At 41.7% G+C, this 125,517-nt stretch overlaps 4 protein-coding genes, 1 long non-coding RNA gene and 1 other non-coding gene across 12 annotated transcripts; 4 read left to right on the top strand and 2 right to left on the bottom strand.

Moving 5' to 3' along the window:
- Positions 1-16,805: 16,805 nt before the first annotated feature.
- LOC103240093 (AP-4 complex subunit sigma-1) lies at positions 16,806-17,466 on the top strand (the record flags this gene model as incomplete). Its single annotated transcript, XM_038002247.2, has 1 exon — positions 16,806-17,466. A coding segment is annotated over one exon (465 nt), but the record flags the coding sequence as incomplete, so codon positions are not given.
- A 3,420-nt stretch (positions 17,467-20,886) lies between these two features.
- Positions 20,887-21,077, bottom strand: LOC119625577 (U2 spliceosomal RNA). Its single transcript, XR_005241760.1, has one exon. It is a non-coding gene; the product is annotated as a U2 spliceosomal RNA (small nuclear RNA).
- A 16,431-nt stretch (positions 21,078-37,508) lies between these two features.
- Positions 37,509-41,566, top strand: PNRC1 (proline rich nuclear receptor coactivator 1). The gene is made up of 2 exons (XM_008006583.3): positions 37,509-38,189; positions 40,481-41,566. The coding sequence occupies exons 1-2, from the start codon at positions 37,647-37,649 to the stop codon at positions 40,922-40,924; spliced, it is 987 nt and encodes a 328-aa protein (XP_008004774.1). The 5' UTR covers positions 37,509-37,646; the 3' UTR covers positions 40,925-41,566.
- Positions 41,567-50,482: 8,916 nt separating this feature from the next.
- Positions 50,483-75,242, bottom strand: SRSF12 (serine and arginine rich splicing factor 12). Of its 6 annotated transcripts, none has more exons than XM_008006588.3 (5): positions 75,055-75,225; positions 64,333-64,437; positions 62,606-62,709; positions 62,298-62,439; positions 50,483-56,024 (listed from the first exon to the last, which is right to left on the bottom strand). In XM_008006588.3, exons 1-5 carry the CDS (start codon positions 75,117-75,119, stop codon positions 55,655-55,657), a joined length of 786 nt encoding a protein of 261 aa, XP_008004779.1. In that variant the 5' UTR covers positions 75,120-75,225; the 3' UTR covers positions 50,483-55,654. The 6 variants fall into 6 exon arrangements, with proteins under 6 accessions (XP_008004779.1, XP_072878691.1, XP_037858177.1 ...); XM_073022590.1 differs by lacking the exon at positions 64,333-64,437 and adding an exon at positions 63,866-64,206 and having other exon boundaries at positions 62,606-62,717; positions 75,055-75,224; XM_038002249.2 differs by lacking the exon at positions 64,333-64,437 and adding an exon at positions 63,866-64,206 and having other exon boundaries at positions 62,606-62,729; positions 75,055-75,144.
- A 72-nt stretch (positions 75,243-75,314) lies between these two features.
- Positions 75,315-91,361, top strand: LOC140713183 (uncharacterized). The gene is made up of 4 exons (XR_012095074.1): positions 75,315-75,404; positions 78,490-78,674; positions 87,557-87,675; positions 87,974-91,361. It is a non-coding gene; the product is annotated as an uncharacterized lncRNA (long non-coding RNA).
- Positions 91,362-91,808: 447 nt separating this feature from the next.
- PM20D2 (peptidase M20 domain containing 2) lies at positions 91,809-113,328 on the top strand. 2 transcript variants are annotated; one of them, XM_008006584.3, is made up of 7 exons: positions 91,822-93,575; positions 96,221-96,369; positions 101,030-101,172; positions 102,746-102,900; positions 106,351-106,486; positions 110,157-110,264; positions 110,479-113,328. In XM_008006584.3, exons 1-7 carry the CDS (start codon positions 93,111-93,113, stop codon positions 110,631-110,633), a joined length of 1,311 nt encoding a protein of 436 aa, XP_008004775.1. In that variant the 5' UTR covers positions 91,822-93,110; the 3' UTR covers positions 110,634-113,328. The 2 variants fall into 2 exon arrangements, with proteins under 2 accessions (XP_008004778.1, XP_008004775.1); XM_008006587.3 differs by lacking the exons at positions 110,157-110,264; positions 110,479-113,328 and adding an exon at positions 108,258-110,008 and having other exon boundaries at positions 91,809-93,575.
- The last annotated feature ends 12,189 nt before the right edge of the window (positions 113,329-125,517 follow it).

Genomic DNA, 125,517 nt, shown 5'->3' with positions numbered 1-125,517 from the left:
GAAGTGATCAATTGTGTCAAATGCTGCTGACAGGTGGAGTAAGATAGGACTGAAAATTGATAATAGGATTTGGCAGTGGAGAAGTCACTGAAAAAGTGGTTTTGGTGGAGTGGTCGATGGGGCAGAAAGCCCGATCATAGTAGGTTAAAATGGATCTGATAGATCTGGGATCGGGTAGTACTAATTATTGGCCTTGGGCAAATCATTTAACCTCTCTGCCTTTTTGTTTTCTCATCTGCCAGAAGGGAATTATAACTGTAATCACCCAACAGATTCTTCCTATCCACTGCACAGATAAAACCAGTTCCTAGTGTTGAACCAATGGATGCCAAAGTGGCAAGATCACTTGAGGCCAAGACTTCAAGACCAGCCTGAGCAATATTGTGAGACCCTGGCACTGCAAAAAATAAAAAATCAGCCAGGTGTGTTGGCTCATGTGTAATCCTAGCTACTTGAGAGGTTGAAGTGGGAGGACTGCTTGAGGCCAGGAGTTTGAAGCTGCAGTGAGCTATGATCACACTCGTGCACTCCAGCCTGGGTGACAGTTAGATCCTGTCTCAAAAAAAAAAAAAGAAAAGAAAAGAAAGGCCTATATAAGACAAGCACTTCGCATATTTGATCTTATTTAATTTTGTCTCTTCCAAATATAAACACACTAGAGCGTTGTCACTTTTTTTTTTTTTTTTTTTGAGGTAGGATCTCGCTCTGTCACCCAGGCTGGAGTTCTGTGGCTCACTGCAGCCTCGAATTCCCAGCTAAGGCAATTCTCCCACCTGAGCCTCTTGAATAGCTGAGACTACAGGCACACACCACCATGCCTGGATAATTTTTAAATATTTTTGTAGCAAAGGGGTCTCTCTATGTTGCCCAGGCTGGTCTCAAACTCCTGGACTCAAGTGATCCTCCTGCCTCGGCCTCCCAAAGTGCAAGGATTACAGGCATGAGCCATCGTGTCCAGCCTACTTTTTCTTTAAAAAGACAAAACAGTCAGGCATGGCGACTCATGCCTGCAATCCCAGCACTTTGGGAAGCCGAGGCGGATGGATCACCTGAGGTCGGGAGTTCGAGACCAGCCTGACCAACATGGAGAAACCCCATTTCTACTAAAAATACAAAGTTAGCCAGGTGTGGTGGTGCATCCCTGTAATCCCAACTACTCCAGAGACTAAGGCAGAAGAACCACTCCCGGGAGGTAGAGGTTATGGTGAGACAAGATCGTGCCATTGCACTCTAGCCTGCGCAACAAGAGCAAAATTTCGTCTCAAAAAAAAAAAAAAAAAAGACAAAACTCAATATGAAAAGATCAAATAGAAGTAACAAAGGAAGTATCTAATTTTTCTTTTTCTTTTTCTTTTTTTTCTCTTGAGACAGAGTCTTGCTCTGTCACCCGGGCTGAAGTGAAGTGGCGCAATCTCGGTTCACTGCAGCCTCTGCCTCCCAGATTCAAGTAATTCTCCCTGCCTCACCCTCCAGAGTAGTGGCGCACTACCATGCCCCACCAATTTTTATATTTTTAGTAGAGATGGAGTTTCACCATGTTGGCCAGGCTGGTCTCAAACTCCTGACCTCAAGTGATCCACCCGCCTTGGCCTCCCCAAATGCTGAGATTCCAGGTGTGAGCCACTGTGCCTGGCTTTCATTTTTCTTTTTGATCCTGAATATTTCACTTTTATTTTATTTTATTTTATTTTATTTTATTTTATTTTATTTTATTTTATCTTTGAGATAGGATTTCACTAGTTGCTCAGGCTGGTCTTGAATTTCTGGCCTCAGGTAATTCTCCTGCCTCAGCCTCCTGAAAAAAAAAAGACACAAGCCAGGGTTTCCTTCAAAGACATATTCACCAGTGTAGCTATGTCTGCCTTCCGCCTGGTATGAATCTGCACACCTTGTGTACTTGTTTCTGTGTTCCTGCAGGTGTTCGCTTGGTGAGTGTAACACTATTTTCCTGTAAAAGTCCTTGAGGGCTTTCTTCCTCCTCAGTCCTCAGGGCTTCTCCCCCAACCCCACTTTTTCTGAGAGGGAGTGGCCCACCAGCCTGAAGCCGACCTATTTTCCAAAATCACCCTTTTCCTTACGCATAGTTGAGACGCTATGCTGTGATTTATTTTTAAAGAACAGCCTTCTCTTACACAGACCTGGGAAGCAAGCTACTCCAAATTACGAAGAGGGCTTCCACCGAAAAGACAGATCTAAGAACCATTGTTTTAGGTCTGCATGCTTTTGAGCACAAAGAGTAAACTGTGCAGCTTCAGAATATCTCTCTTCCTCTTTCAAAGCTCTTTCACAGCTTGGCCTTGCTTCCTTTTTAGAGCCACCCTCTCAGATGAGGGTGGTTTTAGAAGTAGGAAGCCAGATTTGGGTGCAGGACAGAATGCTCTGAGCTCAGCCTGGCACGGTTGCACAGTGGTGTGGAAAGCAGACTGGCCTGGCTGGGCGCAGTGGTTCAGCTTGTAATCCCAGTACTTTGGGAGACCCAGGAGGGCCGATCACTTGAGGTCAGGAGTTCGAGACCAGCCCGGCTAACATGGCAAAACCCCATCTCTACTAAAAATTCAAAAATTACCCAGGCATGATGGCTCATGCCTGTAATCCTAGCTACTCGGGAGGCTGAGGCAGGAGAATCACTTGAACCCGGGAGAAGCAGAGGTTGCAGTGAGCTAAGATCGCACCACTGCACTCCAGCCTGAGTGACAGAGCAAGACTCTGTCTCAAAAAAAAAAAAAAAAAAAAAAAAGGGAAGTGTACCGGCCTCTAATCCAGTCCCAGCAATTATGGCTTCTTCCTAGGCTTTGTGTCCCTGTGTGAGAAACATGGACCAGAAGTGCGTCAAGTTCTCGCTGCCCCTGTTCTTCAAATAAGGATGTGAAGGCATGGAGATGGAAAAGTATAATGATGGGGGGTTCCTCTCAGGCTGTGTCAGAGGAGACAAGAGTGGAAATTGAGGATGATTCATTAATCTTTCTTGGCAATGAAAATTTTATGTGATGACTAGAAATTTGTTTACTCATACACAAATTCCTACTGAAACAGTCAAGGGAGAGAAGTAGCACGTTGGTACAAATGAGATTTTTCTTTCCATAAATCCAAATAATCAACATTTTGGACATTTCTTAGAAAGTCTAGTAAGTCTAGTAAATAGATTTCTTTTTTTTTCTTTTTTTTTTTTTTTTTTCTTTTTTGAGATGGAGTCTCGCTCTGTCACCCAGGCTGGAGTGCAGTGGTGTAATCTCAGCTCACTGCAACCTCTGCCTCCCAGGTTCAAGTGATTCTCCTGCCTCAGCCTCCCTAGTAGCTGGGATTACAGGCATGTACCACCAAGCCTGGCTAATTTTTGTGTTTTTAGTAGAGACGGGGTTTTGCCATGTTGGCCGGGCTGGTTTCAAACTCCTGACCTCAAGTGATCTGCCCACCCTGGCCTCCCAAAGTGCTGGGATTACAGACGTGAGTCACCGTGCCTGGCCAGATTTCTTGAAAGTTGTTTGAAAAGTGGTTATATTTCTTAGGCCTAGGATTAAGGGGTAGTTTTTATTGTTTAATCTTTTTGTGTCTGCTCTGTATCTTTTACCAATAATTAATAGAGAATCAATAAATATTATTTAATCAGGTTTTTTTAAACGAAATAAATGGCTTTAATTGTTCAAATGGAAGGCAACAGAGGGAAAGAAACTTAAAAACTAATAATGGTGAAAACTGGCATTAGACTGGGCACAGCAGCTCATGCCTGTAGTCTCAGCTATTACAGAGGCTGAGGTGGGAGGATCACTTAAGCCCGGGAGGTTGAGGCTGTAGTCAGTCGTGATCATGCCACTGCACTCCAACCTGGGCTACAGAGCAAGACCCTGTCTCAAAAAAAAAAAGAAAAAGAAAATAATTATTTTAATTTTTTAGTAAATTTTTTTTTTAGTAGAGACAGGGTCTCAGTATGTTGCCCAGGCTGGTCTTGAATCCCTTGTCTCAAGCGATCCACCCATGTTGGCCTCCCAAAGCGCTGGGATTACAGCCACCATGCTTGGTCTGAAAAAAATTAATAAATAAAAAATAAACTGACATTTACTGAGTTTCATGTATTTCCTACTGAGCAGTACTGACTCATTTATTCCCCTCTCAACTCTGGAAAAGAAGCTGTTTATTATCCCCATTTTATATATAAGAAAAAGCAGAGAAAAGTTCAATGCTTCTGCCAAGGTCACAGAGCTACTAAATGCAGTCACTGGGGCTTCACCTAGATGGTGAAGTTCAGCACCCCTGATATTTATTATTGTGCTCTGTTTTCTCCTAGATGATCTAAAAATTAAGCATACTTGGTTTGGAAAACATTGTATAATTTTAGAGAACAGATTTATCATGCAAACCACATTTAAGTTAATATTACCTGAACTTACATTAATAGAAGGCTGAAGGAAAGTAGTTTGAAACTGTGGTAGGTGTGGGATTTACATTTTGCTAAGGATAAACCAGAGTAGATAAATCCACTCTGTGCTAGGGTTAATTGTATAACCAACATTGGTTTATGTCAACAATTAGATTGCTTTGCATAGTACCTCAAAAAAAGCTGAAAGGTGATTAGAATTGCTCAGGAAAAGGTTGGAAAGATTACAAACTGCCAATCAGCTTCAAAAAATGAATTTTTTTAAAAAAAAGCACAATCTATCTGTAGAATAAGATTCTATCAGCACAGAAAGCGATCAGGGAGAAACGAGTATGCGCACACACTCTCTCCCCATCCCCCAGAAACGCTTCATTGACACCATCTCATTTTGTGTAAACAACATAGTTCCTGTCCTACCCTCAGTGAGGAACCTCAGCTACTTTAGGGCTTTTAAATGTTGGTCTTTGTCTTCTCACCCTCTACTTCCTCACTTTTCAATCAGTTCTCCTATGGCTGGATCCATTTAACTGCTTATCACATTTCAGGGAATTGAATTAATCATAGAAGTGATTTCATGACCCAGAACCGAGGACAGACCTCATGCTCAATAAATATTTGCTGGATAGATGAATAATTGCTATAGCTGTGGTTCTTCTAGACAAGGAATTTCACCTTATATCCCAGGGTAGGAAAAGACACAAGACTGCAAGATGCAAGAAAGATTGCCTCCACTAAATAAAACAGGTTCTGGGCTGGGCCAGGTGGCTCATGCCTGTAATCCTAATACTTTGGGAGGTTGAGGTGGGCAGATCACTTGAGCTCAGGAGTTCAAGACCAGCTTGGGCAACACAGCAAGACCCCAACTCCACAAAAAATAAAGAAATTAGCCGGGTGTGGTGGCATGTACCTGTAGTCTCAGCTATCTAAGAGGCTGAAGTGAGACGATCACTTGAGCCTGGGAGTTCGAGGTGCAGTGAGTTATGATCCCACCACTGCACTCCAGCCTAAGTGATAGAGCGAGACTCTGTCTCAGAAAGCCAAACAGGTTCTGATGGGGAGTGGAAGTGGGGAGGCGTGGGGTTTGGCAAGAACTGACTATACTTTGCAACCAGTCAAATCTGGGTTCAAAACCTGGCTCTGCTCCTAGCGTATGACTTCACTTTATTTTCTCTACTTTGAGTCTCAATTTCTCCATTTAAAATGCCTTTTAGGGATACTGTGAGTTCGGGTCTGACGAGAGAGGAGTTCCTCCATGTTCCTCCTTGATCCTTATCTTCATTCCCACTCCAAGAAGGAGACCCCAGTCTGATGAGTCATTCCAGGGACACTGATTAGGCCACATGAGAGGGGTTGTCTGTCTTTCTTCATCTTGTCAGAAGGTCAGAATTTTCTGGCACCCTCAGAAAAAGATCCGCCCTTTATTTCCCTCTGTAGCCCTTTCTTCTTTCTTAAATGCAGACTACATGTGATAAGTGACCAGTTCTTCGCTCTTCTGCTTTTCCCTTCCAGGTAGCCTAAGTGGCTAAGAGGATGGAACTGTTTCCTTCAGGAGAAAAGGACCTGCATCCTGTTTTCATTGCCTCCTGGGGTCTTCTTTGCAGTCTCCTTTCTCCCATGTGACTATCTGGATGGTAACACTTGGGTTTAGATTGAATGAGAAGGAAGAGTTTAATAGAGCCATTTTTGCCTGAGTTCCCTGCCTCAAGGCTTCAGACACAGCCCAGGAACAATAAAATGTTAATGCACGCAGAGTGAAATTTTATCACACTACATCTCAGACATGCAAATAAAATGTTTGAAATGGAACTTAAAATTACCAATAAAAGTATCTCATTCTTCTGACTTAGGCCGCATACCAGCTAATAACTCCACCTTAGAGCTGTTTCTCTCCCTTTTTCTTTTCCTCCTTTAAGATGGTGTTTGAAGGGTGGTGCTTAGGTGACCTCATGGTGGCTCATAGCCCATGCTTTTCTCCTCTGGATGGTGGCCAACCTGTGCTGCAAGGATGCTGGTCTGCCCTTGTTCCTGAGCTGCCAATCCTAAGGTCTGCTGTCCTGGTTCTCTTCCTTACCCCACCTCCATGACTGGAAGGAACTTGTCTTACATCATATCTGCCTCCTTATCAAGATGAAATTTGTAGACACCACTTCCCAGGAGGGCTACTAGCAGAATGGCTATTGGGGAATAATTTATGGAAAAAAAAAAGAAAATACAGGCATATACACACAAACTCATACACACATACAGTTCTTGTCACATTACTTTCATTTCTTTTTTTTTTTTCCCCTAAATTTTTTGTAGAGACAGGGTCTCACTTTGTTGCCCAGGATAGTGTTATACTCCTGGCCCCAAGCAATCCTCCCATCTCAACCTCCCCAAGTGCTGAGAATACAGGCATGAGCCACTGTACCCAGACCCCATTATACTCTTTTATCATCTCTCAGTATACCCCAGTAGGATGTTCAGGTATTTTCTGTTTTGTAAGCCCAGTGGTGAGAAGAGTGTATGGCACAGAGTAGGTGTTCAATGAATATTTGTTGAATGTGTGAATGGTGCGTCATATCTGCTGTATATGGATTTATCCAGTTTAATTCTCAGGGGCAATCTTATTTCCCTTATCCCCAGGCGCTTGCAGAACAGCACACAGAAGCTTATGTACTGACCACAACAATCACCAACTTGGACATGGTAGTTGAAGCAATGAGTCTTATGAGGACCCTCAGGATGAGTGGGAAGAACAAAGTAGGACCAAGAGTAGCTTAGAGTAGCAGTTCTCAAACTTTCGATCTCAGAACCCCCTTACAACTTTTAGAAATTATTGAGGACTCCAAGGCATTTTCTTCACATGGGTTAATATTTATTGTATTAAAATTAAAACAAAAAACTTTAATTTTTTGCAAATCTCTTGATAGAAGAGAGCTGGATTCTCATACCTACATCTGCATTCAATCTGTTGAGAAGTGTTTTGGTTGAAATCTGACCTCATACAGATAGGCGATTGGAAAAGGGAGGATCTCAGAGACCCCAGGGTTTCTCTGAACACGTTCTGAAACTGCTGTCCTAGAGCAACAGCTGCTGTGACAAGGACAACAATCTTCTCTGTGACAGAGCCCCCAGCCCTCTGGGAACCTCAGACTCTAATATTGGCACATAATCCCAGCCTCCAGCCTCTTTTCTTAGAATTGCAAAATTTTCCAGTAATGTATGAAACAGCTGGCAGCCTTGTGCAAGAAAACTGGATAGAGGTGAGTCCCTGAGGGAGTATGTTTGTCCTGGGTAAAAGCGAGTGGACTAGACATCCTAGAAAAGGATTGACATCTGAAATCCTAGCATTTTGGGAGACCAAGAAGGGAGGATCACCTGAGCCCAGGAGTTTGAGACCAGCCTGGGCAACACAGCAAGACCCTGTTTCTAAAAACAAACAAATAAAAACCCCAAGGAAGTGGGGTGTTGAGGACAAGAAAACACATCATGCAGTTTCAGGAAGGAGAGACAACAGCTTCAGAAGCTCAGGTACATTAATGAACAAACATGCCTCAGTTTTAGGCTGAAGAAGAAACAATGAAGCTCAGCCTGCTGGGTGTGTGTGGAAGGAGCTGGCTCTCAGAAGGAGAAAAGTTGGTGACATAATTATGTACGTACCTCTGTAACTTCCTGAGTCTAGCTGGCAGAGCCACGGCTTTGCCCCCATTCATTGGGGAACTGGTGGAAATATAGCAGACTCTTACCAGGTACAGATGTAAGACGAGTAAATCCTCAGCATGTTGAAGTGGCTTGTAACCATGAGTAGAAAGGCCTTAGGTAATACTTTCTGGTTTGTAAGCTCTTCCAGCCATGGGCCAGCACCACCAAGGACACCTTTACTGTGTATTTTCCTTACCTGCTTTACAAAGAAAAGATACAGTTGGCCAGCTGTCAGTAGCCCTAGTCAGGCCCCAAATACTGCTCACCTTCCTTCCATGACAAGTAGTCCAGCTCTGCACTGAAAAAATGAGTGTATGTGACTGCTGCTGCAATCTGAAACAGTCACATTTTAGTAAGCAGATAACAAGTCCAACCTTTGTGCTTAGAATTTTCCAAAGCTTTTTCTAAGAAATAAACTATCTCTATTGCACTTCATCCTATACTAACTTCTGACACCTTTTGCATGAATGCCTACATTGCTATTTGGGAGGCCTAAACATGATCCTTGTTTAACACAATTCCCAAGTCTAATACAGTGTTTGGTACATAGAAGGCACCGAAGTTTTTAGTGAAAGAAAGTTAAATAAACAAATTCTGATGATTTTTTTTTTTTTTTTTTTTTTTTTTTGAGACAGAGTCTGACTCTGTTGCCCAGGCTGGAGTGCAGTGGTACGATCTCTACTCACTGCAACCTCTGCCTCCCGGGTTCAAGTGATTCTCATGCCTTGGCATCCCATCTACGTGGGCCACTTCACCTGGCTAATTTTGTATTTTTAGTAGAGACAGATGTATTAGTCCATTTTCATACTGCTATAAAGAATTGCCTAAGACTGGGTAATTTAGGGAAAGAAAGAGGTTTAATTGACTCACAGTTCCTCATGACTGGGGAGTCCTCAGAGAACTGACAATTATGGCAGAAGGCTAATGGGAAGCACAACACCTTCCTCATGGGGCAGCAGGAGGGAGAAATGCCGAGTGAAGGGGGGTAGGAGCCCATTATAAACCCGTCATATCTCGTGAGAACTCACTATCATGAGAACAGGATGAGGGAAACCGCCTGATTCAATTACCTTCACCTGGCCTCTCCCTTGACATGTGGGGATTACAATTAAAGATGAGATTTAGGTGGAAACACAAAGCCTAACCATATAACAGGTTTTCACCATGTTAGCCAGGCTGGTCTCAAACTCCTGACCTCAAGTGATCCGCCCACCTTGGCCTCCCAAAGTGCTAGGATTTTAGGCATAAGCCACTGCGCCCGGCCTGATGGTCTTATTTAATGTGAACCAAAAGCATGTGCTTTTCGTACATTATCCCATTTAATTACATTGTTCATGGAAAGCCTGCCTCCTCAAGAAGGTATAAGTTCTTTGAAAGCAGGAAAAGTACAATATATTTGAGGCTTGTTAAAGACTTTATACACATCATCCTGTACCCACTTACCTTATGGCAGTGCCCCTCAAATCCTTCTTAAAGACACTTTTTTCTTCTTCTTTTATAGTACTAAAAGCTATATTTATTTATCATTTTGCTACAGGGCAAGACTTGCTTATTTTGGTAAGTCCCACTAAAGGTTTTAGAGTAGAGAAAGTTATTTATTTATGGTCTAATGTATTGCTTCCTCTTATTCAGAAACAGTCCAGCTAAAACGGTTTACTTAAATATGTATTATGTAATCAAATAGGGCTACATATTAAAGCATATTAAAGCATATAATAGACCAGGCTCGGTGGCTTACGCCTGTAATCCCAACACTTTGGGGGCCCAGGCAGGAAGATTGCTGGAGTCCAGGAGTTCAAGACCAGCCTGGGCCAACATGGCGAAACCTCATCTCTACTAAAAATACAAAAATTAGCCAGTTGTGGTGGTGTAGGCCTGTAGTCCCAGCTGTTCAGGAGACTGAGGCACAAGGATCGTTTGAACCTGGGATGTGGAGGTTGCAGTGAGTTGAGATCGTGCCACTGCATTCCAGCCTGGGCAACAAAGCAAGACTCTGTCTCAAAAAAAATTAAAAATTAAATAAAAATAAAAATAAAACATACGATGAACATGCCAGGTACCCTATATCATTTATAATCAAAGAAGCTCTGTTTTTATCTGTTTGAAATTCAAAAGCTTCCACAAATTTTTACTTAAATCTGTACAGCAGTGCCCTGGGAAGGAAGATGTGATATTTCAATAAAAAACTTGACAGACATTAAAGAGATGAATTAATTAACAGAGAGGCTAGATAGAGGAATTTCCCACTTGGAAAGAATATTTCTGTGTCTCAGAATTCACTTTACTCTGAGCTCAACTGGTAAATTTAAAAAGCACTGAGTTGAGGTCAGGCACAGTGGCTCATGCCTGTAATCCCAGCACTTTGGAGGGCCCAGGCAGGAAGATTGCTCAAGGCCAGGAGTTCAAGACTAGCCTGGCCAACATGGCGAAACCCCATTTCTACTAAAAATACAAAAATTAGCCAGGTGTGGTAGTACATGCCTATAATCCCAGCTTCATGGAAGGCTGAGGCACGAGAATCGCTTGAACCTGGGAGGTGGAGGTTACAGTGAACTGAGATGGTGCCACTGCTCTCCAGCCTGGGTGACAAAGCGAGACTCTGTCCCAAAAAAACAAAAACCCGAGTCTTTGTTTTTTAATATAACAGCTTTATTGGCATATTTTTCTTTTTTCTTTTTTTTTCTTTATGAGATGGAGTCTTGCTCTTGTCGCCCAGGCTAGAGAGCAGTGGCACTACCTTGGCTCACTGCAACCTCCGCCTCCCAGGTTCAAGCGATTATCCTGCCTGAGCCTCCCTAGTAGCTGGGATTACAGGTGCTTGCCACCACACCCGGCTGATTTTTTTGTGTTTTTAGTAGAGATGAGGTTTCACCATGTTGGCCAAGCTGATCTTGAACTCCTGACCTCAGGTGATCCACCCGCCTCAGCCTTCCAAAGTGCTGGAATTACAGGCGTGAGCCACCACGCTCAGCTGATACGTTTCACATAGCATAAAATTCACCCTTTTAAAGTTTACAATTCAGTGGATTCTGGTATATTCATAGAATTGTGTAATTATCACCACTATCTTATTTTAGAACCTTTTTTTCAATCCAAAGGAAACTCCATACTTATTTGCAGTCACTCCCCATTGCCTCCCTTCCCCCAGCCCTTGGAAGCCACTGATTTACTTTATGTCTCTATGGTTTTTCTCCTTTCTGGACACTTCACATAAATGAAATCCATGCAGGGTTGGCCTTTTGTGTCTGGCTTCTTTCACTGAGCACAAAGTTCCCATGATTCATCCATGTTGCTGCATGTATCAGTATTTCATTCCTTTTAATGGCCAAATAATATTTCCTGTTATGGATATATCCCATCTTGTTAATCCTTTCATTAGCTGATGGACATTTGGATTGTTTCCACCTTTTGGCTATTATGAATCATGCTGATATAAACATTTGTGTACACGTTTGTGTGTGCTCATATGTTTACAATGATCATGGCTATATGCCAAGGAGTAGAATTGCTGAGTCATAAATAACTCTGTTCAACATTTTGAGGAATTGACAAACTATTTCCAAAACAATTGCATCATTTTACAATCCCACCAACAATGTATAAAGATTCCAATTTTGCCATATCTTCACCAACACCTATTATTTTCTGTCTTTTTAAATTCTAACTGGACTAGTGGATGTGAAGTGGTATCTCATTTCAGCTTTTGATTTGCGTTTCCCTAATAACTACAGTAACAATGTTGAACATCTCTTCATGTGCTTATCAGCTATTTATATATCTTCCTTGGAGAAATGTTCATTCAAATCCTTTGCCTTTTTAAAAATTGGTTTGTCTTTTTATTATTAAGTTGTAAGAGTTCTTTACATATTCTAGGTACAAGTCCCTTATCAGATATATGATTAGCAAATAATTTCTCCCATTCTGTGTGTGTGTGTGTGTTTTGTTTGTTTGTTTGTTTGTTTTTGACAGAATCTTACTCTATTACCCAGGCTGGAGTGTAGTAGTGTGATCTTGGCTTACTGCAGCCTCTGCCTCCTGGGTTCAAGTGATTCTCATGCTTCAGCCTCCTGAGTAGCTGGGACTAGAGGCACACGCCACCACCCCCGGCTAATTTTTATATTTTTAGTAGAGACAGGGTTTCACCATGTTGGCCAGCCTGGTCTCAAACTCCCACCTCAGCCTCCCAAAGTGCTGGGATTATAGACATGAGCCACAGCGCTCAGCTCCTGCGTGCTGGGTTCTATCCTCCCTCCTTCCCTCCCTTCATTCCTTCCTTCCTTCCTTCCCTCCTTCCTTCTTTCCATCCTTCCTTCCTCCCTTCCTTTCTCTCTCTCTCTCTCTTTTTTTTTTTTTTTTTGAGACAGAGTCTCACTCTGTTGCCCAGGCTAGAGTGCAGTGGCACGATCTCAGCTCACCGCAACCTCTGCCTCCTGGGTTCAAGTGATTCTCCTGTCTCAGCCTCCTGAGTAGCTGGGATTACAGGCATGTGCCATCACACCTGGCTTATTTTTGTATTTTTAGTAGAGATGGGTTATCACCATGTTGGCTAGGCTGGTCTCAAACTACTGACCTCAGGTGATCCACCTGCCTTGGTCTCCCAAAGTACTGGAATGACAGGCGTGAGCCACCATGCCTGGCCACTACCCTTAATCCTAAATTGTTTCACTTTCTTTGTCTGGAAAATAAGTGGGTTCTAAAGACTCTCAGAGTGGCAAAATAGGGTGCATATACATTGGTCAGTGACCAGGGAGTATGAGAAGCCAAGGGATTCATGTGATCCATCTTCTAAAATACCAGTACCACTCAAAGATTGTAAAGTAATCAGAATCTTGCTTTTTCACACATGAAAATCTGGAAAAGAAAGAAACCGTATGCACTGAGCAAATAGAAAATTTGGCACTTTTGAGAACCTGGTGGCAATGGTGTTGCTGTTGTATCAAAGTAATAAGGGTGAGTGAATTTTGAGAGATAAATTATGCCTGACCGTTGGAACCAGTGAGCAGCCAAGCATGAGACAGCAGTAAGCCTTCAAAACCTAATTTTTTGGAAAAACAAGCTGGTCAACTTACGAACCAGTGTTTATAATTTTTAATATTCTTTTTTAAGAGACAGAATCTCCTTCTGTCACCTAGGCTGGAATGCAGTGGGACGATGATAAATCGTAATAGCACCTCTGTAGCAGAAACTACTGTATCAAAAAGAAGTATAGGATATTCTTAGATGTTCATTTAAAATATGGATTTTAACCTGTGGTAAATGTGCTCAAACCAAAACCTTGTTTTTTGAGAATATCGTGACCAAAAAATGGCAAGAGATTTTGTTCCTGCAGCCAGAAAAGTCAGTCACATATGCCGGATGAGGGTCTACTATATAGACTATATAAAGAACACTTATAACTCAATGACAAAAAGACAACATGATTAAAAAATGGGCAAAGGATTTGCCTTAGTCTATTTGGGCTGCCATAACAAAATACCATAGACTGTGGCTTATAAGTAACAGAAATGTATTTCTTACAGTTCTGGAGGCTGGAAGTCCAAGATCAAGGCACTGGTAGATTCATTGTCTAGTGAGGCCTCACTCCCCCATAGACTGTCATCTTTTCATTGTAACTCACACAGTGGAAGGGGGCAAGGGATCTCTCTAGGTTCTTTCTTATACAGGCGCTAACCCATTCATGAGGGTTCTGTCCTTATAACCTAATCACCTCCCAAAGACCCTTCCTCCTAGTATCACCACCTTGTGGATTAGAATTTCAACATATGAATTTGGGGAATAGACATTTAAGGACTTAAATTTAAGGATGCTCACTTTGGCATCACATACACTTGTTTGTTCATTTTATATATTTTTTATTTTTATTTTCATCTTGAGACTGGGTCAGGAGGCTGAGGTAGGAGGATCACTTGGACCCAGGAAGTCGAGGCTGCAGTAAGCTGTGATTGTGCCACTGCACTCCAGCCTGAGTGACAGAGTGAGACCCTGTCTTAAAAACGAAAAAAAAAAAAAAAAAAATTCATGTTGTTGTTTGAAGTAAAGTAAGTACAACCAGGTCTAAAACAATCCCAGAGGTCTCCTGGACTCCCTCTAACCACCCTTGCTTCCTGTCTGCTCCCTCCTCCCCCAGACAATCTTTCAATCCTTCTTCTTCCTTCAGTGTATACCTTCATATTTTAAAATAAAATGCATATTTTATATATATATGAAATATATATATACACACACACACACATATATATTTTAAGACAGAGTCTCATTCTGTTACCCAGGTTGGAGTGCAATGGCATGGCGCAATCTCGGCTCAGTGCAACACTTGCCTCCCAGGTTCAAGCGATTCTCCTGCCTCAGCCTCTTGAGTAGCTGGGATTACAGGCATGCACCACCATGCCCAGCTAATTTTGTATTTGAATAGAAACATAGTTTCACCATGTTGGTTAGGTTGGTCTCAAACTCCCGACCTCAAGTGATCCACCCGCCTTGGCCTCCCAAAGTTCTGGGATTACAGACGTGAACTACCACGTCTGGTTAACTTTTTTGTATTTTTAGTAGAGATGGGGTTTCACCATGTTGGCCAGCTGTGGAGTTCCTGGTCTGGAACTCCTGACCTCAGGTAATCTGACCACCTCAGCCTCCCAAAGTGCTGGGATTACAGGCGCGAACCACTGTGCCTGGCCCGTATAGTGCTATAATTTTTATATCTTGGTTTTAGATATAAACTGATTACTTCTACTATGAAGATGAGGTTTTTAGCTCTATTATTACCCAGAATGTCATCTAAAGACATTTAAAAATATACATACATTCTCCTTCCGCATCCTCCTAATACAGTTATGTCATAAGTTTGGATTCTATTGATATTTATGTTTACGTGTATAATGAATTGTGCTATAGAGACAACTTCTTGTACTTTTTCTCTTTTTTTGCAATTAATAAGTGCCTTACGCTGGCTTGAAGAAGTGAATAATATGCCTTCCCAAAATATACCAAATTGGTATTTTGATTATTTTGAGTTGAAAACATTGGAGATGTTGTCGTTTCGGAAAGGATGAGCTAACCATCTTCTCCCACATGCAGCGAGCCACCAGCATTCCTCTGGGAGGGGCACTCTCCCACACCAGGCTCAGAAAAGGGCCATTACCCCAGAGTGGGATTGCAATTACCTGACAAATACACTTATGGAAATCACTCTTATCTTCCATATATCTCCTAATGACACCCCTCGAAATGTATTGCTCCTACTCAGGTCCTCTTTGTCCTGTGCTTTCTTCTCAGATTTATCATTCTTTGTCCCAAAAGTATAAAAGTGTCTTGCTTTGGCCATTTTTTGGACTTGACACTCTTGTGAAGCTCCCCATGTATGTGTAATACTAACTAATTTGGGCCAGGTGCGGTAGCTCATGCCTGTTATCTCAGCACTTTGAGAGGCCAAGGCAGGCGGGTCACTTGAGGTCAGGAGTTCGAGACCAGCCTGGCCAACATGGTGAAACCTCATCTCTCCTAAAATAAAATTAGCCGAGTGTGTTGGCGCATATCTGTAATCCCACCTACTTGGGAGGCTGAGGTGGGAGAATCACTTGAACCTGGGAGGTGGAGGTTGCAGTGAGCTGAGATATTACCACTGTACTCCAGCCTGGGTGGTAGAGGGAGACTGTCTCAAAACAAAAAAAAAACTAATGCATTTGTATGCTTTTCTCTTGTTAATCTGCATGGTGTCGATTTGGGTTCTAGAACAAACTGAAGAACCCACGTAAGACCAACAGCGGGAATAGAGGTGATCTCTGGCTTTCCTACACTCTTTTCTTTAACCTCATTTTTTATTTACCCAGCATTTATTCATCCCCAAGGTCTCTGCCGGAAGTGTACATCTCTTCTTAAGTTCTCCAAACATATGGAGAATTCCAGCAATTTCATCTTCTTCTTTGAAACCTTCCCCTTGCCCCAGGACTCATCTGTCCTCCTGCTGCAGGCTGGGCTAGTCTCCCTCTGGCCCTCTTGTACAGATGCCATATGGAAACTGCCTCTTACCCTCCTCCCCGGAAATTCCTCTCGCTGAGTGAGCGCTCATGCGTCCTACATCCCATGGCTTATTCTTTCTTGGTTTACACTCTTCAGTGAAACACTTCTTCCAGTAGCTTCCAGGAAAAGACTGCATCAGGAATAAATTTCTTGAGGTGTTAGGTGTTTGGAAGATTTTTTTTTCTACTCTTATGTCTGATTGCCAGTTTGATAGGAAACAGACTTCTAAGTTGGATTAATTTACCCTTGAAATTTTGAAGTCATTGTTCATTGTCCTCTAGCTTCAAACTGAGATTGCAGATACTATTCCAATTCTGATGCTTTGTGGGTGACCTGTTTTTCCCTTAGAAAGACTGTAGTGGTGGCTCACACCTGTAATGTCAGCATTTTGGGAGGCCAATGTGGGAGCGTCACTTGAGTCCAGTTGTTTGAGACCAGCCTGGGCAACACAAGGAGATTCCATTAATACAAATAATTTTTTAAAAAAAATTAGCCAGGCATGGCAGACGCCATACTAAAAGCCAAAACGGCTGCCCCGAGGAGGCCCGCACCGCGTAGCTAGTGAAGGTTGGGGGGCAAGCTACTGCGGGAAAGAGGGAGGGGGACTCCCAGAAAAGCCGTTGAGAGGACCATCACACTCCGAGCAGCACAGGTTCCAGTTACAGCCATCCCTTGCCATAACTTTTGAACTATATTTGGAAAAATACTGGCCAGGAAAGAAAAATGATAAAAATTTCTCCTCATGGTGAATAAACAAGGGCAGACTCGACTTTCTAAGTACTATGAACATGTAGATATTAATAAGTGTACACTTCTGGAAACAGAAGTCATAAAGAGATGTCTCTCTCGATCCAATGAACAATGCTCTTTCATTGAATATAAGGATTTTAGGCTGATATATCGGCAGTATGCAGCTCTCTTCGTTGTGGTTGGAGTTGATGACACTGAGACAGAAATGGCTATTTATAAATTCATTCATAATTTTGTGGAAGTTTTAGAAGAGTATTTCAGCCGAGTGAGTGAATTAGATAAAATGTTTAATTTGGATAAAGTACACATCATTTTGGATGAGATGGTGTTAAATGGCTGCATTGTGGAAACTAACAGGGAAAGAATTCTTGCCCCTCTACTAATTCTTTATGTCAGAAAGCTGAAAGGAAGTATCTTCCAGACAACATGGATTTATCGGAAATGCTAGTACCGTGGAATACATCTCATCATCTGTAACCCAGAAGAATCTGGAAGACCACAATTATAAAATGGGGTATCCTTCCAAAGACATTATAGATAGGAGTTTCCTACATATGTACAAAGAAACAAAATTTTTTTAACTGAGAGAAAAGTTTTATTTTCTAATTGTAAACTTACCTTTCCCACTTCTTTAAATTCTGTTGAGCACCTAAGGAACCCTTCTTGGTCTATGCTTCTTTTTGCAAATTTATTTCAGGAATAGCAGGACGGTAGTGGAAAGAAAGTATAGCAGTTTTCTGTCAGCCAATAAAGTTTTAAAATTTAAACACAAGGCATTTTGAGTAATGTTGTTTTCTGAAGGCTGTCTTTTTTTTTTTTTTTTTTTGAGACAGAGTCTAGCTCTGTCACCTGATGTATTCTTGGCCCATTGCAACCTCTGCTTCCCAGGTTTAAGCGATTCTCCTGCCTCAGCCTCCCAAGTAGCTGGGACTGCGGGCATGCGCCACCACACCTGGCTAATTTTTGTGTTTTTAGTGGAGATGAGGTTTCACCGTTTGGCCAGGCTGTTCTTGAACTCCTGACCTCGGGTGATCTGCCTGCCTTGGCCTCCCAAAGTGCTGAGATTACAGGCATGAGCCACCAGGTCCAGTCAAGAGATTTTTTTTTGTTGTTTTTTTGTTTTGTTTTGTTTTTGTTTCTGTTTTTGTTTTTTTTTAAGAGAAGCAGGACTTGCTGTGTTGTTCAGGCTGGACTGCAGTGGCTATTCACAACCATGATCATGTTGTACTACAACCTTGGACCTTCTGGGCCTAACTTTAAAAGCTTTGTAATGTGGGGCTGGTGCAGTGGCTCACACCTGTACCTCCTGCACTTTGGGAGGATGAGGAGGGAGGATCGTTTGAGGCCAGAAATTCGAGATCAGCCTGGGCAATATAGACCTTGTCTCTACAAAAAGTGCAGGGGTTAGCCAGGTATGGTGGCACATGCCTGTGGTCTTGACTGCTTGGGAGTCTGAGGCAGAAGGATTGCTTGAGCCCAGGAGTTCGAGTCTGCAGTGAGCTATGATCATGTCACTGCACTCCAGTCTGGGTGACAGAGCCAAATCCTATCTCAAAAATAAAAAAGTCCGAATGTGTTGACTCAGACCTGTAACCCCAGCACTTTAGGGGGCCGAGGCAGGAGGATTGCTTGAGCCCATCAGTTCAAGACCAGCCTGGGCAACAAGGCAAGACCATATCTCTACAAAAAATAAATAATTAGCCAGGTGCGGTGGCTCATGCCTGTAGTCCTAGCACTTTGGGAGGCTGAGGTGGGCAGATCACTTGAGGTCAGGAGTTTGAGACCAGCCTGGCCAACATAGTAAAACCTTGTCTCTACTAAAAATACAAAAAAATTAGCCAGGCATGGTGGCAGGTGCCTCTAATCCCAGCTGCTCAGGAGGCTGAGGCAGTAGAATTGCTTGAACTCGGGAGGCAGATGTTGCAGTGAGCCGAGATCAAGCCACTGCACTCCAGCCTGGGCAACAGAGCAAGACTCTGTCTCTAAAAATAAATAAATAACTAATTAAAAAGTTAGCCAGCAGTGGTGGTGAGTGCCTGTACTCCTAACTACTCAAGAGGCTGAGGTGGGAGGATTGATCAAGGCCAGGAGTTTGAGGCTGCAGTGAACTATGATCACAACACTGCACTCCAACCTGGGTAATGGAGTGAGGCCCTGCCTCAAAAAAAACAAAACAAAACAAAAAAACTTTTATAATGTATACCTAACAAAGATTGCAGAGTTAAATTTTATTTGCCAGTTTGTAAAAGACTTTGATATTCATTTTAAGGGCACTTAGTAATTACAATGCCATTATGTAATTAACTCTACAGAGAGCATTACTTTCAAACAATGGATGATCAGACATTAGGAGAGCCCCAGAGAGCCCCTAGAGCTATCCTTTATGCCCCCTTTTTTGTTTGTTTTTTTTTTGGAGCAGCATCTCCCTCTGTCTCCCAGGCTGGAGTGCAGTGGTGTGATCACACCTCACTGCAGCCTCTGCCTCCTGGGATCAGGTCGTCCTCCTGCCTCAGCCTTCCGAGTAACTGGGACCACAGGCACGCACCCTCTCCACCTGGCTAATTTTTATATTTTGTTGAGATAGGGTTTCGTCATGTTGCCCAGACTGGTCTCGAATTCCTGTGGTCACATGATCCATCTGCCTTTGCCTTCGAAGGTGTTGGGATTACAGGCCTGAGCCACTGTGCCCAGTCTTTTTATGCCACATTTTAAAGGGTTTGCTTATTAATAAGCTCACTGTTAATGAAATTTAGTTCAAAGTTTAAAAGCAGAATGCAGCCAGGCACAGTGGCTTACCCCTGTGATCCCAGCACTTTGGGAGGCCAAGGCGGGTAGATCGTTTGGGGTCAGGAGTTCAGGACCAGCTTGGCCAACATGGTGAGACCCTGTCTCTACTAAAGGTGCAGAAAGGTTAGCCAGGCATGGTGGTACGCGCCTGTGATCCCACCTGCTTGGGAGTCTGCGGTGGGAGGATTGCTTGGGCCTGGGGAGTGGAGGTTGCAGTGAGCCAAGATCAAGATCGTGTCACTGCACTCCAGCCTGGGCAACAGTGCGAGACTCTGTCTCAAAAAAAAAAAAAAAAAAAAAAAGTAGAATGCAAGAAAATGTCTCTGTACAGGTAGGCATGAAATGAATCCTTCTCCTCCTCCCTTTTACTCCTTTAACCCCTTCTCCTGCAATGTCTTGAAGTAAATTACTGTCATTACAGAAGAGCAATGCACTGCATCCCCCTAAAACCTTTCTATATGCGTTTGCTACCCAGTTAACAGAAGAATATACAGAATTGTCTTAGGCAAAAATAGGTACAGTAGTCCCTCCCTTATCCACTGTTTTGCATTCTGTGGTTTGTGTTACTCATGGTCAACTGAGGTCCCAAAATATTAAAAGAAAATTCCAGAAATAAACAATGCATAAGTTTTAAACCAAAAAAAAACAAAACAAAAACAAACAAACAAAAAAAACAAAAAAAAAACCTTAGCCAGGAATAGTGGTGTACCCCTGTGGTCCCAGTTACTCATGAGGCTGAGGTGGGAGGATCACTTGAGCCTGTGAGGTTGAGGCTGCAGTGAGCCGTGATTGTACCACCACACTGTAGCCTGAGGAACAGAGCTAGACCCTGTCTCAAAAAATAAGATTTTGATTTTTTTCCTGCCTGCCTGCCTTCCTTCCTTACTGCTTTCTTTCCCTTCCTTCCTTCCTTCCTCCCTCCCTCCCTCCCTCCTTCCCTCCCTCCCTTCCTTCCTTCCTTCCTTTTCTTTCTTTTGAGATGAAGTCTCATTCTGTCACCCAAGCTGGCATGATCTTGGCTCACTGCAACCTCCGCCTCCCAAGTTCAAGCTGTTCTCCTGCCCCAACTTCCCTGAGTAGCTGGGATTACAGGGGCATGCCATCACGTCCAGCTAATTTTTGTATTTTTACTACAGACTGGTTTTGCCATGTTGGCCAGGCTGGTTTCAAACTCCTGACCTCAAGAGATCAAACCACCTCGGCCTCCCAGAGTGCTGGGATTACAGGCATGAGCCACCGCACCCGGCCTCTTTTTTTTTAGTTTATAGCATGTGAGGTGAGGGAGCACGGATCCTGGAGGTACTGCAATACCAGGTCTATGCATGGAGTGGATAGAGCAAGCTCCTATTCCATCTCCCTGCTCCAAAAATCCATTTAATATATTGTCCTCAGACAGAGGACGTATCAGATATTAAACTGATAAGAAGAGACACTGTACTTGATCTTAGGCAAAAAGCCAAGAAGCGATTTTAAAAGACATTAATAATCATCTCTTTTCATTATTCGTTTCTTGATGTAGGACTCATTTCACACCTTGTGCCGAGCACTCAGTGAGCTACTTCAACCTGCAGACTCATGTTTTTCAGTTCTGGTGTATTTGCATAAATTATTTTTTTGTTAATTTCCTCTCTTCATTTACTGTTTTCTCTGTCTGGAATTCCTATTTGAAATGTTGGGCCTCCTGGACAGATCTTCTTTCTCTTTTCCTGCTTTTCACATTCTTCATCCTTAAATTTTACTTTCTGGGAAGTTGTCTTAAATTTGCTTATATTTTTCAATTTCAAATTTTTATTTCTGTCACAATAAATATTTTAAATTTTCCTTCCTTTCTTCCTTCCTTCCTCCTTCCTTCCTTCTTTCCTTCCCTCCCTCCCTCCTTTTCTTCTTTCCTTTCCTTTTCTTTCTTTCTTTTTCTTTCTTTCTTTCCTTTCCCTCCCTCCCTCTCTCTCTTTCTCTCTCTCTCTCTTTCTTTCTTTTCTTTCTTTCTCCCTTTCTTTCGCTATCTCTCTTTCTTTCTCTTTCTTCCTTTTTTTTTTTTTGACAGGGTCTTGCTCTGTCATCCAGGCTGGACTGCGGTGATATGATCAGGGCACACTCTAGCCTTGACCTCTTTGGCTCAAGCGATCCTCCCACCTGAGCCTCCTGAGAAGCTGGGACTACAGGTGCGTGCCACACACCTAGCTAATTTTTTATTTTTTGTAGAGACAGGGGTCTCCCTATGTTGCCCAGGCTGGTCTTGAACTCCTGAGCTCAAGTGATCCTTCTACCTCAGCCTCCCAAAGTGCTGGGATCACAGGCATGAGCCACTGTGCCCAGCCAGAGTAGTTTTCTTTTTTTATTATTATTATACTTTAAGTTCTAGGGTACATGTGTGCAATGTACAAGTTTGTTACATATGTATACATGTGCCATGTTGGTGTGCTGTACCCGTTAACTCATTATTTACGTTAGGTATATCTCCTAATGCAATCCCTCCCCCTTCCCCTCACCCCACGACAGGCCCTGGTGTGTGATGTTCCCCTTCCTGTGTCCAAGTGTTCTCATTGTTGAATTCCCACCTATGAGTGAGAACATGTGGTGTTTTGTTTTCTGTCCTTGTGACAGTTTGCTCAGAATGATGGTTTCCAGCTTCATCCATGTCCCTACAAAGGACATGAACTCATCCTTTTTTATGGCTGCATAGTATTCCATGGTGTATATGTGCCACATTTTCTTAATCCAGTCTATCATTGATGGGCATTTGGGTTGGTTCCAAGTCTTTGCTATTGTGAATAGTGCCACAATAAACATACGTGTGCATGTGTCTTTATAGCAGCATGATTTATAATCCTTTGGGTATATGCCCAGTAATGGGATGACTGGGTCAAATGGTATTTCTAGTTCTAGATCCTTAGTTTTCTTGAAGTGACTCTTTCTCTTATCTATTACTGCACAACAAACTACCCCAAAACATAATAGCTCAAAATAACCTTGAAGAAGACAAAAGAGATATAGAGAGGAACCACTTTATTTGCTCACAATTTTATAATTTGGGCTAGGCTCTGCTGGTCAGATTCTCGGCTGGGTATGGTGGCTCACGCCTGTGATCCCAGTAAGTTTTTAAATTTTCTTTTTATTGCATCTTGGTTTTGTTTCATGTATGTACTATATTCCTAACACAGTGAGGTTATTAATTAGAGGGGCTTTAAACATTTTTCCTTCTGCTGTATTTATGTCCTACAGGTTCCTTTTATTCCTATTTAATTGTATGTGTGGTGTGATCCTCAAAAACTAAGTCATCCTTGCCTGACTGCTTACACTTTAGGATATTGCAGTAAGAGGCCAAATTGTATGCTCTGAGTTTGTTGGGGGATTCAGAAACCAGTGTCCCAAAATATAGTGCTTTGATGTGCTAAATGGAAGAAGCTTCAAGCTTTCTCTGACCACACTCCCACCATCTCTCCCAAAGCACAGGATCAAGCCGAAGTTCCTTCATCGGCCTAAGATCCAGACCCACCAAAGGGAACAATTTTTTTCTTCCTCTTCCTGTAAGACCACATCTGAAGAGACTCTTTCAGGAGATAATGTATAAATTAAGCTCTGTTCCCCTCTCATTCATTCTCTTTACTAATCCCCTAAACAAAATGCTGCTGCTTCTTCCTCCCACAGCCTTTTTGCCAGGATGATATATAAGCTTCCTAACTCCCCTGTGGTGTGGGGTAAGTAATCACTCTGTGATTCTCCCCAGGTAAAATTTCTATGCCTTTTCTCCAATTAATGTCTTTTGTGAGCTGATTTTTCAGCAAACCCTCAGAGGGCAAAGAGGCAGTTTTCCCTTGGCCCCTGCAGTTCACTGGCTTGTGGACTTCCCTATGGGATGATCTATCTGGTTGGGCTCTATCTTTTTTTTTTTTTTTTTTTGAGACAGGTTTCAGTCTGTCACCAAGGCTGCAGTGCAGTGGCACAATCATGGTTCACTGCAGCCTCAACCTCCTAGGCTTAAGTGATGCTCCCACCTCAGCCTCCTGCGTATCTGGGACTACAGGCCCATACCTCTATGCCCAGCTGATTTTTTAGTCCTTGCAGGGGTGAGGGGTCTCATCATGTCACCCAGGCTGGTCTCCAACTCCTGGGCTCAAGTGATCCTCTGGCTTAAATGTATCTTAAAGAACATTAGAAATTAAAGAATATGAGTGTCAATATTTAAACTAATCACATTATATGCACTTGCATATGTTAAGAATAACTGTAATATGCTAATTTACAAGTTAGGCTAAAATATCGCCCTCTCCTCTGCCCTGAAACTCAAAAAGCTAATGCCATCATTTTAGATATAGCATTTATAGCAATAAGTCATATTTGGCTGTGAATCATAATCAATGTCTCAAATAAAACTTGGCAGAATATCAACCACACAGTTTCATCCTGAGCTTTCCTGTGAAGGTGACTGTGCTTGCTCTTCAGCTCTGAAATCCAAATATACTTCTGGTCTTTCTCTGTGTGTTCAGGAATTTTAAAAATGACATAACTTAGGGAATGTCAGTTTTGTCTTCTTGTACAAACCTTACATTTTGAAGGAGAAAATAAAAACATGATAAAGATAACTTGCTGGGCGCGATGGTTCATGCCTATAATCCCAGGACTTTGGGAGGCTGAGACGGGCAGATCACTTGAGGCCAGGAGTTCAAGACTAGCCTGGCCTACAGGGTGAAACCCCATCTCTACTAAAAATACAAAAAGTAGCTGGGTGTGGTGGTACACGCCTATAGTCCCAACTACTTGGAGGCTGAGGTGAGAGAATTACTGGAACCCGGGAGGCAGACGTTGCAGCGAACCAAGATCACACCACTGTACTCCAGCTTGGGTGACACAGTGAGACCCTGTCTTAAAAAAAAAAAAAAAAAAAAAAAAAAAAAAAAATCAGGCAATGTCAATTTGATTGTTTTGTACAAATCCTAAATTTTTCTGATGTTATAAGGACATGAAAATATTCTTTTCTTAGTATGAATTGCCAGAAAATCATTAATCAAATCTCATTTTCCTTCTTATGTTCCAGTGTTACAAACTAAAGAAAAAACTCTCTATACAATCTCACTCAGGCTAAAAAATTATAAGCATTTCTCCAAAACAAGTGTTCATTTTATAACCTTTAACTATCACAGTTGAAAGAGCTCTGCAGCCTGAAATTCTATTCTATCATATCACTTTAAATTCAAATACTGTAAAAATTGGGGCACTGCAGTATTTTGTAAAAATGAAATATGCTATTTCCCTTATGGAATTTTAGCTGACTAGAAGGACAGGAATGAACTGACTGTCTTGAGGCCTGAAAAGTAAATGACATTTGGCAGGGTATGTTTCAATCCATTTTCCTTAATTTATTTTAAACTTCTTGAAAATAATTTTACTCCCATTCTGGAGATGTCAAGTGAAATAACCAAGGATAACCAGAATGATTAAATAAATAGATTTCCATATTTTGCACAAGAGTAGGAACACTTTTTGTATAAATGGTTCACAGGCAACTAAAAAGCAACTTAGTTATTTGGGGATTCTTTTGTTTTTAAGAGAGAAAACATAAAAATTTCAATTCATTAGGATTTTTTTTTTTTCTTTTTTGGGGGAACAGAGTCACTCTGTTACCCATGCTGGAGTGAAGTGATACAATCATGGTTTACTGTAGCTTCAGCCTCCCAGGCTGAAACAATCCTCTCACCTCAGCCTCCTGAGTAGCTGGGACTACAGTTGTGTGCCATCATGCTCAGCTAATTTTTAAAATTTTTTTGTAGAGACAGGGTCTTGCTATGTCGCCCGGGCTGGACTCAAACTCCTAGCCTCAAGTGATTCTCCTCCTGCCTCAGCCTCCCAAAGTGTTGAGATTACAAGTGTGAACCCACTGTACCCAGCTTTATCAGGCTTGAAAGTGAAGAACATGAAAAATAAAACCTGGCTGGGCACGGTGGCTTATATCTGTAATCCCAGCCCTTTAGGAGGATGTGGTGGGAAGATCACTTGAGCTCAGGAGTTCAAGAGCTGCCTGAGCAACATAGCCAGACCTTGTGTCTACAAAAAATAAAAAATTACCCTGGCTTGGTGGCATGAGCCTCTAGTCCCATCTACCCAGAGACTAAGGTGGGAAGATTGCTCGAGCTAGGGAAGTCAAGGCTGCAGTGAGCCATGATTGCACCACTGCATTCCAGCCTGGGTGACACAGTGAGACCTTGTCTCAAAAGAAAAAAGGAAGGAAGAAAGGAAGGAAGGAAGGGAGGAAGGAGTGAGGGAGGGAGGGAGGGGAGAAAGAAATAAAAGAGAAAGGAGGAAAGAAAGAAAGAGAAAAGAGAGAGAGAGAAAGAGAAAGAAAATGTTATTAAACCAGGGTAATCAGATGGGCACGGTGACTCAAGTGCTGTAATCCTAACACTTTGGGAGACTGAGGCAGGTGGATCACTTGAGGTCAGGAGTTCCAGACCAGTCAGGTCAACATAATGAAACCTCGTCTCTACTAAAAATACAAAAATTAGCCAGGCATGGCAGTGGGCTTCTATAGTCTCAGCTACTCAGGAGGCTGAAGCAGGAGAATCACTGGAACCAGGGAGGTGGAGGGTCCAGTGAGCTGAAACTATGCCACTGCACTCCAGCCTGAGTGACAAAGAGAGACTCTGTCTCAAAAAAACAAAAAATCAAGATAATGGCTGGGTGCCGTGGCTCACACCTGTAATCCCAGCACTTTGGGAGGCCAAAGCAGGTGGATCACTTGAGGTCAGGAATTCAAGACCGGCCTGGCCAACTTAGTGAAACCCCATCTCTACTAAAAATACAAAAAAATCAGCCAGGTATAGTGGTGGGCGCCTGTAATCCCAGCTACTTGGGAGGCTGAGACAGGAGAATTGCTTGAACCCAGGAGGCGGAGGTTGCAGTGAGCTGAGATCGCAACACTGCACTCCAGCCTGGGTGACAAAGTAAGACTCTGTCTCAAAAAAATAAAAATAAATAAAAAAGATAATCATATTTTCTCTCCGAATTGTCCTGTTGGTTTTCATATCCCTGTCAAAGCTATCGTTCCTCTCTAAGTCAACTACATTTGGAAACCTGGGAGCCACCCTTTTACTCTTCTCTCTTCTCACCTCTCCTGACCCTCATCTTTTCTACCCTGTCTGGTCTCCCAGCTTGACCAGTGTCACCAGTTACCAGGACTCAGGTTTTTATTCCGAGGTCCACGTTTCCATTTCCTCTGAACTATCTTAGTCCAAGTCCCCAAGTGCCCACAGCTGAGTTAGTACCATTTGCCTCACTGCCTCTAGTCTATATTTGTAGGAGTTTCAAGCTTTTTGCCCACAGTCAGGTAAGTAAAGGAGCGAAATGAGCTGGGTGAGCACAGGTCTTATTTTAAGAGGGTATTCTCTACTCAGCTTCAGCCAATTGTTGCTCCACCAGAGATCAGTGAGATAGTGTTACTAGAAATTCCGTTTTCCGGCTGAGCATACTGGCTCACACCTGTAATTGCAGCACTTTGGGAGGCCAAGGCAGGAAAATCATTTGAGCCCAGGAATTCAAGACCAGCCTGGGCAACACAGCAAGACCCCATTTCTTTTTTGTAAAGCTACGTAAACTACTTTTTTGTAATATTTTTAAAAATTAGAAAAAAAAATTAGCCAGGCATGATGGCACATGCCTATAGTCCCAGCTACTCAGTAGACTGAGGTGAGAGGATCACTTAAGCCCAGGAGGTCAAAGCTACAGTGAGCTATGATTGAGCCCCTGCACTCCAGCCAGGGTGACAGAGTGAGACCCTGTCAGAAAGAAAAGAAAAGAAAAGAAAGAGAAGAGAAGAGAAGAGAAGAGAAGAGAAGAGAAGAGAAGAGAAGAGGAGGGAAGGGAAAGGAAGGGAGAAGGGGAGGGGAGGGAAGGAGGGAGAGAGGGAAGGAGGGAGGGAGGGAAGGAGGGAGAGAGGGAAGGAGGGAGGGAGGGAGGGAGGGAGGAAGGAAGGAAGGAAGGAAGGAAGGAAGGAAGGGAGGGAGGGAGGGAGGGAGGGAGGGAGGGAGGGAGGAAGGAAGGAAGGAAGGAATTCAATTTTCCAAGAGAAGTCAGAAATTCCTAGAGGTGCCCTAGGATCCTCAAGTTGCCCTGGGTTTCTTGCTTTCATTCCTGAAACAATCTCAACCTCCTAAAACTACCACATTGTCCTGGCCAATTCTCTCAATGCTTTGTCTGTCCACAGTTCCTGAAATGGACCTCAGTGGTTCTTTATAGACAGGTGCCTCACCATCCTGGCCAGAAGCCACGCAGGACAGGTCTAGTAAGAGAGTGCTGCTGAATGTAGATGATATTGACTAACCATCCAATTATCCTGTCTGGACCAATCCATATTGAACCAATCAGCTTCCCTCTCTCTGGAATTTGAACTTTAGGTAAACAGAGAACTAGGTGGTAGTGATAGTAGAAGTAGAAATACACAAAAAGAACAAACAGAAAGAGCGGTTGAGTCTTTTAGAGTAAGGCTCAACAAACATTTGCTAAGAAGTAACAAATAACCTAGTAATTAAGGCTGTATTGGATCTTGAATCAATTTTGAGTTTCCAAATGTCGTTTCAAGTCAGTCAGGTACTACATCATAATTCTTGTTCCTTCCATGAGTTCTGGGTATGAAGGTTTTCCTGGTATCCTATGAGGCCTGGTATGTGGTCAGTCTTCTTGTCTTCCTTATGTCTATGTGTGCATATCCTTAAAACAACCCATTACTTTAGGTAACCTAAGTTAATTCTTGCAATGAAGAAAAAATAATGTAAACAATAATCTCTCTCTCTCCCTCTCTCTTTTTTTTTGTTTTTGTTTTGAGACGGAGTCTCATTGTATCGCCCAGGCTGGAGTGCAGTGGCGTGATCTCAGCTCACTGCAACCTCTGCCTCCTGGGTTCAAGCGATTCTCCTGCCTCAGGCTCCTGAGTAGCTGGGATTACAGGTGCCCGCCACCATGCCCGGCTAATTTTTGTATTTTTAGTAGAGAGAGGGTTTCACCATGTTGGCCAGGCTGGCCTCGAGCTCCTGACCTCAGGAGATCCACCCACCTCAGCTGCCCAAAGTGCTGGGATTAGAGGTGTGAGCCACCGTGCCTGGCCTCCTGTGTCCTATCTATACTTTATAACAAACCAGTAAATGTATGTGTTTCCCTGAGTTCTGTGATCTGTTTCAGCAAATTAATCTAACTCTAGAAGAGGGTAGAGGGAAGCCTGGCACAGTGGCTCATACCTGTAATCCCAGCACTTTGGGAGACCGAGGCAGGAAGACTACTTGAGCCTATGAGTTTGAGACCAGCCTGAGAAGAAAGTGAGACCCCACCTCCACAAAAAATTTTAAAATTAGCCTGAAGTAGTGGCACACGCCTATAGTCCCAGCTACTCAGGAGGCTGAGGTGGGAGGATTGCTTGAGCCCAGGAAGTCAAGACTGCAGTGAGCTATGATAGCACCACTGCACTCCTGCCTGGGTGAAAGAGCAAGACCCTGTGTCAAAATTAATAAATAAATAAAGTATAGGTGACAACCTACTACTTGTCATTGGTGTCTGAAGTGGCGGCAGTCTTGTGGGACTGAGCCCTTAACCTATGGGATCTGACTCTAACTCCAGGTAGACAGTGTCAGAATTAAATTGAATGATAGATATAGGACACTTAGTTGTTGTCCCCTAAAGTGCTTGGTGTGTGAGGGAAAACTCCATGCATCTGATCACAGAAGTGTGCTGTGTTGATTGTTGTGTGTGAGTGGAGAGTAGGAAAAATGCTTTCCTATCTTGAGTCTCATGAGGAAGAATCCAATGTTGATCCCTGATGCCCAGATTTTGCTTTTTCTTCATTTAAAGAAATGAAAATTTCTTATAGAATAGAATAGTTCACTTCATGTCTTGGGTCAGAGAAAGGCCAAGATAAGTATGGAACATCTTGTTATGGATATAAAGCAAAAATGTTTTTTTAAATATTTGGGAGAAGTGCTAAAGTGATAATAGTGCAGGAGGATAAAAGGAAAAATTAGTTGGGCAGACAGCTAAAGCTAGTCTTTGGTAAAATTCTTTTAAACAGAAAGACAGCCTGAGAAATCAAGCTACAGGCACCAATACAGCAGCCTGGGGAAAAACTCAGGTTGCAACTGCACAGAAAAGAAAGCAAGGCCCAATGCAGAAGCCTTTGTTTTGGTGTAGTCAGTGACTCCCAGGAAAAAGTTTCCTCCCCTTTTCAGGCATGTACACAGTGGGCTCCGGGGGAACTTGTACAGAGAGTGGGGGTGCTTACCCAAAACATATCCACAGTTGCACAAACAAGAGAAGCTGTGCTTTGTGTTTGACTAAAGACATGTCTATAGCTGCACAGATAAGGGGAGTTACACAGACAGCTTCACATATAAGGGAAGTTACACAAACAGCTACAGAGAAGAGGTGAGTTTCTTATAAAAGCTTTGTATTCAACTATAAAAATGGTAACCCACTCAGACTCCCTCTCTGCTGTCTTTTAAACTTTTGCTCCCACCTCACTCTTGGTGTCCATGTTCCTTAATTTTCTTGGTTGTGAGACAAAGAGCTCGGGTAATACTTCAGGCAACAAAACTGCTACAATAGAAATATCTTGGTTTTCACTGGCTACACCCTAAGGTTTGAGCAAAAAAAGGAAAATGATTATGGATAATTAAAACTATTTGAATCTATTAAAGTCCATAATGGTTCTCCAAAGGAAAAATTTAGTAATAAACAGTTTGACTATAAAAGATAGTGAATGTGATAATACAGATGTTAATTTTTTTAAAGTTGCAGAAATAAAGTTATACGTGTGGATGATTTTCTTTTTTAATCTAAAGCGTATATTAGTTTATAAAGCACAGACATAACTTTCATTGTGAAAGAAGGGAGAGAAGAATAGTGGGAAGTGAGAATCAGTCAAGCAGTCCTGGGAAAACAACCATACCAAGAACAGAAAGAACTGTTCCACAGCATCTGTCACACCTACCAGCCAGGCAGAATGGAGATCCAACAGTCAGTCAGCACCAGAGTCACACAGGACCATGTAGAAACAGAATTCAATAGTGTGTTTCAAGATGGAGATTTGCCAAATCAAATGCCCTGAAGAAGACAGCTAACCGTGCACATTCTATCCCTGTCTCATGCAAGATGAACCCTTTCAATTTGTTATTAATTATAACAAATTAATGAGGCAAAATCAGTCTGCAAAAATGATTAACAGGCCAGGTCAATATATAATGATAAGAAACTAGGTTCTGCAAGGCTAGTCAACTGAAACTTAAAAAATACACTGTATTTCAGGGAGAGGCATCAAGTTACTAGAAATTAAAAGTTCTGCAGGGCCAGGGGCATTGACTTAAGTTAGTGCTTTGGGAGGTACAGATGGGAGAAATGCTTGAGGCTAGAAGCTCAAGACCAGCCTGGGCAACATAGCAAGACTCTGTCTCTATAAAAAATTTAAAAATTAGCTAGGTGTGGTGGCACTTGCCTGTAGTCCCAGCTACTCAGGAACCTGAGGTGGTAGGGTTCCTTGAGCCCAGGAGTTTGATACAGTGAGCTATGATTGTGCCACTGCACTCCAGCCTGGTCAACAGAGCAAGACCCTATCTCCATAAACTAAATAAATAAATGAATACATTCTGCAAATGGCAAGGATTTTAAAAATCTTGATCAATGTATACAATGAGAGCAAGGCTCTGGTAAGGAAGGCGTAACGGAGACTGTTACCCAGCTAAGATGCAATTGGTTAAACATCAGCTGGTCTAAATAACATACTTTCTCTATTCTTTTCTTTTTTTTGAAACAGGGTCTCACTCTGTCACTCAGGCTAGACTGCAGTGGCGCAATTATGGCTCCCTGTAGCCTTCACCTCCTGGACTCAAGCCATCCTTTCACCTCAGTCTCCTGAGTAGCTGGGATGACAGGGGGGCACCACCACATCCAGCTAATTTTTGTGGGTTTTGCCATGTTGCCCAGGCTGGTCTCAAATTCTTGAGCTCAAGCGATCCTCCCACCTCAGCCTCCCAAAGTCCTGGGATTACAGGCTTGAGCCAACACATCCGGCTATAACATACTTTTTCTTTTGATTTTATATCGAGGATGAAATAGAATCAAATGTCCATCATTATTATTGTATCCTAAGGCTGCCATTAGTCCTTTTGACACCTTTATACCAATAAGCAAAAGACATCTGTCATAATCCATTCTGGCTGCTATAACAAAATATCATAAACTGGGTAGATAACAAACAACAGAGATTTATTTCTCATACTTCCAGAGGCCGGGATGTTCAAGATCAGGGTGCCAGCTGGTCGGGTTCTGGTGCGGTCCCTCTTCTGGGATGCAGACTGCAGACTTCTTGCTGTGTCCTCAATGGTACAAGGAGGAAGGGCCTCTGTGGCCTCTAATCATATGCATGAGGGCTCCAACCTGATGACCTAATCACTCCCCAAAGACCCCACATCCTAATACTATCACATTGGTTATTAGGTTTCAACATATGAGTCCGGGAAAGACACAAACATTCAAATCATAGCAATGCCCAGATGGCCCCAGCCCCTGGGAAGACGGCTTCAACAGCAGAGTCAAAGCTCTATTTCAGCTCCCCCTTGACTCTTTGGCCAGGCACCCTCATGCAAATTATAACCTGTACAAACCTGTAACCCCAGAGAGGTATAAGTATAGGGATAATGGAGACATTAATTTCAATCTATGGTAACATACTTTATAAGCACTCCAAGTGTCATAAATTTGTCATTATTGTGAAAATTTGTGCATATTTTGCTTTTTAACACAAATTTTAGATTTTTATTTGAACTCTTCAGAGTACATTATAAGTTTTGTAATCAATGCTGAAATGTTAGGAAAATTTTTATTTGCTGAACAAAAACATTTTGATTTCCTGGTTGTTTTATGTTTAGAAGACTATTATTTTATAAATTTGAAAGATTAATAATTTGAGCATTAAGCAAAACAGAAGGCCGGGTGCGGTGGCTCACGTCTATAATCCCAACACTTTGAGAAGCTGAGGAGGGTGAATCACCTGAGGTCAGGGTTTGAGACCAGCCTGGCCAACATGGTGAAACCCCATCTCTACTAAAAATACAAAAAATGGCCAGGCGTGGTGGCGTGCACCTGTAATCCCAGTTACTCAGGAGGCTGGGGTAGGAGAATCGCTAGAACCTGGGAGGCAGAGGTTGCAGTGAGCCGAGATCATGCCACTACACTCCAGCCTGGGTGACAGAGCGAGACACTGTCTAAAAAAAAAAAGCAAAATAGAAGTTGGATTAAGTGTTCCTCTTTTCACACAGGTGTCCCTCACACCTTAGACATTACAGATCTAAGCAACAGACCGGGTGGGTGGCTCAGGCCTGTAATCCCAGCACTTTGGGAGGCCAGAGTGGGTGGATCACTTGAACTCAGGAGTTCGAGACCAGCCTGGGTAACATGGCAAAAACCTGTCTCTACCAAACACGCACACACACAAATTAGCAGACATGGTGGCATGCGCCAGCTAGGGAGGATGAGGTGGGAGAATCTCCTGAACACCAGAGGTGGAGGCTGCAGTGAGTTGTTATTGCGCCACTGCACTCCAGCCTGGGTGACAGAGTGAAGCCCTGTCTCGAAAAAGAAAAAAAAAAAAATCGAAGTAATAATAGGTAGAGAAAATGGTAATAAAGCCTATATAAAGAGGGAAAAAATGACATTCAGAGTAGGAGGAAAGAAAAATGACATTTCACACAGACAGAGGGAGAGAAAGAGGACAGAAGTAAAATACATGAGAGACAAAGGAAGATAGAAGAGAGGGAAGTGGAATTTGGAGTTCTGCTTAGTGTTAATGCGGGTAAGCTGCTTATTTCATAAAAGGGCATTATCTCTTTTTTCTGCTCTTTAATACCTGGTTTACTTTCCAATCTTTTATTTTTCTTCTAACTCCTCTAAAGATTAGCTTAACAAAAATAAAACCAAGATGTACACACTGGAACAAAAAGCTTCAAAAACTCTGAGAGTCCTCCTAAAATTTTCTTTACCCTTGGAATATCTTGTTACCTCCAAGATTGGCCTTTTGGGCCCAAGCAAAAGGATGTGGTTTTTTTTTTTCTTTTTCTGAGATGAAGTCTTGCTCTGTCACCCAGGCTAGACTGCAGTGGCGTGATCTCAGATCACTGCAATCTCTACCTCCCAGGTTCAAGTGATTCTTCTGCCTCCGCCTTCCAAATAGCTGGGACTACAGGCATGCACCACCACACCTGGCTAATTTTTGTATTTTTAGTAGAGATAGGGTTTTGTCATGTTGGCCAGGCTGGTCTCCAACTCCTGACCTCAAGTGATCCATCCACGTTGCCCTCCGTGAGCCACTGCACCCAGGCTGATCTTTTTCCTTTATATCATATAGCACAGCTAACACCATATGTTTAAACCTATAACACTTAGGTTTAAACAGTAAAGTTAGACATTACTAAAGACTAAGAGTTTACAAAGACTACACACACAGAGTAACATTAAATCCAATCATCTAGTTTATAACACCTCAACTGCTCTCTTCTGGTGCCCCATTTCAGCTCCCATTCTGTTTCTTAGTGGTGGGCAGCATTTTAGCAATTTCAGCATCCATCACCCAGGTGGTCACAGCTACAAGGTTACTTTTCTAACAGTACAGAACCCAGGGCAAACATGAAGCCTACCCTTAAGGCCTCAAAATAATAAGTTATACATATAATTATTCCAACATTCACCCAAGAAATACACATAGACAATAAGAAGTATCTTTGACCAAGCGCCCCACAGAGCTGGCTACCAATGACCAGGTCCCTGAAGGGTAAATTATTCTCCAGGACAGTATGATATTATCCCCAGATAAAGTCAAGCCTAAAAACCATGGGATATAGTGAAAAGAACACCGGAGTAGGCATCAGGAGTTTGAGTTATTCCTACCTCATTGGGTGACCTGCACACACACGTTACTATATATTTAGATTTATTTACATCATACGTTAAATAGGACCTGTCTATATCTACTTTAAAGTGCTAGAGTAAGAATAAAATGAGATGACAGATGGAAAGTACCTTGAAAAAGTAGATTCTTTTGCAGCTCTGGATGTACATGATTCCCACTCATCCAATGAACATGAGCACTTACTATGTATTACATGTTGCAGAAACAAAAATGAGTAAAATTCAGCAATTGGAATGAAATGTAGTTTTTTTGGTTGTTTTTTGAGACGGAGTATCACTCTGTTGCCCAGGCTGGAGTGCAGTGGCATGATCTCTGCTCACTGCAACCTCTACCTCCCAGGTTCAAACGATCCTCCTGCCTCAGCCCCGCCAGCAGCTGGAATTACAGGCACACGCCACTATGCCCGGTTAATTTTTGTATTTTTAGTAGAGACAGGGTTTCGCCATGTTGGCCAGGCTGGTCTCAAACTCCTGACCTTAGGTGACCCACTCGCCTTGGCCTCCCAAAGTGCTGGGATTGCAGGCGTGAGTCACCACGCCCGGCCTGAAACCTAGTTTTTTTGTTTTGTTTTGTTTTGTTTTGTTTTGTTTTTTGAGGCGGAGTCTCGCTCTGTCGCCCAGAAACCTAGTTTTAAAAGCTTATAAAGTTGACTGGGTTTGGTGGCTCACTCCTGTAATCCCATTACTTTGTGAGGCAGAGACAGGCAGATCGCTGGAGCTCAGGAGTTCGAGATCAGCCTGGGCAACATGGTGAAACACTGCCTCTACTAAAAACACAAAAAATTAGCCAGGAGTCGGGGTATGTGCCTTTGGTCCCAGCTACTCAGCGGCATGGGGGACTGCGGTTGGAGGATCGCTTGAGCCTGGGAGGCGGTCATTGCAGTAACCCGAGACCATGCCATTACACTCCAACCTGAGTGTCAAAAAGAAACCCCGTCTCAAGGAAAAAAAAAAAAAAAGTTTATAAAGTGATTGGGAAGCATTTTTCTGGATATTCAATCTGTCCATCAATCATAAAACGTTTCATTGCTTACTAACTGCTTACTACTCCAAAGCTGAAAACTAGTGGAGAGGCGGTGAGGATATGTAAGTGTAAGATTACTGTGGTCTTCTAATAACATAGAATCTAGTGTGGCAGGGCTGGGTGCAGTGGCTCATGCCTGTTACCACAGCACTTTGGGAGGCCGAGGCGGGTGGATTACGAGGTCAGAAGATCAAGACCATTCTGGCCAATACCGCGAAACCTCGTCTCTACTAAAAAATACAGAAATTAACTGGGTGTGGTGGCGCGTGCCTGTAATCCCAGCTACTTGGAGGCTGAGGCAGGAGAATAGCTTGAATCAGGGAGCCAGAGGTTGCAGTGAGCCAAGATGGCGCTACTGCACTCCAGCCTGGCCACAGAGCGAGACTCAAAAAATAAATAAATAAATTAATTAATTAATTAATTAAAACTTTTATCTTGCCGTACCTGGACTGGAGATCAAATTCTGATGTTAACTTACCGTTTGATCTTTGACAAGTCCTTTAGCCTTTCTAAGCCTGTTTCCCCAGCTGTAAAATGGGGATAAAATATAGTAGTGTCCCTCTAAAAAGAAGCTGAGGCAAAATTAGGCCAAGCTTGAGGACTGCAACCCAGGACCACAGATTCAAGCTGCCCTGAATATACACTCGGATTAGCAAGTTACAACTAAGTTTCTAAAGGAAAAGAGGCAGCTCCTAACTTGTTTACCATGAATGTGTATGTTTACCATACAATATCATGGGCTCTTGACTAGCTATACATTCTTTATCTTAACTTCTAGAAACATCAAGATAATGCGTAGGCAGCTAATCAGAAACAAAACGCCTTTAAACAATTGCCCCAGGCATTAGTAGTGAAATGAATAGAATGACAGCCTGCCTACTTCGCAGAGCTGAAGTCTGATCTATTTTTCTTAGTACCTATTCATAAGGGTTGTTGTGAGGTTAAAGTGAGACAATTTATGTAAATAACAGTTCCTGGAACATAAATGCTTGATAAATTATGGCCACAATTCTTTTCTGTGGTTGAGCAGTGCGGGGAGATCATGAGAAATTTCTATCTACACGCAGGGAACAAAATACCTTGTATATTGCAGAGCTGTTTCACTTTCTCCCTTTGAGATGCAAGCCGGATTGCCGCCTCCTCAAGTAACCAGGCACAATGTTGCGATCCCAAAGTCTCACAATCCTTCAACTATAAAGTCAGTAAAAACTCCAGCTTCCATTTATGGATTTACGCAGAACTTTTTATACATTGAGGGGCTAATTCAATCAGTAAGTCGCTTTGATTTTTACTCTGATCACCGGGACTAATAAGCAGCGATGCCGAACCAAGTAAACGAAAGAATCGTGAGCCACACTTCAGTGGATATAATTTAAATGTGGACTGATTTTCTCCACGATTGCTAGGGAAGAAATCCTTACAGCATACTTAGAAATATTTTAAAATGATAACGCTGTTACGTTGGGCTGAAAATAAAACGGATACTTCCCCAAGGTCAGCAGCGGAGGCGGCAACCGTGGCCTTGCCAGAGTCGTCTCCCCCTTCCCCGCCCCCGTTCTTCCTGCCGCTCTCCCCCTGCCCCCTACCTTCCCCACCCCCATCAACAAACTCCGCCGGGACCTTTCAGTCCCACCACTCCCTAGCCAGGCGAAGCGCGGGGGCGTGCTGGGGAGGATAAGGAGGGTGGGGCGGAAACCCAATTTCATTGTTCGCGGGACCGACTCTTCCCGAAAGAGCTCCCTGGCAGCGCCTGCGCAGTGCGCGCTCTTTGTGCCAGGCTGCAGCAAGCTGGTTGTTTGTGTGTGTCTACCCAAAGCGGCGGAGGCGGAGAGAGGGGGCGTGGCCTGCCCTGTCGCACTCTGATTGGGCTTTCGCAGGGAAGTGGGCGGGCGCGGGGCGGAGCTTCCGATAACAACACTCGGAGCTGGGGCTGTGGCTATTTGTTGCTGCGCCGCCACCGCCCGAGTCATGTTCCGCGATCTTCTCTGGCTCTCCTAGCAGCATCCATCGCCGTCACCCTATTTTCACTGGCTTCACTTCCTTCTCTCCTCGTTGCTGAGCGACAAGCTTCCTAGCGCTATGACCGTCGTCTCCGTCCCGCAGCGGGAGCCGCTCGTCCTGGGTGGCCGCCTTGCGCCGCTTGGCTTTTCCTCCCGCGGTTACTTCGGGGCCCTCCCGATGGTGACCACGGCTCCGCCTCCTTTACCCCGGATCCCGGACCCCCGGGCACTGCCCCCGACCCTCTTCCTCCCTCACTTCTTAGGGGGAGATGGCCCGTGTCTGACCCCGCAGCCTCGCGCTCCAGCAGCTCTGCCCAACCGCAGCCTCGCCGTGGCGGGAGGCACCCCTCGGGCAGCGCCGAAGAAGCGGCGAAAGAAGAAGGTGCGGGCCAGCCCCGCAGGGCAGCTGCCCAGCCGCTTTCACCAGTACCAGCAGCACCGGCCGAGTCTGGAGGGCGGCCGGAGCCCGGCGACCGGCCCGAGCGGAGCAGCGCAGGAGGTCCCGGGCCCGGCCGCCGCCTTGGCCCCGAGTCCTGCAGCCGCAACCCGCACGGAGGGAGCCAGCCCCGACCTTGCCCCGTTGCGGCCCGCGGCTCCCGGCCAAACCCCGCTCAGGAAAGAAGTAAGGGCTGCCAGCGGGCCTTTGGGGAGTCGGGCCCTTAGACGGTCGCGGCTGAGCTCTGGGGCTGCAGGTCCTGCACCGGGGGGTCGGACGGGTGGGGGCGGGGTGGGGGGCGGCTGTTTACTCGGGAGGGAAGTTTCCGTGACGCCCTCTCCATTCTTGCTTTGGGGGAAGAAGGGGGAAGGGGAGGCATGCGCTGGTGCTTCTGATTGGCTCCCAGGAGTCGGCCAATGAGAAGCGCCGCTGCGCCCCAGCAACAGCCCCGATTTAGAAGGCTGGCGGCGTTCCAGGGGGTTTCGGCGTTCCGGGCGCGCGGCGGTGTGGGGGCAGGGACGGGGCCCGCGGGAGGGCTGACGTCAGCGCGCGCTACGTGCCGGGCGCTACGGCGCCCATGAAGGAGGCGAGGCCGGGTGTGGGCGGCCAGGGAAGGACGGGGCCCAGCTTTCGGCCTCCCGGCTGTCGAGAGCCCCAGTCTTAGTCGGTGAAACGCGGAGACGGTTTCTGACGTCCCGCCGTGGGGACTGGAGTGGGCTCTGAGCAGCCCGGTTTCGTTTGGAGTTGTGCCGAAATATGAGGTGCCCCGTGTGGGACGCGCAGTCCAGCTGGGGCTCTGCCCGCCGCGGGCTTGACCTACTTAATGGTTCCTTCTAAGTTCGGAGTTGGCAGGAACCGCACAAAACTTATTTTATTACCGTTGCCACAGTGTACTTCGTGTTAGTGTGTCCAGAAGAAGTTTTCAGAAGAGTTAGCGACTGCTGATTGCAGTACAATTGGATTAGAATAAAATGGATAGAAGTTTAAATGGGATTAAGTCTACGAAATGATTTCAAAGTCTTGTCAAAATAACGTTTGATGGACTTAAGTTCAGTGACTCTTTTCGAAATAATGAAATGGAAAAGTTCCCGCTATTTAGTGAAGAATGTTGCATTAAATTAGAGATTTGCGGTTTGTGCCCTTGGGAAAAAATTACTAAATTTGCCCACCGTGTTTAACTTATCTTCTCAATGTCTCCCACCTTTTAAAATTACACGACTTTTTAAATATCCGTGATTACCTAAAAGCTTTTGTGCTTGTTTCCTGGCCTGTTTTCTAGAACAGTTACTAACCAGGGAGCTCTGGCAGTGAACCTTACAGACGTGGAAAGTTGTGCTCTACTTTCGTGTCCTGTCTTGCTTACTACCGCGTTACAAGCGTTGGTAGTGCAGTGATCTAGTGGATTACGTTATGATTTTCCATCTGGTCAAGACTTCCTGTAAGGCCTACCTAAGTTAGGAAAGATTAAGATTAGTGAAGCAGCGTTCTTGAAGCAGTTACTAAACCAGGAAGTGGTGGGGGGTACACAGCAAACATTGTTTCTGGCACTGATATTTGGAAGAGAGCTCATTAGTCTAACTTAAAGTTGTAGAAAGGTCGGCTTGGATTATTTCAGATTTTTTTAGTTTGACATTTTAGAACTGGTTCACGTTGCATACTGGTAACTAGCAGTGGTGATTAACTGCATTTTTAGTGGCAAACAAGAGTGAACTTAAAAGTCAAGGGAAATTTAAGTTTTTTTTGTTTTTTTTCTTGAGACAGGGTCTGTCTCTATCGCACTCCAGGCTGGAATGCAGTGGCACGATGGATCTCTGCTCACTGCAGCCTCCCCATCCCAGGCTCAAGGGATCCCGCCTCAGCCAGCCTCCCAAGGCGCGTGCTACCACGCCGGGCTTATTTTTATATTTGTAGTAGACATAAGGTTTTGCTGTGTTGCCCAGGCTGGTCTCGAACTCCTTGAGCTCAAGCGATCCACTTGCCTTGACCTTCCAAAGTGCTGGGATTACAGGCGTGAGCCACCATGCCCAATTAAAGTTTTTGTAATTTCAGCTTTTATTTTATTTATCCAGGAGGTACTTGTGCAGGTTTGTTACATGGGTATATTTCGTGATGCTGAGGTTTGGAGTATGAATGATCCCATTCCAGGTAGTGAGCATAGTACCCAATAGGTCCCCTCCCCTTGTAGTAGTGCCTAGTGTCTGTTGTTGTTCCCTATTTTATATCCATGTTGTACCCAATGTTTAGCTCCCAAATTCACTTACGAGTGAGAACTTGTAATATTTGTTTTTCTGTTTCCGCATTAATTCGTGTAGGGTAATGGCCCCCAACTACATATGTATTGCTACGAAGAACATAATTTTGTTCTTTTCTATGGCTGTGGGCAAACTTAAACACAACAAAACTAGATATGTGATATGAGGTTCATAACTGATTTTTATCTAGAAACTATATTTACTTTTGTGTTCTTGTCTTTGTAGGTTTTAAAATCAAAGATGGGAAAATCGGAGAAAATTGCCCTTCCCCACGGCCAGCTTGTTCATGGTATACACTTGTATGAGCAACCAAAGATAAACAGACAGAAAAGCAAATATAACTTGCCACTAACCAAGATCACCTCTGCAAAAAGAAATGAAAACAGCTTTTGGCAGGATTCTGTTTCATCTGACAGAATTCAGAAGCAGGAAAAAAAGCCTTTTAAAAATACCGAGAACATTAAAAATTCGCATTTGAAGAAATCAGCATTTCTAACTGAAGTGAGCCAAAAGGAAAATTATGCTGGGGCAAAGTTTAGTGATCCACCTTCTCCTAGTGTTCTTCCAAAGCCTCCTAGTCACTGGATGGGAAGCACTGTTGAAAATTCCAACCAAAACAGGGAGCTGATGGCAGTACACTTAAAAACGCTCCTGAAAGTTCAAACTTAGATTTCAGATTTCAGTATGTGTGTAAAACATAATTTTTCCCATATCCCTGGACTCTTGAGAAAATTGGTACAGAAATGGAAATTTGCCTTGTTGCAACATAAAATTGCAAAAGATGAGTTTAAAAAATTACATACAAACAGCTTGTATTATATTTTATATTTTGTAAATACTGTATACCATGTATTATGTGTATATTGTTCATACTTGAGAGGTATATTATAGTTTTGTTATGAAAGTATGTATTTTGCCCTGCCCACATTGCAGGTGTTTTGTATATATACAATGGAGAAATTTTAAGTGTGTGCTAAGGCACATGGAAGACCGATTTTATTTGCACAAGGTACTGAGATTTTTTTCAAGAAACAGCTGTCAAATCTCAAGGTGAAGATCTAAATGTGAACAGTTTACTAATGCACTACTGAAGTTTAAATCTGTGGCACAATCAATGTAAGCATGGGGTTTGTTTCTCTAAATTGATTTCTAATTTGAAATTACTGAACAACTCCTATTCCCATTTTTGCCAAACTCAATTTCTGGTTTTGGTATATATCCATTCCAGCTTAATGCCTCTAATTTTAATGCCAACAAAATTGGTTGTAATCAAATTTTAAAATAATAATAATTTGGCCCCCCCTTTTAAAATAGTCTTGACTCTTTGTGTGTGGCTTTCTCATGTTTGAATGTGTGACTAGATGATTTTGTGTGGTTGGATTTTTTTAACTTATCCTGGCTGAATGTGAGCCGCCATGCCTGGCCATCATCTACATTTTCTTACCAGGAGCAGCATTGAGGTTTTTGGGCATAGTACTGGACTACTCTAGAGGCTGAGACAGGAGGATCTCTTGAGCCTGAGAGGTGGAGGTTTCAGTGAGGTAGGACCAGGCCACTCCAGCCTGGGTAACAGACACAGTCTCAAAAAAAAGGCCAAGAGGAAGTAAAGGAGACAGATTTTGAATGGCATGTTAAGCAATCAGGTCAAGTAAAGAAGATGGAAGATAAAAAGGAACTTTCTGTTTGATGTTTTGTATGAGTCACCATTCCTTCCTTACAAATGCAGATAGACCTTCCTCACAAATGGATGGGAAGCTCATTTGGAAGTTTAGTTTGAAGATGTCCTCAAGTTTTAGTCACCAATTTTAACTTTTGTTAGTAATGTGTTGTAAATATTAATACTCATGACTGACGACAATGAGTTCTGACATCTCTCCCAAATCAGTTTGTGATTCTAGAAAGGGACATGTTCACAGGTGTTAACACATTTTTGCATATGGTTATAAAAATTCCTACACAATGTAATAGTCCTACTACTTCAACCACCCTTCTTTCCTTGTCCAACGTTTCTCAGCTCTTGTCATTTTGAGCAGTATGTCTGCAATTTAATGTGTGGGGGCTTATGTGTAACGTATGTTCAGAAAATAGATGGATAAATGGCAGAGCTGAAAGTTTAGGTGGGATGGGGAGAAAAGACAACTAAAATACAAGCTATATTCCCCACTCTACAACAACAAATGCCTGAAGAGAGAAAAAGTTAGGGTGAAGGGACTAATTTTGGTGAGAAAATTTTCTCTTTGGGAATCTGACACCTTAGTAATACTGAGTTGAGCCAGGCACAGTGGCTCAGGCCTGTAATCCCAGCACTTAGGGAGGCTGAGACGGGTGGATCACGAGGTCAGGAGTTCAAGACCAGCCTGGCCAAAATGGTGAAACCTCATCTCTACTAAAAACAAAAAAATTAGCTGGGCGTGGTGGTGTGCACCCCCAGCTACTCGGTCGAGGCTGAGGCAGAAAATTGCTTGAGCCCAGGAGGTGGAGGTTGCAGTGAGTGGAGATCGCGCCACTGCACTCCAGCCTGGGCGACAGAGCAAGACTCCATGTCAAAAAAAAGTAACAGTTGAGCCTTAAAAGAGAAGTACTTGACACACAAAAAAGGAAAATAATTGCGAGAGGTAAAAGTCTGAGCAGTTGGTGGTGTAAGAAGATGTACAATGCTGTAATCCCAGCACTTTGGGAGGATGAGGCTGGCAGATCACCTGAGGTCAGGAGTTCGAGACCAGCCAGCCCAACATGGGGAAACCCTGTCTCTACTAAAAATACAAAAAATTAGCTGGGTGTGGTGGTGGACCCCTGTAATTCCAGCTACTCTGGAGGCTGAGGCAGGAGAATCGCTTGAACCCGGGAGGCGGAGGTTGCAGTGAGCCAAGATTGTGCCACTGATCTCCAGCCTGAGCAATGAGTGATATTCCGTGTCCAAAAAAAAAAAATGTACAATGTCCAGTAGCTTAAGAGAAATGCAAGGAAGGAAGGGAAGTTTTTTGAAGGTATATTGGGGTAAGAACACGAAGGGCCTTCAGTGTCATGCGGAAGAGCTTCAACTTTATTCTGTAAGCATGGCAGTCCTCAAAGGTTTATGAATAGGGAATGGAATGCTTGCTTCAAAAAGAAAACGTAGAAATACAGAGGACAGCTTCATAAGGGAAAGCTTGAAACAGACTACTTAGGTGAGGATATTTCAGTAGCTCAAAAGAAAAGGACCTGGAGGGCATTATCAGAGGCATGGGCTTATTTGGGGGAATGTTTTAGAGCTATAACTGAGGATTGAGCATCTGAATAGAGGGTAAGGAAGAGACTTGAAATTGAGCAACTCAAAGGATAAAACTCAATTAGGGGGTTGCAGGGGGATCAGAATTATAAAGGAAGGTCATTTTGACTTGGCATGTTGACCTTTGGGGTGCCTCTAGGACATCCATGTGGAAAAGCACAGCAAATAGGTAGAAAATAGGTCAGATCCAGAGGTATGCCTTTGGTAAATAGTGCACAAAGCAGTAATTACAACAGGGAAATGGAAGTGGAATATTTTGTCTTTATGTCTCCTTTTTCTCCCATAAGATTTAATGCTTTTAGGCCAGGCACGGTGGCTCACGCCTGTAATCCCAGCACTTTGGGAGGCTGAGGGGGGCAGATCACTTGAGTCCAGGAGTTCGAGACCAGCCTGGGTGACATAGGGAAACCCCGTCTTTACTAAAAATACAAACATTAGCCGGGTGTGGTGGCACATGCCTGTGTTCCGAGCTACTTGGGAGGCCGAGGCAGGAGGACTGCTTAAGCCCGGGAGGCAGAGGTTGCAGTGAGCCGAGATAATGCCGCTGCACTCCAGCCTGGGCAGCAGAGTGAGACTCCCTGTCTAAAAATAATAATAATAATAATATTTTAACAGTAGTCTTGACCTCGTCCTCTCTGCCTCTTATGGACTATCAACTTCACTGTGATGGTAAATTAGTTGTTGAATTAGAATTTCCTCATGAAACTTACACAGAGGTTGGTTTTTTTCCATACCTGTAAAAGTCTGTGTCAGCAGACAGTTCTAATTTGAATTCTGAATTCTGATAGCAAGGGCCCAGTTGGTGCAAAGGAGGAATGAAATTTCCTTCCCTTTTCTACAGTTTGAAATTGGGTGAAACTGATCTTTTATAACTTTATCTTTTCTTGCAGCTCTCTCATCTCCTTATAACCCTCTTCATCTTATTGCTGGATAAACTATCCTTTGTTTTCGTGGGTGGAAGGCAATTTATATGCAATTGATATCTGCTTCAGGTTGAAGGAATCAAGTATATGCATCCTTGGGTATGAAAGGCTGATAGTGCCATCATACTCCTATATTTAAATTTTTGAAGGACATTGCTAAACTAAATACATTTTAAAATCACAGAATTGCCTTGCTGAGTCTGATCCCTGAGCCAACTCCTGCAAGTTGTTTTCTCATTGTTGTACTTCTTTCCTTCTGAATCTAGAAATCTCCCGGAAACTGTTCCATGAGTTTTCAAATGGGGAAAGAAAGTATGCCTGTGTTGTGAGATGAGATGGTGTAGGAGACAGAATTGTGTAAACACAAATCGTGTAATTCAAGAACTACTTGTTTTGTTAACTTGAATTATAAAAATGCCTAATTCAATAACAATTTAAGATTTATAAAAGGTGTTGCATTTAGTGAGGGTCCACTGTTGAGATTTTAGAATTCATTTTCTAGAGCAGGGTTTATAATAATGTGGGCTTAGTGTAGAACTGGCTACACAAATTTTAAATTCCCTCGTTAAAGGAATAGCTTATCATAGATTATGTGACATTAATCATAGTTTCTGAATTTAGTAATGGTAAAAAGGAACAAAGTGGGACAATTGATAGAAGCAACCTACATAATTTATGAAAGTCAGATGCACATTTATCAAAGGAGTCTACATGTTCTATTCAAGCTGCATTTAATTAGAAGAGGTCAGATAATCTTGAACATTTAACAATAAAAGACAAAATGACATTAAACAATGATAAAAATACCTCATTTCTCTAGTTACACAATATTTTTATGAATGTGGAAGAAAAAATTCAGGAAAGTTAAGTAATTTTTCCTAGTCTAATACAATTAGCATTCAGAAAAATATGTCTGGTTGTAAAGACACTAGATAATAATCACACTTCTCCAAAGCTGGTTATATATACACGGCTGCTCCTACTAAATTATTACAGATAGTTCTCTCATTCCAAGATTAGAGTTTGTTAATCTGACGTTGTCAAATGCAAATTACAAATGTGTTCTGGCATCTTGGCATTTTAGGATCTTGGGCAAGGGATGGCAAGCAGAAGTGTTTCCTTTTTTCTTTTGTTTTCTTTTTTTGGAGACAGAGTCTTGCTCTGTCACCCAAGCTGGAGTGCAGTGGCACAATCTTGGCTCACTGCAACCACCACCTCCTGGGTTCAAGTGATTCTGAACTTGAAGCTTCCCAAGCAGCTGGGACTACAGGTGCGCGCCACCCTGTTTGGCTAACTTTTATAGTTTTCGTAAGTACAGGGTTTCGCCATGTTGGCCAGGCTGGTCTCGAACTCCTGGCCTAAAGTGATCTGCCTGCTTCAGCCGCCCAAGGTGCTGGGATTACAGGCATAAGCCACCCCACTGGGCCTTTTCTATTTGAGACAGGGTTTTGCTCTGTCACGCAGGTTGGAGTGCAATGAGTGGCAGGATCACAGTTCATTGCAATCTCTGCCTCCTGGTCTCAAGTGATGTTCCCACCTCAGCCTCCTGAGTAGCTGGGACTACAGGGACATGGACATGGGGTTTCACTGTGTTGTCCAGGCTGGTCTCAAACTCCTGAGCTCAAGTGATCCACTGGCCTCGGCTTCCCAAAGTGTTGGTATTATAGGAGTGAGCCACCACACCCAGCCAAAAACATTTTCACTTTTTATGTTTTCAGGGTTTTAAAGTGATTTCTTCCTTTTTTGTAGCCATTTTGATGACTTTTGGTTATTTCCAATTGCAAATGTTTGATTTAAATTGAACTCACAATTGCCTACTAACAGTAAGATTTTTAAACACAAGATCTTTATTATTTCACTTGACAACATGGAATCAGAGGGCTTTCTGGTACCATCAAAACTTTGGATAAGTTACAATTTGAGGGAATTTTCTAACTATAAAACAAGGGCTTTCAACAATCCCTTCCGAAGTTCAACAAAATTAATCTTACTCCTCAAATGACTAGGCATTTAATGCTCTCAAATTTGTTTTGTTTTGTTTTGTTTTGAGACGGAGTCTCGCTCTGTCGCCCAGGCTGGAGTGCAGTGGCTGGATTTCTGCTCACTGCAAGCTCTGCCTGCTGGGTTCATGCCATTCTCCCGCCTCAGCCTCCCGAGGAGCTGGGAAGGCACCGGCCACCATGCCCAGCTAATGTTTTGTATTTTTAGTAGAGACAGGATTTCACCGTGTTAGCCAGGATGGTCTTGATCTCCTGACCTCGTGATCCGCCCGCCTCAGCCTCCCAAAGTGCTGGGATTACAGGTGTGAGCCACTGCGCCCAGCCTCAAATATTGTTTTTACTCTAAGTCATAAGTACTTATGCTCTCAAATTTTAGAAAGGATTACTATCAAATACTGGAAATGTCCCTTTTCTACCAGTCTTTCAAGGCTCTTAGAGTCACTGTGCATTCAGTCCAATCTCCTTAACCATCCAGGTCTATTTCTTAAGTTCTTGTAGATGCCTGAGACTAGATCCCAGATTTCAAAAATAAGAAAACAGAATTGTTTATGAAAGCTATTCAACCAACATTTTCTGGCTGTACTTTAGCTAATTAGAATACCCCATGTACGAATATTCCAGTTTTTTGGGTTTTTCTTTTAAACTTTACTTTGTTAAATTCAAAATACTTGGGGGATAGATGGAAATATATGTGGCAAAGCAGGTGTAATTAACTGCTAACTGTAGAATCTAGGTAGTGGGTATATGGATGTTCCACTTTAAAATTCAGCTACATTTAACATTCTTTTTATGCTAAGTATTTTTATAAAAAAGCGTTAAAGAAAATAGAGTTGGGGAAAATTAAGGCTGCTTTACTGGTTGACTCCAACATTATATATAATTTGAATATTTGCTTTTTTTCTAATAATTCTAAAAGCTCACTTATATGTAGCATACAGCACAAATAAGTTGATCTTACGAGGTTGTAAACTTTGAATCTTTTGAATGTTTTCCTCTGCATTTTCAAGTAGGTTGGTTAATTGGTTATAACATTTAAAAAAACAGAACTCTAGTTAATAACAGAAACACCAAGGCCATTGTAAGTAAGAGCTGAAAGATTAGAGAAACCATAACGTATTTAAGCACTGGCTTATTTAGGAAATGTGACAGATAACATTTAATGTTAATGTTGACATAAATGTTAATACTTGAAGAATAATTAGAGAAGGATACAGAGGTAAGTAGGAATTATAAAGATTCTGAAAAGGGCTTGGTTCGGTGGCTCATGCCTGTAATTACAGCACTTCAGGAGGCCTAGACAGTAGGATCACTTGAGGCCGGCATTCGAGACCTGGCAACATGGTGAGACTCTCCATCTCTACAAAGATTCTGAAAGGGATTTATTAACTGTCCATGGTTTGAGAAGAGAGTTAAAGAAATGCAAGTGGAATAACAAACTGCAAGCAGTGAAAGGAAATGTATTTACGATGCATGTCGCCAGGCATGGTGGTGCGTGCCTATAGTCCCAACTACTTGGGAAGCTGAGGCAGGAGGATGGCTTGAGTCCAAGAGTTCTGGGCTGTACTATGCTATGCCAGTTGGGGGTCCACACTAAGTTCAGCATCAACATGGTGACCTCCCGGGAAGGGGGACCACCAGGTTTAGTAATGAGGGATGAACTGGCCCAGATTGGAAACAAGGAGGTCAAAACTCCCGTGCTGATCAGTAATGGGATCATGCCTGCGAATAGCCACCACACTCCAGTCTGGGCAACACAGCAAAACCCTGTCTCAAAAAATAAATAAATAAATAAATAAATAAAAGATGCATGTCCCCAGAAAAGAAAGGGGCTGACTGAGGGTTACTTAGCACTGGAGTGACTAGGGAGTAGAGTGTAAGGCAGCATGCAACTCTTAACATTTCACCGGTTCCTGCCTTTTAAAGCCTTTCATGCTGAATTAACACCAGTGAAGTAAATGAGATGCTGAAAGCATTGTTTGAAATTACTTCTTAAGTAATGTAGTTCCACTTTCTATGATAGACACGGAAACTACAATCTTTTGGTCAAAATAAAGGGTGGACAAGGTGTGGTCACAAAAGCCCAAATGAGTATCAATTATATTTGACCACTGACAGGCAGCTCAGAGCTTTGTATAAAGGACTATTTGTACTTTAGAATACAAAATTTTCATCCATGTTTTTAAGTGGCATTTTAAAAAATCCTATTTAATAGGATATATGAGTAAGAAATTATAAAGTGTAAAACAATATCAAAAATTGCTAGAATTTATATAGTCATGCACTGCCTAACAACATTCAGGTCAACAATGGACCACATATATGATGGTGGTCCCATAAGATTATAATGGAGCATATATAGAAACCTGATACGTGGCACTTAATGTGGCATTGCAGATCAAGTCACGGAGACATCCCCATTACTGGTATTCAGTATCGGTGCTGGGACATTTGACTTTCTGCATGAAAAAATATATTTAAATATACATACCATCTAGATTTGGGTAAGTACACTCTATGTGTGCACAACAGAATCGCCTAACAATGTGTTTCTCAGAATGTATCCTGTCATTAAGTGATCTATGACTATATCCATTAAAAACTATAATGAACATCCTAACTAGAATATTAATATTTTAAATTCAGCTACATTTAACATTTTAAGGCCAAAATTTTAACGTTTACTGACAATGAATGTTTAAAGATTTTTTTTCTAATAGTCTTATGAAATTATATAAATATATATATTTTACCAGGTGTGGTGACTCATGCCTGTTATCCCAACACTTTGGGAGGCCGAGGCGGGCAGATCACGAGGTAAAGAGATCGAGACCATCCTGGCCAACATGGTGAAACCTCGTCTCTACTAAAACTACAAAAATTAGCTAGGCATGTCGCACACGCCTGTAGTCCCAGCTACTCGGGAGGCTGAGGCAGAAGAATTGCTTGAACCCGGGAAGCGGAGGTTGCAGTGAGCCAAGATTGCACTACTGCACTCCAACCTGGCGACAGAGCAAAACTCGATCTAAAAAAAAAAATTATATAAATACTTCACAGTGTTCAGATAAATTTGAGTAATATTCCTTTTATTTATTTATTTTTTTGAGACAGGGTCTCGCTCTGTCACCTAGGCTGGAGTGCAGTCGTGCAAACACCGCTCACTGTAGCCTCGACCTCCTGAGCTCAAGTGATCCTCCCACGTCAGCCTCCTGAGTAGGAGGGCTATAGGCATGTGCCACCACACTCCGCTAATTTTTAAAAATTTGTTGCAGAAGCCGGGCGCGGTGGCTCACACCTGTAATCCCAGCACTTTGGGAGGCCGAGGTGGGCAGATCATGAGGTCAGGAGATCAAGACCATTCTGGCTAACAGTGAAACCCCATCTCTACTGAAAATACAAAAAAACTAGCCGGGGGTGGTGGCGGGTGCCTGTAGTCCCGGCTACTTGGGTGGCCGAGGCAGGAGGATGGCGTGAACCCAGGAGGTGGAGGTTGCAGTGAGCTGAGATCGTGTCACTGCACTCCAGCCTGGGGGACAGAGTGAGACTCCGTCTCAAAAAAAAAAAAAAAAAAAAAAAAAAAATTTGTTGCAGAGACAGGGTCTTAACATGTTGCCCAGGCTAGTCTTGAACTCCTGGGCGCAAGTGATCCTGTGGCCTCAACCTCTCAAAGTGCTGGGATTACAGGTGTGAGCCACCATGCCTGGCCCCTTCTTATTTTTAAAATATAACATTGCTCAGAAGAGTCTGACAAGTTAACAGCTTATGTCAATTCTGAAAAGATATTTAACAGTAAAATTGTTACTATGAATCTGATACTGCCTCACAAGTGTAATTCCCCCAACCCACAAAAAGTCTGTTAATGTTTTCTTACTATTAAAAGAAACAGGCTATCAGTTGGGGCTTGGAAGGTTATTTTATATTGAGATTTTTGTTGACATTAAAGTCAATTTAACAGCATTTAAAAAAAAATCCATACTATTAGGAGTAAGCTAAGAAAACTGGAATGTAGTTTTATTTATTTTATTTATTTATTTATTTATTTATTTATTTATTTATTTAATAGAGATGAGGTCTCACTATGTTGCCCATGCTGGTCTCAAACTCCTGAGTTCAAGTGATCCTCCCACCTCAGCCTCCCAAAGTGCTAGGATTACAGGCCTGAACCACCGTGCCTGGCCATAGTTGTTTCTTTAGATAACAGGTGATCAGTCTTATAAGCTACACTTCTGTAAAAACAAAACAGGTGGTCACAAGCAAATACTAAGAATTCTGGATCGTGTCCCTCCATCTACCTCTATGAAGCAATTTCTAAAAAGCATGTAGTACTTATGCATTTGGTTAATAGAATTTTACTCCTAGAGAAGTAGTAATTTTGCTTCTTGCTTCAATTACACATTTTCTGAGGAACTACTCACCCTACACAAGCTTTAGCACACACAAAACTAAACAGTAATGAACATGCAAGCAATGTAGTTATAGGACTAAATATTAATTACTGGCTAGGCAGTCTCTCATGTGAAGAGAATGACCCTTTCATCTACCAACATTCTGAAAGAACCTGAAACCTGACACACAGTTAGATTTTTTTTTTTTTTTTTGAGACAGAGTCTTGCTCTGTTGCCTAGGCTGGAGTGCAGTTGAGTGATCTTGGCTCACTGCAGTCTCTGCCTCCCAGGTTCAAGTGACTCTCCTGCCTCAGTCTCCTGAGTGTCTGGGATTACAAGTGCCCGCCACCATGCCTGGCTAATTTTTGTAATTTTAGTAGAGACAGAGTTTCACCATGTTGGCCATGCTGGTCTCGAACTCCAGACCTCAAGTGATCCGCTCGCCTCAGCCTTCCAAAGTGCTGGGATTACAGGCATCAGCCACCGCGCCCAGCCTAGATATTCTTGATTTTAATTTGTAACCTATTTACTAGCTTATAAACAGATGTAGGTTATGGTGTTTTGAATTATGTGAACCAAACATATACCTAGGGTATCCTCAATACCCTATTTTCATCCAGGGAGTGATTTAAATGCTAAGGTGCATAATTCACATTTAGTACTAGGAAATGTTTTCTAAATATTTAAATAAAAAAATGAAAGAAGAAATTGATATTTGAATGCTTATCAGGTACTGGGCATTCTGCTAAGCATCTTTTTTTTTTAACCCTAACAACCCAATGGGGCAAATACATCCACATTTTACAGGTAAGAAATTGAGGCTCACAGATGTGAGGTAACTTGTCCAAGGTTGCATAGCTAGTAAATGTGTGTAGAATTCACACTGAATTCTGACTTCAAAATTTGTAAATGTCTCACTGAATCATTGGTCGTTAAACCCTTGGGAGTCATGGACTTGTTTCAAAATTGTATAAAACTACATCACCTTTCTTTTGAGACATGCACACACGGTAGTTTGGCATTTCACTTTACACGGCCTAGACTTGAAGCTCTGGGTCTATTATGCCACGTTAAGATCACCTGCACCAGACTGTACTGCATTAAGTAGCATGTATCTATCTATACAAGTACCCTACATATTCTACTACTCTCTTTGTCTTTGGAAAACAAATTTAGTTTTTAAATCTAATAAATTATTTTTTTTGAGAGTCTTACTCTGTAGCCCAGGCTTGAGTACAGTGGCACCATCTCGGCTCTCTGCAACCTCCACCTCCCAGGTACAAGAAATTCTCGTGCCTCAGCCTCCTGAATAGCATGCGCCACCACGCCCGGCTAATTTTTTGTGGTATTTTTTAGTAGAGACGTGCTTTCACCATGTTGATCTGCCCACCTCAGCCTCCCAAAGTGCTGAGATTGCAGGTGTGAGCCACCATGGTCAGCCAGAAATTTAATGTAGTTTAAGGATTACAAAAGTATTTCTACATACCTTTAAATTTTGACTAATTTTGCCTCTGGCAATGGGATCAAAATAAAAGCAGCAATTCTTATTTGTAATGCAACAACGTGTCTTAGAATAGTTAGATCTCAAGTAAACTTTACAAATAAAGTACTGAATTTACATTTAAAAATAAATTAGCCCAGTGGCATAAAATTAAATCCGAGGCTCCAAATAAAAATTTCAGCAAATTCCCCTTGTATCTGTTAACACCGAAAAATGTCAGCTGCTATACAGAAATTATTTGTTCATTATTCCTGGGAAAAAGCAAGCAAGCAGCTCTCATGGCAGTCTTTATTTTCTATGACCCTAACTTATCCTCTATGATCCTGAATAAATGGTAGGTAGTACCCCTGCACTAAACTTGGGAAGTACTTAAATAAGTATAGTCACTTTAAAAGAACTGATCACAGATGTCTAAAATTAAACCATTTATTCATAAACAAAGTATCTCTCGTAAATGGGCCAAGAAACAATTCTAAGACAAAAGTGAACCCTAGAATATAGATATTCCCAGAAGACAATTTTCCAAGATACCTAGCCAAACAATTTTCACTTAGTCACAAAAGTAATTTTCATCGAAGCCTACAGTCATTTCTTTTTCTAATTCTGTTCTCTCATTTCTTTCTTTCTTTCTTTTTTTTTTTTTTTTGAGAAGGAGTCTCGCTCTGTCGCCCAGGCTGGAGTGCAGTGGCCGGATCTCAGCTCACTGCAGGCTCCGCCTCCCGGGTTCACGCCATTCTCCTGCCTCAGCCTCCTGAGTAGCTGGGACTACAGGCACCCGCCACCTCGCCCGGCCAGTTTTTTGTATTTTTTAGTAGAGACAGGGTTTCACCGTGTTCGCCAGGATGGTCTCGATCTCCTGACCTCGTGATCCACCCGTCTCGGCCTCCCAAAGTGCTGGGATTACAGGCTTGAGCCACCGCGTCCGGCCTCTCTCATTTCTTTCTAAGCATGATCTTAATAAAGCATATACCTGTCAAAGACTTCTCTTTGCAAAAGACACGGGAACGGCAGTCAGGAAGAGGACTTCGAAGCCCAGTCACTCTACTGATCCGAAGTTTATGGCTGTGTGTAACTTAGCCTCTCTGCATCTGTTTCCTTGCCTGCAGTGGTATTAGGTTGGTGCAAAAGTAACTGCAGGATATTTACCTTATGAGAGTGTTGATGGTTAAATACATGAGTGAATAACTTAAAACATATAGAACGGTGCCAAGCATGTACTAAATGCTCAAGAGTTTGAGCTGTTATCATTCCAGCTTTTTCATCAAACCAAATGGTATCTTCCTAAGCAGCCTAGGGATTACAATGACAAACCTAGTCAGAGGTAAATCAAAGGATTAAATATGTTCGGGAATATAGAAATCAATTTGTGAATACATAGTACAGACACTGTAATCAATCCCTAGTTATTTTTCACAATAGTACCTAGTTATTTTTATAGATAAAGGGGTCTTGCTATGTTGCCCAGGCTGGTCTCAAACTCCTGGGCTCAAGCAATTCTCCTGCCTTGGCCTCCCAAAGTGCTAGGATTACTGGTGTGAGCCACTGTGCCCAGCCCCTAGTTTTTAAAATGATTTCATTTAAGTGTATGATCCCAAACATTTTGAAAATACTAAAAATTACTATCAATATTTGTCTTACTCATTCTTCAGATTATCCTTTAGATATTCAGTAGTGCCACATAATTTTATAACTAAATTTTATTATAGCTGAATACTTCAAAGAGTTGTGGTTTTGAAATAAATTTTGCTATGATTAGAGAAAATCTATTCAGAAAGTACAATATACATTAATTTATGGCACTTGTCCAAATATTACCAGCATACAAATTATTGTGTAAAGTTGTTTCTTACATATGAGATCTAATAAGCAAAGAAAAATGGAATTTGTATTCAAAACAAATAGAAGCAACACTGGCTCCTATATACTAAAAATATAAGACAGATTTTTTTCTTAAATACTCTGGATACAAATACTAACTATATGTGTTGAGAACTTTTAAGTTTTCATAAGTCGCAAAGTATACAAGTAGAGTTCTATAAATATATCCCCTATAATAATCATATGCAAAATCATTCTATCACAAATACTACCAAAATCCTTTGAAAAACATAAACTACAACACATTTTCAAAGAAATTATTAGTTATAACAACTACAAAAGCAATAAATATCAACAAAGTTATTTGGCTGTCAGAAATGAAGGGCAGTATAATGTAAAATTCAAATAATGCGAAATTGGTTTTTGAAGATGTAGTCTTGAGTTTCTTCTTCTTTTTTTTAAGTTTTAGAGAGAGGGTTTCACCATGTTGCCCAGGCTGGTCTCAAACTCCTGGCCTCAAGCAGTCCCCCCGCCTCAACCTCCCAAAGTGCTGGGATTACAGGAGTGAACCACCACACTTGGCCAAGTTTCTTAATACAAGGTACTAAACACTCTTTCAAAAATAGTAAGACTTATTCTATATCATTTAAAGTTGGGCAAGAACTCTAAAAAGAAAAAATTAAGCAGCAGATGAAAAGTAGGTATGTGGAAATAATGGTATGAAATATGATTTTATACAAAATGTACCACTCTTCAAATGTGTAAGGCTTAAATTGAATATTTTTGGATTGTGAGTGTTGCTCAGCCTAATTTTTAAAGAATTAGTCTCAAACCATTCAAAATCCAGTATTTCTCAAGTTTTGATATTACTAATGTGGACATGGTGCAGGATGCAATTTCATGTCAACTTACCTATACTGTTCTACCCACTAAAAATATAACCTTTGAGCTTAGGAGAGAATGTATCTTTTGAATGTTTGATCTCTATATAAATTCTACTTTTTGGAACGTCAGAATTTTGTAATATGAACTATATCCACCAGGAATTGGCCCAAGTTTAAACAGAAGACACAAAAGAGACATAGGTGTCAAACAGCTTAAGTCTGCTCTATGCAATTATACAGTCATAGTTACTTTTTACATGAAAGTGCTTTAAAGTCAAAAATATTTGTGTAAAAGGTATTAATAGTACTAATCAATTCTCTCCAAGTAGAAGTTTAAAAATTAGTTCCAGTTTACTCATTTCCCTTGAAAAGTACCCTTCTGCCACAATGTAAATAAAAAATGGTCCATAAAATGGTGACAACAGACAAATCATAATTTGTAGTGTAGGCCCTTTAAATGGAGACCAAATTTTTATTAATCCAAAGCTAGAGATTTTATTTCTTCCATATGCCCAAAGTAATATCAACTCGCATTTTCTGTATGCCTTAAAGAATTTTTATTTAACATAATGAGAGTTTAATAACTTATATTAAAGACTGCGTGGTGCTCTTTCTGTTGCTGTTCACCAACTGTTTTTATGACGGTAACTTCGAGATCTGGAATGTGACCGAAAATGAGAATGCTTTGCTGTTTGTACTTTAGTTTCAGAATTGGTATACCCTTTGGGAGATTTACACGGGGATCTTGCTATTGAGTCAGAATGTCTTCCATGTGATCTTGATTTTGTTCCTGAGCTAGTCTGCTTTTGAGGTGAACTTGACTGTGATTTTCCTATTGACTTGGACCTTTTTTGTAAGGACTTGGACCTTGACCGTCCTCTAGAGCCAAAATTCCTTCTTGGAGTTCTTGACTGCCTTGCTGAGGTAGACCGCCTTGGTAATGATTTGGAACGAGATTTAGACTGGCTATAAGAAAATCGCCTGTGTCGAGACCTGCAAACATCCATAATGTTAGAGCATATATTTCACACAAAATAAGAGATCAGGAAACAACACTTTCAGGAACTTACATACTTTACATAACATTAGTTATATTTTTACTAGATAAGCTAAAAAAATTTCTTATTTTATTATGCATGCTTTTGGTTCAAACATAAGTAACAAGTTTGTAATATTTGTTATACTAGAATACACAGCCAAAAATTTTTACTTTGCTAGACGTATATTATAGGGATCAGTTCTGAAGAATGCACTGCATATTTAGTCTGGGTTATACAGCTCTTAAGAGGTACAAAAATCTGAAGAAAAAAAGATTAAAAAATCAATTACTTACAGTTCAAATAATGCTTATAAAAATAAAAATCTAGATGCAGGACTTTTTGGGTCCTGCCATGACAGAACAGCTTGTATTAGACTAATCTTCCCATATAAAACAGCCATATATATATATATATACACACATACATATTTTTTTTTGAGATGGAGTTTCGCTTTTGTTGCCCAGGCTAGAGTGCAATGGCATGATCGCAGCTCACCACAACCTCCGCCTCCCGGGTTTGAGCAATTCTCTCTCAGCCTCTGGAGTAGCTGGGATTACAGGCATGTGCCACCACGCCCGGCTAATTTTGTATTTTTAGTAGAGATGGGGGTCAGGCTGGTCTCGAACTCCTGACCTCAGGTGATCCCCCTGCCTCGGCCTCCTAAAGTGCTAGGATTACAGGTGTGAGCCACCACACCTGGCCGAAAACAGCTATATTGAAAAGCTACACACCACTTATAAAACAACTGTTCAAAGGCACTGGAGGATAATCAATACAAGCAGGAAGAACCTGAGGGATTACAAGCCTTGGCTCTTATTACTAAGACAATTTTTCATTAGCCGGGCATGGTGGCGGGCACCTGTTGTCCCAGCTACTCGGGATGCTGAAGCAGGAGAATGGCAGAACCCGGGAGGCGGAGGTTGCAGTGAGCCGAGATCGCACCACTGCACTCCAGCCTGGGTGACAGGGCGAGACTCCATCTCATAAATAAAATAAATACATAAATAAATAAAACCATTTTTCAAATGACAGCATGCAGGAGTTGAGCCCAACCAGAAAATGGCTTTTTGACTAAGCTGAAGAGAGAAAAGTTAGAATTCAGGGCTACCAAAATGGGTGGGACATGAGAGGCAAAAACTCTAGAGATGAGTGAATTAGAGACCAAAAAGTACCTCTAAAATTTGCCTACAAATTCTCCTTAAATCACTGGCCATCTTCTAAGTTGTGTGTGTATGGGAAGAGATTCCAAGGGGCCAGCAAAAAACTAGAATTCAGAAATTGAAGAAATGAGCTGAAATTTTTTTCGGACACATGGTGCTGGGGAGAGAGATTAGAGTCCAAACTCCCAAAAGGTCAATGAGGAACATTAGGCAACAACCCAGAAGGGCTACATTCTAGAGGCAAGGGCCGTGCCCTAGGAATAAATACAAAGCCAAAACGAGCAGCTTTAACAACGCCCAAAACCAAGCCTTAAGATCAAAGTGATCCGCCAGTACTCTGCTAGAAAAAAAACAACTGTCTTTGGAGAATGATAATGTCACGCAGAGCCTCTACAATTTTTTGTCCATGTCCAACATGCTATTTTAAAAAATTATGAGGCATGTAAAAAAAACAGGCAAGAATAACTAAAAACTAAGGAAAATGAAAGGCAAAAGAATCATTCCCAAAGTGATTTGGATATTGGCATCATCAAACAGGAATTTAAAAAATTACTATGAATAATATGTTCAAGAAAATAAGAGGAAAAGACAAAACAGATAAAAAGATAGTTTCAGTGGAAAACTAGAATCTATAAAAAGAAACAAATAGGCATTTAAAACTAAAAATATATGATATCTGAAATTAAAAAGTCATTAGATGGTCTTAACAGCAATCCGGATTGGATACAGCAGAAGAAATAATGAACTAGGTTGGGTTCAGTGGCTCACACCTGTAATCCCACTTTGGGAGGCCAAGGCAAGTGGATCACCTGAGGTCAGGAGTTCAAAAGCAGCCTGACTAACATGGTGAAACCCCATCTCTACTAAAAATACAAAAATTAGCCGGCCGTGGTGGCGCATGCCTGTAATCCCAGCTACTTGGGAGGCTGAGGCAGGAGAATCACTTGAACCTGGGAGGCAGAAGTTGCAGTGAGCCGAGATCGCACCATTGCACTCCAACATGGGCAACAAGAGAAAACCTCCAAGTCAAAGAAAAGAAAAGAAAAGAAAAAAAGAAAAGAAAGAAAAGAAAAGAAAAGAAAAGAAAAGAAAAAGTTAACTAAAATATCATTAGAAAAACATCCTACTGAAATACAATGCGAGAAAACGAATTTTAAGAAATCCATAGAAGAACACAACAGATGAATAGCATACAGTCACACAGGCAAGAGGAAAGACTGAGTAAGGTAGAAGCAATATTTGAAGAGATAATGGCATAGAATTTTACAAAACTAACAAAAAGCATTAACTCACAATTTCAAAAAGCTCAATAAACCCACGTAGACAAAGAAAACTACACTAGGCACATCACAGTGAAACTGATGAAAACCAAAGTCAAAGAAAAATCTGAAAACTGGCGGGGTGCAGTGGCTCATGCTTGTAATCCCAGCACTTTGGGAGACTGAGGCGGGCGGATCACCTGAGGTCAGGAGTTCCAGACCAGCCTGGCCAACATGCAGAAGCTCCGCCTCTACTAAAAATATAAAAATTAGCTGGGTGTGGTAGTGGGAGGCTGAGGCAGGAGAATCGCTTGAATCTGGGAGGCAGAGGTTGCAGTGAGGCAAGATTGTGCCACTGCACTCCAGCCCTGGTGACAGAGTGACACCGTCTCAAAAAAAAAAAAAAAAAATTGTGAAAACCTTGCCAGAGAATGAAAGACAAATTACCTTCAAAGGAGCAATCATAAGACTGACAACTGACTATGGATATCAGAAAAACAATGGAATGACATTTTTAAAGAGAAAAATAAAATCACTGCCAATATAGAATTCGATCCTCAACAAAAGTATTTCTCACAAACGAGTATTAAAGATGTTTTCAGACAAAAGCTGAGAGAATTCACTATCAGCAGATGCATACTACAAGAAATACTAAATATTCACTGCCCTGGTACTTCCTGGTGAGCTGAAAGAGGAAAAAAAGAAATACTAAATATTTTTTAGACTGAAGAAAAATGACACTAGATAGTAACATTGAACTAGATGAAGAAATTTAAAAAGCTTTCTTTGGAAAATGATAACACCATGCAGAGCCTCTTTAATTTTTTGTTTTGTTTGTTTCTGAGACAGAGCCTTGCTCTGTCACTCAAGCTGAAGTGCAGTGAGGCAAGCATGGCTCACTGCAACCTCTGTCTCCCGGGTTCAAGCAATTCTCCTGCCTCAACCTCCCAAGTAGCTGGGATTATAGGCACATGCCACCATACCTGGCCAATTTTTGTACTTTTCGCAGAGATGGGGTTTCGCCATGTTGGCCAGGCTTGTCTGATCTCAAGTGATCCACCTGCCTCAGCCTCCCAAAGTGCTGCGATGACAGGCATGAGCCACTGCACCTGGCCTCTCTTGAATTTTTTTATTATATATTTATACTGAAAATATACTGATGTAGATATATTCTGGAATAAATTCACAGTCTTTTAGAAATTAAATTTCATTCATTTTGTAGACAGCTGTAGGAAGCAAAATGAAGAAAATGTCCTTGAAAAAAAATCCTAACATAGTAAAAGAAGGATGCTATAATATATTTGGACTAAAGAAAAGGGAGTTGAGGAGCAATTTTAACATTGTTAGGAACATTTAGAGTTCTAACATACACATTCCTTGATATAAAGTTAACAAAGATTTATGGAATACCTTTTTTTTTTACATTCATTCATTTATTCATTCATTTATTGTGAGACACAGTCTTCCTCTCTTGCCCAGGTTGGAGTGCGGTGATGCAATCATGGCTTACTGCAGCCTTGACCTACTGGGCTCAAGGAGTCCTCACACCTCAGTCCACCCTCTCTCTCCCTCCCTCCCAGTAGCTGGAACAGGTGTGTGCCACCACACCCGGCTAATTTTTTTTAGTTTGTTTTGTAGACATGGGGGTCTCATTATGTTGCCCAGGCTGGTCTCTTGAATTCCTGGACTCAAGTGATCTTACCTTGGCCTCCCAGAGTGCTGGGATCACAGGTGTGAGCCACTGCACCTGGCCATAATACAATTTTTAAAGTGAGAAAAACTGGGGTCAGGGAGGTTAAGCAATGGTCTTATAACAAGTACAAAGCAGAATAGCATTGTCCTGAAAGATGTGGTCCTTCTATCCCTGATACCCCATAATGACTTGAGACAGTCAAGTATTATACTTTACTTCCACTAGAAGGCAGAAAATGATGTGAATATTCACCTTATTTAAATCGAGCAAGAGAAAAAAACTGGTTCACTAAGGCTGTAATGCATTTAGAAAAATCAATTTAAATTATTTATTTTATTTATTTTATTTTTTGAGACAGAGTCTTGCTTTGTCACCCAGGCTGGAGAGCAGTGGTGCAATCTCAGCTCACTGAAACCTCCGCCTCCCAGGTTCAAGCGATTCTCCTGCCTCAGCCTCCCAAGTAGCTGGGATTACAGGCGTGTGCCACCACACCTAGCTAATTTTTGTATTTTTAGTATACACAGGGTTTTGCCATGTTGGCCAGACTAGTCTCGAACTCCTGACCTCAGGTGATCTGCCTGCCATGGCCTCCCAAAGTGCTGGGATTACAGGCATGAGCCACTGTGCCGATGCTGAATTTTTAGTAGAGAGAGGATTTCAACATATTGCCCAGGATGGTCTTGAACTCCTGACCTCAAGTAATCCACCCGCCTTGGCCTCCCAAAGTGCTGGGATTCAGGCATGAGCCACCATGCCTGGTTCATATAATTAATTTCCGTTGTGATAAACTGGCTAGCAAAATAAATAACTTGAAAATACCTTTTCCCCTCCCCCCAAATTACTATTTAATATGTCTTCTTCAAAATATCTTTTCCCCTCCCCCAAAATTACTATTTAATATGTCTTCTTCAATACTTGGAATTTATTCTTGATAACTTATCTTTTATAAGTACATTGATTTACATTAACTTTAGTCAACTACCTTTCACAAGCGATTTTATTATATTTCTTTTTTTTTTTTTGTAGAGATGGGGTCTCACCATGTTGGCCAGGCTAGTCTCAAACTCCTCACCTCAGACTCCCAAAGTGCTGAGAATACTGCACCTGTACGTTTTATTCTATTTCTTCCACATTTAAACATTTTTAAAGTTAAAGATTACAAACTGTTGGGCACATTAGGAAAATTTTATTTATCTAAAACTCATCACCTTGTTTTTTTTTTTTTGAGACAGAGTCTCGCTCTGTTGCTCAGGCTGGAGTGCAGTGGTGTGATCTCGACTCACTGCAACCTCCGCCTCCCAGGTTCAAAAGATTCTCCTGCCTCAGCCTCCTGAGTAGCTGGGGTTATAGGCGTGTGGCTACCACACCCAGCTAATTTTTGTATTTTTAGTAGAGACAGGGTTTCATCATGTTGTTCAGTTTGGTCTTGAACTGCTGACTTCGTGATCTGCCCGCCTCAGCCTCCCAAAGTGCTGGGATCACAAGTGTGAGCCACCGCACCCGGCTGAGTATGTCTTTTTTTTTACTTTTTGTTTTCTGCTCACTATATATTATCTTCTCATGTAAAAAGATAAAGTTAAGTCTGTAACTTTAACATAAGAATTAATCCCATAAACCCAAGTTAAATAACAATATATGATAGAGAAGAGTGTTATCTTTTAACAAAAATTGATTATGTTCATACATTAAGCAAAATGACTCAGCTGGACTGTTTATAAAAACTTTAAAATATTTTCCAGGCTGGGAACAGCCGCTCATACCTGTAATCCTAGCATTTTGGGAGGCTGAGGTGGGACGATTACTTGAGCCAAGGAATTTAAGACCAGCCTGGGCAACATAGCGAGACCTGCGATCTCTACAAAAAATAAAAAAATTAGCCCGGTGTGGTGGTGCACACCTGCACCACAGCAGGTAGTACCTGCTACTTGGGGTGCTGGAACATAAAGAAAATTGCTTGAGTCTGGGAGGTCAAGGCTATAGTGGGCCATGATTGCGCACCACTGCACTCCGGCCTGGGAAACAGTGAGACCCTATCAAAAAATATACATATTTATATATATTTCCTAGAAAAAGTAGAAAATGAAGTTTTTGGTCCTCTTGTATTTTGTACTCACTCTTTAAGGCTGTCTGACCGCCTCCTATTTCTTCCCCATGAAGAACTTCTACTTCGAGTTCTTCTTTGGCTGGGGCTTCTTGATCTCCTGTGATCACTTGGAGAACAAGGATGACGTTCTTTTGATTTCATTTGGCCTGGTGCTGGAACATAAAGAACAAGACTTATGACATAATTTGTTACCTGAACACCACAGTAACAACCACTCAACTAGTAATCATTTACTGAAAGAATTTTAAATTAGAAAATGAGTCATCACTGAAACTCATTCTGCTGAATAAATAAAATCTGGCATTCAGTCACACTTACTTTTGCGATCACCTTGTGCAAACTGTATTTCAATTTGACGGCCACATACCCACTTTCTGTTGAGGTTATAAAGAGCATCTTCAGCATCTCGAACATCTTCAAATATGACTAGCTGTTAAGGACACTTTGAACATGAGATATCAAGTAAACATATTTTAAAAGTATTATTTACATATGAAATGAAATTAATATGAAAATCAAGTTCAAGTTATTAAGCTCACATCTTCAATATAATATGAATAATCAGAAAAAAAAACTTTCACTTTTTCTCATGACAACAAATGACCCATTATGATTTAGAGGAGTGAGTCTAAAAATAAAAAGAACAAAACAAACATGTAACTGTACTTTTAGTGTCTACAATAGTGTGGCTGCAGTATGCATGTATAATTTGAAAACAAGAAAACCAAAAAAAAAAGTCCAAATTTGGCTAGCATTATAAAATTACAAACTGTTTAGGACTCACTCCCTTCTTTCAGATAAAGGATCCATCAGGTTTTTCACTGAATATCAGCATGAAGAAGCCTTTATTCTGAAATTAAAATTACTCTTTCATTAAAAGGCTTTTAAATTCGACATTTAAGAGACATTACTTATAAACAAAATTGCACATATACAAGTGAGTTAAAACAAAAAACTGATTTAGTCCTTTCAAAATGGTATCTACTCTTGAACCTACCACTTCAAACATTTATTTTGTTTTTGTTTTTTGAGATGGAGTTTCCCTCATCACCCAGGCTGGAGTGCAATGGTGTGATCTCAGCTCACTGCAACCTCTGCCTCCCAGGTTCAAGAGATTCTCCTGCCTCAGCCTCCCAAGTGGCTGGGATTGCAGGTGCCCACCACCACACCCTGCTAAATTTTGTATTTTTAGTAGAGACGGGGTTTCGCCATGTTGGTCAGGCTGGTCTCAAACTCCTGACCTGAGGGGATCCACCCACCTCAGCCTCCCCAAGTGCTAGGATTACAGGTGTAAGCCATCGCACCCGGCCAAACATTTCTGTTTTTACTACTTGGGATATAAATATAAAAGAAACATAAGAGCAATCTGTAAATATCTGGAATTACATATACTGGTTTGTAATATCCCACTAAACTTCCTTATGTATATGAATTATATAATATTAAATCTAGCTATAATGGACATTAGCTATATAAAAATAAATAACTTTTTTTAGGAGGTTGTTCACTGGTTTAATTAAAAAAATAACAAACAGAAAAAGCTCAAGATACGCAATATAAAACGAGACTGGCAATTACCTCAATGTCACTTGATCTTGAACCTTGACCTTTACTCTTTAAGGCTTGCAAGATGGACTTTACAAGAGACGCAGAACCAACAAAATCAGACTTGGCTTTGACTCTGGAACTCTGAGTAAATGTAGGAAAGCCGAAGTCTCAACCTGGTGTTGGCTTTGTCTTTTGCTTGATAAAGACTTCCCCTCTTCCAGGTCTTTATATCTGTGTCCACCCTCCCTCTTTACTCCTTGATGCTTGAACTTTAGGTGCCTTTTGTCTCGCCTGCTGGGTTTATGCTTGGATTCTAGCTAACAAGTTGGTTCAAACTGGGGGGTGCTTGCCAGCTACTGTGGACTGATCTTCTGAGATAAAGAAATAAACACATTTAATTAGGCAATATTAATCTCGTAACATATGCTACTGAATACATATACGTATAAGCACGCATATACAGTATATTCACATGCACACAATAAAATAAAGGATATTGAACATAAGCAAATCCTCTTGGGCGGCGAGTGTAGAAGTCAAGTGGAATGTAAACGTCTACTATAGGGCCATATCGACCAAACTCACGGCGCAAGTCCTCAGGCCTGAAGCGTTTTAGAAATAAGGCAAAGAAATATGAATAGCTGGATTAAAATATTTTGCCTACAGAAATCCTCTTGAAACCTTCAAAAGAAAGAACATCATCTAGACCAGCATTATCTAAAATCGTTTTTTGTAAGAATCATGCAGGTTTTGACAGAAAGGGAAAAAAAAGGAAAAAAAAATTCTCAGGCCAGGCGAAGTGGATCACACCTGTAATCACAGCACTTTGGGGGACCAAGGTATGTGGATCACTTGAACCCAGGAGGTCAAGACCAGCCTGGGCAACACGGTGAAATCCTATCTCTACAAAAAAAATACAAAAATCAGCCAGGTGTGGTAGAATGTGCCTGTAGTCCCAGCTACTCGGGAGGCTGAGGTGGGAGAATCACCTGAGCGTGAGGAGGTTGAAGCTGCAGTGAGCCAAGATCACACCACTGCACTCCATCCATCCTGGGTGGCAGTGAGACCCTGTCTTAAAAAAAAAAAAAAGAAAAAAGAAAACACCAAAAAACCTCCCCAGATTCTCACACCTCTCTTAGAGGTTCTAATTCAGGAAGTCTGGATTAGAGGCTGGAAATCTGTATCTTTACAAGCACTCCAGGTGGTTGTTATGCTTAATTTCCAGAAACACTGACCCAGGATATCCACCTCTGAAAGTTATTATAAGATCTAATAAGTAATTGTTGCACTAAGAACACATTCATTTTGCCTCACTTTAATTTCATGTTTATGTTAATCTTGTTTTCAGATAGCGAGCATTAGATTCTAAAGAAGTCCTAAAATTATTTATCAGGGTTTAAAGAAAAATGGATGTTTTAATATTAAACATAAAACAAAGTAACTACTGTATTCCCAAATTTGATAGGTATTTCGAGCCTGCTATATGCCTTCTAGTGTGATTAGGAACTTCAGAAGGGATACCAAAAAAAATTAAATAGCATGATATTCATCTTCATGGAGCTACAATTTAACTGAAGAGACAAAATATTTAGCAATAATAGCTAACAGTTACATGCATTTATATATTAGCCAGTGTTCACCTTACAACCACTTAATTCTTACAACTTCCCTGTGGTTATTTACAGATGATATAGACAAATTACGGGTGATACAGACAGATTTCAGGTTATTTACAGGTGATACAAGCAGATTACAGGTGACACAGACAGATTAACCCTTCTAAGGTCACTGAGCCAGCAAGTGACAGAGCTAGAAATCAAATTTTCGGTCTCACACTGGTGCATCTTAACCACTACACCCTACTGCTTCATGGTACTATCATAGGGATTCAGCATCAAGCTATGATCATACAATGTGGCTCCGGAGAAATAAAGATTCAAAGATGACTAAGAAGCTTTGAACTTGGACAAATGGAAAAAAGATGGTGTCAGTGACAAAAACTAGAAGAGAGCTAGATCAAAGAGGAAGAAAAGAGGCAAAAGCAACTTTCAGGTTTAGAAATGCAAAATTTGAGGTGATGGTAGAACATCGATAAGAGTTCTATAAGCAACAGAAAATTGTGATTATGTGCATTATATTAATTAGTGTGTATTAATATAATTATTAGAAGCCAGTGATTAAGGCTAGAGATGGGGATTTAGAAATTATTACATATAAGACTCAACAAAAATTGACTAAGCATCCGCTATATGCCAGTAGCTCAGTCAATATTATGACATACTTTTAATTCATTTAATACTAATAGAACATGTTTGTTTTTACTATTAGTTTTTGAGGACAGTGACAACGTCTTTTTCTTTCACTTATTCAGAATTCAGCAAATACTTACTGAGCATCTACTATGTGCCAGGCTCTAGGAATATGAGAAACAAGAAAAACAATTCCTGCTCCCACAGACCATGGAGTGGTATAAAGGGTCTCGACCTCTCCTGAGTCCTGTAATCATCTGTGAAGGGATGTTACAGACATAGGCACTCCAACCTGATGTATTAACTCTGGACCTAATTAGTATTTTCCTTAGTGAGGCCCAGTTATGTTTTATTTTTTCAGGATTTCATAGGCAATTCTGAGACTGAAGGTTGAGAATCACTGCTAAAGTAGGTGTCTTCACCAGCGTATCTCTGTACCTAATGTAGCTGCTGGGCACACAGTAGGTACTCAATACACATGTGCCTATCAATGAATAAAGAATACATTACTGTTACCATTTAAGAGTTAAGGAGACTAAAGGTGAGAGAAGTTACCTTGCCCAGTGATCTACACAGCCAGTAGCAGAGCTAGGATTCAAATGAAGGTCTTCTAAGACAACAAATCCCATCAACCAAATGTAGTGGCTAAGAGGAAAGGGACCACAGATAATATAAAGGAGGAGGCTGGAGCACTGTGTGCCACAGAGGTCTGGAGTCCTGGAAGCCAAGGGTGATGGGAGTTGGATGGAACAGGTCTTTTCAAAAAAGCCAATTCCCATTCACTGTCTCCACTCCCTCACTTGTTAGCTGTTGTTTCGTTTTCATTTATTTTTTTACTTTTGGTATGATCTACTTCAACATTCAAAAAAGTACAGAGAATAATAAACACCGATGTATCCACCAACAAGATTTATTTTCTGGCCGGGCCAGCTGCCTCACGCCTGTAATCCCAGCACTTTGGGAGGCTGAGGCGGGCGGGTCAGGAGACCAAGAACATCCTAGCTAACACGGTGAAACACTGTCTCTACTAAGAATACAAAAAATTAGCCAGGCCTGGTGGTGGGCACCTGTAGTCCCAGCTACTTGGGAGGCTGAGGCAGGAGAATGGCGTGAACCCGGGAGGCGGAGCTTGCAGTGAGCAGAGATCGCGTCACTGCACTCCAGCCTGGGTGACAGAGCAAGACTCTGTCTCAACAAAAAAAAAAAAAAAAAAAAAAAAAAAAAAAAAAAAAAATTATTTTCTCAGTATTTGACATACTTGCCATGATTTTCAGTATTTTTTAAAGAAATATTACATCCTTCTGTTACCAATGGAGGGTCTTGACTATGAGTCCTCCAGGTTCTTGGCATTTTTAACAAAGAATTGGACAAAATGCACAAAGCAATGGAAAAATGAAGCAATGAAAGCACAGATATACTGAAATGAAAAGATACTCCACAGAGTGGGAGCAGGCTCAAGCAAGCGGCTCAAGTGCATCAGTTACAGAACTTTCTAGGGTTTAAATACCCTCTAAGGTTTTCCATTGGTTACTTGGTTACACCCTATGTAAATGAAGACTTGGCCCACCACCAGTCTGGTGGAGGGAGGTGACCAATCAGAGGCTGAAGCAAAGCTACAAAGTTACACATGAAGATTTGGCCTGGGACCAGTCTGGTTGGTTGCAGGAGGGGACCAGTCAGAGGTACTTTCCATTTTTTATCTGTAATACAATGCAAAGGGAGTAGCCTCTGATCCTTTTGTTCCTTGGGTGTAGAGAGGTGGAGTTCTCCTTTTGATTCAGTTCTAGGAAGTCAGTGCGAATCAGCCTCAGGTTCCCTGCCTCCAGACCCTATTCTCCTGTTTCAGTATCACTAGCAGAGAAATTGGTAGGCTGGAGGGTATGCCTATCTCAGCTTCACTACATGTTCTTCAGAGTGGCCCAACCAACTTACATTTCCAAAAACATGTGTTAGAATTCCCACTGTTGCCCAGGCATGGCGGCTGACACCTGCAATACCAGCAGTTTGGGAGGCCAAGGTGGGAGGACTGCTTGAGCCCAGGTGTTCAAGATCAGCCTGAGCAACATAGTGAGACCCCATCTCTACAAAAAAATTTTAAAAAATTAGCTGGGCGTGGTGGCTATAATCCCAGCTACTCAGGAGGCTGAGGAAGAAGGATGACTTCAGCTCAGGAGTTTGAGACTGCAGTGAGCTATGATCATGCCACTGCACTCCAGTCTGGGAGACAGGGTGAGACCTGTTTTGTCTTTTTTTTTTTTGGAGATGGAGTCTTGCTTTGTTGCCCAGGCTGGAGTGCTGTGGCGCAATCTTGGCTCACTGCAGCCTCAACCTCCCAAGTAGCTGGGATTACAGGCATGTGCCACCACACCCAGTTCATTCTATTATTAGTAGAGATGGGATTTTGTTATGTTGGCTTTTAAAATTCCTCTTGAAAATATGTTGTAGTTTTTGGTGCACAGCGTTCTGCATGTTTTTTGTTCACTGTTTTCCTAAGTATGCCTTTTGATGCTATGGTAAATGCAATTTTTAAATTGTCATTGTTTTCAATTGTTTGCTGTTAATATACAGAAATAAAGTTTTTGTAAATTTACCTTATATCCTCATAACTTACTAAACTTATTAGTTCTAGCAGTTTTTTTGTTCATTCCCTAGTATTTTCTATGTAAACAAATATGTCACCTAAGAATGGTTACTTATATCTTTCCAATTTTTGTATTTTATATCTTTTTCTTGCCTTGTTGCACTGGTTAGGACCTACAATAAAATGTTGGAGGTTGTAAGAGTGGCATTCTTTTCTTGTTCCTGATTCTACAAGGAAAGCATTGTCTTTCATCATTAAGTATGATGTTAGCCATGTTTTCTATAGATGACATTCATTATGTTAAGAAGTTCTCTTCTATTCCTAGTTTGCTCACACTTTCTGTTTTTTTTGTTTTTGTTTTTGGAGACAGGGTCTCAGATCTCACTCTGTCACCTAGACTGGAGTTCCATTAATACACTATATTTGACATTAAAAAATTATTCCTTTATACACTACAAAAGCAAAGATATTATTTTTCCTAAGTCACATCTTGTTTCACCAGTGAAAAGAAACACAACACAAATTTTAAAACTTATGTATTTTGATACCGAGTCTCACTCTGTTGCCCAGGCTGGAGTGCAAGGGCGTGATCTTGGCTCATTGCAACCTCCTCCTCCCCGGTTCAAGAGATTCTCGTGACTCAGCCTGCCTGGGATCCTCAGGTGAACCGCCCACCTCGGCCTCCTAAAAGTGCTGGAATTACAGGCATGAGCCACCTCTCCCAGCCTAAAACTTATTTTTAAAATTTCTTCAGTTCTTGTGTTCAATTTCATTTCTGTCAAATTTTACACTAATTCACAAAGCCTTTTAGTGTCTTCTGCTTTTAATTTTCTAAAAATTGATTTTGTTTTAAAACTAACATTCCTAGTAAATAAAATTTGAAAAATATTTGAAAAAAGAGGAAAATTTAGTCCTACTGTCCAAATGAATTTCTTTCTAGTCTCATTTTCTTTTCTTTCTTTCTTTTTAGAGACAGGGTCTTACTCTGTTGCCCAGGCTGCAGTGCAGTGGTGCAATCATAGCTTGCTCCAACCTTGAACTCCAGTACCTAGGACTACAGGCACACATCACCATGTCCAGCTAACTTTTTTTTTGTAGAGATGAGGTCTTGCTATGTTGCCCAGGCTGGCCTTGAACTCCTGTCCTGAAGGGATCCTCCTGCCTTGGCCTCCCAAAGCACTGAGATTACAAGCATAAGCCACTGAGCCTAGCCCTAGTCTCATTTTCCATATATAGTTTTTCCTTTTTTCATTTTTTAATATAGTTATGCACCACATAACAATGTTTCAGTCAATGATGAACCATATATATCATAGTGGCCCCATAATCTTATAACAAAGCTGTCCTAGACAGGTGTACCTTTTAAAAAATCTCGTACACCATATTTGTAGTGTCTTTTCTATGTTTAGATACATGTAGGTAAATGTCTTACAATTGCCTACAGTATTCAGTATTGTAACATGCTATACAGGTATGTAGCCTAGAAGCAACAGGCCTTACCACATAGCCTAGGTGTGTAGCTGGCTTTACTATGTAGTAGGTTTGGGTTTGTACAACAACAGTATCACCAAATGGATTTGTCAAAACCTATCTCTGTCCTTAACTGATGCATGACTGTAATTGAAATCATGCTGTGTATATAATTTTACATGTTTTATTTAACATTTTATCCCAATGATTTTTTTTTTTTTTTTTTTTTGAGACACAATTTCACTTTGTCACCCAGGCTGGAGTGCACTGGCCAGTATTGGCTCACTGCAACCTCTGCCTCCCAGGTTCAAGTGATTCTTCTGCCTCAGCCTCCCTAGTAGCTGGGACTACAGGCAAGTGCCACCACGCCCAGCTAATTTTTGTATTTTTAGTAGACACAGGGTTTTACCATATTGGCCAGGTTGGTCTCGAACTCCTGACCTCGTGATCTGCCCACCTCGGCCTCCCAAAGTGCTGGGATTACAGGTGTGAGCCACCACGCCTGGCCCAATTTTTTCTATTATTAGTAGAGATGGAGTTTCACTATGTTAGCCAGGCTTGTCTCGAACTCCTGACCTCAAGTGATCCACGCGCCTCGGCCTCCCAAAGTGCTGGGATTATAGATGTGAGCCACCGTGCCAGGCCCCAAAGATTCTGTTTATAAGCATACTAAATGTTAAAGGCTATTTATTTAATTATTTTTGAGACAGAGTCTCACTCTCACCCCTGGAGTGCAGTAGTGCAATCTTGACTCACTGCAGCTTTGACCACCTGGGCTCAGGCGATCCTCCCATGTCAGCCTCTCAAGTAGTTGGACGACATGTGCGCACTACCATACCTGGCTAATTTTTTAATTTTTTGGTGAGACAGGGTTTTGCCATGTTTCCCTGGCTGGTTTCAAACTCCTGAGCTTAAGTGATCCACCTGCCTCAGCCTCCAAAAGTGCTGGGATTACAGGCATGAGCCACTGTGCCCTACCTTTAAAGCTAATTTAAAACGTGTTTACATGTCACATTGCTAACTTATACTGTATACCACTTTGTACTAAAAGGTTAATATGATTACATATGATGATTCTAACTTCATATCATCACTTACCTGCTATTCGATCTTTGGCAAAATACTTAACCTAAATGTTGGTTTTTCATCTGTAAAATGGGGTTAATAAAGAACATATGGCCAGGCACGGTGGTTCACGCCTGTAATCCCAGCGCTATGGGAGGCCGAAGTGGGCAGATTATCTGACGTCAAGAGTTCAAGACAAGCCTGGCCAACATGATGAAATCCCGTCTCTACTAAAAATACAAAAATTAGCCAGGCATGGTGACACGCGTCTATAATCCTGGCTACTCGGGAGGCTAAGGCAGGAGAATTGCTTGAGCCCAGGAGGTGGAGGTTGCAGTGAGCCGAGACTGTGCCACTGCACTCCAGCCTGGCTGACAGAGCAAAACTGTCTCAAAAAAAACAAAAACAAACAAACAAAAAAACCATACATTATAGGGTTACTGCGAAAATTTAATATATGTAAGGTTTTTAGTATGGCACCTAGTACACAGTGAGTATTCAACAAATGTTAGAGATGATTTCATTCATGCAATATAATCTTGTAGATTTTGATTGTATGCCAGTGGCAGAGCTAAAAAAAAAAAAAGTGAAAAAATGGAAAAGGAAATCTGTAAATCTCAACTATCAGTCTCAATCACTCATTGGTGAATGAAGTACATAGATCAGAGATCAGGTGTCACCTGCAGATGTGTTTTATTTGGCCTACACGACGTTTAAACATTTAAAACAATGTGTATAAACATGAAATTGCCAATATTTTACTGCTTTTATTTTTTATTTTTAGTTTTTGAGACAGAGTCTTACCCTGTTGTCCAGGCTGGAGTGCAATGGTACGATCTCGGCTCACTGCAACCTCCACCTCCCGGGTTCAAGCGATTCTCCTGCCTCAGCCTCCAGTAGCTGGGATTGCAGGCGCACACCACCATGCTCAGTGAATTTTTTGTATCTTTAGTACAGCCTCAGTCTCCCGAGTAGCTGGGATTGCAGGCGTGCACCACCACGCTCAGCGAATTTTTTGTATCTTTAGTAGAGACGGGGTTTTACCATGTTGGCCAGACTGGTCTTGAACTCCTAAACTCGTGATCCATCCGCCTCAGCCTCCCAAAGTGCTGGGATTACAGGTGTGAGCCACCGTGCCCGGCCACAGCTTTTATTTTTTTAAACTTTCTAAAGGTCTCTCTGCCCCAGGCTGGAGTGCAGTGGTGTGATCATAGTTCACTGTAACCTTGACCTCCCGGGCTCAAGTGATCCTCCAACCTCAGCTTTCCCAGTAATTGGGATTACAGGTGTCATACACCAGGCTATGTTTTACAGCTTTATTTATTTTTTGAGACAGAGTCTCACTCTGTTGCTCAGGCTGGAGTGCAGTGGCCTGATCTTGGCTCACTGCCAACCTCCACCTCTGGCGTTCAAGCAATTCTCGTGCCTCAGTCTCCTGAGTAGCTGGGATTACAGATGCCAGCCATCATGCCTGGCTCATTTTTGTATTTTAGTAGAGACAAGGTTTCACCAGATAGGACAGGCTGGTCTCGAACCCCTGGCTTCAAGTGATTCACCCACCTCAGTCTCCTAAAGTGCTGGGATTACAGGTGTGAGCCATCGCGCCCAGCCTTATATTTTACAGCTTTCAAATCTACAAATGGGATTTTCTTTTTTTTTTTTTTTGAGACGGAGTCCTCGCTCTGTCTCCCAGGCTGGAGTGAAGTGGCGCAATCTTGGCTCACTGCAAGCTCCACCTCCCGGGTTCACACTTCTCCTGCCTCAGCCTTCCAAGCAGCTGGTAATACAGGCGCCCGCCACCACGCCTGGCTAATTTTTTGTATTTTTAGTACAGACAGGGTTTCACCGTGTTAACCAGGATGGTTTCTATCTCCTGACCTCGTGATCCGCCCACCTCAGCCTCCCAAAGTGCTGGGATTACAGGCGTGAGCCACCGCACCCGGCCACGAATGGGATTTTCATGATTCAACTTAATGCTAACATCTAAAGACTGAGTTTACACATACAAAATCCAGATTTCTGATTTCTCTTTAAAACTAGGAAGATATGTTAACAGTAAGTCCAGATGTCTACATGGCAGCTGTCAGCTGGAGCCTAGAGGCAGATGCTGCTCCTTTTAGATGGCATATTTCCTTTTCCATTTGCTATTCTATTTCTATTTAATAGTCCACACCATCCTACTGTGCCTTATATGCTGGCAGCCTCACTCGTTTATACTACCCTGGCTGGCCCCTGTGAACCATTAGAATTGGAAACCTCTGATTTTTCTACAGACACCCTGAAAAGGTTTGATGCTTATTCCGTTTTCAAGTTGTCTGTTCAACTGCGAAGTGTTTAAATTCTGCCCAAATCATGAATTTTGTTCATGTTTTCTATGTAATATATTGATAAACAGGCTGAGAGAAGAAATGTAAACAAGGCACCTTTTAGATGTTAACTAAGAAATATTAATCACAGCATATAGTTGTGATACATGTACTTGGGGTGATCAAATAAAAAATACTTGGCCGGGCACGGTGGCTCACGCCTGTAATCTCAGCGCTTTGGGAGGCCGAGGTGTGCGGATCACTTGAGGTCAGGAGTTGGAGACCAGCCTGGCCAACATGACGGAACCTCGTCACTACTAAAAATACAAAAATTAGCCGTGTGTGGTGGCACATGCCTGTAATCCCATCTACTCGGGAGGCTGAGGCAGGAGAATCGCTTGAACCCAGGAGGCAGAGGTTGCAGCGAACCAAGATCCAAGTTCGGGCCATTGCACTCCAGCCTGGGGGACAAGAGGGAGACGTAGTCCAAAATAAAATAAAATAAAATAAAAAACTAAAAAATAAAAAATACGTAACATTTATTTACTTCTCAAAGGTAAAGTATAATACTCATCTCAGATGACTGTGGAGTCAAGAGCTCCATATATCTGTACCTGTCTAGTCAGTCCCAGGTAAATCACTAAAACTCTTAGCTTCCGCTCTCCCTTATGTACAATAAAACAGTACTGCATAGGTAGAAAGGTTGGAGGGAAGTATATGAAGTAAGCCCAGTGAAATAAAAATGTCTATTAACACCGTTCCCTCTCCCCCGCCCCCAATTTCTCCAGCTCCATTAAGGAAGAAAGTGCTATATGAAGAAGTCATTCCTTAATATCTGTGTTCAGACACTCTGTGGACAGAATTCTCAAAAGAGGGGTAGGGCATCAGGATCAACCAGGTGAGTCTATCCTCAAGCCATTAAAAAGGGTGTTAATACTGGACTCAGAACTTTAAAAGAAAAACGCACCGATCTCATTCACTGAAGTTATTTTTTGTGTGCAGAATAAAACTGTGTGAATAAAATGCAAGCAACACCGCCTGTAAGTAGACCACAACTGGGGAAAAGAAACTGTAAGGCCCGAGTACGCATTATGGTACAGTACGTTCTCACCAGCTCCAATTCCTCTTCATCTAGGAGGGTTGCACGCGCGGTTTTATCGGGGCACGGCGACAAAGGGGCTGAAACGCGGGCACTCGCTGGAGCGCAAACCCTCCCGACTCGAGGCGGGGAGAGATCTGGGCTCCGGAGAGGAGCTCCCCGTGCCCCACGGCCCGCCGGCTGCGGCGCGGGCCCGGCAAGCGATGTGCGCGGCGCCGGGGCTGAAAGCTGCCCGGGAGGGCGGAGGCGCGAGTCCCGCCCAGGCCGCGGAATAGTCCGCGGGCTCACACCTCCCCCGGGAAGGCGCCTCCGCCGGCGGCGCAGCCTGGGCCCGCGGGGAGGCTCCGCGCAGCCCCGCCGGGCCTCCGCCGGGCCTCGGCCGGGCTCCGCGGCACGGCCGTTACCCCGCCCCTCCTCCGAGCCCCCAACCTGCAGGCGCGGCCGTTCACCTGGTGGCATCCGCGACGTTCCTGATGAACAGGGAGGTGTTGGGGGGCCTCGTGTAGCGAGACATGACCGCTTCCTCCGTTCCCTCCGGGTGTGCCAGCGGCCGCTAGTCTCGCTCAGTCTCCCGCTACCGCCGCTACCGCCACAGGAGCTCCGCCGGCCCCCGGCGCGACCCCCACCCCTCGGCCTCAGCCCCGCCAGCGCGCAGCCGCAGAGGCCGGCGCAGAGGGGGCGCAGCGCGGCGCCAGCCTGGACGCACGGGCCGGGGGCGGGGGCGGGGCCGGCGCGGCCCGGGGACGGCGGGAATCCCGAAGACAGGAGCGTGGCCGTTCCGAGACCCTGTGGGATCCGGGTATGGAGGGTCCTGGAGTGCGACGGGATTTGGGGAGGGGGCGGCGGGGCCCAGTGTATGTCAGGAGGGCGGAATCCAGAGGGGGCTTGGGGCCGCGGCAGGGACGTCGGGGGTTAGAGGACCCAGAGGTGTTGGCGGGGCTGCGGCTGGGCGGAGGTGGGGGCGGTGAGAGCCGCGTTCAACCGCGCCCCCGCCCAACCCCCCCGGCCCTCAGCGCATCGTCCTCAGCCCAGGACCTTGGCAGTTGGTAGGCCTCCTGCCCCTTTGGTCTTGAGCCTTCGGCTTTCCAACTGTGAGGTCTCGGTTTTGTTCGGATTTGTTTTTTAATAGAGACGGGGTCTCGCTGTGTTGCCTAGGTGGTCTCGAACTCCTGGGCTGAAGCCTCTCCTACCTCGGCCTCCCAAAGTGCTGGGATTACAGGTGTGAGCCACCGCGCCTGGCCTGTTGGATTTTTAAGTATTATATGATTCTTCATCCTTTATTCACTTGGGACATAACACTCAGCTGTGAGTATAGTCATTCAAATGTTTATTGAGCGTCTACTATGTACCAGGCACTTAGCATGGGATATAGCAATGAACAAACAGGCCAAGCCCCGCCCTCAGAGCTTACTTTCTAGAGAGGGGGACAAACGAATGTACAAATGAATACATGATGTAGAAGACAGCAGTTAAAATGCGGGGACAATTAAGCAAAATTTAAATTACCCTCTCCCCATTCCCCCAAAATGCTGTAGCCCATTCCCTTCTAGTTAGACTCTTGTCTTCGCCTTGCTCCTGTGGCCTGCAGGCACAGCCTGTTACTCAGGGCTGGGACTGTAACCAGGCAACTCCTGAGTGTAAAAAGTACCCCTTTTTGCTCTCTGAAGTGGTAGGCTTTGAAGAATACATGTCACGGTCACCCTTCTAGCTCACAGCCCTCCCAGAGGCTCTGGAGGTTCCTCGGTCTGCAGCTGTACTGGAACGGTGGCTATTCTTTCATTCAGAAGGGATTGCTTTGGCACTGCAGGCACAGGGCTAGACTGGCATCGTGCCTATTCCCCTGGAGCTTAGAATTTGGTAAGGAGGCAGAATCTAACAGTCACACTGGTAAAGATACAGACTATGATACAGGGCTATGAAAAGAACTATATGCTGCTGAGAGCGGGCATTGTGGGATGGTGAGCAAGGCTAGAGGGTCACTTATGTTCCCTGAGCAAGTCTTGAAGAGATGGGTAAAGAATGGAGAAGAGTAATTAGGGCAGTGGAACAGCACGTGCAAAGGCTTTGAGGCAATATAGTAAACAAGGCAAAACAGAAGCATGAAGCTGGAGAAGAGTTGGAAAATGAAGCTGGAGAGCAGGCTGGGTTCATAATACAAAAGCTTAGAATGCTCACTATGTATTAGTTTGCTAGGGCTGCCGTAACAAAGCACCACAAATTTGGTGGCCTGAAACCACAGAAATTTATTCTCTTGTACTTCAGAGGCCAGAAGTCTGAAATTCAGGTGTCTGCAGGGCCATAGTCTCTCTGAAGGCACTCGAGGGGAATCCTCTGTTTCTTCTAGTCCCTGGTGGCCACACGCATTTTTTGGCTGTGGATACATAGATCCAGTCTCCACCTCTGTCTTCACATGGCCTCCTCTCTCTCTCTCTTTCTCTGTCTCTATTTTAGATGGAGTCTATGTTGCCTAGGCTGATTTCAAACTCTTAGACTCAAGTGATCCTCCTGCCTTGGCCTCCCAAAGTTGAGATTACAGGTGTGAGCCACTGTATTAATCCGTTTTCACACTGCTGATAAAGACACACCTCAAACTGGGGAGACCTCACAATCATGGCATAGGGCAAAAGGCACATCTTACGTGGCGGCAGACAAGAGAGAATGAGAGTCAAGTGAAAGGGGTTTGCCTTATAAAACCATCAGATCTCATGACACTTACTCACTACGGGGAGAACAGTATGGGGAACTGCCCCCACAATTCAGTTATCTCCCTCTAGGTCCCTCCCACAACACGTGGGAATTATGGGAGCTACAATTCAAGATGAAATTTGGGTGGGGACAGAGCCAAATGATACTAGCCATCTATCATATCCTGTTCTATCTCTTATAAGGACATTTGTCATTGGATTTAGGGTCCACTTGGTTAATTCAGAATGATCTTATCTTGAAATCCTCACTTACACCTGCAAAGATTCTTTTTCCAGATAAGGATACATACCTGGTGATAGGATTTGGACATGTATTTTTGGGGGCCACCATTCAACCCACTACATTGACTTTGCAAATAAAAGAAACTTGACCAAAGAAAAGAAACTTGGCCTGGCGGGTAGTCATAATTACTCATCCCTGACATATTGTTAAGTGGAGAAAAATCAATTCATGAGACATGTGAACGATTAACCTATTTAGTTAAAAATATATTGGCCAGGCATGGTGACTCATGCCTGTATCCTGGTGCTGTGGGAGGCCAAGTTGGGAAGATCGATCGAAGCTAGAAGTTCGTGACTAGCTGGGCAACATAAGAGAGTCTCCCCATCTCTATAGAAAATTAAAAAACAAAAAAAAATTAGCCAACCATGGAGGCACATGCCTGTAATCCTAGCTGCTCAGGTGGCTGAGGCAGGATGATTGCTTGAGCCCAGGAGTTGGAGGCTGCAGTGAGCTATGTTTGTGCCAGTGCACTGCATTCCAGCCTGAGTGACAGAGCAAGACCCTGTCTCTAAATAAATAAATAAATTTATCTGTGTGTTCGTGTATAAATAGAATTTTTCCAGGTATAGGTATTGTACTCGGATGCTTGCTTTCTTCTTACCTTTTAGTATTAATTTTTTAAAAATGCTTTTTATAAATATAGAAAAAAACCACAAAGCTCTTTACAGTTTGAAAAAAGCTTTTGTAGGAGTATCCAAAAATACTTAGCATGCATGTATGGATGGGGGGTGTTTTTTCTGTTCCCTTTTGATGGAAGTACCTGAGGAAAGGGTCTTCGACTGTGTAAGGAGTTTCTCTTAGCAACTTGAACTTAAAAAGTAGCTGGAATTGATATAAAATAAGTTGTGGAACCATAATTATTTATATTACATAAAAACGTATGTTCTTTTTTCCAGATATGATTTGAAACAGCTAGTGTAAAGCGCAAGAAAGCTGTTTTCTGGTTGGAAGGCCTAAGGAGAGAACACTGTCGGGCATGGCCAACTAAGGAATGTTGCAGTCAGCTTGGCCAGTGTCTTGCCCTGGTCCTTAAACCAGTTGAGATGAGTAACTGAGGAAGCTGTATTTTGTCTTCCCTTTGGTAGGTTAGGGTACTTGAAGAGGGAGGGGAAACGCTTAGGTCAAGAGTAAACACCCTGCCTGTCCCTGGACTCACAAACATATTCATATTTACCCCATGTCCTAAAACTTAGGTGCCATTTAACAAAAGTATTGCTCTATTGAATCATTGCTTTAAGGCACCAAATGGTACCCTCCAGGCGTAGGACAGTTAATGTTTTTCCTCAATTGCCAGAGGATTCCCAAGGAGTATACCACTGGCAAATCTGACGGTTGTTCCTATGACAAAAGGCTCCTTTTTACATGAGAGTTTCACATATTGTTCTTCGAAGTAACTGTTACTTCCATTACTTTTTATTTAATACATTTAAAAAATTATGATCAATTTAATGCTTCTTAATTTTTCTTCTAAGAGAGACTTTGATTTGAAAATATTCTAGGAAAATCTGTATCATTTCTCATTTAGATATCATAATCTGACTTTTCAAAAGTAAATACATTTTAAACTTTTTCATTGAAATCACAGTTTCATAAAGTGTATTGCAAGAAAAATTCAGAGTCTTTTTTCAGTTTTACAAGTCTTTAAAATTAGTAGTCTGTGTTGTATTTAAAATAGAGTCACATATGAATTTATTTATAATGTTTGGGTGTTTACTCCTGAATCCTGTCTGTGGGGAAATTGCTGATATGACAATAACTTACTGTCATTTAGAATCTAAACACTTAGGACTTTTCTCTTATCTCTATCTATGTGCACACACTTCTGAGCTGGCTCTTACATTCTTTTTGTCTCTTAGAAGCATCTATTCTAAATGGTACAGGAGAAGCACAAAGCTCTCAATATCATCAGTAGATTTGTGGGAGAAGAGTTTGAATGTAGAAAATTACTGTTTCTGGATTATTAGTAAAGTTCACAATTCAAGGCTGTCGCTATTTCTTTCTAATTACCATGGATAAGCAAGAAGTTGAGGCAGGTTTACAAGGTTGAGCAATACATACGATATTTGTTTTTCTAAAGCAATCTGATAGAGTATGTGGTTGAATAAGCTTTTCTTCCATTTCTTAAATGGCTCAGAATGGGCTAATTATCAGGTCTAATCAAGGAGTCAAATAGTAAAAGACTGATTAATATTTTAACAAGATTAAACAATAAATCTGATTAATATCTTAGATAAATTAACTAGTTTTGTTTATTACTGTCATAGTGGATAGCTAGAACTAATTGAAAATTAAATTGTATTTAGGTAGGTATTATTGTCTTGAAATTTGTGTGATTAAAAAGTACATTGAAGAAACAGTGTCAGGATTAATGAAGTCAACAGAGAATATCATTTTATGTTGTGAACTCACTCTCCAACAGATGGTGCTAGCTTTCCTCTAGTGAGAGCTGCCATAGCCTATCCTTTCTTAAAACAAACCATGACAACATGAAGAGTGATGTGGGGATTTGTGTAGAACACATTGTAAATATTTTTCTATTATCTATGTACTTTGGTGTATAAGACATCATCATTCCACACAATCGGTTGGAGAATCTATGATTGTATCCTCTTATGAATTTGATCTCTTCTGCTATAGCCATAAGAAATCATGTTTTTAAAAAGGTCATTTATAGGATAATAATGTAACTAGGAGGGATCAAGCTAACTTTTTCAGAAAAATCAACTTAGAAGGCCTGTCACTTTTCCTGTGTATTCCCTAAAATGATATTGGGTATTGAAAATGCTGGGGGGAGTGTTTTTTCCTAATTAATTTGCCATATGTTTAGTCTTGATCTATTGTATGTGAAGCATGGTGCTAGGAACTGGGGATGAAAATAGAAGTTATGCTCCCTAATTCTCAAGGACCTAGTCCATTGTTTCCCAGACTTAAGTTGTTTTCATCCATCCTTTGAGATTTTTGCCATAATGATGTACTTCTTTACCGTAATATGTTTACTTTAAATTAGCTCACTTTTATTTAAAAAGAAAACTGTATCACCAATACTAATTTTAAAAGTTTTATAGACAGAAGGAGAGCCAGGCACAGTTGCTCATGCCTGTAATCCCAGTGCTTTGGGAGGCCGAGACAGGAGGATTGCATAAGGGCAGAAGTTTGAGACTAGTCTGGGCAACATATGAAACCTCATCTCTAATAAAAATAAAAACAAATTAGCTGGGCATGGTGGTGTGTGCCTGTAGTCCCAGCTACTCAGGAGGCTGGAGCACAAGAATCTCATGAACCCAGGAGGTGGAGGCTGTAGTGAGCCAAGATCATGCCACTGCACTCCAGCCTAGGCAACAGAGTGAGACTGTCTCAAAAAAAAAAAAAACAAAAAAAAAAAAACGTTTTTTAGACAGAAGGAGAGCTGGGCACAGTGGCTCACACCTGTAATCCCAGTGCTTTGGGAGGCTGAGGCAGGATGACTGCTTGAGGCCAGGAGTTCAAGACTAGTCTGGGCAAGCATATGATAACTCATCTCTAGTAAAAATAAAAACAAATTAGTTGGGCATGGTGGAGCGTGCCTGGAGTCCCAGCTACTCTGGAGGCTGAGGTGGGAGGATCACTTGAGCCCAGGAGGCTGAGACTGCAGTGAGCTGTGTTCGTGCCACCCCACTCTAGCCTGAGCAATAGAGCAAGATCCTGTCTCAAAATAATAATAATAATAATAATAATAATAATAATAAAACAGAAACCAAACAAAACCATGTTGGAAATTCCATTCGATTACTTTTGTCTACACAGGCTCCAAGCCTGCTCTCTCTTAGAAAAGGAAAATTAATGACTCAATATAGAGATGTTGAAGACATACTGGCACAAAACTAAAACTTCCTCCCTAATGTAAATATGAAAAGGGCCTAGTCTGGGCCAGGCGCAGTGGCTCATGCCTGTAATCTCAGCACTTTGGGAGGCTGAGGTGGGCGGATCACCTGAGGTTAGGAGTTCGAGACCAGCCTGACCGATATGGAGAAACCCTGTCTCTACTAAAAATACAGTATTAGCCAGGTGTGGTGGCACATGCCTGTAATCCCAGCTACTCGGGAGGGTGAGGCAGGAGATGCTTTTGAACCCAGGAGGCAGAGGTTGCAGTGAGCCAAGATCGCACCATTGCACTCCAGCCTGGGCATGCCAAGAGCAAAACTCCGTTTCAAAAAAAAAGAAAAGGGCCTAGTCTGGGCAACATACGAAACGTCATCTCTAATAAAAATAAAAACAAATTAGCTGGTGGTGTGTGCCTGTAGTTTTAACTCTCACAATATGCAATTCCACATTTAACGTCTCATCAGTGTAACATATAAAACTAAATAGTACCACCACTGGTGAGTATCTTTAATTTTTCAGAGACATTCTTGCTAGAGATAGACATGTATGTAAATAAGTCATTATAACATGGTTTCATTAGTGTCACGTAAAGGTATTTCAGAGTAGTATGGAGGATATAATGGAAACAGATTAGTTCTCTGTGGGGCGGGGAGTACCAGAAGTTATTTTCGAGGAAATCAATGTTTGAGCTATTTATTGAATTAAATTCACCCAGGAATGGAAAAAGCAAGTGAACTTGATTAGCAAAGGGACATTTGTGGTGAGAGTAGTGTAGTGTTGCTGAACTAGGGGAGAAGAAAGGAAGAATGCTAAAGAGATTGGAATGGAGATTTAGAGTGAAAGTTTGTGTTGTTGTTGTTGTTTTTCAGTCCAGGGTCTTGCTTTGTTGCCCAGTCTGGAGCGCAGTGGTGTAGTCATGGCTCACTGCAGCCCCAACCTCCTGGGCTCAAGCAATCCTCCCACTTCAGCTTCCCAAGTTGCTGGTACTACAAGTATGTACCACCATGCGCTGCTAATTTTTAAATTTTTTGTAGAGGTAGGTCTTGCTATGTTTCCAGGCTGGTCTCAAATTCCTGGCCTCAAGTGATCCTCCTGCCTCAGCCTTCCAAAATGCTGGGGTTACAGGTATGAGTCACTGTACCTGGCCCCATCAAGATTTTTTAAGCAGGAGATTAAGATCAGATTTGTGTTTAATAAGGATATTCTGACAAAAATGTAGAGGATGAATTGGAACAGTAGAGACTGGTACAAGCAGATCAGTTAAAGGGGTCTTGCATGTGATATATTTTCTCTTTTAAAAAGTATTTTTCAGCCGGGTGCGGTGGCTCATGCCTGTAATCTCAGAACTTTGGGAGGCCGAGGCGGGTGGATCACCTGAGGTCAAGAGTTCAAGACCAGCCTAATCAAAATGGTGAAACCCCGTCTCTCCTAAAAATACAAAAAATTAGCCAGGCGTGGTGGCGGGTGCCTGTAATCCCAGCTACTCGGGAGGCTGAGGCAGGAGAATCCCTTGAACCCAGGAGATGGATGTTGCAGTAAGCCAAGGTCACACCATTGCACTCTAGCCTGGGCAACAAGAGCAAAACTCTGTCTCAAAAAATATATATATATTTCTCAGCTGGGCATGGTGGCTCATGCCTGTATTCCCAGCATGTTGGGAGGCCCGGAAGGGAGGATCACTTGAGGTCAGGAGTTTGAGACCAGCCTGGCCAACATGGCAAAACCCCATCGCTAGTAAAAATACAAAAATTAGTTGGGTGTTGGGGTAGGTGCCTGTATCCCCAGCTACTTGAGAGGCTGAGACAGGAGAATCACTTGAACCTGGGAGGTGGAGGTTGCAGTGAGCTGAGATCACGCCACTACAATCCAGCCTGGGCGACAGAGTAAGACTCTGTCTCAAAAAAAAAAAAAAAAAAAAAAGTATTTCTTGTCTGGGGCATGGTGTCTCATGCCTATACTATCAGCACTTTGGGAGGCCAAGGCAGGAGGATGGCTTGAAAATTGGAGACCAACCTGGGCAACAAAGTGAGTCCCTGTCTCTACAAAAAATTAAAAAGTTAGCCAGGTGTGGTGACATGCATCTGTAGTCCCAACTACTGGGGAGGCGGAGGTGGGAGGATCACTTGAGCTTGTGAAGTTAAGATTGCAGTGAGCCATGATTGTGCCACGGCATTCTAGGCTGAGGGACATAGAAAGACCGGTCTTAAAAAAAAAAAGGTCGGGCGTGGTGGCTCATGCCTGTAATCCTAGCACTTTTGGAGACCGAGGCGGGTGGATCACGAGGTCAGGAGTTCAAGACCAGCCAAGATGGTGAAACCCCAACTCTACTAAAGATACAAAAATTAGCTGGGGATGGTGCCGGGCGCCTGTAATCCCAGCTACTCCGGTGGCTGAGGCAGAGAATTGCTTGAACTTGGGAGGTGGAGGTTGCAGTGAGCCGAGATCGCGCCACTGCCCTCCAGCCTGGGTGACAGAACGAGACTCCATCTTAAAAAAAAAAAAAAAAAAAAAAAAAAAGTAGTTCTTAGCGTTGTCCACTGAAAAGGCTTAGAAACAATGACCAGCCCAGTATCATCTGGCACCCCTTAGGGCCCAGACCATAATCCCTAAATATAATTTCGTCTTAAAATAGACAATGACTTTTTGAAAGTGTGGCTGATTCCATGTTTGAGGGAAAAATGTATAGGATGAGCCTAAAATACCTTGTTGTATCAGAAAAAAGTTATCAAAAGCTTCTGGGGTCATGTGAAAAGGATTCCAAAGACCATCCTGGCTAGAGATAAGACAATTTGAGTAGCAATAAGAACAATAACTGCAATGAATTAAAACATATCAAATATTTTGAAGTGCACAAGTTCATAATTATACTAAAAAACAACCTTAATTGGTCACCTTTGGATCCTAACTTTCCTGTATAAATTTATTCCTCAGGGTAACCCAAATGGTTGATGAATGAAGTTTTGTTTTGCTTTGTTTTTCTAAAAGTATTCCAGACAATAAAATAAAGAAGAGATGATAGAATTATAATGTCACAATTTTGCAACCCCTAATGAAGTAATGGGTCCAGACAATGGCCATAAATGACTTCTAAATTAATACAAAGAGAAACATCCAGACATTTTATACTCTTCTGAAGGAAGTTCACATCAGTACCTGTGAAATCCTCTTTTTTTCTTTTTTTTTGAGACAGAGTCACTCTCTTGCCCAGGCTGGAGTGCAGTGGTGTGATCTCAGCTCACTGCAACCACTGCCTCCGGGTTCAAGCAATTCTCCTGCCTCAGCCTCCCAAGTAGCTTGGATTACAGGCATGTGCCACCAAGCCTGGATAATTCTGTATTTTTGGTAGAGATGGAGTTTTACCATGCTGCCCAGGCTGGTACTCATGACCTCAGGCGATCCACCGTCTCGGCCTCCCAAAGTGCTGGGATTACAGGCCTGAGCCACTGCACCTAGCTGAAATGCTCTTCCAAAAACACTGAGTTATTATTTTATTGCAGACTTAATTTTTAAAATAGAAATATTTAGACCAGACTACAGCAATGTAAAAATTTCACAGCTGCATACTGTTTCCTTATTCCCCCTCTTTTCTTTTCTCTTTCCTTCAGACACATTCATTGTTCATTTCCTTTGATAGTTTCTCTATTACTCTAAAATTAATTTATGTGGTATAGGTCTCTTCTAATGGTAAATATAAACCATTGGACATTCCAGTTTTAAAACTGATTTTAGGCCTTTTATTCACACTTTCAATATAATTTTGGTTCACTTCCATTCAACAGCACACACTGTTGTACAATTAATTTTGTTTTGTACTAACCCTTGGTATTTAGTGCTATGGTCAAATCTGGCGTTTCAAGATTTTTTTTTTTTAATTTTTGCATTTGTTGTAGAGACAAGGTCTCACTATATTTCCTGTATTTCCCAGGCTGGTCTTAAACTCCTAAGCTCAAGCCATTCTCCTGCCTTGGCCTCCCTAAGTGTTGGGATTACAGGCGTGAGACACTGCACCCAGCATCAAACTTTCAAAGCAACATGATAGATCCATATTATATGTCTTCATGGTTGCAGACCTCTGCATGATCAAGTGTTTCTGGAGAAAGAAATTGGACCGCTTGCCAACACCACCACTCGGGTACAATTATAAGCTAATTTTAGACAAGAAAAGAAATGAGAGCATTAGTTGCTGCCACTTGGTATGAATTAGACAATGAAGAAAGTATTTACTTCTCTGAAATGGTAATAAAAATGGCATTCTAGGTTTTTAGAAATTTTCCAGGTGAGGTTTCTAAAAAACAAACAAAAAGATTTAAAAAAAACAAAACAAAAAATTGACCAGCTACCACATTTGCCTGAAAAAAACTGAATTAAATATCTCTATCAGGCCTGGCATGGTGGCTTACTTTGGGAGGCCAAAGTGCTGATCACAAAGGCGGGCAGATCACTTGAGGTCAGGAGGTCGAGGCCATCCTGGCCAAGATGGCGAAACCCCGTCTCTAATAAAAATACACAAATTAGCTGGGTGTAGTGGTGCACTCCTGTAGTCCCAACTGTTTGGGAGGCTGAGGTGGGAGAATTGCTGGAACCTGGGAGGCAAAGGTTGCAGTGAGCAGAGATGGCACCACTGCACTCCAGCCTGAGTGACAGAGTGAGACCATGTCTTGGAAAAATAAATAAACATAAATAAATATCTCTATCATAGTTCATCTTGAACAAACTTTTCCCCTAAGCCAAATTAATTTATAACAAAGGAAGCTAATTTTAGTAAAGTCAGGTAGCCTACAATAATAGCAATGATGAAATTTTTGTTAGTTCACTTAGAAAACTTAATATTAGAGGAAATAGGACTGTAAAATGAAGCTTTTGAGAAACCTTTTAATCTTCGGTTTTTTAGAGACCGAGTCTCACTGTGTTGCCCAGGCTGGAGTGCAGTGGCCCAATCATTGCTTACCAAACTCCTGGGCTCAGTTGATCCTCCCTAATAGATAGGACTACAGGCACATGCCACCATGACCAGCTGGTTTTAAATTTTTTTGTGTGAGAAGATAGGGTCTTGCTATATTTCTCAGACTGGTCTCAAATTCCTGGCCTCAGGCGATCTTTTTGCCTAGGCCTCCAAAAGCGCCGTGATTACAGCCCTGTGCCATCACACCCAGCTAATTTTTTATATTCTTTTGTAGAGGTAAAGTCTCATGTTGGCCAGGCTGGTCTGTGCATGAACTCCTAGGCTCAAGCCATTCTCCTGCCTCAGCCTCCTAAAGTGCTGGGATTATAGGCGAGAGCCACCCTTATGACCTTATTTCACTTTAATTACCTCCCTAAAGTCCTACTGCCAAATACAGTCACATTGGAGGTTAGCACTTGGACCTGTAGTTCCAGCTACTCTGGAGGCTGAGGTGGGAGGATTGCTTAAGCCTGGGAGGTTGAGTCAGCAATGACCTGTGATCACACCCCTGCACTCTGGCCCACGTGGCAGAGCAACACCCTGACTCAAACAAATAAATAAGGTGATAAGGGTGGAGCCCCAGCTGGAGTGGCTGTTGGGTATACATAGGCAGGAAAGGAGATGAGTCAGTTGCCAGAGGGAGAGAGGTTTTGGGGGAAAAGAGAAATGCTTAAAGCATTTTAAGGAAAGTTTACAGTGCAAGGTATGATATAATGCTTTATTTCCCTTCAAAGCATTCAATAAAATCTATAATAACCATCCGTGGTCTGGATTTGAATTTAATGCCTCAAGTCTGGCCTAAAGATAAAAATGGAGCAAACAGAGTATCTGCAAAAGGGCCCCAGCCATAAACAGATTACATTTGTTTCACAAACGTGAGCATATGTACATGCAGAGACAGAGCTGGGACTACAGGCACACACCACCATACCCAGCTAATTTTTTTTTGTTAACTTTTTTGTAGAGATGGGGGGCGTCTCACCATGTTGCTCAGGCTGGTCTTGAACCCCTGAGCTCAAGCAATCCTCTTGCCTTGGCCTCCTAATGTGCTGGGATTATAGGCATGAAGCACCAGTCCTGGCCTATTTACTAATTTTTGAACACACATATTTTTATTTATTCATGACTTATCACATTTTTAATAAAATTTATTCCCATAGAACACCTTCAGGATTGTAAACCTGTGACCATCTATACCTGCCATCCATTCCTGCTAGCATCTTTGAAATATGTAGCAACAAAATGACCAGGAAGTTTGCGAAGTGAATCCTTAGTAAAGGTAATTATTAACCATGGTATGTACACGGTCAAAGTGAACACATTGCTTGAGGGATCAATGTAGGAATCTCTTGAAGGACTTTCAAAGCACTGCACTGGGCCCAAGCTGTAGATGTTGTATAGAGGACCAGGGGCAGTCAAAGTTCTCGACCCATTTTCCTAAGCCATAACGGTAGGAGAGAAATGTTCTTGTTTACCACAAGCTGGGTTACGTCTTTGCAGTGTTGTTTTGTACACTGTGGGGAATCAGGGCAAAGGAAAAGCCTGTCCTCTGAGAACCTCCCTGTCCTCATTTCCAGGAATAGCGATGGAGAACAGAGCAGCTAATCTCACTGCCAAGAGAAGGAAAGCCAAAGGGAGCCTCAAGTCATCAGTTACGAGGACATTCAGGGCTTTAAAGTTACTGCCTTCACTTTGTGGGCCATTTGAAGAAATCTGTACAGAACTTGAAAACGAGTTGTAATAGAATCTTGCCCAGCAGAAGCAAGGGCCTGCCAGGCATTTTTGCTCATTCCCTTTTTGTTTTCCAGGGTTGCTTCCTCAGCTTACATTTTCCCCTTTCAACTCACTCCCTGGATGGTTTAATTCCCATCTGGGTATACCATTACTTATACTAGCTATGTAGAAATGCACTTTCCTTGGTGCTCTGCTGGTCTCCTCCTGGACAGCTGCATCCACCTGCTCTCCACGTGTCTAATGCACATCCATCAACTTGCCCCTCACTCTCTTACTGCCCCTATTTTGTTTCATGGCTTTACCATTCACTCAGCTGTTAACTTGAGAAACTTCAGTTCTCTTTCCCCCTTTCTCTGTAGCACCTTCTTCACCTAAACAAACATTCAGTGAGGCATTAAGTCTGGCCACTTCTGCCCATGGAATGTTTCTGGAATCCTTGGACTTTGCAAGAGACTTTTATTTATTTTTAATTTTTAAAATTATTTTTTAAAGACAGAGTCTCACGCTGTCACCCAGGCTGGAGTGCTGTGACACAATCTTGGCTCGCTGCAACCTCCACCTCCCAGGTTCGAGTGATTCTCCTGCCTTAGCCTACTGAGTAGCTGGGATTACAGGCGTCTGCCCCACGCCCAGCTAATTTTTGTGTTTTTAGTAGAGAAGGGGTTTTACCATTTTGGCCAGGCTGGTCTCAAACTCCTGACCTCAAGTGATCCGCCCACCTCGGCCTCCCAAAGTGCTGGGATTACAAGCGTGAGCCACCGCTTGCGGCCTGCAAAAGCTTTCAACTTATCTCAGACCTAGGTCTGTTTCCAATTCATCTTCCACATAGTCATCAATTATTCTTACAGAACAAATTTCTGATCTTATCTCTCTCCTGCTTAATAACATCCAATAGTTCACCCATTGTCTAAGTTGTATTTTATTTTACTTTGAGACAAGGTCTCACTGTGTTGCCCAGCCTGGAGTGCAGTGGTGTAATTATGCTCACTGCAGCTTTGACCTCCTGGGCTCAAGCGATCCTCCAACCTCAGCCTCCAGAGTGGCTGGGACCACAAGTGTGCGCCACCATGCTTGGCTTATTTACTTTATTATTTTATTTTATTTTGTTTTTTGTAGAGTCAGGGTCTCCCTATGTTGTCTAGGCTGGTTTTGAACCCCTGGGCTCAAGCTATCCTCCCACCTTGGCCTCTCAAAGTGCTGGGATTACAGGCATGAGCCACCAAAACCAGCATAAAGTTGTAATTCCTTAGCAATGTGTTGTACACTTCCTCTATGTCCCTTCATCCCCAATCAAATTCACCTTTCTGCTCACCTACTCTCTTAGTTGTCTGCTTTCTGCCATATGACAACCAGCCCTTCCAACACCTTAGCCGAGATTGATTTTACATGTGCTATCCAGTGCATGTTACGTGTTTGTTTCAGCTAGAGAGGTTTCTGGAGTTAACCAAGTTTGCATGTGTGTCTGGGGATGCTTAGGAGAATGTTGTAAATGACTAGTATACTACAGTGACACCGTGATTTGCTTCTTCTCCATGCTGGTTGCAGCAGTCCCCAAATCGTGCAGTGGCCAGCATTTTATTCAGGAGAAAATTGCTGTAGTTCCAAGTATTGTTAAACTGAAAAGATGTAGGCTGGATTTACATGTACTTTTGGAAATATTGTATATTTTGAAGGTATTATAAGTTTGATTTTTTTTTTTTTTTTTTTTGGTGAAATATCTGCACTCTCTCCATGGATCAAATCATTTTTGCACTTTTTATTCCTTACCCCCACAATTGGTTTGTTTGCTTTTCATTCCTGAAAGCCTGCACTGAAGCTCTCTGGTACTTGTATTTACTTTTTCTCTACCTTTAATTTTCTTCATTTTATTTTTCATTCCATTCCTTTTTCTATGTTTTCAAAAACATTTTTTTTTTCTCATTTAGCTCGTACTTTGCCATGAGCTTGTGCTTTGCTATGTTGGGGATTTTATTATTTCTATCTTAATTCAAAGAATATAAACCATACAAAAGCCTACTGCCTTGTCAAAAGGAGTTCTGAATCTGAAGCCCAAAATAATATCCAGTATAGTCTTGTACAATTTGGCTGTATTTCAGACATGAATAATATTGCTTTTCCAGGGTAAAGGAAATTTTTGATCTACTCTTTCTACCAAAGCACTCATTTCTCATGAATGTCCTGTTCTCAAAGTTATTGAGTCAGTTGTGATGACAGCTGGTTTTCTAAGCAGCCAGGAAAGAAGAGGAATCTTTATATATTTTTTCGCCTTTTTTTCTCATCAGGAGCCAAGACAGGATATTTATATACTTTAAAACCAGTCCTCAAGAGAGAACTATCTGTACTCTCACCCCCCAAAAAAGGTTATATATAAACACACACACACACACACACACACATCTTAATACTAAATTCTGGATATTGTGTTGTTTCCTTAGATCCAGCACCAGCTAAAGGAAAGGAGCTTGTATAAATGTTTTTGTTTCTGATAAAAGTATCCAGGTTCATTACCAGTAGCACATAGATAGGGTAGACAGTTGTATGAATATTATGGGTACAAATGAAAGTAATAGTAAGAATTTATGAGCTGACCAGATTCAAGAAGGCCACATGTCCAACTCCATCAGCTTCCAGAAGCAATTCTTCCTGCCCCCAGCTCCACATAAAGGACTGAGAAGTCTAGGAAGAAGCGTAACAATGTCTATTGGTAGTCAGTGTAGTTTAGTGGTTAATTGCTGCCATTACTCAATTAGTTTATCAGATTCAAGAAGAATAATCAACCAACAAATACTTATTAACATGGAGGAAACGCTGACCATAAGATGTTAGGTGCTGGGGAATGCAGTGGGAAAACAAAAGAGTTTAAAGGCTGGAGGGGAAGATAAACGGTCAGCAAGTTTTCAGAGTTTATCAGATAAATGAATTCAAGAGTGCGAAATATGGGCAAGAAATACAAGGTGTCAACAGTAGAAACTGAATACATACATGCCTGTGGGCATGTATACCCATCCACCCACATATATACACAAGGAACAGAACTTGAAATGAATCTGTCTTTCCTCCACCTCAAGTGGCAGCTTTGTTAATTCCTGCAAAGCAATATAAATAGCAGCTTCTCTATGAAATTATATGCATCCCTTTTCTGTTGCTGTTTATTGATGCCTGAGGAGGGCAAACATGGGTTCTACTGATGTCAGCAGGCAGAGTTGCTGCAGTAAAATTTATTCAAAATGAGTGATTGTTGTGGGTTCTGATTTGAATAGATAAGCTGTAGATGCATTTATGAATTTGCATGTCTGTTTACATAAGCAATAGACCATGGTGGCTGAAAGTCCACCACTAGAGGCCGACTCTGGCTTCTGTTCTACAGTGGGTCCACTAGTTACTAGCTCTATAACCTTGGATATACATCTGTAAAGTGAAGATAAATAACCACATTAACAACCTCATAGTTTGCTATGAGGATTAAATGAGTTAACACATGCTAAGCCCTTGGAACAGTGCAGTGCCTGGCACAGAGTAATTGCTCTACAAATGTCATATTGCTTTTGCTCTCCAATCCCCCCCGCCTTTTTTTTAGCTAACTGAGCAGGATAATACTGAATCTCGTGGATACAGGGGAAATTTTCGTCAGCAGAATACCAGAGAAAGATTTAGTAAGTATCACCAAGGGGGCCCAGGAATTTAATAACACATTTGCTGTTTTTAGAGCTGAGTTTTTGTTAGAGTGTTAACTGAGAAAAAAAGTGTTTTCAGACGCAAATGGAATGTGACAGTTACTCTGGTATTATTAGCATATAGAGTAGTAAAAACAGTAGTTGATAGTCTTCCTGCATGTTAGCTTCCTTTAGACTTATTTTCAAAATATACATTTGGTTTATCACAACATATTGTGTCCCACTTAACATAGTTGAGACAAATTAAGGAAAGATGATAGGGTATGAAGAGCTGATAGAAGCTTTTAATATGTGGAAAACCTCAGAATATAAACATCTACAGTGTTATTAATAGGCATGTCGTCAACAACAGTTTTTCAGACTTTGTGCTTCACTCTGGAGAAAAACAAGAGCATCACATCTTGAATTTTTTCATTGGGTAATTAAAAAACCCAGTTATAATGTAACACCAGCTGAACATATCATGTTAGTGGAGTTCAGCATCAATTAAAATTATTAACGAAACCCGTCATATGTTCCTTTTCAAAGCTGTTCAAGACAACTGTCCAAATCAACAAAACAGTATGAATATTTATTACCATAAATCTTTTAACTCTTTGGTTTTAACTCATTTCAAATTTTTAGTTCTACTCTATTCAAATAAATTATTATATAATAGCTAATACATACCAAGAGCTTACTGCATAATCTAGCTGCTGTTCCAGACAGTAACTAATGAGAAAACTGTAGAGAGTAGCTGCAGCTTTTAGTAATACAACCTCAAGAAGTGGGGGCAGTACCGAAACTTATCGTATAGTACCCTCCTTAGTACAGCATTGACACTGATGGCCTCCTTCAGGAAATACAAACCTGGCGAGGTTTTTAATTACTAATGCTAGAGAGTGGCGTTTTTCCGAGGACTATGTTCCACTTGGTCTGTCTCTGATGGCTATTAACTAATAAAACCGTTCTCATTCTGCTGCTGTGGGAAGTAAGCAACAACGGAAAAGTAAGCGATAATCTTAGAGCATAACTCAGAAGGCCAGAGCAGCCAAGGAGGTGGTAGAGTCCCGAGCCCCGCCTTCTCCACAGCCCCCCCAAAACCCCACGGCCGGACAGAGTGCCTGGCAGGGTGCCAGCGGCCGCCAGCGTTTCCCGCGGGGCGCCGGCGGCGGCCCCGGGACTGGAGGCGGCGCCTCGGGAGCTGTGTGGCGGGCGTGCGTGCTCCGCCGGGGTCTTGGAGGCCGCTGGGCGCGTGCGCGGGCGGTTGCTACCTGCAACCGAGCGAGGGAGCGAGAGAGCACCGAGAGCAGCTGGCTCGAGCAGCATGAGGCCAGGAGTGGAGCGGTCCGTGGAAGGGGGCGCATGCGATGGCCGCTCGGAGCTGGAGCTAGTGAAGCTGCGCGCGGCGGAGTGCATCGACGAGGCGGCCGAGCGGCTGGGGGCCCTGAGTCGCGCGATCTGGAGCCAGCCCGAGCTGGCCTACGAGGAGCACCATGCCCACCGCGTGCTGACGCACTTCTTCGAGCGGGAGCCGCCAACCGCCTCCTGGGCAGTGCAGCCGCATTACCAGCTGCCCACGGCCTTCCGCGCCGAGTGGGAGCCGCCAGAGGCCCGGGCGCCGAGCGCCGCGCCGCGCCCGCTGCACCTGGGCTTCCTCTGCGAGTACGACGCGCTGCCTGGCATCGGCCACGCCTGCGGCCACAACCTCATCGCCGAGGTCGGGGCGGCGGCCGCGCTGGGCGTGAGGGGGGCCCTGGAGGGCCTCCCCAGGCCGCCTTCGCCCGTGAAGGTGAGGTGGGGCCCAGGTGCGGGACCCCATCCGACTGCCCGGGAAGGGCGGGACCCTGCTGCGTCCCGCGCGTCTCGGTGCCCTTCCGCCGGTGGCAGGTGTGTGCGGGACCGCGGTAAACCTGCGGGCCTCGCCTCTGCGCAGGAGCAGAGCTGAACCCCCGGTCAAAGTCGGTTCCCGTTGCCGACCTAGCAACATCTTGCAGATTATTGTTTCCTTCTCTCTAGTTGTAAACAGCTCTGCTGAGTTGTTCCCTTAGGAAAGAACTTACACCCAAGCCTGGTGTTTGTTACGGGTTATTTTTGGTAACTGAGAGGCCACCGCAATTTGCTGACAAGGTTGTGCCATCAATCCCAGGAGGAAATAACTTTTTGTAGGGAATCGTACGGCCCCTTTTTATTCGTCTCCAAATCTTTTGTTTGTGGCAGTCCTGGGAAATGTTGTGATCCAAGTCATTGGTATTTGGATAGGAATTTTCAGTCGCTAAACCACCAAACCCCTAGAAGTATACAAATAAAGGGGAAGTGAATGAGCATTATACATAGATGCTTAATACATCCTTAAGTCTTAATTTTTCTTTTGTCTTATGATTTTAAGAAATATCTCGTCTTTTTAAACGGGGAAATGTCGTTTATGTTTTTCGTAGGGCAAGTTTAATCCTGTGTTACTCTGTTTTTCCAGATGGTATATTCTACACTGTGAGCTAAGATTCAGTCGTCATTCAGGTTAAGGGGAAAACAAATGTTTTATTTTCATACTCTTTAGCTCATTTTCCCCAGTGTCAGTAACCTTCCTCTTTTATCCTAACACTACATCTTTTATGGCTTTTTCACTTTAGTTGCCTTCTATTTTCTGTCTCTGGGGGCTCGTTTTTGTATTTGTTAGGTTTTTGTTTGGGTTGGGGGGAGCATCCTTTTGCCATGTCACAAAATACTGGAAAGATTTCACTTCAACCACGTTTCTGAAAGGTTCTGAGTAGTCAGCGAGAGGCACATCATATTTAATGAGTTAAGGGTTAAGAATGAAGAGCTGTGGGCGGATCAGTTGAGGTCTGGAGTTCGAGACCCTCCTGGCCACCATGGTGAAACCCTTGTCTCCACTAAAATACAACAACAATAACAAATAACTGGGCGTGGTGGCTCACGCCTGTAATCCCAGCTACTCGGGAGGCTGAGGCAGGAGAATCGCTTGAACCCAGGAGGCAGAGGTTGCAGTGAGCCGATATCGCACCACTGCAGTCCAGCCTCCGCGACAGAGCGAGACTCCTTCTTTTAAAAAAAAAAAAAAAAAGGAGCAACTTCATGTCAGAGTTTGAGCACTGTAGAACCGCTAGAACCACCAAAAAAAGCTAGACTTTGGGAAATTGTAATACACTTTTTTTTTTTTTGGAGACAGTCTCATTCTGTGTCCAGGCCAAGTACAGTGGTGCTATCTCGGCTCACCGCAACCTCCACCTCCCGGGTTCAAGCAATCCTCGTGCCTCAGCCTCCTGAGCTGGGATTACAGGTGCGTGCCACCACGCCCAGCTAATTTTTGCCTTTTTTAGTAGAGACTGGATTTAGCCATGTTGGCCAGGCTGGTATCAAACTCCGGACCTCAGGTAATCTGCCCGCCTTGGCCTCCCAAAGTGCTAGGATTACAGGCATGAGTCACCGCTCCCAGCCCACACTTCTAATTTCAAATGGTTGTTCTCAGTTTTAGCAAGGTTAAGTTTTTAATTATCTGAAAATGGAATTTAAGTTGATTTCCTTTCCAAGCCAAGAGTTTTTTCCAGCTTGTTTCATTGTGTTCTTATACATGATCTTGAAAATAGTTGTTTATTTTGATTTTTAAAATTGTTTGAAGAAGTTAAACTTAAATATCAAAGTAAAATGTTTATTCTGTAAAGTTCTCTTTTGTTTAATTAGGTGTTTGGTGACCAATAAATCTGCCTGGTTGAACTGGTGGAATCGAATTAGTAAGTTTGTGTAATAGTTGGCTGTTTCTAACTATGGCATTAAGACTTGTTTAATGTTCTTCATAAAGGATTAATGAGTTAACAGTTTTAAAGTAGGTAGCCCAGTAAAGAATCAGAGTTGAGGCCAGAAGGTCAGTACATGTAATCCTAATTCTGCTTGAAGACTTGCTCTGTGACCTGGGGCAAGACACTTCACTCAATTCCGCAAAAACACCCCCTGTAAAATGATGATAGAGATCGCCCACCTACCTCACAGGGTTGTTGTGAGGATAAGTAGTAAGTTACCAGAAAGTTCCTGACCTATAAAGTACTTAAGAATAATTATATACATAGCTAAAAGGCTTAGTCGAGAGGAAGCTTTATGAAACAAATCCTAACAAATTTGGAGGAACTAAACTTATAGTTTTTTTTTTTTTTATCTTTGCCATTAGTTGACTTGTAAAATTGGGAAAAGCTTTTTATAGTGTCTTTAGTACATATTTTGCACCAAGTTGGTATAACAGTGTACATTTTGTGATTAATTTAGCACCATTTTTTGATGCCCACTGCGTAAGCGTCATAGAACAAAACCTCTCTTAATAGGTTAAGGACTTTAATGTAGATTGTGAATACATATGCAAGTGAACCTGTTTGATGTTTTCCTATGAGGATTTTGTTGTTTTTCCCTGACATGAGTATTTCTTTCTAGGTAATTGTCCTGGGAACCCCTGCAGAAGAAGATGGTGGTGGCAAAATTGATTTAATTGAAGCAGGGGCTTTTACAAATCTTGATGTTGTTTTTATGGCCCATCCATCACAAGAGAATGCTGCTTATCTACCAGATATGGCTGAACATGAGTAAGTAATCAAGTTGAAGATAAACTTCTTAGGGGAACACAGGCTATAGAATACTTTTATGTCTAAACCAGAGATGAAGACTCATTTGTACATTTAAGAAGTAAATTGAAAGACAATGACAAGATGTCTTGATCTATGGAGTGACATTTGGCAAGCTTCTTTTAATTGAGATTCATTATGGTGTTCATAATTGGAGTATTAAAGTACTAGCACTTAGAAACCATAGGAACAACAAACATGTTGACAAGTTCTCTTTTGAACTGTCAATAGTCTGGTGTCTGGAAAACATCTATCCTTTGATATAAAATTGTCTTTGCAACTGAATAGATTTGCAAGAGATCGTTCTATTAGATATGGGAAGAAAACACACTTCTCCATTTTATTTACTTTAATTTGAGTTCTTTGCAAAGAGGATAAATTATGTCCTGAGAGAGAATATGGAACATGAGTAGCTGTGATTTTTGTGGAACTTATTATTCTGCGCTTTTCCGATTTGTCTGGTACTGAATCCTTTTATTTGTCCGTCTTTATGTTGAAGAACTCACTTTTTAGTACCTAGGAGCATACATCATGGAAGTGGTTTGGATTTTTTATACCAGAAATTTCAACCATAGTAGTAACCATAGTATATCGGGGGAAAATCCCACCCCCAATATTTATCATGGGTTCTTTTCTATTTCCTAGGCATCTCGGATAGTTTGAGAAATAAAGGGAAAGAGCACAAGAGAGAGAAATTTAAAGCTGGGTGTCCGCTCGGAGAGCCGTAAAACCAGCAAGTTTTTATTAGCGATTTTCAAAAGGGGAGGGAGTGCATGAATAGGGTGTGGGTCACAGAGATCACATACTTCACAAGGTAATAAAATATCACAAAGCAAGTGGAGGCAGGGTGAGATCACAGGACCACAGGATGGGGCGAAATTAAACTTGCTAATGAAGTTTCGGGCACACATTGCCATTGATAACATCTTATCAGGAAACAGGGTTTGAGAGCAGACAACCTGTGTGACCAAAATTTATTAGGCGGGAATTTCCTCATCCTAATAATCCTGGGAGCGCTATAGGAGACCAGGGCTTATTTCATCCCTTTGGCTTCGACCGTAAAAGGCGGCCACCTTAAGGGGGCCGTCTATAGGCCTACCCTCAGGGCGCATTCTCTTTCTCAGGGATGTTCCTTGCTGAGAAAAAGAATTCAGTGATATTTTTCCTATTTGCCTTTGAAAGAAGAGAAATATAGCTCTGTTCCATGTGGCTCACCGGTGGCCAGAAGTCTTATCTCTCTTGTTACCTGAACATTGCTGTTACCCTGTTCTTTTTTCAAGATGCCCAGATTTCATATTGTTCAAACACACATGCTCTGCAAACAATTTGTGCAGTTAATGCAATCATCACAGGGTCCCGAGGTGACATTCATCCTCCTCAGCTTACAAAGATGACGGGATTAAGAGATTAAAGACAGGCGCAGGAAATCACAAGGGTATTGATTGGGGAAGTGATGAGTGTCCATGAAATCTTCACAATTTATGTTCAGAGATTGCAGTAAAGACAGGCGTAAGAAATTATAAAAGTATTAATTTGGGGAACTAATAAGTGTCCATGAAATCTTCACAATTTATGTTCTTCTGTCACGGCTTCAGCCAGTCCCTCCATTCGGGGTCCCTGAGTTCCCACATCAATAGTAGTTAATGGTCCAGGCACAAGGAGCCACTGCTTAGCTGCTTCAGCAAAACCGTGTGTTTTCCTCGGAAGTAGCTGGTACCTAAGGAGTGATGGCAGAACCATCACAGCAGTGCTTCTAGATTGTACCCAGGTATCCCACCTCTTAGCACCTTACCAGGCCCTGTTTTCAATCATTTTAACTATTAGGATATCTTCCTTCTTATCACTGGGAATTGGTACTGTGACAGTAGGAGGAATCTTTGAACTTTGGTTTCAAGGATAGTGGTAAACTAGTCCATCTCTAGAAAACAATAGGGATTAGAAATTTCTGCCCTTGCCTTTGGCTAGAAGGGGCCTGCATATGCAGGCAGGCTCTGCAGCTCATTACCCTTCTGGGACTTAGGGTTAGGCTTCGTGGTCTTGGTTCTGAAGTTAGCGCACTTGACCCCAGGCCTCCTTTTAGTGTCTGCCTTCTTAGCTTTCTCATTGATCATCTCTCTCTTTTTATTTATTTATTTATTTTTTTGAGACTGAGTCTCATTCAGTTGCTCAGATTGGAGTGCGGTGGCGTGATCTTGGCTCACTGCAACCTCTGCATCCCAGGTTCAAGTGATTCTCCTTCCCCAGCCTCCCGAGTAGCTGGGATTACAGGCATGCACCACGACGCCCAGCTGATTTTTATACTTTTAGTAGAGACAGGGTTTCACCATGTTGGCCAGGCTGGTCTTGAACTCCTAACCTCAAGTGATCCACCCACCTCAGCCTCCCATAGTGCTGGGGTTACAGGCATGAGTCATCACACCTGGTCTTCTTTGGTCATCTTTTAAGATAGAAAAGAGAGGCCAGGCGCAATGGCTCACACCTGTAATCTTAGCACTTTGGGAGGCTGAGGTGGGTGGATCACCTGAGGTTAGGAGTATGAGACTAGCCTGGCCAACTTGGCAAAACCCCATCTCTACTAAAAATACAGAAATTAGCTGGGCATGGTGGTGGGCGCCTGTAATCCCAGCTACTCGGGAGGCTGAGGCAGGAGAATTGCTTGAACCAGGGAGGCAGAGGTTGCAGTGAGCCGAGATTGCGCCACTGCACTCCAGCCTGGCTGCCAGACAAGTGAAACTCCACCTCAAAAAAAAAGGACAAGATCAAGAATTCCTTTTTTTTTTTAAATTACTAATCCACTTTTCTTAAAAATTCTTTTTTTTTTTTTTTTTTTTTTTTTCAAGAGAGTCTCGTTTTGTCACCCAGACTGGAGTACAGTGGTGCAATCTCAGCTCACTGCAACCTCTGCCACTGGGTTCAAGGGATTCTCCTGCCTCAGCCTCCCATGGAGCTGGGATTACAGGTGAGTACCACCATACCCAGCTAATTTTTGTATTTTTAGTAGAGACAGGGTCACTATGTTGGCCAGGCTGGTCTTGAACTCCTGACCTCAAGTGAGCCACCCGCCATGGCCTCCCAAAGTGTTGTAATTACAGGCATGAGCCACCATGCCTGACCAAAAATTTCTAATGAATAAGATAAAGCAATCCTGCTGACCACCTTTCCCAAATCCAGTCGTTTTTCTAGAGGTATGTATCCTTTTCAGAGTGTTTTTGGTGTACTTATGGGACATAAATAGAATCCTGTGTAAATTAAATTGTGAAAGAAGGTTTTCCTCCAGTATTCCACTCAATATATTGTTCTGGCTTTTTAAAATTAAATAGTATGCTTGAAAATAATTCCATATAATCCTTTTTGTTTTTGTAATGTTTATCACCAGTTGTGATAAAATTCCGGTTTTGCCAGACCAGGTGGCTCACACCTGTAATCACAGCACTTAGGGAGGTCAAGGCAGGAGCGTCTCTTGAGCGCAGGAGTTCATGACCAGCCTGGGCAACATAGTGAGACCCTGTCTCTACAAAAAAATAAAAAATTAACTGGGCATGGAGCACTCCTGTGGTCTCAGCTATTCATCTGTGGGAGGCTGAGGCAGAGGAGGATTGCTTGAACTTGGGAGGTTGAGACTGCAGTGAGCTGTGATCACGCCACTGCACTCCAGCCGGGGTGACAGAGCAAGATGAGTATCCAAAAAAAAATTCATTTCAAGGTCATGGTGATAAGCTATATATCAAGGAAGTAACAATGCAGTATCCTGAAATCTAATACATGTTTGATATTTTTACTTGATTTTTGTCCTGCTAATAAAATGTCCGGAATCAGTTAAGAAGTATCGTAAGCATTCTAAGGACTCCTGAATCTAACCCATTAAAATAAGTCCAGATTGGTTTTTTAATCATCTAAATGTGGGTACTATTAATCAGGCTTAAAAAGTGTTATCTAGGCAAGTCAATCACAGAGCTTTATAAGTAACTATTCAACACGCAATCCTTTCTCTAATCTTGTTTTTTTTTTATTGTATTAGAGCAGTTAGACTGGTGTGAGAACTATTTGTAAGTGGAGTAACAATTTATAAAAACGTAAAATATTAGTGATATAGGCATTTTGGAACATTAATAAAATATCAGATACTGCTTTAATACTAGGGTATCTTGTGATAACATTGAATATAATCTGATTTTCAGAGATTGTCTTAACCCACTTCAAATAGTAACTCCTTTCTGTCTTTCCTGACCTTCCACCTCTTCAGACAGAATTTCTGATTTTTTGCAGACTTTTGATACAGAATCATCACAACTCTGTGTACAAACATACAGGATCCATTTTTTTTTTTATTTTGGTAATTTCAGCACCTGATACCATATTGCATGTTTGTTTGAATTAAATTGTGTATACATTTAATCTGTTCTCTTTTTCTCTCTTTTTTGGGAATGCTTTCTTTGTGTCAAGCACTATGTTACCTAATAATAAACTATATCTAACGTAAATAAATTGTAGTGTTATTACTACAAATAATTTGCAAATCAAAAGTCCAGCAATGTGAATTAATTTTGAATAGTAGTTGGGTAATTCTGACTACTTTAGCGATAATAAGAAAAGTAATTTCAAATGATTTTTCATTTCCTAGTGTGACTGTGAAATATTATGGAAAAGCATCTCATTCTGCTGCTTATCCCTGGGAAGGATTAAATGCATTAGATGCTGCTGTGCTGGCCTATAACAATCTGTCTGTGTTCAGACAGCAAATGAAACCAACCTGGAGAGTTCACGGTATGAATGTCAAATACCTTCTGTAATAGATGGTGCTTACTAGAGTTCAGTGCAGTATAATTATTTAATATTCAATTTTTAAAAATTTGGAAATATTTACTTCATATGAATATTCTGATTTTTAAGCATATTTTCAGAAATTAATGTGACAGGATACTAAGATGTTTGTCTATATATGGGTAGAAAGACAGTTTCGATTATTGTACATAAATGGAATGTCATCTTTGAGTATCAAAGATAAAGGTTTTATGTAAGGAACTGTGTTCTTTCAGTGGGTGTTTGAAAATTGGATCTTGATTTTCCAGTTGTCCTCATTATTTCTTAATGATAACCAAATTTTGTCACTTCCTCAATTAAAAAAATGTATAGTAACTGCTAGTTTTATTTAAGTGCCGTTGGTCCTGAGTAATATCTTTTTTTGAGTGTTTCTTTGTTTTTGAGACAGTCTTGCTCTATTGCCCAGGCTGGAGTGCAGTGGTGCAATCTCGGCTCGCTGCAACTTCCACTTCCTGGGTTCAAGTGGTCCTCCTGCTTCAGCCTCCCAGATAGCTGGGATTACAGGCAGGTGAGCACCACCACACCCAGCTAATATTTGTATTTTTTGCAGAGATGGGGTCTTGCTATGTTGGCCAGGCTGGTCTCAAACTCCTGGCCTCAAGTGATCTGCCCACCTCAGCCTCCCAAAGTACTGGGATTATAGGTGTGAGCCATCAAGCCTGGTTCTGAATAGTGTCTTTTAAAATTATACATATGTCACCATAATATAAATACAGTCATAAAGTACTGTCTTGAAGGCACACTTTTGTTTTTTAATTTATTTCCTTATGATTTAGGAAATTGTTATATTTTGATATCTATTCTTTACCTGATTTTGCCATAGCCTGAGGTCAATTTGTAATTGTACTTTTACCAGTTTTCCTGCCTTAGTTTCTTTAAAAGGAACAAACAGGAATGTGTAGAAATATTTTTTTTGAAGTAGGTCATATGACATTGGATTTTTCGTATCTATTTTAGTTATTACTTCAAATGAATAAATCTTAATTCTTTATAATTCTGAATAAATGCATTTGTTTTGGCAATTGATAATACTTAGTGATCTTTGACCTGCGTTGGTTTTTTTCTTGGCATGAAAATTATTTTTCTAGAGCTAAATGCCATTTAAAATGTTCATGGGATTCCTGAGGTAGGAGGGTAATTATAGAACCTCATACCGTTGTGGAGGTATGGTAAAATCTTTTCCGGAAAGCTTAAGATGTTACTAAGTTTTTTTGTGTGTGTGGTTATGTAATTTTTAAGTTTCATTATGGTCTGTAACATAATTTCTTAACATTATATAAATTCCTTTGAATGAAGTACACATGGGTAATTTTTTTTTCTTATCAGCCAAAAAATATCACCCTATGTACAGAAATTTCAGTTGTACAACATACCAAAATCTTTGATTGGTATATTGGTGGAGCTAGTAAGTTTAAATTATTTTTCTTTATGAACATATTGGCTGAAAAACTTAATGGGTGTATGTAAGCTTAAATGGTCACCAAGCTTAATTCTAGTAATTTGGTTCTTTTTATAGGTATAATAAAAAATGGTGGTGTAAAACCCAATATCATTCCCTCTTATTCTGAATTAATCTATTACTTCCGTGCACCTTCAATGAAAGAACTTCAAGTTTTGACCAAAAAGGCAGAAGATTGCTTCAGAGCTGCAGCTTTGGCTTCAGGGTGCACAGTAAGAACTTTTAAAACTTAATCTAAGTTACAATCAGAGGTATATATGTGGGCTAGCGCTGTTAGATTGAAACCTAACTTGACTCTCTTCTTTGGTGACATGTTGAATATGCAGAATTTGTTGGCTGAATAGTTAATGTGAAAGTCTTTAATTTTTACATGTTTTACTTTCAGTGCCTGCAACAGGGAAGATGACAGACAGGTCATCTTACTTATATAGTAATTAGAATAATTCTGATACTTCTGTGCTAGAATCCCTGACTTTTTACAAGTTAATATTCTTCCTTGTTGGCAGTTATACTTTTAGAATTGCTCTATGTAGTTTCTATAAAGGAAACTTTGTGGCAAAATCAGCAAAAACTTTTTTTTTTTTTTGGAGGGGGAGCAGGGTCTTGCTCTGTTGCCCAGGCTGGAGTGTGGTGGCACGATCTTGGCTCACTACAACCTCTGCCTTCCAGGCTCAAGCAATCCTCTCACCTCTGCCTCCTACCTCAGCCCGCTGAGTAGCTGGGACTACAAGCATGCACCACCACACCCGGCTCATTTTTGGTATCTTTTTGTGGAGACAGGGTCTCACCATGTTGCCCAGGCTGGTCTCAAACTCCTGAGTTCAAGCGATCCACCCACCTCGGCCTTCTAAAGTACTGGGATTATAGGCATGAAACACTGCGCCCAGCCAGTGAAAGCTATTTTTGAAGTTAGGATGTATATAGTAGTGATATAAATACTATGGCTTGCTGGAATGGAAGATAAAATAGACACGTAAGTTAGTTAAGAGGTTTTATTGATTTGTTTTTGTTTGTTTTTGAGACAGAGTCTTGCTCTGTTGCCCAGGCTGGAGTGCAATGGTGCGATTTTGGCTCAACGCAACCTCTGCCTCCTGGGTTCAAGCGATTCTCATGCCGCAGCCTCCCAAGTAGCTGGGACTATAGGCACGTGCCACCACACCCAGCTAATTTTTTTTTTTTTTTTTTTTTTGAGATGGAGTCTCACCCTGGCCCAGGCTGGAGTGCAGTTGCTTGATCTCGGCTCACTGCAACCTCTGCCTTGCAGGTTCAAGCAATTCTCCTGCCTCAGCCTCCTGAGTAGCTGGGATTACAGGCACGTGCCTCCACACCCGGCTATTTTTTTGTATCTTTAGTAGAGACAAGGTTTCACCATGTTGACCAGGCTGGTCTCGAACTCCTGACCTCATGATCCACCTGCCTTAACCTCCCAAAGCGCTGGGATTACAGGTGTGAGCCACCACACCAACTGGTTTTGAACCATAAAGTTAGCAGTATTTAAATACCAATCATATACTGCGTAAAGTGGAGTGAGTTTTAGAATTATACGAGATAAGAATCTTGCCCTGGAGGGAGCCTGTTTAGGTCTAGTTGGAGAAACAGGATCTTGACCCATAACTCTCAGCCTAGCTGATTTTATAACCTTTAGAAATGTTTAGTGTCTTTGGCCCTCTATTTTCTTGCTTGAAAAATGGAGATAATAACAGTCTATCTTAGGGTTCTTGTGAGAATTAAATGAGATAATGTTTCTGAAGGGTTCAGAGCCCAGCCTTCATTTATATTACCTTATTTTTTTCTGTTCTTATTAGTCTAGAGATGTATGATTAATTCATGTAGTAGCAGTATCTCACAGTAGCAGTAATTCTCAGAAAGCATACGTTACGTGTCCTGAAAGTAGTATGGAATGCGTCATGAGGATCAGAGTTGGGAAAGAGTGGTCTGGGGCAGTTAACCTCGGAGCAAGGTTTTGTGGAAGACTGCAGACCTGAATTGAGTTTTGAAGGGTGAATGTACTTTCAGATATGCATGGGAAGGACAGAGACTGACAGTTCTTAGGGAATATAGTCAGCAAAGATAAGAATATAAAAGCTTATGTTGTGTTGTAGTGAATAGATAAACATGTGGGCAGATGTAGGAGCAAAGATGTATTCTCATTTGCGACTAGAGAAGATGGGTATAGATTTAGTGAATGAAAACTATGAAGTGTCCATAGCCTAGGACAGTAAAAACTAAATATTTATTCCCTTATTTATTTATAATTATAAATATTTATTTGTGAAATACATATGGATGTGAACTATTATCATTAGGCAATATCTCAAGGCATACAGTATTCCCTTATGGTAAGGTTTGTTGTTACTGGATTTGAATCTTTATTTAATTTAATTTATTTGTTTTTAAAGTTTTTTGTAGAGATAGGATCTCCCTATGTTGCCCAGTCTGGTCTCAAAACTCCTGGGTTCAAGTGATCCCCCTGCTTTGGCCTCCCAAAGTTCTGGGACTGCAGGTGTGAGCCACCTTGCCTAGCCTGAATCTATATTTTAAATAATCTTTTAGTAATTTCTTACATTTTGGCTGACTTGTAAGGTCTGAGTCAGTTGTCATAGTTTCTACCATAGATGTTGCTAAGAATAAAAGAAATGTCATCTCTGCCATTTTATGATTGGCTTTTGCTAATATTGGTGTTATCTTTAGTTTGAGGGAATATTGCCAATTTTCATTTAATCAAAACTGAATCTGTAAATCCACTTAACTGGGCACATAAAAGCTCCTTCCGTATCTTTATATACTGAAATTAATAAATGAGGACTGTTGTCAACCCTTCCTCATTGCAAATCTTCTCCGTTTCCCTCAGAGTGCTTTTCTACCTCTCACACCAGGCGGTGATGTCAGTGTCAGTTTGCATATTGAATATTAGTAAAGCTTAATTTCTTTTTTTTGGAGACTGTATCCTAGAGCAGTGTTCCTCAGAGTGTGGTTTTTGGGTCACTTATGTCAGAATGTCTTGGAGGGTGCTAGTTAAAATAAAAATTAGGTTGGTCACAGTGGCTCACGCCTGTAATCCTAGCACTTTGGGAGGCCGAGGCGGGCAGATCACCTGAGGTCAGGAGTTCGAGACCAGCCTGGCCAACATGGCGAAACCCCATCTCTAGTAAAATACAAAAACAATTAACTGGGCTTGGTGGCTGGTGCCTGTAATCCCAACTACTTGGGAGGCTAAGGCAGGAGAATCACTTGAACCTGGGAGGCGGAGATTGCGGTGAACTGAGATCGGCTCCACTGCACTCCAGCCTGGGCAACAGAGTGAGACTCCATCTCAAAAATAAAATAAATAAAAATTAAAAATTTCTGGGCCGTCCTCACACCCTATCTAGGTGACTAAAGTTGACACTCGCTAGCTAGTACAGAGCTTGGTGACATTGTGGGGTTTAGTGTATATATAATATAAAGGAGATAGAGGCCTAGGAACTCTCGTTATAGAATATACATCTTTTTTTTTTTTCTTTTTTTCTTTTTTAAGGCAAGAGATTTGAGAGTGTTTATATCTGGAAGGGAAAGTATCTTCTCTGAAAACCTCTTTTTATTAGAGAACAATCACTAGTTTGAAAATTAGATAGTGAATTTGAGTTTTTTATTTCAAAGTTTGTTTTGCAATTTTTTATTAGGTGGAAATTAAAAGTGGAGCGCATGATTATTACAATGTCCTTCCCAATAAGAGCCTATGGAAAGCCTATATGGAAAATGGAAGAAAACTAGGAATAGAATTCATTTCAGAAGATACAATGTTGAATGGCCCTTCAGGTAATTAAGTTCTTTTTTTAATATATTGAGCCATTTGAGGAAGATAAATACCATCTTTGGTTAAATTGGTTTTATTTAATGGTTTGGGAGGTAGGGAGGTACTGCTGACATTTTTAATATTTTCACAAACTTTATGATTAGGGGAAAGAAACTAATGGACTCTTAAGTGAGTGTAGAATGTCAAATGAGCCGACTTGATTTTAGAAATAGTCAACTTACGTTTTTGTCTATATTCTAAATATTTTCTAGTGTTTAAGTTTCTTTAGTTTTAATTGTTAAGTAAGTGGCTAACGTTACTTAGGATATAGAATTTTAATTCATTCTCAGTCATCACTATAAGCAGGTTACTAAGTACTTAGTTATCTGGGGCATTTTCAGTTTCTGAGGAGCAACAGACAACTATAATTGAAATAAACATATTTGGGGTTATGTTAGGTTTTTTTCCTTTTAAAAGCATATTATTACTAACACATTTGCAAGTTAGAGATGTATCTTCTGTTTTAAAAATAGATGTTGATGAAGTAGGCCCAAAAGGACTTGGTGGTGAAATGGGGTGTCATTGTCTTTCATTAAGATTAGGAGTTCAAGAGAAAGAGCAGGTTAGGGTAAGAAGGGGTTGTTATAAACTAGTATGTTAAACTTGAGGTGCTTATAGTATTTCTAAGTGGAGCTGTTCAGTACCTGTTAAATTTAGAACCCAAAAAGATGTCTAGTTTGGAGATTTAGGAGTTGTCCATATACGAAAGGTAATAGAAGATGTCGACGAGGTTGCCCAAATACATAAAGGAAGAAGATTCCCAGAGATCAGACATTGGTAGTCAACAGTCAACAGAGTGAAAGCCAGACAATCAGGAGAGAGGAGAAGGAGAGTCATGGAAGCCAAGGGAGAACAAAACTTACCGAAGAGAAGGAGGTGTAAACATATTAGGTGCTGTAGAGAGAGACTAAATAGGATGAGTATGGTCTGGTGTCCACTGGATTCTAGTAATTAGAAATTCACAAATTGTTTGGAAGAAAATAGTACAAGACCAGTGGTACCAGATGCTGGGTCTCACTTCTCTACCCAGTGCATTGACTGGTGAGATAGTGGAAGTAGCAAAGGAAGACTATTCTTTTTCAAGAGAGTTAGCTTTCAAGAAAAATAGAGTGGATACAAGCCTGAGGGAAATATGGAAAAGAAAATAGTTTTTGGGTTTTTTTTGAGATGGAGTCTCACTCTGTCGCCCAGGCTGGAGTGCAGTGGCGTGATCTCAGCTCACTACAAGCTTTGCCTCCCAGGTTCACGCCATTCTCCTGCCTCAGCCTCCCGAGTAGCTGGGACTACAGGCACCCGATACCACGCCCGGCTAGTTTTATTTTTTTTATTTTTAGTAGAGACACAGTTTAACTGTGTTAGCCAGGATGGTCTCGATCTCCTGACCTCGTGATCTGCCCTCCTCGGCCTCCCAAAGTGCTGGGATTACAGGCGTGAGCCACCGTGCCTGGCCACGAAAATAGTTTTTAAGGGAAGATACTTGAGAAGTAGATGTAATGTTTAGGAAGAAGGTCAGGGAGTTCAGAGACTTTCCCTTTAGGAAGCAGCACACAGTGAGCATTGAGCTGGTAGGGCTGAGGGATTGAGAGAGAATTGCCACTGAGAGGAGTTGGCCAGGGACATCAGAGTTTCATGTTTTCTTTTGTTTCTGGACAGCATGAGCGCTCAACTCAGCATTGAAGATCATGAATTTGTTGTTAAGGCAGTCTTCATGGTTCTCTTCTTTTACCCTAGCAGGTTTCTGCAGTCTAGCTGAAGAAGGGAAGACACACGGACAGCTCTACCCTGGGTTTGGGTTTTATATAATGGACAAATCAGTGGGATAAAGTGGCTGTGATTTTGGTATGATTTGTGGGCTCTAGGGTCTAGCTCCACAAGTAAGATCTTAAAATAGGCAACAGGTTTTTTTTTTGTCCATCCTATTTTGTTTTGTTTTGTTTTCACACTCAGACTGTTTAGACTCTTTAAACACCAGAGAGGCTTTTTCTGTCCTGTTCACTGATGTCCCATCACTGTGCATCCTCAGTGTCTGGAGCCGTTTCGGGCACAGTTAAGTGCTTAGTGAATATTTTCTGAAGCAGTACTTTTATAGAGGCTACTATGCCTCAAAGTCTGGCCTCAGTCTGCATTTGCCACATAACTAGCAGCTGTGAGACTATCAGCATGTTATTTAATACCCATAAGCCTTGGTTTCTTCATATTTAAAATGGAAACTGTTCTAAATGTTAATGAGAATACATACAAAGCACTTAGGATTGTGTTTGGAATGTAGTATTCCAGATAAATGTTAGCTACTCTTTGTTACATATTCCTTTATTCTCTTACCACTCACTGTGTAGTCTAACTTTGCCTGCATGGTGTTTGACAGGTAATAAACATTCAGTAAATATCCATTGAGTGAACATAAGGCTTTGTTTTTACTGTGATTTCTTCAGCAAGTGTCTGTGTGTCAATCCTGTGAGAAGCTAGATGCACAGTCATTTCAAATACTATTTCTTGCTGTATACAGCCTCATAATCTAGTTTCTGAGATAAGCATGAACCAAATCATCCAATACATGGAAAATTAAAAAGTACTGTAAAGGACAGCAATACATCTCTGTGAGAGCCTGTCCTAGAGGAATTTCACTTTATGGGGAGGTGAAGTAAGTAAAGCTTTGCTGAGAAAATGATGCTTAAGTTGGAATTTGAAGGTTAAGTAAGAGTTACAGGGATGATGCAGGGATAGCATGTGACGGTCCTGTGACGGGGAGAGCATAGTGAGTGTCTAGAGTGGCTGGGGCATCGAGGGTAGTGGGAACGTGGTATGAGATCAGGTTGGAAAGGTAAATGAAGATTGAAAAAAAAAAAATCAGCAAATAGAGTAGATGCTGTTAGACCAATTAGGAAACTTTTAGTTCAGGCAAGAGATAATGATCTCATAGACTAGAGACAGGTGTTGGTGATGGTGATGCAAAGAGTGTTAGGATTCTGAGATATTTGGCAGATACTGTTGATAGGTGGGGTGGAGGTGGAAGAGGAGAAAGATCATGATTTTAACTTTAGATATGTTAAGTTTGATCTACCTTGAAGACATCCAAGAGAAGATGCCAGGCTGGCAACTGGATGTATGAGCATGGAATTTAGAAGAGACTGGGAAGAGATTTGAGTTGGTGATTATTTGAAGCAATACATATGGACAAAATCTTGAGAAAGAATATACAGTGAGAAGAGAAAGGGGCCTGGAATGGAGTCTTCCATAACTAATATTTCATCGTCAGGTAGAGGGGGCTGTATCCCCAAGAGAGACAGAAGAAGGGGCCATCAGAGAGGCAGAAGGGAAGCCATGCAAGTGCTGTGTCACAGAAGAGAAGAAAGGGAGTAAGTGACAGTGTGGAGTGCTGCCTAAGAGGGCCGGTAAAAGCCTTGAGACCAGGCAAGGACAGGTTTGCAGTGACCTTCATGAGAGAGGTGACTGATGCAGGGGAGTGTGTGGCGGACTCAGTGGAAGGTGAACCCATGAAAACACGAGCATATGGACAACTCTCCAAGAAGCTCACTTCTCTGGGTCTCTTCTAACAGGGACTGTGACTTCATAACTCAAGAATACTTAACCACATACACTTAAATAGACTTTTTTTCCTTTGTGTGTTCCAAGGATCTACGGATTTTGGAAATGTTACTTTTGTGGTTCCTGGAATTCATCCATATTTTCACATTGGATCTAATGCCTTGAATCACACTGAACAGTACACTGAAGCTGCTGGTAAGTGTTGTTGTATGTGACCGTTTTGGCACACACACTCTTCTGTAGTAGCTGCCTTTCTGTTTAACCTACTATTTCACTCCATAACATCACCTCAGTGAATACTGCACTGTGGTGGGCAGTTGGAGAGCCAGTTGAGATACGGATAGCTAACCTGTGAAATTAAATACAGTTTAAATAAGTAAGAACGTATTTTATTTTCTCTACCTTTTAGGGTCACAGGAAGCTCAGTTCTACACTTTGCGGACGGCCAAAGCCCTGGCAATGACAGCACTGGATGTTATTTTTAAACCAGAGTTACTGGAAAGAATCAGAGAGGACTTTAAACTGAAACTTCAAGAAGAACAGTTTGTAAATGCACTAGAATAGAAGGAAGACTTAGGGACCGCTTATAAATCAAGAAGATGTGATGATTTTTTTCTTTTAATCTCTTTTAATGAAGGCATGCTTGTTTTTTAATCTTAAAGGAGTCAAATTCTTTTTACCTGATAAGTGAGGACAGGGTGTGGAGAAAACATATTACCTCATATCTGAAGTGAAAATTTTTGCAAATCTGTACTCGATGGGATTATGATATTACAGGAGCTGGTATGTGATGCCATTTCTTTTCTTTCCCCCGCAACCACTCACCGTCACAGTAGTGATACCATTTCTTAAACTACCTGGAGGATGCATGGCATCGTTTTAATAAAATATTTTAATAAATCTTTTTATAAGCCTTACATGTTGTCTGTATTTTTAAAAGCTTAAGAGATTTCAAACCTTGTATTCAGAATTGACACCTATGAGAGTGTTTTGTGGTATAGGGTGGTAAACTTGTTCTCTAATCGTATATTATTCCTCTACCAGATTGTATATTTGAAGCCAGTATCTCTCTTTTTTTTTTTTTTAAAGACAGAGTCTCGCTCTGTTGCCTAGGCTGAAGTATAGTAACATGATCTCGGCTCACTGCAACCTCTGCCTCCCAGGTTCAAGTGATTGTCTTGCCTCAGTCTCCCGAGTAGCTGGGATTACAGGTGTGTGGCGCCATGGCCAGCTAATTTTTGTATTTTCAGTAGAGACGGCATTTCACCATGTTGGCCAGGCTGGTCTCAAACTCCTGACCTCAGGTGATGCACCCGCCTTGGCCTCCTGAAGTGCTGGGATTACAGGCGTGAGCCACCACACCCGGCCTGCCAGTGTCTTTTTAATACACACGTGTGTTGGTATTTTAAAATTGTTACAGTGTCTAGCATATTGCTTACTCTGAATATTCAGTACTTTTTGAATAAGCAAATATTGCTTCCTTGCTTGGAATCATCAAAGTTTAAAGTAGCTTCGTGGATGGACTATGATCCTAAGATGAGTTTTAATTGTGATTATAGTCATCTCTTGTACAGCCTGGAGAAGAAAAGATATACTTACTACTTTGCTTTGGGTACACATAAGAAAACCTCTTTTTAAAAAAACTTTTTATTTTTTTTACATAATAGAGACAGGGGCTCACTATATCTTCCAGGCTGGTCTCAGACTCCTGGGATCAAGCAATCCTCCTGTCTTGGCCTCCCAAAGTGTTGGGATTTCAGGTATGAGACACCACACCTGCCCATTTTTGTTTTGTTTTTTAATGGGCAGGTTCTTGCTCTGTTTCCCAGGCTGGAGTGCAGTGGTGTAATCACAGCGCACTGTAGCCTCGAACTCCTGGAGTCAAGCAGTCCTCCCACCTCAGCCTCTTAAAGCACTGGGATTACAGGCTTGAGGCACTGCACCTGGCCCTGACTCATTTTTAAAAAAGATCAGGCTGACTTAGTGCAAAGTTTAAAATTATACGATTCTTAAAATGCGGAATTAGTTTCTAACCTAAACTAGAGGTATAGGTGGACCTGCTTGAGATATCTTTTATTTTTATGGAACATTTTTATTACACGCCTTTGTAGTTTTTCATTGTTCATGCCCGGTACTGAAACCTTTTTCTCAAATACCGACTCTTGGCTGTGTTGAATTTATAGACTGTAAAAGATATTATCTAAATTAATGGTTTAAATATACAAATTGAGAATATTTTCTTTTTAGTGGTAATTTTAAAAGCAGGCCTTAATATGGGACCTGCTTTTAAAGTAAAATAATTATGTGGTACTATGAATTACTAAATTGCTATATACCATGTAATAGTGCGTATAGCTAATATTTAGTATGCCTTTTAAAAATTTTGGACTGCCTTTCAGTTTTAACAAATTCTCCACATTATGTGAACTACTCAAGAAATTTTCCCTTTTTAATTGTCTCTATAACACTCATAAGAGCTAGGGCATTAGGATAAACTAGAATATTTTATGTTTATAAATACTTGTATAAACTTAAAAGTGTTTTGATCTCCCACAATTTCCCAAAGGAATGTTTATTTATTAAAGGTTGTGTTGATATTTTAACTGTTACAATTTCAGCAGTTGAGTTCAGTGAACATTGGTTGAGGAGTGCATATTTCTAAGCACTGGGTGTAAGAAGAAAAGACACTGCAAGAGGAAGAACTAAGATTAACATAATTTCTTTGGTTTTTCTATTGCTTGTTATTATTATGTAAAAACTGGGTGGCAGTTCAGAAGGAAGATTGTTGTAACAGAAGAGTGACAACCAAGAATTTTTTGATCATTGAATCAGATTTTGTAAACAGTGGCAGGAACATGGACTTAAAACAAGGCTTGCTTATTTGGTTTTATGAAACTATGTGATATATATTTATACTAAAACTATATAATCCTTAGATTTAGAAAAGCAATCAGTTAATGTCTTTAGCACACTAAAGCAGTATTAAACACAGGTACAAGTTGGAAATTGTAGAAAACTGAAAGAAAACAAAAGAAAAAATGTGTGTGGTAGGGAATTAAAGAGTTTAAGATATGTAAAATTACGTGTATTTTCTTCTCTTTTACATAAATCATTTGTGAAAAGTGTGCTCAACTTTTTTGCAAGAGTGATATTAATTAGGATTTGTTTTCAATATAATTTGGAGACCCTTGGTTATCCAAATAAAAATGATGAGTCTCTGTGCCTGTAAAAAAAAAAAAAAAAAAAGACAAGACATTTTGCGTGCCCCAGAAAGCTTGTGGTGGGTAGTAAGTTCTCATGAGATTTATTCATCTGAGCAATGCTGGGACTGAGGGAACATCTGAAAGCTACCATCTTGAAAATTTTTGAGGAAGTGTTTCTGAAATATTTAAAAATACTTCAGTCACTTTAGTCATTTTGAACAGCAGAAATTGATGCAAAAAGTTGTTTTTTTTAAGGATGATTGTCTAATTTTGTAATATGTTCTTTTTTAAAAACCTGTCTGATGGTGTTTTATACATTTCTAACTTTTTACCTGAATTACCTCTTTAGTCTTTTGGAAAATATCCTACATAAGACTAACCTTTAAAACTATCAGATTTTTGTTGTAAGATAAATGTTATCTTTGTACTAGATAGCAACCCTTTATAAGGTTGTAAGGTATGATAAACTGCTTCTTTATTACATACTTCATAGCAAGCATTTTGCAGTCCAATTATATAGTTGAGGATGGTGTATTTTGGTATGTATGAAAATATTTTCAAGTAAGCAGTCAGTCTACTACCATCAGATTATAAGCTTTTTTGTAATATTTTAATAGGTACATAAAATATGTATGAAAAATCTATAATAAACATGTTTATCTGATAGCAATTGTCTTGCTTTTTTAATGACATGAAGATATATATGAAGATAAAGCATAATTACCCAAATCCATTGTGATATTACTATACTTTTTCTTATGCATCAGTATCATAGATGTTGACTTGCTTTTCTATTATGTGTCATATATTTTAAAAGAACAATTAAGTTCTTTTGTTGAAAAATGAATGTTTCACTAGTCTCAGAAGCTAAAAAATTGCAGTGCAAATTGTACATGACAGGAGGTAAATACATAGTTATAGTATTGAGTCCTTTTTTAAAAAAGTTTCCACCTTCAATACAGAGTAATTCCATGTAATAACACAAATGCAATGGAACAGGTTTTTAGATCCTGGTTAAAGTATAAGTGCCTCATATGAGAAAAGTCACAAATGTCCATGTTTCTTTGTTTAAACTGGTTTTTTATTTTTATTCTTACTTTTGGAGACAGAGTCTCGCTGTCAATCAGGCTGGAGTACAGTCAGTGTTGTGATCACGGCCCACTGCAGCCTCACCTTCTAGGCTCAAGCAATCCTCCTGCCTCAGCCTCCTGAGTAGCTGGAACTACAGGCATGTGCCTAGCTAATTTTTAAACTTTTTGTACAGATGGGGTCTCAAACTCCTGAGCTCAAGCGATCCTCCTGTTTTGGCCTCCCAAAAGACTAGGATTAGGGCATGAGCCACTGAACCCAGCCTTAGACTGGCTTTCAAAATAGATCCCAAATCTGTTCTTTTTTGAAAGAGATTAATATGTAAGATTAGCTTTTGTTAGTTCAATAGATCAAAGCACCTAACCACCTTATAAAAGAAACCTCAGAAATATAAAATAGAGATTATCAGGTCAGGGTCTTAAGTGGACAATAATCTTGTTGAGGTCAGAGATAGTAGACATTGCCTCCCTGGACGAACAGTCGCATTTGGGAGTTTGAATTTTTTTTCTGTTTGTTGTGTTGTTGGTCACTGACAACATATTTAGCTCAAGAGAATGGAAAAGAGTTAAAAACTTGCATCTTTTCCATTTGCATTTATTTAAGATAAACCAAAGCTTCTAAATTGACTCACTGGTTATTGCCTGAAATGATAAGGATTCCGGATTAACAGTAGCCTCAAGGAATGTCATCTGGTCTGACACTTTCCTTGAAGAAAGATCATGTGTTAGAGTACGGAACCTTAAAGAGTTTGATTAGAAGCTGAGTAAAAATCCTTGAGTATAAATAGTTAAGAGTTTGCTCATTGGGCCGGGCACGGTGGCTCACGCCTGTAATCGGCACTTTGGGAGGCCGAGGTGGGTGGATCACCTGAGGTCAGGAGTTTGAGACCACCTGGCCAACATGGTGAAATCCCGTTTCTACTAAAAAAATACACAAATTAGCTGGGTGTGGTGGTGGGCACGTGTAATCTCAGCTACTCGGGAGGCTGAGGCAGGAGAATTGCTGGAATCCAGGTGGCAGAGGTTGCAGTGAGCCGAGATCACGCCATTGCACCCCTGCCTGGGCTGACAACAGCGAGACTCCATCTCGAATGAATGAATGAATGAATGAAAGTTTGCTCATTGCCTGAGAGCATGATAGGATGCAAGGAAGAAGTGAACTCAGATGCAGTTGAAACCTAATGCTTTAAACTAATATCCGAGTCCTGTTATCTCTGAACGTTGTGTGGTGGTAAATGATTGTGGAGCCATGACGTTCTTCAGATATGGAGCAGTTACTCATAGCAGCTATTTGGTGTGTTTGCCATAGTTTTTGAAGGCTTGTAGGTGGGTTGTGTGTTCTTTAAGAAAAGGTCCCTTGTAAAAATATGTAAGAATAGTTTATAGTAGAAAATCCGGGCTGGGCGCGGTGGCTCACGCCTGTAATCCCAGAACTTTGGGAGGCCAAGGTGGGCGGATCACCTTTGGTCAGGAGTTTGAGACCAGCTTGGCCAACAGGCTGAAGCCCTGTCTCTACTAAAAATACAAAAATTAGCCAGGCGTAGTGGTGCAGTAGTCCCAGCTACTTAGGAGGCTGAGGCAGGAGAATCTCTTAAACCTGGGAGACAGAGGTTGCAGTGAGCCGAGATTGTGCCACTGCACTCCAGCCTGGGTGACAGAGCAAGACTCCATCTCAAAAAGAAAAAATCCCAGGCAGAAAGAGATTACAACCGTGATTAAGCATTTTCTCCAAGCAGATTTGAATCTGTTTCCCAACTTCTGATGTTGCCACTACCCCCCACCTATCCTCTGGTACTTTCCTTTTTTATAAAGTTTCTTATTTTTTGTTTGTTTATTTTGAGAAAGGGTCTCACTAGGTCACCTGGGCTGGAGTGCTGTGGCATAAGCAGGGCTCAGTGCAGCTTCAACCTCCTGGGCTCAAGTGATCCTCCCACCTCAACCTCCCACCCAGGTGTGCACTACCACACCTGGCTAATTTTTAAACAAATTTTGTAGAGATAGGGATCTTACGATATTGCCCAGGCTGGTCTTGAACTCCTGGGCTCAAGCAGTCCTCCTGCCTCAGCCTCCCAAAGTGCTGGGATTTCAGATGTGAGCCACTGTGCCTGGCCCCCTCTGCACTTTCTAAATTCTCCTGGCCTGAAGTTCCACTGATGATGAGCCCTGGAATTTGAGGTCAATAATCCTGCAGCTGAATGTCAGAGGAGTCTAATGTTTTAACAGAATAATTTTAATAATATAATTACATCATTTAAATCAAGTAGCTGATAATGTAATCGCCCAATGGGTTCTTGCCCACTGCCCAGATAGAGCTGATTTATCATAGAGAAATAGTTTAATTTACACAGAGCTAGGCTAAACAGGTGAACAGAGATTTAATACTCACATTAGCCTTCCTACAAATCTGGAGACTGGGGTTTTTTAAGGCTGATTTGGCAGGCTGGGGGGGGGTCAGGGAAGTGAGTGCTGATTGGTCAGGTCGGAGACGCGATCACAGTGGGGCCCGAGTGGGTTCTTGCTGAATTCTGTTCCTGGGTGGGATCACAGAGCTGGTTGAGCCAGATTATGGGTCTGGGTGGCTCCGGCTGGTGCATCAGAGTGAGGCTCTGGAGAATACCTCAAGCACCGATCTTAGGTTTTGCTATAGTGATGTTATCCCTAGGAACAATTAGGGAGGTTCAGGATCTTGTGGCCTCTGGTTACAATGACTCCTAAACCATAATTTCTAAACTTGTGGCTAATTTGTTAGTCTTAACAAAGGCAGCCTGCTCCTCAGACAAGAAGGGAGTTTGTTTGGGAAAGGGTTGTTATCTTTGTTTCAAAGTTAAACTTTTTTTTTTTTTTTTTTTTGAGACAGTCTCGCTCTGTGGCCCAGGCTGGAGTGCAGTGGCCAGATCTCAGCTCACTGCAAGCTCCGCCTCCCGGGTTTACACCATTCTCCTGCCTCAGCATCCCGAGTAGATGGGACCACAGGCGCCCGCTACCTCGCCTAGCTAGTTTTTTGTATTTTTTTTAGTAGAGACGGGGTTTCACCGTGTTAGCCAGGCTGGTCTCGATCTCCTGACCTCGTGATCCGCCTTCCTTGGCCTCCCAAAATGCTGGGATTACAGGCTTGAGCCACCGCGCCCGGCCCAAAGTTAAACTTTTAAGTTCCTCCCAAAGTTAGTCCGGCCTACACCCAGGAATCAACAAGGGCAGTTTGGAGGGTAGAAGCAAGATGAAGTCAGTTTGGTCAGATCTCTTTCACTGTCATAATTTTCTCACTTATAATTCTTGCAAAGATGATTTCAATAACACAATCCAGGGAAGTGGGACTTTGTTTTTTTTTAGATTCAGGGGGTACATATGCTTGTTACACAGGTATTACAGGTAACATACATACATGTATACATGTGATACATACTGCCTACAATGTCCAATGGACATTGTATCCAATAGGTAACTTTTCAACTGTCACCCTCCTCCCTCCCCACCCCACTTTTGGAGTTCCCAGAGTCTACTGTCTCATCTTTATGTCCATGTGTACCTTTTGTTTAGCTCCTACTTGTGAGAACACGAAAACACGAGATACTTATTTTCTGTTTATGTGTTCTGTTTCTGTGAGGATAATGGCCTCCAGCTCCATCCATGTTGCTGCAGAGGACATGATTTCATTCTTTTTTATGGCTGTGAGAAGTCCAATCTTACGAATAAAGCAATAGTCCAGCAAGAAGTAAAGAAAAGTAGTGTATTGCTTAGAAAGAGCAGCTGTCTGAAATCTTTCCAGTGAGCCCCAGCTGCACTTCATTTTATTTCCTGCCTGTGAGATTCCCCTGTATTCTATTTCTTTCTTAGGCTAGTTTGAGTGGGTTACTATTCATAAAATCAAATGTCACTAAGGTATAGTTTCATACCCTTTCCTGATTTTTTTAAGTCTTAAAAAGCTAGGGACCTAGAGTTGTACTACCATGATATAATAAAGAAAATTGATCTCAAATCAACCTCATTCTATATGCTCATTGTTAATGTGAGGAAATAGTCTGTGATAGGAATATAAGGAGTATTCATCACAATATTATTTTTTCTTTCAATACTAGGGAAAAGATTCAATATCCATAGTGTGGAATTATTATAATGGCTGCAAAATGTGGAGAGTTTTTAGTAGAAAAATGATAATGCTATGTTTTGGAAAAGAAAAAAATCAATCTTTTCTGCCTTCTAAAACTTGGTGAACTTTACAGGTTACCCCACTGCCAAAAAAAACAGGAAAAAAAAAAATCAGCACTTAAATCCCAGGTAACTCTGATTCATACTCCATCAGAATTTTAAAAAAAAAATTAACTGAGCTTTGTGGTAGAGGAATATTTTAAAGAAATATTCCTGAACAAACATTCTTCCTATTTTGAAGAGGCAACTGTGTTCTTTAAAGCTGGGCTTCTGCCCGGCACAGTGGCTCACGCCTATAATCCCAGCACTTTGGGAGGCCAAGGCAGGGGGATCACCTGAGGTCAGGAGTTTGAGACCAGCCTGGCCAACATCTATACTAAAAAATACAAAAATTAGCTGGGCGTGGTAGCACGCACCTGTAATCTCAGCTACTCAGGGGGCTGAGACAGAAGAATCGCTTGAACCCAGAAGGTGGAGGTTGCAATGAGCCAAGATGGTACCACTGCACTACAGCCTGGGTGACAGAACAAGACTCTGTCTCAAGAAAAATAAAAATTAAAAATTAAGAAAAAAAAAAAAAAAAGCCTGGCGTTTGAAGGTGCAGACCCTAGGGGGATAGTTTACCAATTTCTTTGAGATCAACAGATCAGCTATAGTTCTTAACACAGTGCTTAGCACATATAATAAATGCTCAGTGGCTGGGGGCAGTGGCTCACGCCTGTAATCCTAGCACTTTGGGAGGCCGAGGCAGGTGGATCACGAGGTCAAGAGATTGAGACCATCCTGGCTAACAGGGTGAAACCCCATCTCTACTAAATACAAAAAATCAGCCAGGCGTGGTGGTGGGCATCTGTAGTCCCCACTACTCGGGAGACTGAGGCAGGATAATGGCGTGAACCCGGGAGGCGGAGCTTGCAGTGAGCTGAGATCACACCACTGCACTCCAGCCTGGGCTACAAAGTGAGACTCTGACTCAAAAAAACAAAAACAAAAACAAAAAACAAAAAACCACTCAGTATGGAATAAGTTGTTGAATATATAGATGCAACATTCATCACTTTCTGTGAATGACAAAGGTGTATGGTTATGAGAACCTAGTTTACAGCTTTGCTAACTTGAATGTGTTTATGAATTAACTGGGGATCTTGTTAAACTACAGGTTCTAACAGAGTGGGTCTGGGATGGGGCCTGAGAGTCTGATTCCCTGACATGTTCCAAGGTAATGCCAGTGCTGCTCTGGGGATACTATGAGTTACAAGAACCTAACTGTATTTATCTCAATTAAAAATAGGTGCATTGAGGCCGGGCTTGGTTTGGTGGCTCATGCCTGTAATCCCAGCACTTTGGGAGGCCAAGGCAGGTGGATCACTTGAGGTCAGGAGTTCAAGACCAGCCTGGCCAACATGGTGAAACCCCCATCTCTACTAAAAATAAAAAAATTAGCCAGGCATAATGGCAGGTGCCTGTAATCCCAGCTACTTGGGAGGCTGAGGCAGGAGAATCATTTGAACCCAGGAGGCAGAGGATGCAGTAAGCCAAGATAATGCCATTGCACTCCAGCCTGGGTGACAGAGCAAGACTCCATCTCAAAAAAAAAAAAAAAAAAAAGGTGCAGTGATTACCCAAAAGTGGAAATCCAACTTGAGGAATGCCATGGTAATTAAATTGTGTTATGGAAAAATATTACAAAATGTGAAAATAGTTCTAATGCTATACCTTAAGTTTTTAGTTTTTAGGTAAATCTACCCGATATATATGAGTATAATCATACCATATATCATGACTAAAGACCATTTTGCAAAGACTGTTAACTATTTGGGTTGGCAAAGCCAGCAACTTTATAGCTAGGTTCATATTAAGTTGTAATTACAGTGTTTTGGAGACAAGCCAGAACACTAAAATTGATTTTAAAATAAGGATAGTTACGTGCAGAGGCATAACATGAGAAACGGTACCAATTTTGGGTGAAGACTGAGAAATTTTCAAAGATCATTTTTTCTTCTCTCATCATGCTTGATCTGTTTCTCTGCACATGTCATTAACTGGGCAATATAAAGTTGATTGCTTTCCAATAGAAAGTCTAAGAGGGCCGGGCACAGTGGCTCACGCCTGTAATCCCAGCACTTTGGGAGGCCGAGCTCGGCAGGCAGATCACCTGAGGTCAGTAGTCCAAGACCAGCCTGGCCAACATGGTGAAACCCTGTCTCTACTAAAAAAAAACAAAAATTAGCCAGGTGTGATGGCAGGGACCCGTAATCCCAGCTACTCAGGAGGCTGAGGCAGAAGAATCGCTTGAACCCGGGAGTTGGAGGTTTCAGTGAGCCAAGATCGTACCATTGTACTCCAGTCTGAGAGACAAGAGCGAGACGTCGTCTAAAAAAAAAAAAAAGAAGAAGAAGAAAGTCTAAGAGAAAAAAACCACTGGAAAATTACAAATGGAATCCTGTTATAACATGCCTGAATGAGATTTAAAACTTGGCCTTTGAACAACAGAAATCTTGGCACTGCAGCCAGTAAAAATTCCGAAAGCAACTTTTACCTCTTTAATTCTCAAATGATTCCACTCACCTCTCACCCTGCAACTAATGTCTTTTTCTTTAGAATCTATCATTTTTAGGAACAGTGTTTTGGAATGACATTCATCTAGGTACATTGCAACAAAAAATTAAATTTGAGGTTATGTTTTTTATTTGTTGCTGGACTTTTTTTCTTGCTCCAGTGGATTTTCCTCAGTGTTAGTGACCACTTTTAGAAATGCTGATTAAAATTTTAAGCCACGGAAATGGTGGGAATTTGAGAGGATTTACTTTTTACACCTCTTTATGGCATGTGGTTCCCTGTCTTATGTTTCCTTATTTTTACTGATTGATTGATTGATTGATTTTGAGACAAGGACTTGCTTGTTGCCCAGGCTGGAGTGCAGTGGTGTAATCTCCGGTCACTGCAACCTCCACCTCCTGGGCTCAAGCGATCCTCCCACCAGTGCACCCCACCACACTCAGCTAATTTTTTTTTTAAGTTTTTTTTTTTTTTTTTTTTTTTGGTGGAGATGAGGCTTACTATATTGCCCAGGCTGGTCTCAGACTCCCAGGCTCAAGCCATCCTTGCACCTCAGCCTCCCGACATGCTGGGATCACAGGTATGAGCCACTGTGCCCGGCTGTCCTGTTTTATTTTTAGTTTTCAAAACAAATTAGATTTTTAAAACGTTTAAAGGACTTTTGTTTATTGGAGAATCACAAAGTTTAGATAGGTACATGAGGGTTCAGTCTACAAAATGCCAAAGCAATTATTCAATTCAGCATACCAGTCAAACTGTCTAACATTGTATAGACTCAAAACATATTGCCTAAATTTTTCTCTGTCAGTTAGTGGGATTGTGTTTAACTCCATTTGGACTGAAATGGAAGTTTTTCACTTTTTGTTTTGTCCTGCTCACTAGATTTTAAATTTCCTATTTTAAAAAATTTCCTTAATTACTTTCACAGTATTTTATTTATTTTTTTAGAGACAGGGTTTTGCTCTATTGCCCTGCCTGGAGTGCAGTGGTGTGATCACAGCTCAATGCAGCCTTGACCTCCTGGGCTCAAGTAGTCCTCCTGCCTTAGTGTCCAAAGTAGCCGGGACTACAGGCATGTGCCCCCGTGACCAGCTGAAGCTAATTTTTCTATTCTTTAGAGATGGGGTCTCACCGTATTGTCCAGGCTGGTCTTGAACTCCTGGGCTCAAGTGATCCTCCCACCTCAGCCTCCCAGAGTGCTGGGATTACAGGTGGGAACCACTGTGCCCGGCTAAAATTATGCTGTTTTAAACAGAGTATTGAAGCTTGCAAATCAAGAAAAATGAAAAAGCTGAACACTTCCCTATTTTCCACTCCCCATTATAGATATAAGGTATAGTTGTATGGTTGAACACTTCATATAAGTTAACCTCACTTAGCCATGGCTTTGATTCTCAAAGAGATTCCATTATCTTCGTTCAGTTCTCATGGCCAAGGCCTGCCTGCCAGCCAAGTAGCCTACAAATGCCTGTGTTTCATCACAATAGACACTGAGTGTGTACAGAGCTATAAATGCTACTTGAAGAAACCCACTAAACTCACCAATAACGATCTGTTCATTGTTTTTGAAGTAAACTAGAGTGCTTTCGTAAAATACTCTGGTCTCAAGAAAAGTAAGGATATTTCCTTCTACACAAATACTAATACTTGAAATAATTAAAAGGAAATAGATTGAAATTAAATTTAGAATATGGAATTGAAAACACATCCACTTATTTTAAGAGTTGTGATAATACTGAAGTGAGCTAAATGGTTTTACTTTTAACATTGTTGACGTGTGCATTGGAGAATATACTTTCTTATTCCTGCAGGTACTGAAATTTCCCATACATAGCAAGCCCCGAAATTCAGTTGTAGCAATTTTCTTGATAACATCAAAGTGAAATTGTTCTTTCTATACATGGATTATTGTGATTGTTATTTTAGCCACACACGGTACTGGGCTCCATGGTTCTGAAGGAGGAGATGCAGGCACAGGACTGGGTTATGTCAGGGACTCTCCATGTTCAAAAAACTCATCATACAAATAACTGATGGACTGACATTTTAAAAAATAAAACAAGCTGAACCTTCACCACAGATAGTTTGAGAAGCTCTGGTCTCAAATGTTTCCTACAATGTAATAGGTGCTCTGTATTACTTGATGAATATATGAATAAGTGAATTAATTAATTAAAATATACCAATGATCAGTTAAAATATTTCCTTATAGCAATGTTTATGTATTGTGTATGACAGTTTGGTTGTCCAGTATTTATTATCTGTAATAAGGTGAATGAACATTGAGTCAAGAGTCTTTCACCTAAGGCTGGGCACGATGACTCAGCACTTTGGGAGGCTGAAGCGGGCATATCACGTGAGGTCAGGAGTTCGAGACCAGCATGGCCAACATGATGAAACCCCATGTCTACTAAAAATACAAAAAAAAAAAAAAATTAGCCAAGCGTGGTGACAGGCACCTATAATTGCAGCTACTCAGGAGGCTGAGGCAGGAGAATCACTTGAACCTGGGAGGCAGAGGTTGCAGTGAGCTGAGATTGCATCACTGCACTCCAGCCTGGGTGACAGAGCAACACTCTGTCTCAAAAAAAAAAAAAGTGTCTTTCACTTATTAACCATGTTATCTGCATGTTGTTCCATCAGCCTCTATTGGCTTTTAGAATTTCCTCATTCAGGTTCAAATGAAACAGAATGTGGAAGTATTTTTTGTAAAACTGGATTTACAAATGTAAGGTTTCATTGTCACTAAAATATAAGCCATTTTTTATTCTAAGATCTAGCATCCCCACCTTTCCCTATAAAGTATGAATTATGAATGCAACTAGAGAATAGCGAAACTCCAGTTCTCTACTGCCTAACCCCTCTGCACATCTGGATGATACCCACACTGTATCACAGTGATAAAAATCCTTCAGAATCCTACAGCACCTTCTGAATACCAGGCAGAGAATACATTATGTTTGATATGATTTTAGTCAAATATATTTTAACTCTTTAAAAATTAATTATTCAAGCCAGACACAGTGGCTCATGCCTGTCATTCCAGCACTTTGGGAGGCCGAGGCAGAGAAAGATTGCTTGAGGTCAGGAATTTTCCTTGAGACCAGACTGGGCAATATAGTGAGATTTTGTCTCCAAAAAATTTTAAAAATTAAAAAAATATATTCAATATGGCCACATGGTATCTGCGCATTAACCAGACAATATTATTAACCAAATCTTCCTATTCATGCCAGTAAAATGTATTAAGTACTATAGATGCTCAGATATATTATATGGTTTTCTCCAAAATTATCCTTCAAAAAAGAGGGAGTTGCTTTATATTTGGGTCCTTACTAAGTCATACTACAGAGCTCTCTGTCAATTACATAACTTTGACAGAAAAAGTAATGCCTTAAAAAAACACATTAGCATGGAAATTATTCAATTAATGCTAGTTTTAGATACTCAAAGTGGTCACCGGGAATTGCCAGAAAAGATAGCAAGGACATTTAACATGAATTTAATCACTGATTCCTCACAATCACTGGTGTGACTATCAATGTAAATAAGTCTTTTAAATCTCACTTTAAAAAACAATGCTGCATGTGATTATGTCGTAAAAATCATCAAGAATAAACATCTAAAAGATGCATTATACTATTAAGCAAATTGACAGTTTCCCTTGGCATTTGTTATTGAATGAACTGGGTCTCCCTATGGCCCCCAAATTCATATATTGAAGCCCTAACTCCCAACATAGCTGTATTTGAAGATAGGCCTTTACAAAGGTTTAATTACAAAGGTTTAACCTTTACAAAGGTTAAATCAGGTCATTAGCATGGGCTGTATTCCAATATGACCACTGTCTTTATAAGAAGAAGAAATTAGGACACACACATATACAGAGGAAAGATCATGTGAAGACACAGTGAGAAAACAGTCATCTACAAGCCAGGGAGAGAGGCTTCCAGGGAAACCAAGCCTGCCAACACCTTGGTCTCGGACTTCGGCCTCCAAAACTGTGAGAAAATAAATTTCTGTTGTTTAAGCCACCCAGTCTGTCGTACTTCGCTATGGCAACTTTAGCACACTGATAGAGTATCCCATAGGCTGCTTCAAATGGTGGAGTATCCCGTACAAACAGACGAAAGTTCAGATGGTGTGCCCTCAGTACATTCCAGCTGACTCACAGTGGCCCTAGTGATCATGAGGAAGAAGACAGCAGCAAAGATGTTTGTAAAGAGTTTGATTGCAATTGTTCTATAAAATAATCATGGAAAAAAGCAGTGTTTTTAAAATAACTTTTTTAAATATCAAAAGTTAACATTTAGGGGTAGGTGCGATGGCTCACACCTATAATCCCAGCACTTTGGGAGGCTGAGGTGGGAGGACTGATTGAGCTCAGGAGTTTGAGGCCAGCCTGCGCAATATGAGACCTTGTCTCTACAAAAACTTTAAAAAATTAGCTGA

The sequence above is a fragment of the Chlorocebus sabaeus genome, chromosome 13, assembly GCF_047675955.1.
Source record: "Chlorocebus sabaeus isolate Y175 chromosome 13, mChlSab1.0.hap1, whole genome shotgun sequence".
Classification (NCBI taxonomy): Eukaryota; Metazoa; Chordata; class Mammalia; order Primates; family Cercopithecidae; genus Chlorocebus; species Chlorocebus sabaeus.
Note: the sequence above shows the minus strand (reverse complement) of the source record. Positions and strands in the feature narration are given on the sequence as shown.

Bases quoted from the DNA above. Each gene is read 5' to 3' on its own strand.
- PNRC1 (XM_008006583.3), top strand. From the start codon at position 37,647: ATGACCGTCGTCTCCGTCCCGCAGCGGGAGCCGCTCGTCCTGGGTGGC. The intron at 38,190-40,480 runs GTAAGGGCTGCC...TTGTCTTTGTAG, and splicing joins AAACCCCGCTCAGGAAAGAA to GTTTTAAAATCAAAGATGGG.
- SRSF12 (XM_008006588.3), bottom strand. From the start codon at position 75,119: ATGTCTCGCTACACGAGGCCCCCCAACACCTCCCTGTTCATCAGGAAC. The intron at 64,438-75,054 runs GTGAACGGCCGC...AAAACGCTTCAG, and splicing joins AACGTCGCGGATGCCACCAG to GCCTGAGGACTTGCGCCGTG. The intron at 56,025-62,297 runs GTGAGTACAAAA...GGATGTTTGCAG, and splicing joins CGGTCAGACAGCCTTAAAGA to GTCTCGACACAGGCGATTTT.
- PM20D2 (XM_008006584.3), top strand. From the start codon at position 93,111: ATGAGGCCAGGAGTGGAGCGGTCCGTGGAAGGGGGCGCATGCGATGGC. The intron at 106,487-110,156 runs GTAATTAAGTTC...GTGTGTTCCAAG, and splicing joins AATGTTGAATGGCCCTTCAG to GATCTACGGATTTTGGAAAT. The intron at 110,265-110,478 runs GTAAGTGTTGTT...TCTACCTTTTAG, and splicing joins ACAGTACACTGAAGCTGCTG to GGTCACAGGAAGCTCAGTTC.